Genomic DNA, 144,179 nt, shown 5'->3' with positions numbered 1-144,179 from the left:
AGTAGTCTTTGCAACATCCTCAATCCTAACTCTCACCTGATGATACCCAGACCGTAGATCGATCTTCAAAAAGACCTACGTTCCCTGTAATTGGTCAAACAGATCATCTATACGAGGCAATAGGTATCGGTTCTTCACTGTCAACTTGTTAATCTCATGGTAATCAATGCACATTCGCATCGATTCGTCCTTCTTCCTTATGAACAATACTGGAGCTCCCTAGGGCCGAACACTAGGTCTGATAAAGCCCTTGTCCAGTAGTTCCTGCAACTGCTCCTTCAACTCTTAAAGTTCAGCTGGAGCAATCTGATATGGAGCTTTAGAAATCGGTGCCTTACCTGGTAGCAAATCCACAGCGAACTCCACCTCCTAATCAGGAGGTAAACCAAGTAAGTCTTCTAGAAACACATCCGGGAACTCCTTAACCACTCGTATATCCTCGAGCTTCAACTTATCCCATGGTGGTTCCTTCATGCAAGCTAGGTATCCCTGACATCCATCCAGTATCCCTGACATCCATCCAAAAGTAACCTTCTCGCATGTAATGTCGATAGAATCTATGGTGTCGAATGCATACACGATCCTACAAACTTATACTCTTATTCCCCAGGAGGTCTGAACACTACTACCTTTTTATGACAATCAATCACTGCATAGCTAAAGAATAACCAATCCATCGCCACTATGACGTCAAATCCAAACATGTCGTATACTACTAAGTTCCCTAGTAGCAACCTTCCCTGAATAACCACTAAGCAAATTCCCAACATCCTACTACAGATCATTATACTCCTAGTCGGTGTAGCAGGAGACAACCATTCATCCATTACTTGGGTTTCAACCCCATATAGTTTCAAATCAAATAAAACAACAACTCTATTTGAAAGCAATAACATGGTACCTGTCACCACGTTCCCAGTGTGTTCCGCATCTATTGGAGTAAGGGAGTACACCCTCGTTGGAGGCGTGTTTTCCTGGTAGTTCCCCCGTGGCATCTGATTACTTCTACGGTACTGGCTTTGTGTAGGCATATATCTCCTCTGTGCCTGATAGCTCCGCGACATGTGGCCCGGCACTTGGCGCATGGTGTGGAGAATGGATCCCCCTAAGAATTATGTCGCTTGGTATCCTGCCGATAACCCGAACTATAGTTCTTCTTCTTCTTCCAATGTCCCTGTCGAGGACCAGTCTGAGAATTAGAAGATACTGGTCTCTTCCTCTGTTCTTGTACCACCTCATCTCTTTCAAGGTCAATCTCAACTATGGTGGCTTTGTCCACCATAATAGAAAATTCTCGGATCTGCAGCTTCCCCACAAGCCGACAAATGTCCTTCCTCAGACCCTTCTCGAACCTCCGAGCCTTCTTATACTCACTCGAGGCCAAGTATGACGCGAAACAAGATAACTCGATATATCTGGCGGTATATCTCTGCACCATTAGGGTTCCCTGCATCAGGCTCGAGAACTCATCGACCTTCGCATCATGAGTGGAAGCCGGGAAGTATCTCTCGAAAAATACTTCTTTGAAGCGGCTCCACATCATACCAGATGGACCAGCTCTCTGCTTCTCAAGTAGACTCATCGCCATCCACTATCTTTCTGCTTCCCCTGCCAAATAGTGAACCTTCTGCTGGTCAATACATTGCAGAACTTCTAATATCTTCTCGATCATCTGCACCTAATTCTATGCTACTATCAGATCGGGTCCTCCCATAAACGTCGGAGGGTGCATATGGGTGAACCTCTCTATAGTACAACCCGTTGCTGTAGGAGAATGTTCACGTCCCCTAACACTCCGCCCCATCTCTCGCATAACCTGCTTCGTCAACCCTCGAGGCACAGAAGGAGGCTTATCACTCGCAGTCCCCTTATGGCCATTATCCAAGTTGTTATCCTTGGGCTCCATCCTGAAAATATAATAGAAATCGGTTAGAATTCCTATATTGTATACAGTTAACACAATCATTAGAACTAATTATGTCAACTATTACTCTCACGGGTCCAGGTCTGTCCTATCACACCGACACAAAACCATCAATAGTTTGTCGTGGTTTTATTGAAATCTTCATTCCAGAAAAAGCACATAATACCATCAATGAATGCTTGTCTAGCTACAAGACAACCCTCGATCTAACTCTACCCATTTCTACCTCCTATACTCTGGTATGTACACATAGCTACGCCTAACCAAGTCTACAAGACCTAACAACCTGATTAGCTCTGATACCAAGCTCTCACGCCCCGAACCCGCAGGTGGGTCCTAGGTATGAATATGGTAACTTAACCTGTCTCTGTATCAATTTAACATACATGATATAATACTGAATGAGCGTCCGACCCTGTGGGGTACACATGAACCCTATACACATTCACATACATATCTACACTCATCAAATATGCAGTGGAAAATGTTCTTTCCATACATACATTATACCATACCAGAGTCCATACAGAACTAGAATAAACCTTCCCAAAATTTCAGTTCATACCTTGGGTGCTTACAAAACCCAATGCTGACAACCCTGTTACAAAACTCGTACCTACAAAGGTACTAAATGTAGTTAAACGACACCCCCTCTTTTGGACGCTAGGAGGCTAGTTTCGACTACCTGAAGGACCTGAAAAACATTTGTATATTCGGGGTGAGACACCTCTCAGTAAGGAAGAAAGCATGTTATATCAGTGTGTAGCATACGAGTGTTATTTCAATGTAAAACATAACACAATACATTACAGTATTTTTCACAATCTAGTTCCAATACATACGATACCCAAACATACGGTCAGTGTCGTCACACTAAGCATACAATTACCCTTTGATAACTGAAGCCTCACAGCAATAACGTTGCCAATATGAACACCCGATAACATGTGATAACCGAAGCCTCACAGTGATACCGTTGCTACTATGGTGTAGCGTACACCCATCGGTGACTAGCTAGAAAGAACAGACGATATTTCACTCCCTCGGATATAGAGCCGGACACTTTTACCCACAGTAATTAGCCGAGACATGGCGTCAGCGTATGGTAATTAGTCGCCACAAGCTGATTCAATGTACCGTAATTAGCTGCCACTAGCTGATTTCACAGAACTTGGAAACATTTTGGAACTCATGTCCCTATATTCATCAGCGTACCGCAATTAGCCGCCACTAGTTGTTTTTTCAAAAACTTGGAACATTTTACATTCAACCATTCATTCTACACTTATTTGGTATACAAAAAATCATATTGTTTTCAGTTCAATAATACAGTTTAATATAAATATGAGTATGGTCATCTCATTACTACTATTTAAGTACAACATATGATTTCCCAAACAAAATAGAGATGATACCCAAAACCCCCAAATTTTCCCAAAAGCTGTAACCCAAAAATCCCGCATTTTCACCCGATAGATTTTCCTAAATAAGTAGCCAAAACATACTTACGATCGTAACCTACAGGTTTATCAATCCCGATTTCAAAAATAACTAATATAAACAGAATCCCTTTACCCTTTCCTGAATACCAAACTATGAACTCTCTATGGCTCCAAAACTACAAGCTAAGACACCAAAACCTAAAAAATCAAGAACAACACTTCCTTACAATTCTTACTAGTACACATATTCCGAAACGAAATTGAAATTGGACCCTTACCTCAATTTTGGGTCAAAACCCGAAAATCCTCAACATGACTTTCCTATCCAATATTCTTGAAGAGATTCCTCCTCTAATCCACGCAGTAACATCGGATTGTTGAATCAGGTGACGAACAACGAAGAATCGAAGAGAGAGAGAGAGAGAGAGAGAGAGTTTGAGGTTTCTTAGCAACTAAGCAAAGTAATATGATATTTATAGCCTCTCTGAGTTCGTCGATGAGATGGCGCCTTTGTCGACGAATCATCCATACACTTCGTTGATGAACTGGCCCCTTCGGCGATGAACCCTATTCTGATATTTTACAACGCGTTTGATATCTCTTGGTCGACGAGGCTCTTGGTTGATGAGGCTCTAAATTTCGACAACGAAGAGTATGAGGGCCTTCATTGACGAGAACAATGGCTTCATCGACGAAGCTTGTAAAATTTACCTTTTTGCCCATTTTCCATTTATTCTATCCACATACCTCGGGTAGGGTTCTAGCACTATCCTAGGGATAGGTAACTGGGAAATCAATTCTACCTTGGCTCTGTCGACCTCTATACCACGTTCAGAAACTAGATGACCAAGTACCAAACCACTGTTAACCATAAACTGAAATTTTTCCCAATTCAACAACAAATTCTTCTCTTCACATCTTTTCAAAACAATAGTTAAAATTTCGGATAGACATCAAAAGATTTACCAAACAAAGAAAAATCATCCATAAAAACTTCACACATATCATCTAACATGTTAGGAAAAATGCTCATCATACAATGCTGGAAAGTAGCAGATGCATTGCATAAATTAAATGTCATTCTACAAAAAGCATAAGTTACCAAATGGACAAGTGAAGGTGGTATTCTCTTGATCCTTTGGTGTTACAACAGTTCGATAATATCCAGAAAAACCATCCAGAAAACAATAAAAAGCATTACCAGCTACTTTCTCGAGTATCTAATCCAGGAAAGGTAATAGGAAATGATCTTTTCAGCTAACCGAATTCAGCTTACTGTAATCGATACACATTCTCCAACACGTTACCTTCCTAGATGGGATCAACTCTCCACTAGAATTTTCAATAACAGTTTAACCAGATTTTTTTGGAACAATCTATGTTAGGCTTACCCACTTGCTACTGGAGATAAGATAAAAGATGTTTGCAGCTAACAATTTCAGCACCTCTTTCTTCACCACTTCCTTTATGATGGGATTTAATCTTCGCTGTGCATTGTGAACTAGTCTCGCGTATCCTTCCAGAAAAATGTTGTGGGTACATATTGAAGGGTCAATACCCTTAATGTGACAACCTGGAAAATTTCGTCCAATTTCTCTAATACCACTTGTAATAACCTAAATATTTCATATTATAATCATCATCCATGCAGACAGCAGAAAACCTTAAATGCAAATTACCAAAGTACTAAACTATCCCAATATAACAATATCAATCCCATTATCACAATTAACACCCCTAAAATTCTAACTACATCAAAAACATAATTTAATAAAGATCTATTCTAAATAAAACCTTCTATTCCACCCATGTTTCCACTGCACTACTCTGATTACTGTTATGCTCCTCATGACATCTGAAAAATATTAGATAATGATGGGGTGAGACTCCTGTTAGTAAGACGAAATATATTATTATCAGTATTTGACAGATGAGTTTTTACATAAGAAAAACATAGCCGTTAATTTAACTTTAACTGAAAAGGCATATGTATATATCATAACTCACACCTATAACACTTAAAATATACATTTTATACTCAAACATACTTTTAGATAAATAAATAATTCTGTTTTCATAAATCTACATATAATTTACATAGCAAAAATAGTAACATGATCTTGTTTTTGTAATTCAGTATAAAACCATCATATTAATAATTCTGTATAGAATTTGTCACATTTATAAATCGGTATAAAACTACTGTATCATAACATAATCAAGATCGCGGCTCCATAGAGCACCATATATATAACCAAGATCGCCGCTCAATAGAGCACCATGTACGTAATCCAGACCGCGACTCAATAAAGCACCATGTACGTAATCAAGATCAGGACTCAATAGGGCACCATATACATTTTTATGCATTCTCTTTAACAATTCTAGAAAAAGTATAATACCATAGCATTTCCAGTACAACATCATAAAAATTCCAACAAGTTTAATAACAGAAATTATTCTTATGCCACACAATTTGACTAATAAATCATAATATAATAACTGCCTGATTTGACTGATAAATCATAATATATTAATTGCCTGATTTGACTAATAAATCATAATATAATAACTGCTTGGGAAAAAATATATTTTTCTGAAAGCAAGGGTATGATTAATTTCACCTATTTAATTTAATTCCATTATTTTCCAAGAAAACCTGATATACTATAATCCCTGCCGTTTAATTTAATTCTAAATTATTCTCAATAATCTGATATAATCCAATCCCTACAATTTATTTTTATTTCAAAATATTCCAAAAAAGATCTGATATAACCAAACCAAAAATCTGATATAATCACCAAAAACCATCGTTTCCATATGCTTGAATAATTCAGAAAATCATATATAGTGTTTCTGTAATCACATACTAAAATTTAATCGGTTAAATTTTTGAAAATAATTGACAATCTATTCCCCTTACCTTAGCCCTAGAGTGGTGCCTACGACGTCCAAACGAAGAATCCACTCCGATTAAAATGTTCAGGAGTGGAGCTGGGACCTGAAAATGGTGTTTGTTTTTCAATTCGGTGGAGAAATAGAGAGAAATTGAAGAGAGAGAGAGAGAGAGAGAGAGAGAGAGAGAGAGAGAATGAGATAGAAAAAGAGAGATGGCATGCAGTACGACCTTGGGCAATTGAAATGGAATATGCTCAATTTCAATTCAATCTAAACTTCTTTTATAAGCACCTAAATGCTTCTTTCCTATATATATATATATTATATGATTATATATATAACTTTTGTCTTATCATCTATATGTTTATATATATACGCAAATAAGTTTTATATCATTATTTATTTTCTTTATTTAATTAATTAATTTAATATAATAATAATAATAATAATAATAAGAAATTTTTTTTTAACACTTCCATGCATATTATTTTTGGGGTCGTTACACTTGATGTTTGAGATAGTCTAGCCTATTGCTCCTCGATGCTGTCTCCGAAGCTGCAATAACTCAGTTTCTTGCTTCAAAGTAAGATGAGTGGAAATGACCACTGAAAATATGCCCTCAACTGGGCCTAGAAAAACATATTTCAAGTCCTTATGTAGTGGCTTCAACTGAAGTGTAGGGACTTCTTAATCCGATGACTTCATGAATTATGGTAAGTCAAAAGCTTCAAAAGTTGGCTTATGCAAACTACTCACGTAACTCGCATCTAAAAATTGAGGGGAACCATCTATCTTTGTGCACTACCCCTATGATTCTATCAACTCTCTAGACAAAGGAACTGTCTCATAAAAAAAAATTAGGTTGCTCGGAAGAGCCATTCTCAAATGCACAATCAGAATCAAGTACCAATAACAGCTCTGAAATATCAAAGTCATCTATTATATCAACTGCATGTACCTCTGAGTCATCACAACCACTTGGCATCTTGCATGCATTGAACACGTTCATCTCCAATGTCATATTCCTGAATGTGAACTTCAGTACTCCACTCCAACAATTGATTAATGCATTGGAGGTAGCAAGGCGCAGACGTCTAAGAATGATAGGTGCCTAGTAAATGGTGGAGACCGACTGTTGCATATCTAAAACTACAAAGTCCACTGGATAATAAAATTTGTCCACCAGAACCAACACATCTTCAATAATATCCCGTGGAACTTTTACTGATTTATTAGCCAACTGTAGCATCATGGAGGTTTTCTTTAGCTCACCCAACCCCAACTGCTTATATATCGAGAATGGTAGCAAGTTCACACTATTCCCCAAATCAAGTAGAGCTCTCCCAATGCAAAATTCACCAATCATAATGGAAATAGTGGGAAAACCAGGGTCCCTGAGCTTTTAAGGAGTTTAACTCAATATCAATGCATTGACTTGCTATGTTAAGAAAGCCTTCTTCTTTACATTCAGTTTCCTTTTCATTGTGCAAAAATCCTTTAAAAATTTTGCACATGAAAGAACTTGTTGTATGGTATCTATAGACACCCTAATATTTACCAGACCTTCCTAAAATACCTGGTGTTGTATAGTTGACTCTAAGTCAAATTAGAGTCCTAGTTGTTTCAGTTTTGAGTCCTTTTCAAAATTAGAGTCCCATTTTGAAAAAAACAGTTTTCTCAAAATATTCTTGCAATTTCAAGTTGAGTCCAAGTGTTCTAGGAAAAAAAATTTTCAAATCCTTTTTACTATAGTTTTAAGCAGGATTTTCATAAGATTTATTAGCAAAATTAATCTCCTTGGTTGAAGACCCTAGATTTCAAAATTCATCCTTACCACCCTTTTGAAAAAAAAAAAATAATAGTCCTAAACATTATGTCTTGGTATTTTAGGAAAATTTTTGTTATTTTAATTTTAAAAACTAATTTCTTCCAAATTTTCATTTAGAGTCCTTTTTAATCTAAAATTAAAATTTTTAGAAGCTTGAGTCAACTTTCAAAATTAAACATTGTGTTATTGAAAGCCGAACTTTAATGTTTAATTTGTGAAATCGGTTCTTTCAAAATTTTAATTGAGTGAGTCCTTTAAATTTAAAACCGGGATTTTTGTTTGATGTTAAGGTCTGGTTGTAATAACCAGTTTCTTTTAAGTTAAAATTGGTAAAATCTAGATTGGAAAGCATACATCGCACATTTTTATTAGGAAAGTGGGGCACATGCCTCCAGTGGGGTGCAAGGGCACATGCAGCAAAAGCCCACACAGAGAGATGCATGTGTAGGAATTTTACAATAATAAAAATAACAAAAATAATAAACATCAAAATAAGACACATGCATATAGTACCAAATATAGGGAAATAAAGTGCTAAGTGCAAGGAAATGCAAAGGGAATGTACAAACTATAGTTGTAGGAAAGAAAACCCATGGGTACATACAGGTTGAAGTTACAAAAGTAAAAATAAAATACAAGAAAATTCAAAAAGAAAATAAAAAGGAAGATCCCATGCCCTCCAATGCCCTACTACCAGCTAAGATTTCTCCTCAAATTCACCTGCGCACATGAGAGGAATGGCTTGGTTTGTTAAAAGAAATTCAGAAATAAAGTAAATCAAAAATAAAATCACACATAAGAGTGGTTAAAGGGAATTACTCCCTTCCAAGTTTGTTGGTGAGGAAACTGGTTAGCAGAAGAAGAAATTGGCACCAAATACCTCCCAAGCCTCCCTATAAATAGGGAGGCTCGCACATTGCAAAGACACCTATGAGAAACTGAGCAATTCCTTGCAGAAATTGAGAAGGCTAAGAAGAGAATTAGAGAAGAAGGGTTCTGCAAAATTGAGAGAAAAATTAGAGAGAACTTTAGGAGGATTCTGCCGAAATTAAGAGAGGGAAGCGTATAAAAATTATGTAGGAGTTGAGGGAGGAAAGTGAACACGGAGAGAGCTAATAGACCCCTACAGAAATTAGGAGATGAGAATTGCAGAGAAAAGCTCTGTAGTACCTAGTGCGGGGGGTAGAGCTAAAGCTGAGCAACATTCAGAGTGTATCGCTCACTTGATCTGACACCAGACTCCGAAGCAACCAGACATACACAGGGGGCTAGAAAAGAAAAAAAGGAGGAGTAGGAGGAAGAAGGTGAGATTTCTAACCCCCTCCCTATTTTTTTGAATTCATACAATGCTAGTTAGTGCGTGATTGCAGGTGTTCATTCCCCAAGCTTCAGGTTCGAATTGGAACCTAGATTTCATGCTAAATTTAATTCGGATCCTTTGATTTGAATCCAGGCTTGAACCTCATACCCATAACCCGAAGACCCAACCATCTAAATCGAACCCTTATTCGAGCTCACACAAATCTAGAAGCCCTTTAGTTTTTTTAAAAAGCCAAACCCTGTTGTTTTCTAAGAAGGCCCACTTGCTTTTCTTAAAAACCCAAGCCCACTGACCTTTCCACCCGGACCTTTGTTTTAAAAAGAGAACGGGCCGACCCATTTTAAAAATACACTCAGGCCTTTGTTTTAAATAGAGAATGGGTCAGCCCCATTTTAAAAATTCACCTGGGCCTGTTTTCAAAAAACCAGAGGTCCACAAATCACCTTTGTTGCTTTTTTTTTAAACTCATCCAGGCCCAACCCAACCTTTTCAAAACTTACTTGGGATCAACTCACTTCTTAAAATAGCCAGGCCCATGAACCCCCAAAGCCCACATGTGATAGAGCCCACATAACCTACTCAGGGTTCCTCGACTTCACTCAACTCACCGAGTTGACTCACACGAATCAACCGTGGTTTAACTCACACACTCACTGAGTCGAAGATGAGCTGACTCGTTTTTGACTTCACCAACCCAACTGAAATCCTAATCCAAAAAAGCCCTCACACAAACACCCAAATTCGAGCAACAAATTTAGATAATAAAATATCACACGCACCCCCATCAGAATCACACACACACACACACACACACTCCAAATTTCAAAAGGTAAAAAAAAATTGATGAGGAAATAAAAAAGGGAGAATAGAGGGACTTAGCTCTTCCTGGATATACTTGTGTTCCGCTAATCGTTCGCCATCTTCCAGGCAAACTCTATCAGCTTCGAATACACTTGTGTGTTCAGTGGCTCATTGATAGCCAAGAAATGTTAAGGATGGGGATTTCACCAGTTTGAGGGAGGAAATAGAGAGGGTGAGAAAAGAGAAAAGAAAGAGAAGAAAGAGGAGACAAGCAAGAAGAGGGTTGCCGAGAAGGAGGAAACCTCAAGACTAGGCTTTAGTTATAGAGAGAAGAATGAGAGAGAAAGGAGGTGAAGAATAGAAAAGTTTCGAAAGGGTGAAAGAGAGAGAGGTGCGAAAGAGAGGGAGAGAGTTTTTGAAATAGGGATTGAAAAATGAATGAAACAAAAAGTTTGAGTTTAAGTATGATCGTCCTCAGAGCCCCAAGATCACGCCATGTGGCAAACCCATACCCATTCGATCAAGAGAGCTACATGTCATCTTTAAAACCGCATGATCAGTATTTCCCTCGAAAGCTTCGAATGAAGCCATGTCGATCACTAACTCATCCCCGTTGGATCAGGTTTACCTTGGATGACTACGATCTCGCTGATGTCAGCCTTTCTGACACGTTTGATCACCACCGCCCGATCTCCACAATATATCAACGGCCCGGATTGTCCGTGGCAGGTGTCATTAAGGAGGTCTGCACACTCCTCTGCTCATGGGGCAATGTGTGGCGCTCATGTTCCCAGATCATTATATGCTACCCATGACTCGCCATGAACCATCAAATCATCTCTCTTCTAGATGTCTCTGATTTTGCCATGTTGACATATCTTGAGCTCCTTTGTTACCCACCGTTTGATTTGAGTGGCGCTAGATGGTCCAGATGGCTTGCGGCAAGAGCTATTATGAAGCCCTACTCCCCTGTTCGCGTGTCGACATGTGGCCGCTCTATCCCTCAGCAATCAATGCTTGGAGCAATTTACTTCCAACCGTTGGATTTCCCTTACCCCTTGAACGCCTAGGAATGAGCCACATGGTTTGATCCTCACCTACATTCTTCCTTCATTCACAAGCTGACGCTTGGCAAGTGGTCCTGACTTGAACCTTAAACCGACCTTCCTCAGACTGGTCAAAGTCTGACTGGTTCGCCCCTTCCTTTAAACCAATTTAGCTTGGTTTTCTTTTATTTTAAATTTTAAATAAACTCCTCTAAACATCAAACAACTCATAAAAATTTCATAAAAATCCAAGAAAAATGCCAAAACAATTTGGAAAAATAAGAGAAAATTCCCAAAAATATTTTAAGTCATTTTGAAAATAATTCCATCATACATGTTCATTCACAAGCACTCTCACACCCTCATGCTTACACATCTACATACATACACCTATATGTACACACTCACACAAGTACACTTTCGTTCATACATACATTCTAACACTTACACACACACACATGCATACATGCACATACACGTACACACTCACACAAGTACTCTTCCATTCATGCATGCATTCTAACACTTACACACACACATATGCGTGCATATGCACGTACACCCTCACACACGTACACTTTCATTCATGCGTGTCTGCACTCATATGTTCTAATGCTCATACACATGCGTGCACACCCACATATGTACACATTCACGTACGTACACACCCATGCATGCAACATAACCTCCAACACCCATGCACATGCATATATAACCATGCACACACAACCTCACATCTATGCATGTACAAAACTCAAAGCATGCATGAAACAAACCCAAGCACACACATTTACACACATCCCATGCACACACTAAAAACACACACTAACTCGCGTGCCCCCTGGGCACTGCATGTTAACATGGTCTTGACCAAACCATAAACATGTTGACCTTTCTAGTTTTCTACCCGAACCGGTCGGGTCTTCTGAACTGCGACTGAGCCGATTTAGTTTGTGTCATTACTACTTGAATAAATCCCAAAATGCACAAAAATCCACAAAAACATAAAAGTCAGAAAAGTCACAAAAATGTTTTCAAGCTTTGGTTTTCATGGTTTTTGTCTTAATTTTATTTGTACTATTTTGAAGTTCAGGAAAAAATCACAAAAATGTCGTCACAATTAGAAAAATCACGAAAATGTTTTTTGGCCTTGGAAACCATTTTCATCCTAAACAAAATCTAAAAACCTCCTGGAATATTATTTTTCATACTTAGGAAATCCTATAAAAATTTCAAAATCCTGGGAGTGTATTTTGGTAAACTATTTCCTCGATTTTCCATTGCAATGATTGCAATGGGAGGCGTTGAGCTCTTCGGAGTATGGTATGCCCCGGTTCTAAGGAAATACTTATATAATATTTTATTTTGTGCATTTTTTTTGAAGGGGAGTAATTTTCGAAGGCTTATTAAATTTAATTTGGGATAATTTTCAATTAATCTACTACAAGTCATAAGAATGGCCGTGTAGGGGGTGCTAATACCTTCCCCTCACGTAACCGTACTTCCGGACCCTACTTTGGTAACGTAGGCTGATTCTACCCCTGACGGGGTAGTAATCAAGTGTTCTAACCACACTTCAAAAGGTTAGTGGCAACTCCATCACACCATGTATAATACTCCAAAAAAAAATTAATTATGGAAATTAAATAATTAAAATTATTAATCAATTAATTAGTTAAACATTATTAAATTAATGTATTAAATAAATAAATAAATAAAAAGAAATAGTATGAAAAAAAATTAAGACTAATTAATAATTAATTAATTAATTATTATTAAATTAAATAATTAAATAAATGAATAAAAATGAATAATAAAAAAAATTTGGAATAAAGATATATATATATAATGTAATATAATACTATTAGATAAAGTAAGTAAAAAAAATAAAAATAAAGATAAAGGAAATTAACCTGAAGCTTCATGAATCACTCTCTAAATTACAGAGAGGGAATTCCAGCGTCTGTTCTCTCATGCTCACTTCTCCGTTTTCCACTTTGTCTCTTCTCTCTGTCCCCTCATTTTTTAACGGATATTCGACTGATTAGGAAAAGGAAGGTGCCATTGGATTCCTAACTCCGCCACCGACAAATCTACTGGAGCGAATTTGTCATGGGAGGTAGGCACAATTCCTGGGGCAAGGCAACTTTTCCTTAATTTCTCAATTTCTCGTTAAATATATTGTTGAATCGACGATCAGACACCACCATGGGGTCCTAGTCGTGATTGTCGTCATTTTGACATAAGTAAAGTTCTAATTGGGGTTTTGTAAGTCCTACTCCAAAGCGAGAGTGAGATGTGAGAAATTTGGTAATTTGGCTAAATTTAAGGATATATTTATTTATATAGAATTTATGGCCCTGGAAAATATTAAAATAATATTTTATTTAGGGTTAATTTAATTGAATTAGGATTTTTGATTCAGGGTCCGAGTGAGCGCTGCAGCTATTTTTCGGGATCCCTATTGGCGTAGTTCAAGAAATCAGGTAAGGGAGAAATTTATATATTAAATCAGGTTTTCGTGAATTAAAAATGATTATGTGTTATTTATGTATATATGTTTTTATATAGGTTTAAATGCCAGCCATAAAATTTATGTTTTCTGAGCCTAGGATTGTCGATATAGTTATGTATATGTGAAAGTGAACGAATGAAAGTGAAAAGAATTTTCTAAGGAATTAAATAAGAAATGAAATGTATTTTGAACATAGAAATGTTAAATATGGGTTGACTTATTTTATGAGAAATATGTATAAATTTTACTACTAAATTGTGTGGCATGAGAATCTGTGCAAATTATATGTTAAATGTATGAGATGCAGGCTAAGTAAGTAAAGCAATGAGAATAAAATATGATATAAACAATGTTGAAGTATCTATGTATGTCAAATTATATGTTATATGTTAGCAGATTCTAGCGCATTTCTATGTGGACTAACTATAGCAGATTCTAGCGCATTTCTATGTGGACTAACTGATGACGGCTAAAGAGAGCGGCTGTAGTACAAAGGAATGAAATAAAAATGTTATGAAATGAAATGACAAGGAATGACAATGCAATGAAATGAAATATGAAATGTGAATGATACAAATGGGAAAGAGTCACTTAAAGTGAAACACAAGGAAATGTTAAGTTATGAACATGAAAGAATGTGAATGATTGAATAACGATGGAAAGAATGATGTATTATGATATTAGAAGTATCTATGTATGTAAAACATGTTACGATTGGGCGAGACATACTCTTCGCCTGAGGGCTTGCTGAGTAAGGCGAGTGCACTAGTAGTTTTAGATGTGGCAGTAGCTGCATAACGCACTGGGGTAGAGGGAACCTACTTGTATGAGTGGGTAGAATTCCCTATCCTTAGGGCCTTTGCCGGTAAACTGTTGTTGAATGCGTAAGTATGCGATCAAGTTAACACTTGAGGGCTTACTGAGTAAGGTGAGTGCTCTAGTATGCTTTAGTAGTGACCTTCGGGTTACCTAAGTATTAGAGCAGAGGGGTGCTACTTATATGAGTGGGTAATCACCCTTATCCTTGGGTAATCTCATGGGTAAACCTTTGCATGTGATTGTTAGGTTCAGAAAATGACTTTCAGTGTTATGTTAATGATTTGAAAATATTATAAAATGAAATGTATAATCTCATGATGGCCACACGTTGAGTTTAATATATTGTTTCTTCCCTTACTGAGATGTGTCGCACCCGAATATGAATTTATCTTTTTCAAGATTTCCTCGAGATCGAGCTTTGAGAGCTCGAGATTTTTATAGCATTATTGGGAAATAGGAAAATAAAATGGTATATTTCTATATTAATTTTGGGGAATGTAAATATTTATATTTTATTTCTTTATGTTTTAAGGCTGTTGAGTAAGGAATGATTGTGAAAATACTGAAATGTTTTGGGAGTTATGTAGATTTATGGAAATGCAGGTGATGGATGATTTATTATGAATTATAGTTAGAATTAGTAAACTATGGTATTATGTTATATGAAGATTATGTTTATGTTTTCCGCTGCGTATATATTGGTTTATGGATTATCAGAGATTTTATCAGGTATAACGCATTGGACCCGGGATTAAGGGTTTGGGGCATTACACCATGATTTCTAGGAAAATTTTCTTTCTCAAAATTCACAACCATATTTTTTCCCCATTCGCAACCACGCCCGTGCCAGTGATTGGCGGGTCTAGGACGTCGCGACAGCTTGGCGACTCTGCTGGGGATGCCGAGACCAATACCTTTAAAATTCATCATTTTTCCCAGTTCGCAGCAGCACCCGTGCCAGTGTTTTGACAGGTCTTGGATGTCGCGACAACTTGGCGACTCCGCTGGGGATGCCAAGAACATTACCTTTGAAATTCATCATTTTTCCCAGTTCGTAGCTGCTCTCGTGCTAGTGTTTTAGTAGTTCCAGGACGTCGCGACAACATCTAAAAGCGGAATATTAATCTTCAGTTGCTTTAAGATCTCTTGAATTTTAGTGTGATATTTGTTCTTTTGGCCAGCTATCAACCTCTAAGGATAGGGTACCACAGATCAGTACTCCTTACTAGTCTCGGCCTCCACATTGACTGACATCTTCAATTCTGGGCTTGCTTCCTCTTATTTTCTTTGGCTTCATTTGTCTTAGTTGCAACTTTAGGTGTTGGGACAACTGTTTGTCTCTCAGATCGGGAAACTTCCTTTCCACTTCTCAAAGTATTAACGACCTTCGTTGTCTTAATAGAATCCCTTGGAACATTATGTACATGTTGCTGGTATACATGAGGATTACGCTGAGGCTGTGCCAAAAATTTTCTTTTCTTTAGGGTATTCAATGTCATGCCCATCTTATTAATGGTGCCCCATAATTCATTTATGGCCTAAGTGTTCTGACTGTTAGTTGTGACCTGAATTAGCATAAATTACTGAAGTTCTTTAGCCATTTGTGCCATGATATCATTAAGAGACTTCTTCGGTGGAGTAGGTGCTATATTGGATTGAAATCCTGGAGGTAAATAGTTATGAGAAATTTGATATGGCTGATAGTGATGCTAAGGAGCAACCGATTGATATGTTGGTTGAGAAGGTGGCGCAAAATAATGAGGAGGTTGCTGAAACTGTGAAAAAGATTGACCAAATTGATCATTCCTCCATGAAAAATTCGGATGACTCCTCTATCCCAGATTATAAGTGTCAGAGAAAGGTGGATTTGGTGGTGCTCTATTAACCCAATTCACTGATTGTATCTTATCAGACCTACTCTCTTGTAAATTGGGCATAATCAATCAATCTTGAGTCTTATGGCTATTATTAGTGCATAGAGAACACACCTCAACTGGTTTCGCAGCTTTCACCTTATCTAATTCCATAACCTCTATCCTCCTAGCCAAAGCAGCAATACGAGCCTAGACATCAATTTCCTCTTTGATTTCATATTTACCTCCACCACCAATTGCTATAAGAGGTTGTACTACCATTGGTGCCCGATCAGATCGTGTATTCCATTGTTGGGCACTTTCAGTTAGCTAATCAAAAAATGATAGTGCTTGATTCAATTCCTTGCTAAAGAATTCCTCATTGCACATGGTTTGAACAAAATGCTTGCATTTAGGAGTAAGAGCGGTATAAAAATAGTTGACCAGCCTCCAAGAATCAAACCCATGATGTGGATAAATGTTTATTAGCTTCTTGAACCTTTCCCAACAAGCTTGGAAAGTCTCATCATCTTTCTGCATAAATTGACTGATTTGCTTTTGTAGTAGCTCGGTTCTTTAAAAAAGAAAAAGTTTATGTAAGAACTCACGTTGCATATCAGTCCAACTAGAAATAGAGTTTGGTCTCAAAGAATTAAACCAAATCTTCTCTTTATCCTTTAAAGAGAAAGGAAATAAATGAAGTTTAATATACTCATTAGTTCCAGCTTTAGTAATGAAAGTGGTGCAAGCCAACTCAAAGTCTATCAAGTGCTGATAAAGACTCTTAGAATCCATCTCGTGGAACTGAGGTATCACTGACAACATCCCATGCTTAATTGTGAAATTATGTGCATCATTAGGCAAAGCAATGCATGATGATATAGTGGTTCGTGTGAACTGCAAAAAATCTTTAAGAGTTCGTGGTGTAGGTGCAGCCATAACTTCTTCGAAACTCTCTTCCACAAAAGTATTGTATAAATTAATTTCAGTTTTAGACAGAAGAACTATTTGACTTTGTGCTGTGTGTGTCATTACTAGTACTGAGTGAAATTTTGTATAATCTAGTTGAAATGTCTCTGACCTAAGGCATCAAACATCAATTTAAACAGCAGACACTCACCAATATAGTAGAAAACACACAAAAATGCAACAGAGATAAAGCTACTCATGAAAAAAAATTTCTATTTTTTACATTATGAGGAAAAATGAAATAAATGGAAAAACACTAGTTTGAAACTCAATCTGACAACTCCTCGGCAATGGCGCCAAAAATTTGACTTACTTTGAAATGAGTAGCACAAAGGCTATCCTAAGTATAGGAGTTCAATCGCGTAATAATTAGAACAAAATTAAACAAGCAAAACAATGCAAAATTAAACAAGAAAAATAACCAACTCTTTAAAAATTCAAACAATGAACTAAGAAAGAAGACTTCATTAATTTCATAAAGGCATTCAACATTTAGGTAAACCTACTCCACAATATCTTAAACAAAAGTAAACTAAATTTAAATAAAATCTTAAAAAAAATAAACTAACTTAACAAAGCCTTAAACTTAACCAACTACTTAAAAAAATTAAATCCACATTAAAATGAGCTTTAATGAAAATTAATCCAACTATAATAAGTTCCATAAAATATTAAAATGACATTGAAGTTTAAACAAACTAATTAATTAAAGGAACAAGAGAACAAGAGAGAGTGAAAGAGAACTAAAACAAAAATTAGTCTAATAAAAAGGGTTCTTCAACAATAAAATAAACTCAACTTAACAATAAAAATAAGATTAAAAAAAAACTGAACTTAACAATAAAAATAACTCAAACAAGATTTAATTCCAACAATGACTTCAAATAAAAAACAAACTAAATTAAAAAATATAACTCAATCAAATATTAAATTAAAACAAAGTGTGTGTGTGTGTGTGTGTGTGTGTGTGTGTGAGAGAGAGAGAGAGAGAGAGAGAGAGAGAGAGAGAGAGAGAGAGAGAGCTGTATGGTGTGGATGCCCCTAACTACGGTGCTGCCTCTAAGAAAACAACCCTCTACTCCCCTTTTTTGGCTACCCTAAAAGAACTCTCAAAACCCTAGCTTCCCTAGCCTTCTTAAAAGCCCCCATTCCTCTTTTCTTGATCTTTGCACGGCCCCAGTGCACAACTTGCATGGCCCATGCAAGCACATGCCTCATTTTCATTAAAAACCCCCTATAACCAGCTTTAGTCTCCAGCGCATGGGCCTTACATGTATGGCCCATGCAATTCCTCAACCCCACAAGGCCTGACTTCATTTAATGCTCACGGGCCACACACCCTTGATGCATGGCAGCCTCCTAATGGAAACTTAATCAGATTCAAAGCATACAATAAAAACCAAGACTTTAACACAAATCAAGAACCCGAACCAAAATGTAAATACATAAAAAATCTAAGCTTGAACGATACCAAAAAGTAAAAGTATGAACTTTAACAAAAAGGAACCTAACTAAATCAATCTTCATTTAAAAATTAAATTTTAAGAGGAAAAGATGACTAATTTAATAGAAACATATTTTTTTATTCTCCTTTTTTATTTTTTATTTATTTTAGAACTACTCCGGATCTTAAATCAATATGAATAAAATTTACTGTAAAAATACTTGAGAATTCAAACAATTAATTGAAATCTAATAACAGTAAATAAATTAAAATAACATTCAAAATCCAATCTTTTTCAATAAATAAAACAAGAATTAACTTAATGAAGAAAGAAGAATAACGAAAGAAAATAAAAAGGAGAGATAGATGGTGAGAGTGTATCTCGGCTGCTGTAGACAGTAGAGGTCGCTGGTAGTGGTAGTAGGCTGCTGTGGAGTGCTTCAGGTCAACTATGGAGGAGCTGGAGGTCGGGGCTGGCTGTGTAGAGGGCGGAGTTGCAGAAGATGCTGCTGTGCTCTGCTGTGGTGGCTGCTGTTTGGGTTGCTGGAGCACGAGAATTGCAGAGGATGCTGCTGTGGTGGCTGTTGATGTCGGGGCTGGCTGTGCAGAGGGTGGTAGCTAAACAGAGAACGAGAGGGAGAGGAAGAGCAGGGGAAGAGAGGAGAGTTTGAGGGAGAGAAAGTAAAGGGAAGAGAAGAGAGCAAGATGAAAAAAAAAAAAAAAACAAAGCAAACCAAAGAAGAAGAAGAGGAAGAAGAGAGGAGAGTGGGGAGCCACAGGGGTTGCCTATGTAGGAAAAGGAAGAAAAGGGTTAAATAGGATAGGGGGGAAAGCCCTTGAGCCGGATAGGAGACACGACCTGTCAACTTTAACCAAATAGAGTTGACCAAATTGATATATTTTTTTTCATTTTTTTTCATTCTCTGTTCATCGCAAATATGACTATTTTGGAGCCCGTGTCTAACAAAACTCAAAACACGAAAGTTGTAGATAATCCTTTCTCTTTCTCCAAAAATTTGAATGGTCTCGATCAGAGCTCGGAAGGAAAAGTTATGCATGAAATACAAATAGGTGTCGTTTTGGTTCTAGGGAATTTTCCTGCGACAAAAAATTACCAAAACCTCATAAATAGTGCAATAAAGTTCAAGAATGATGATTTTGGCACTTTATTAAAATATTGGACAATTTTGGACATTTAATTAAAATATAAACCGTAAAGCCCAGGTTAAGATGCCCAATTACGCAGTTTCGGTGCGTAATCACACCCCCCCAACTAACGCTTTGCTAGTCTCTAGCAAATGACGTGAATGAATTTCAGGGCGGTGCCTACAACTACAAACTCCGGTGATCATGAAATCAATGCACATGCGACATAAGTCTACCACTTCGCATACAAGTACATAACTGAATTTTACACAAGCTTGTTCATATTCAATGCACACGACTCCAAAGCACGTCACTCATGCAAGTTTCATCATTTATATATCATTTAAGAGCAGTATACTCACATAAAGTTAATCAGAGGTACATTCAGAGTTAATGCAATCATATAAGTTTGAGTATAAACAGGTAAACTCTCGAGGTGTGTGTGATGTGTGTGACTCAGTACACCCAGGACGCCAGTGGACACCTACAGAACGGTCGCTTTGACTCGGCCTAACTGGTATACCCTCAAGAACACTCAAAGAAAATGGGTTCACTCCTTATATGTGAGGAGGAGTGTCGCGATCAAACATCCCACATATTAAAAGGAACAACGCTAAGTATATGGTATGGACTAGTCTGGAAAGGATCTAGCCTATCTATGAGGTGTCGGATCCTTCACCCTAGCATCTTCTCACCTACTCGCCATATCCAACTGAGACCACCCTAGATCAACTTACTCACAAACTTGTCATGAATAGATCTGAGGCATTAATCAGTTGAAGAATCTTCATACACGAAAAATATATGTCGTGTCCTTGATTCTTTGTGATATGTATTTGGGCCGGCATTGACATTTCATTTCATGCGCATGTGTGTTGTTTATTCTTTTTTTCTGCTCATTCTTTATTTTCTGTCTTTTCTTGAGCAATAAGGACAATCATAACACTTCTTTGTAATCTTCATACCATCAATGAGAATTTAGCTCGAATAGGAGTTCATGAATTAAGTCTATCTCTAGGGGTGGCTCAGCCTTCACATTTTGAGTAGGCTACAAGACCTAGGTTTTTATCTCCCCACTAGGTGTCACCTCTAGGCTAACAAATCAAAACATAGACTAGTGTACAAAGGAATCATCCAGAAAAAGAGAATTGACTTCCATGAACTCTGATTTGATATTAACGCTCAAAAGGGCGATAAATAGCTCAAGGATATCTCACAAGGTGTCATAGTCGCCACGGGTGCTCTCTCAGTGCTCACATGAAACCCTAAGTGCAATGAATCACGTGAATGTGTTTATTCAGCCTCGTGAGATGCTGTATAAATATAGGAAATTATATAGTCAAATTAACACGAATGTACTACCAATCAATTCTTCATGGAGTCATAAGATCATATAAAGAGAAACTACGCACGATTGACTCAAGTGTGTCATTCATAAGTTATATGCAAGTATGCGAAAGGTATGAGTCAGTGTTAAGCATGGCATAATGAAATATAATTCCTCAGTGCTCCTCCTTTCTTCCTCTCTTTCTTTGATTTTTTTTTTTTTGATTTTTTGTTTTTAAAACCCAGTACGTGTACGTGCACAGTGTCATATGCGAATGCTCATCCCCCTCAACTAAAGTGGAATATTGTCCTCAATATGAAAGCATAGGGGAAATAGAAAATACTGTGCACGAGAAAAGTAAGGCGTACCTGAGTGGCGAAATAATGGAAAACAAAGATCAAACTACGAGAAAATAGACCTGAAAACTAACTAAAAATAAAATAAGATAAAATAAAGGAAAATTAGGGAAAGAAAAACATCACAATTGTCTTGGCGGAGGCTCTGGAGGAATTTCATCTGGTGGCTGTAGGTCTATAAATTGCACCAGCGGTTCTCCAAATTTAACCCGCCACAGTGGATCAGTCTTCATACCTACACGAAAATCAACCTCAAATGAATTAATGCGTGTCAAAGTACCAAACAATTTATGTGCAGGTCGACCCTCGTGTGTGGATAAGAAAGGGTCTTTACTCAACATTGTGTCCAGGAAATGTGCTTCTTTACGAACTAACGTGTGATGGGAAGTTATTGGAGCAATTACCTGTAGTTCTTCAAAAGCATTAACATTAAAAGTTTTACCTGGTTCTTTGAAAATTATATGCTCACCAGACTGGTCACCCTCTTTATCGGGTGTACATATCATCATACCACTACAAGAGTCTGCCTCCACACTAGGCTCCTTCACATCTGATTCAGGCGGGAGTGACGGTTCCATGGTTTCTGAGCTCGGAGTATGAGGTACCATAGGTTGGTACTCTGTATGAGTATCAGTCTCCTCATCAACTAACTGCTCCTCTTGTGACCCCGTTTCCTCTGATTTTTCTCTGACCTCTTCTGGTTCAGCCGTGACTTCTAGTGCTGGGACAACTGGTTGTCCGACGATGAGCATCTCAAGTTGGGGAAATTCTTTCTCGCTTCTTAAAGTGATGGCGGCCTCTGCTGCCTCAAAGAGATCATCGTGCATTTGTTGTTGTGGTTGCTGGTACTCTTGAGGACTAGGCTGAGGTTCCATGGGCAATTCTTCATTTTCTAAGATGTCCAACTGCGTGCTTATCGCATTAATGGTATCCCGCAATTCATTATTATGATCGACTTGAGTTTGCATGAATTGTTGGAGCATGTTCGCCATCTATGTTATGCTATCCTCGAAAAGGTCTGATGACGTATAGCTCGAAGAGATCTGTTGTGTCTGATATTGAGGTGGAGGGTTGTTTGGGCAGTTTGGTGGTTCATATGCATCACCACCACTAATTGTGCTGATAGGGTGTGCAGCCATGGGTACCTGAGTGTATCGTGTGTTGCACTGTGGGACATTGTCAGCTAAGTAATCAAAAAATGATAATACCTGATCTGGATCCTTGCTGACGGTCTCTCCATTAGACATAGTTTGGACAAAACACTTGCAATCAGAGGTAAGAGCAGTATAAAAATAATCAGCTAACCTCCATGAGTCAAACCCGTGATGTGGGCAAGTACTTTGCAGATCCTTGAATCGTTTCCAGTAAGCCCGAAATGTCTCGTCATCCTGCTACAAAAAATTAAGAATCTGTTCCTGCAAAAATTGAGTTTTCTGTGAGGGACAAAATGCATGCAGGAATTCACGCTTCATATCAACCCAATTAATGATAGAGTGAGGTCTCAAGGAATGAAACCAGATCAGTGCCCTATCCTGCAAAGTAGCAAGAAATAAATTCAGTCGAATAGATTCATTAGTTTTAGCATGAGAGAAAAACATGTTGCAGGTTAATTCAAACTCTGCTAAGTGCTGATATGGGCACTCAGATTTCGTCCCATAAAACTCGGGTAGCAATGACGTCCTCCCGCGCTGCATCATAAAATTAAGCTCGTCATAAGGCAAAACAGTGGAAGAGGATGCAGTGGCATATTCAAGCTGCAAAAAATCCATTATCGTGCGCAGTGCAGGTGCAGCCATTTTTCAAAACTCAAAAATTTTTTCTATTTTTTTTCTATTTTTTTTTCATAAAACTAACAAAAATGACAGGAAAAACGCAAATTTGAGACTAAGACCGACATTCCCCAGCAACGGTACCAAAAACTTAACTCACTCAAAAAAATGAGCAGCTCGGAAGCTATCCCAAGTATAGGACTTACGTCGTGTAATATTAAGCCCAAGGGCTAGATCGTCTCCTCAAGGAATGCGTTTAATTTCAAATTTAACGTTCTTCCAATCGAAAATAAAAATGCACTGAACTCAGTTTAGATTCGGGGTTTTTCAAGGTTGTTCAATTTCACTTTTGATGAATTAAATGACACGTAATTTAAAACTCTAAACTAACATGCACTAAATAAAAGAAAACAAGAATAGAAATCTTACGTCTACTTAAAGAAACATTGGGACATGCGTTAATAAAAACTGGAAACCTAAAACATGCAAGAATGGAAACTCCAATCTACCTAAGGAAACATCGAAACACGCTCTAATTAAAAATGGTAACATTAATCATGGAATTAAAGCATGTAATGGAAACTCAATCAGATTCAAAGCATACAATAAAAACCAAGACTTTAACACAAATCAAGAACCCGAACCAAAATGTAAATACATAAAAAATCTAAGCTTGAACGATACCAAAAAGTAAAAGTATGAACTTTAACAAAAAGGAACCTAACTAAATCAATCTTCATTTAGAAATTAAATTTTAAGAGGAAAAGATGACTAATTTAATAGAAACATATTTTTTTATTCTCCTTTTTTATTTTTATTTATTTTAGAACTACTCCGAATCTTAAATCAATTGAATACCATGAATAAAATTTACTGTAAAAATACTTGAGAATTCAAACAATTAATTGAAATCTAATAACAGTAAATAAATTAAAATAACATTCAAAATCCAATCTTTTTCAATAAATAAAACAAGAATTAACTTAATGAAGAAAGAAGAATAACGAAAGAAAATAAAAAGGAGAGATAGATGGTGAGAGTGTATCTCGGCTGCCGTAGACAGTAGAGGTCGCTGGTAGTGGTAGCAGGCTGCTGTGGAGTGCTTCAGGTCAACTATGGAGGAGCTGGAGGTCGGGGCTGGCTGTGTAGAGGGCGGAGTTGCAGAAGATGCTGCTGTGCTCTGCTGTGGTGGCTGCTGTTTGGGTTGCTGGAGCACGAGAATTGCAGAGGATGCTGCTGTGGTGGCTGTTGATGTCGGGGCTGGCTGTGCAGAGGGCGGTAGCTAAACAGAGAACGAGAGGGAGAGGAAGAGCAGGGGAAGAGAGGAGAGTTTGAGGGAGAGAAAGTAAAGGGAAGAGAAGAGAGCAAGATGAAAAAAAAAAAAAACAAAGCAAACCAAAGAAGAAGAAGAGGAAGAAGAGAGGAGAGTGGGGAGCCACAGGGGCTGCCTATGTAGGAAAAGGAAGAAAAGGGTTAAATAGGATAGGGGGGAAAGCCCTTGAGCCGGATAGGAGACCCGACCTGGCAACTTGACCCAATTAGAGTTGACCCAAATTGCTATATTTTTTTTCATTTTTTTCATTCTCTGTTCATCGCAAATATGACTATTTTGGAGCCCGTGTCTCACAAAACTCAAAACACGAAAGTTGTAGATAATCCTTTTCTCTTTCTCCAAAAATTTGAATGGTCTCGATCAGAGCTCGGAAGGAAAAGTTATGCATGAAATACAAACAGGTGTCGGTTTTGGTTCTAGGGAATTTTCCTGCGACAAAAAATTACCAAAACTTCATAAATAGTGCAATAAAATTCAAGAATGATGATTTTCGCACTTTATTAAAATATTGGACAATTTTAGACATTTAATTAAAAATATAAACCGTAAAGCCCAGGTTAAGATACCCAATTACGCAGTTTCGGTGCGTAATCACACCCCCCAACTAACGTTTTGCTAGTCTCTAGCAAATGATGTGAATGAATCTCAGGGTGGTGTCTACAACTACATACTCCGGTGATCATGAAATCAATGCACATGCGACATAATTATACCACTTCACATACAAGAACATAACTGAATTTTACACAAGCTTGTTCATATTCAATGCACACGACTCCAAAGCACGTCACTCATGCAAGTTTCATCATTTATATATCATTTAAGAGCAGTATACTCACATAAAGTTAATCAGAGGTACATTCAGAGTTAATGCAATCATATAAGTTTGAGTATAAACAGGTAAACTCTCGAGGTGTGTGTGATGTGTGTGACTCAGTACACCCAGGACGCCAGTGGACACCTACAGAACGGTCGCTTTGACTCGGCCTAACTGGTATACCCTCAAGAACACTCAAAGAAAATGGGTTCACTCCTTATATGTGAGGAGGAGTGTCGCGATCAAACATCCCACATATTAAAAGGAACAACGCTAAGTATATGGTATGGACTAGTCTGGAAAGGATCTAGCCTATCTATGAGGTGTCGGATCCTTCACCCTAGCATCTTCTCACCTACTCGCCATATCCAACTGAGACCACCCTAGATCAACTTACTCATAAACTTGTCATGAATAGATCTGAGGCATTAATCAATTGAAGAATCTTCATACACGAAAAATATATGTCGTGTCCTTGATTCTTTGTGATATGTATTTGGGCCGGCATTGACATTTCATTTCATGCGCATGTGTGTTGTTTATTCTTTTTTTCTGCTCATTCTTTATTTTCTGTCTTTTCTTGAGCAATAAGGACAATCATAACACTTCTTTTGTAATCTTCATACCATCAATGAGAATTTAGCTCGAATAGGAGTTCATGAATTAAGTCTATCTCTAGGGGTGGCTCAGCCTTCACATTTTGAGTAGGCTACAAGACCTAGGTTTTTATCTCCCCACTAGGTGTCACCTCTAGGCTAACAAATCAAAACATAGACTAGTGTACAAAGGAATCATCCAGAAAAAGAGAATTGACTTCCATGAACTCTGATTTGATATTAACGCTCAAAAGGGCGATAAATAGCTCAAGGATATCTCACAAGGTGTCATAGTCGCCACGGGTGCTCTCTCAGTGCTCACATGAAACCCTAAGTGCAATGAATCACGTGAATGTGTTTATTCAGCCTCGTGAGATGCTGTATAAATACAGGAAATTATATAGTCAAATTAACACGAATGTACTACCAATCAATTCTTCATGGAGTCATAAGATCATATAAAGAGAAACTACGCACGATTGACTCAAGTGTGTCATTCATAAGTTATATGCAAGTATGCAAAGGGTATACAAAGTGTTAAGCATGACATAGTGCAATGTAATTCCTCAGTGCTCCTCCTTTCTTTCTCTCTTGCTTTGATTTTTTTTTTTTGATTTTTTGTTTTTAAAACCCAGTACGTGTACGTGCACAGTGTCACATGCGAATGCTCATCCTCCCCAACTAAAGTGGAACATTGTCCTCAATGTGAAAGCATAGGGGAAATAGAAAATACTGTGCACGGGAAAAGTAAGGCGTACCTGAGTGGCGAAATAATGGAAAACAAAGATCGAACTACGAGAAAATAGACCTGAAAACTAACTAAAAATAAAATAAGATAAAATAAAAGGAAAATAAGGGAAAGAAAAACATCACAATTTTCTTGGCGGAGGCTCTGGAGGAATTTCATCTGGTGGCTGTAGGTCTATAAATTGCACCAGCGGTTCTCCAAATTTAACCCGCCACAGTGGATCAGTCTTCATACCTACACGAAAATCAACCTCAAATGAATTAATGCGTGTCAAAGTACCAAACAATTTGTGTGCAGGTCGACCCTCGTGTGTGGATAAGAAAGGGTCTTTATTCAACATTGTGTCCAGGAAATGTGCTTCTTTACGAACTAACGTGTGATGGGAAGTTATTGGAGCAATTACCTGTAGTTCTTCAAAAGCATTAACATTAAAAGTTTTACCTGGTTCTTTGAAAATTATATGCTCACCAGACTGGTCACCCTCTTTATCGGGTGTACATATCATCATACCACTACAAGAGTCTGCCTCCACACTAGGCTCCTTAACATCTGATTCAGGCGGGAGTGACGGTTCCATGGTTTCTAAGCTCGGAGTATGAGGTACCACAGGTTGGTACTCCGTATGAGTATCAGTCTCATCATCAACTAAATGCTCCGCTTCTGACCCCGTTTCCTCTTATTTTTCTCTGACCTCTTCTGGTTCAGCCGTGACTTATAGTGTTGGGACAACTGGTTGTCCGACAATGAGCATCTCAGGTTGGGGAAATTCTTTCTCGCTTCTTAAAGTGATGGTGGCCCCTGCAGCCTCAAAGAGATCATCGTGCATTTGTTGTTGTGGTTACTGGTACTCTTGAGGACTAGGCTGAGGTTCCACAGGCAATTCTTCATTTTCTAAGATGTCCAACTGCGTGCTTATCGCATTAATGGTATCCCGCAATTCATTATTATGATCGACTTGAGTTTGCATGAATTGTTGGAGCATGTTCGCCATCTGTGTTATGCTATCCTCGAAAAGGTCTGATGACGTATAGCTCGGAGAGATCTGTTGTGTCTGATATTGAGGTGGAGGGTTGTTTGGGCAGTTTGGTGGTTCATATGCATCACCACCACTAATTGTGCTGATAGGGTGTGCAGCCATGGGTACCTGAGTGTATCGTGTGTTGCACTGTGGGACATTGTCAGCTAAGTAATCAAAAAATGATAATACCTGATCTGGATCCTTGCTGACGGTCTCTCCATTAGACATAGTCTGGACAAAACACTTGCAATCAGAGGTAAGAGCAGTATAAAAATAATCAGCTAACCTCGATGAGTCAAACCCGTGATGTGGGCAAGTACTTAGCAGATCCTTGAATCGTTTCCAGCGAGGCCCAAATGTCTCGTCATCCTGCTGCAAAAAATTAAGAATCTGTTCCTGCAAAAATTGAGTTTTCTGTGAGGGACAAAAAGCATGCAGGAATTCACGCTCCATATCAACCCAATTAATGATAGAGTGAGGTCTCAAGGAATGAAACCAGATCAGTGCCCTATCCTGCAAAGTAGCAAGAAATAAATTCAGTCGAATAGATTCATCAGTTTTAGCATGAGAGAAAAACATGTTGCAGGTTAATTCAAACTCTGCTAAGTGCTAATATGGGCACTCAGATTCCGTCCCGTAGAACTCGAGTAGCAATGACATCCTTCCGCACTACATCATGAAATTAAGCTCGTCATAAGGCAAAACAGTGGAAGAGGATGCAGTGGCATATTCAAGCTGCAAAAAATCCATTATCGTGAGCGGTGCAGGTGCAGCCATATTTTCAAAACTCAAAAATTTTTTCTATTTTTTTTCTATTTTTTTTTCATAAAACTAACAAAAATGACAGGAAAAACGCAAATTTGAGACTAAGACCGACATTCCCCGGCAACGGCACCAAAAACTTAACTCACTCAAAAAAATGAGCAGCTCGGAAGCTATCCCAAGTATAGGACTTACGTCGTGTAATATTAAGCCCAAGGGCTAGATCGTCTCCTCAAGGAATGCGTTTAATTTCAAATTTAACGTTCTTCCAATCGAAAATAAAAATGCACTGAACTCAGTTTAGATTCGGGGTTTTTCAAGGTTGTTCAATTTCACTTTTGATGAATTAAATGACACGTAATTTAAAACTCTAAACTAACATGCACTAAATAAAAGAAAACAAGAATAGAAATCTTACGTCTACTTAAAGAAACATTGGGACATGCGTTAATAAAAACTGGAAACCTAAAACATGCAAGAATGGAAACTCCAATCTACCTAAGGAAACATCGAAACACGCTCTAATTAAAAATGGTAACATTAATCATGGAATTAAAGCATGTAATGGAAACTCAATCAGATTCAAAGCATACAATAAAAACCAAGACTTTAACACAAATCAAGAACCCGAACCAAAATGTAAATACATAAAAAATCTAAGCTTGAACGATACCAAAAAGTAAAAGTATGAACTTTAACAAAAAGGAACCTAACTAAATCAATCTTCATTTAGAAATTAAATTTTAAGAGGAAAAGACGACTAATTTAATAGAAACATATTTTTTTATTCTCCTTTTTTATTTTTATTTATTTTAGAACTACTCCGAATCTTAAATCAATTGAATACCATGAATAAAATTTACTGTAAAAATACTTGAGAATTCAAACAATTAATTGAAATCTAATAACAGTAAATAAATTAAAATAACATTCAAAATCCAATCTTTTTCAATAAATAAAACAAGAATTAACTTAATGAAGAAAGAAGAATAACGAAAGAAAATAAAAAGGAGAGATAGATGGTGAGAGTGTATCTCGGCTGCCGTAGACAGTAGAGGTCGCTGGTAGTGGCAGCAGGCTGCTGTGGAGTGCTTCAGGTCTGCTATGGAGGAGCTGGAGGTCGGGGCTGGCTATGGAGAGGGCGGAGTTGCAGAAGATGCTGCTGTGCTCTGCTTTGGTGGCTGCTGTTTGGGTTGCCGGAGCACAAGAATTGCAAAGGATGCTGCTGTGGTGGCTGTTGATGTCGGGGCTGGCTGTGCAGAGGGCGGTAGCTAAATAGAGAACGAGAGGGAGAGGAAGAGCAGGGGAAGAGAGGAGAGTTTGAGGGAGAGAAAGTAAAGGGAAGAGAAGAGAGCAAGATGAAAAAAAAAAAACAAAGCAAACCAAAGAAGAAGAAGAGGAAGAAGAAGAGGAAGAAGAGAGGAGAGTGGGGAGCCACGGGGGCTGCCTATGTAGGAAAAGGAAGAGAAGGGTTAAATAGGATAGGGGAGAAAGCCCTAGACCCGGATAGGAGACCCGACCTGGCAACTTGACCCAATTGGAGTTAACCCGAATTGTTATATTTTTTTCATTTTTTTCATTCTCTGTTCATCGCAAATCTGACTCTTTTGGAGCCTGTATATCACAAAACTCAAAACACAAAGTTGTAGATAATCCTTTCCTCTTTCTCTAGAAATTTGAATTGTCTCGATCGGAGCTTAGACGAAAAAGTTATGAATGAAATACGAACAGGTGTCGATTTTGGTTCCCGGGAATTTTCCTGCGACAAAAAATTACCAAAACTTCATAAATAGTGTAATAAAATTCAAGAATGATGATTTTAGCACTTTATTAAAATATTAGAAAATTTTGGACATTTAATTAAAAATATAAACCGTAAAGCCCGGGTTAAGATGCCCAATTACGCAGTTTCGGCGCGTAATCAAACCTTGCAATAATTAAGTACAAAAATATTTATAAATTTAAGACAAAAATAGGATAATTATCTCAATATTCTCAATTGAGCTCAATGAATAAATACTAGACATAATTAGACATTTAAGTAAAATTGTAAAACTTAATTAATTCACTTGAAATAGTAGTGTGTGCAGAGGTGTGTGCCATTTGTTTCAATTTTTCCCATTTTAGCTATAATTGTCCCCACGTGCCATCCCAACATGAGTTTGTGCGGGAAGAAGTGAAGGCTACCCACAATTGGTATGATAGGCTGTCAAACGACTCCTATTCCAACACATACAATCCTAGGTGGAAACAACATTCTAACTTCTCCTGGAGGCCACAAGCTCCAGGTTTCCAATCCCAAAGACCTCAACAAGATCCTAATGCTCCACCTCCTCGCCTATATCATAATTCTCAAAATCATCATATTTCTGCCCCTAGACCTTCATCGTTTCAACAACCATCTCCTCCTTAGCCCAAATATTATACATTTTAGGAGATGGTACTGGAAGCCCTTAAAGGCATCGAGGCTGATCGTCAAGTAGATCGGCAAATCCTTCATTCTCACTCCCAATCAATAGCAAATCTAGAAGCCACCATGGGATAACTAGCATCCTCATTGAGTTGGAGAGATAAGAGAAAGTTGCCGAGTCAGCCTTTAGAAAACCCCAAGGGCCAATACGAGGTAGAATGTGAACCAGATGTTGGTCCCTTTTCATATAATGAGCAGGCCCAGACGGTTATCACTATTCAAAGTTGTAGGATGGTAGACGAAAGGGTAGAGGAGCAATTAAGTAAGGGTGAGAATAAGGAGGAGAAGGGAGCAGAACCTAATGTTGAAACTTGTGCCACCTCCTCCTTCTCTAGTTTACTAAAGAATTTTGGGATTCCCTCATCCATTGTTGGAGGAACCAAGCCACATTACGCCCCTCATAGGGCATTTCATGTCTCCCCAACATCATACCTTGTAGCTTTTCATGGACCTTAATCATCTAAGGAAGAGACTACCACTGAGTCCATCTTGGACACATTTAGACTAATTAAGGTCAACAAGCCTCTCTTAGTTGATATTAAGCAAACACCTACATATGACAAAGTCCCCAAGGACTTGTACATGCTAAAACAAAAATAAAAGGGGCATATGCATAACCAAGAGAAGCTGGATGAGCACATGAGCTCAATGATACTAGGCAATCTTCCCCATAAACTGAAAGACCCTGGCACACCAACCATTTAGTGTGTAATTGGCAGTTACACCATAGATGGGGCTCTTTTAGATTTAGGGTCAAGTGTGAACATTCTTCTGTAGTTGGTTTACTAATAATTCGACCGTTACAAAACTTTTCTTCACTATTTAAATTTGACGGTTTCGAAGTTCTGTTGAATGGACTATCGGGGTAAGTCGCCTGATCTTTTAAAATCCAGTGAAATTTCAGAGTCAGAGTTGGGTCAGTTGCCTGAACTCATAGGGTCAGTCGATTGGGTCTATTCTATTTTCTCAATTTATTTCAACATAAAAATGTCTATCACCTGACCAGAACAGGTCAATCGCCTGATGGTGCAACAATATATGCTTTTACAATTTTGTTTCCAAAAACTTTTGTTAACTTTTATACTTGTCATATTGCTTTGAGACTTTTTTTCAAGGTTTTCAAAATTTGGTCTCTAAATCAATAATGAAACTTAAAAGCTTCAATGCATCCATATCGACATTAAATGAAGTACTTACATAGGACTTCTTAAGACTTAAAACATTCTAAGAACTAAGACTTCATGCTTGTCTTTCTTTGAGTTCATCTTGTCTTCAAACTACAATATACTTTAAGTTTCATCAGATTTTTCTATCTTTGAATCCAAGTTTTAAATATACTTTAAGGTTTCATTTTACCATTTGATCTTGAATTCATATACTTGATTCCTAAAACATCATCACCTAACCAAAACATGTTAAGTTCCTTTGATTTATTATCATCAAAATAAGATTCGTAAGCCTTGTTAGGCCAACAGGAGCCTTTTCAGGTTTAACCCCATTTTGCTCTATGTGTTTGTCATGATCAAAAAGGGGGAGGTTGTTGACTTTTTGAGTCCAATACCTGTTTTGATGCTGACAAAGCATAAGGATCTTATGTGTGCTTTTAAGTATTTGAACATGTTTATATCTTGGCATACACATAAGTCATAGGAGAAATGGAAGCCCAAAGGATTTAGAGAACAAATTAACTGGCGCATTCCATGGAGAACTAGAGAGCAAAAGAAGAAGACAAATGTTTCTTCTTTGTAATGCATTCAGTTTTTATATTTGCTATGTAATAATGCATGCATCAGCATGATATGATTGAATGCTCAAACAAGGAGAACCATAGATCGACCATAGGGAATCAAAGGCCATAGACAGACCTTAGGGAAGACTTCGGTCGACCTTCGGTTGACCAACGTTGGGTTTTTAGGCTTAATTAAAAGTCTCGATCAATCGAACCATTCCAGTTCAAATCACCTAAGTCGACTGACCTGTGAAAGTTGACCAAAGTCAAAGCCTCGGTTGACTGACCCAATTTTAACATAACTTCCATGGTCAACTAGTCTTTAACAATTTTACTTTTTCACTGCCCTCGATCGATGGATCCTTCAATTCAAAATCCCCTCGGCCGATCGACCCTTATGGATCGTCAGACCAACCTTAGGTCCGTGCAATCGAACCTATGAAGGTTTGGCAAATTGCCTTCGCTCAGCAAACTGGTCATTGCCCATAGCCAACCGGACCCATTTCTAAAAACAAATTGCCTGTGAGTGTTCGGTGGACTGATGTTGAAGGTCAGCCGATGGAACCTCTCGAGTTCTAAATTTTTTAGGGGTTTAGATTAGTAACTTTGATTAGTCTTAAAATTCGCTCAAATTATGTATATCAAAGTTCCCCCAAATATTTTTATTTATTGCAAAACTGTTTTCTTCGGGGCAAAAATCTTTATACTCTCCCAACTCTCTTTCTTTCATTCTTTAAATATTTTCTATAAGAGAGCATTTTCGTTTGGAAATTTATTTTTTATTGTATTTACTACAAAAACGTTTTGAGCATAAATCCTAACTTCTCCAAACATCTTTTATTGCAAATCTTTATTGGAGAAAACTTTTATTACTATTGACCTTATAAGTCATACCCGATTTTGATAATGACAAATACTAAAGTATTTAATGGCTATCTAATTTATGTGCAGGTGTATATTAGTAGATCAATTAATGGCACATGAAGTTTAAAGACCCTGAAGATATTCTTTTGGTGTAATTTACATTATTATTCTATTTGGGTCTATAATAGTAATTATAGGAAAAAGGTCTGTAATAATATATGCACGTCATGAATATAGGATATTGTAAAGCTCATAGACCTTAGAAGGCCCGTAGGTCCCTACACAAATGCACAAAATAGTCCCCATAATTACTTACATTATTAGGGGAATCAATTAAAGTGAATAAGACTTAATAGGAAAAACAGTGAGAGGTCGGGCGACTGAACCCTTGGTGTTCAAAACACCTCAAGTGCCCAAACCATGGACCAATCAACATGTTGACCTGAGTTTAGAAAACCAAATTAAAATACACGTATCATCTATGGTCGACCGAACAAATAATCTGACCTTTCCCACCAACTTGGCAGCTCGAACCTCATGTTCAAAATGGCCTTGGGCGACTGAACACATGAGTTTGGTTATCCGAACTCTAGACCAGGCGATTGAATCATTAACCTTTTGGAAATTGCCTTGGCTCAGCCAACTAAACCTTGACTTGGGGACCCAAACCTTCAAAAATAACTTTTTTGACCGAGTCTGTTCGGGCAACCGAACTGTGGTTCAGCCAATCGAAAACTCTCAGGTTGTTTTATTTTTATAGTGATTAAAGATGGTTAAACAAGGTTAATTTCATTAAATGGTTTTAAAATTTTTTTAATAAAGACCTATTTGTCTCTAACGGTCATAATTTAGCCTACTTCTATATATAGGGCTTCATTTGCAAGGATTAGTAAGAAATTAGAAAATTGAATTGTGAGAAATCCTCTAAAAATTTCCTGATCGTATTCTCTCCTACTAAGTTAATAACACTAAAATACCTTCATTCCATTGAGAAATCTTACATTGTGAGTGTTTTATTCATCATTCTAAATTACTAAAACCCTCACTTGCTTTGTGCTTGTGATTTTTATTGGAGGGTTGAGCAAAGAATTTTTTCCTTTGATTTTTTCAATAAATCTTGGGTTGGGAAAAATTCATACAGCTTAATGGGTCGTTGCATTTGGATTGCAAGATTCATTAGGCTTATATTTTTTATGTGCAAAATATTTTACAAGCTATATTTTTCAAACAACTATTGTGCTTATTTCATTAAGGAAAATATTTTGAGTTAGTTTGAATATTTGATCAGCATCTTTGAAACCCTAATATATTGTTGAGATTTGTTTTATCTCGTTTCAAAGAAATAGCTTGGTAGAACACTTTTGAGCATATTTGTGATTATACATTGTTGAGTGTTTGCTTGCACAAAATCACATCATTGAGCTTACAATTTCCTATACTGTTGATGTGTGGTTGATTGATTACATTTGGTACATATCTTCTCGATTAAGAAGCATAATCATTGCACCCAGTTTATTATTGAGAAATACTGTTGTATTCTAGGCGTGGCGTGAGGGGGCGGTAATTCAGTTTAGGAAGGATTGTGTGTAAAGGTTGAGGTCGGCCCTGTGCTAATTGACTTGGTTGTATTAGGTGCTACTCCACCCGCTAAGTGAGCTTATAGTGTAATCTTTGTGCTTGTTAGCCAAGGCGGGGACGTAGGTAATTTGCCGAACCTCAATAACATTTTTGGTGTTGTCTTCTTTACTTCTTTATTATGCATGTTTGGTTAAAGTTCTAGTGCAGTTTAATTTATGCTAAAAATATATACTGATTTATTTTACACGCATTAGATTTACCTTAGGCTTGTGTAATACTGCTGTTAGTGGATTGACCTAGGGGATAAATTTTAAGTACAAATTCACCCCCCTCTTGGGATTATAGTAAATCTAACAATTGGTATCAAACCCTTGTAGGTTAGACTTAATAGCTATTTTGCAAAAGATCTAGATAGCTCATAGCACTGTAACCCATTCCCTCGAGGGACCCTCTTCCACACGCCCTCCAATTTTCAGTGGTGTCAATTACACCTCTGGAAACAGAGGATGCGCATATATTTTCAGAACATTGATTGGAAGGTGCGGAGAGTTGTCTGTAGGGGTAATTATGTTCCTATGAAAACTGAGGGTACAACTAGAGTTCCTAAAATTGAGGAAGAATATAATGATGATGGTATGAAAGCTGTTAGTTTGAATGCCACTGCTATGAATAATTTGTATTGTGGTATTGATGTAAATGAATTTAATAGAGTTAAGACATGTTCATCTGCTAAGGAGATAAGGGATAAGTTAGAGGTCACATATGAGGGTACTAGAGATGTAAAAGATAGTAGGATTGATATGTTGACCAGTGAGTATGAAGCTTTTATGATGAACACTGGTGAGTCCATTCAGAGCATGTACACTAGATTCACACACATAATTAATTTACTGCATGCATTAGGAAAGACCTATCCTACATATGAGATGATTAGGAAAGCTCTTAGAGGTTTGCCTCCTATTTGGGAAACAAAGGCTATAGCCATTTCTAAGGGTAGAGACCTTAAGGCCATGACATTAGATGAGTTGATTGGTTCACTGATAACCTATGAATTAGTTATAAATGAGAGACTTAATGAACATAATAGGTTTAGAAAAGTGACTGCATTGAACACTTCCACTAATACCTCTAGTGAGTGCAACGAACCTGATTTTGGAGATGATATGGCCATGCTAACTAGAAAATTTAGTAGATTCTTCAGGAAGAATAGTAAACCATACAAAAGGTATAGGGATTCTACATCTAAGAAGGGAGAGTTGAGTAAAATAAAGGAGAAATCAAACACTCCTAAGTGCTATAACTACAACAAGGTTGGGCATATCAAGCTGGATTGCCCCTTACTGAAAAAGGAAGCTAGGAAAAAGAATAAAGCCATGAAAGTGGACACTTCTTGGGATAAACTAAGTAGTAGTGACTTAGACTCAGATCGCAGTGATTTAGAGGTTGCTAACCTGTGCTTGATGGCACATGATGATGAGGTATTGTCTTCTTGTTCTTTATCTTCATATTATTCTTCTGATGATGATTGTGACTTTGATAGCATGCCTACTTTTAGAGAATTGCAATTTAAATATATTCGTGTGTCTAAACTGTTGAATAAAATGACCAAGGAGAATGATGTTTTGAAAAATAAATGCAAAAATTGGTCAAAATTATTTGAAATGGCAAAAAATTCTCATGCTTCAATTCTTAAAAAAAGGATTTTAAAATTGATGAGTTTGAAAGAAAACTGGAAGATAGCTCCAAAATCTTTTTTAAATTTACCGAGGGGAAACAAAATTTTGAAAAACTCCTTAGGACCCAAAGAAACTCTCTTAGTAAAGAGGGTCTTGGTTTTAATGGTGTTGAAAATGTTAGACGACCTAATTTTCATCTAGGACATTTTACACGTGAATCAAAATCTCAACTTCCACCTAAAGATCTAAGGTGTGCAATGAAATGTTTTAAATGCAAGAAAATCAGCCACATTCAATTTGATTGTCCACTTAGGAATAAACATGTGAAAATTATAAAAGTGTGGAGAGTCAAAGGAGATCCATACACTAACCCTTGTGGACCCAACATAATTTGGGGACCATTGTCAGTCACTTAGTCTTTCTTGCAGGTGTGTTTGAGATTGTCCTCCACCAAGGACAAGTGGTACCTGGATAGCAGGTGCTCACTGTACATGATTGGTGACAAGGCAAAATTCTTTTCCATCACTCCCAAGGATGGAGGATATGTGACATTGGGCGACAATGCTAAAGGGCACATTATCAACGTAGGTAAGTTTGGTAAGGAACATTCTCTTGTCATTGATGATGTTTTGCTGGTTGATGGACTAAAATATAATTTATTGAGCATTAGTCAACTATGTGATAAAGGCTATAGGATATCATTTGAAAATGATAAATGCATAGTTGAAAGTAAATCAAATAATGAAATTCTTTTCACTGTAGATCGCCATGAAAATGTGTATACTACTACTTTTGATAATCTAGCTCCGCAACAAGTAACTTGTTTTTCTACAATAAATGAAGTTAGTTGGTTATGACATAGGCCCTTAGGACATGCTAGCATGAACTTGTTGTCAAAACTAGTAAGAAAAGATTTAGTGAAAAGCTTGCCTAAAACATCATTTGTGAAAGATAAAATCTATGATGCACATCAAATAGGTAAGCAAACAAAATGAAGCTTTAAGAAAAAGAAATTTATATCTACCACTAGACCACTCGAAATGCTTCACTTGGACTTATTTGGTCAAAATTCTATGCAAAGTCTTGGGGGAAAATCATATGCTTTTATTATTGTTTATGATTATTCTAGGTTCACATGTGTGCTATTTCTCTCACATAAAAATGAATCTTGTGAACAGTTTACTAAGTTATACAGGATAATTCAAAATGAAAAAGACTATAAGATAACTCACATAAGAAGTGATAGAGGCACTGAATTAAAAAACGATGGCATATAAAATTATTGTGACCTAGAGGGCATATCACACAACTTATATGCACCTAGAACTCCACAGAAAAATGGTTTGGTAGAAAGAAAGAACAAGTTATTACAAGAAATGGGTAGGACTATGCTGAATGAACATAAATTACCTAAATATATGTTGGCTGAAGCCATTAGTAATGCATGTTATGTCATGAACAGGGTGTTAATTAGGCCTTCACTTAATAAAACCCCATATGAACTGTGGAACAACCATAAACCAAATATTTCCTATTTTCATGGTTTTGGTTGTAAATGCTTTGTGCTTAGGGATAATGAGCATTTAGGGAAATTTGATTCTAAATCCGATGAAGGCATTTTCCTAGGTTATTCTCTTAATAGTAAAACATATAAAGTTTTCAATAAAAGAACTTTAACTGTCATTGAATCTATTCATGTTGTATTTGATGAATCTAATCCATTTTCTAAGAAAGATGAAGAAGATGATATTGAAATTAGAAAATTCTTAGACCAGCTATCTATTGAAAACAATGTGAATGAAAATTCAAAAATAAACGATAAATCATTTGAAGATAATCAAAATGAGAATGAAGTTCAAGAGCTTCCCAGGGATTGGAAATTTATCAGGAACCATCCTATAGATCAATCATAGGTGAACCTTCCTGTGGTGTAGCAAAAAAGATCTTCCTTGAGAAACCTATTGAGTCACTCTGCTTTCTTGTCCCAATAAGAACCTAAAACTATTAAAGAAGCCATAGAGGATGAGTCTTGGGTGATGTCTATGCAAGAAGAACTTAATCAATTTGAAAGAAGTAAAGTATGGATCCCAATTCCTAGGCCTAATGATCATACAATTATTGGAACCAAATGGGTGTATAGAAATAAGAAGGATGAGAATGGGATAGTAACTAGGAATAAGGTTGCCTAGGGTTATAATCAGAAAGAGGGGATAGATTTTGATGAAACCTATGCTCTTATTGCTAGAATGGAAGTCATTTGTATGTTACTTGCTTATGCTGCTTTTAAGAACTTTAAATTGTATTAAATGGATGTTAAAAACACATTCCTTAATGGCTACATTAATGAAGAAGTGTATATGGAACAACCACCCAGTTTTGACAATCATAAATATCCTGATCATGTATACCGGTTGTCCAAAGCCTTGCACAGATTGAAACAAACTCCTAGAGTTTGGTATGAGAGGTTAAGTGGTTTTTTACTACAAAAAAGGTTTACCTATGGCTAAATTGACACTATACTTTTCATCAAATCCAAAAATGATGATATGCTTCTAGTTCAAATTTATGTTGATGATGTCATTTTTGGAGCAACTAATGATGAATTATGTAATGAGTTTTCCAAATGTATGCAAAGTGATTTTGAAATGAGCATGATGGGTGAACTTAGTTTCTTCTTAGGGTCGCATATTAAACAAGCTAAATATGAGACTTTTATATGCCAATCTAAATATGTCAGGGACTTGCTAAAGAAATTTAATATGAAAGACGGTAAAATTCTTGGTACTCCTATGAGTTCTTCAACCAAACTTGATAAGATGAGCAAGAAATCCCTATTGATCTAAAATTGTATCGTAGCATGATAAGTAGTCTCCTATATCTCACAACTAGTAGGCCTGATATTATGTTTAGTGTGTGCATATGTGCTAGGTTTCAAGCCACTCCTGAGGAATCTCATCTATTAGTAGTCAAACGAGTCCTCAGGTATCTAGTCGGAACAAGAGAGTTAGGATTATGGTATCCTAAGCATATAACCTTTGAGATTGTTAGCCATACGAATGTGGATTTTGCCGGTAGTAAGGTTGATAGGAAGAGTACTAGCAGCACTTGTCACTATTTAGGATAATCTCTCGTTTCTTGGTTCTCCAAGAAATAGAACTCAGTTGCCTTATCCACAGCTGAAGCAGAATATATTGTGGCTGGTAGTTGTTGTGCTCAAACTTTATATATGAAACAACAACTTGTGGATTTTGGATTGCACTACGATACAGTACCGATCAAATGTGATAATACTAGTGCAATCAATATCTCAAAAAATCCTATCTCACATTCATGAACTAAACATATTGAGATTAGACATCATTTCCTTCGTGATCATGTGCAGAAAGGGGATGTGACACTTGAGTTTGTGTGCACAAATAAGCAATGAGCAATGAGCAATGAGCAGATATTTTCACTAAACCCCTTTCAGAAGACAGATTTATACAGATTAGACGTGAACTAGGTCTAATGTATAGTAGAGATGTCTCCTAGATGTTTAATAGTTGCATAAACTTAGGGGGAGCTTTCTACCAATCTTAAGTGTGACAATTGATATAACAATTGGTATCAGTTTTTAAATCTATCATTGGTTTAGACTTTATGAATTTGGTTGTGTTTTGAAATGCATAATCTTCACATCTATTGCATGATGATGATTGTATTTATGTTTCATATCTTGATCATACTAGAATGTTTGGATTAAGTAGTTGTGGATAAACTTTTAATTTAAAAACTCAAAACAGGTCATTTCTATACAAGTATTTTTGGGGAAATGTTCTATTTTCAAACTACATGCTATCAAAATTTCTAAAAATTTCCCAAATCTATCTTGTATATTAATGCATCATACCCAATGCCTATTACTATTTGTTTCATAGCCCTTTTTGTTGTTGCCAAGAGGGGGAGAAGAGAAGAGGCAAAAATTGGGTCTCACTTAAACAAAATGTTTGTATTGATAAATCTTTAACATTAAGCATATTGTCAGGGGGAGCCTTTCAAGGCTATACCCACTTTTTGCATGGTGTATTTGTCATCATAAAAAAGGGAGAGAATGTTGACCTCATAGGTAATACCCGGTTTTAATAATGACAAATACTCAAATATTTGATGGCTATCTAGTTTACGTGCAAGTATATATTAGCAGATCAATTGATGGCACATGAAATAAAGTATAAAGACCTTGAAGACATTCTTTTATTGTAATTTATATTATTATTCTATTCGGCTCTGTAATAGTAATTATAGGAAAAAAGTTTGTAATAATCTTTGCACATCATGCATATAGGATATTGTAAAACTCAAAGACCTTAGAAGGCCCTTAGGTCTCTACACAAATGCACAAAATAGTCCCCATATTCACTTACATTGTCAGGGGAATCAATTAACGTGAATAAGACTTAATAGAAAAAACTGTGAGAGGTCGGGCAACCGAACCCTTTGTGTTCAAAACACCTCGGGTGCCCAAACCATGGACCAGTCAACATGTTGACTTGAGTTCGACAAAGTGAACTAAAATACATGTATCATCCACAGTCGATCGAACCACTAATCTGACCTTTCCCACAAACTCGATAGCCTGAACTTCACGTTCAAAATGGCATTGGGCAACCGAACACATCAGTTCAGTTAACCAAACTCTAGACTAGCGACCAAATCGCAGACCTTTTGGAAATCGCCTCGGTTCAGCCAAGCAAACCTTGACTCAGGGACTCGAACCTTCAAAAATAACTTTTTTGACAGTCTTTTCGGGCGACCGAACCGTGGTTCAGCCACTTGAAAACTCTTAGGTTGTTTTATTTTTACTGAGGTTAAATATGGTTAAATGAGATTAATTTCATTAAATGGTTTTAAAACAATTTTAATAAAGACCTCTATATCCCTAAGGGTCATAATTTAGCCTACTTCTATATATAGGGCTTCATTGCAAGGATTAGTAAGAAATTAGAAAATTGAATTGTGAGAAATCCTCTAAAAATTTCCTAATCTTATTCTCTCCTACTAAGTTCATAACACTAAAATACCTTCATTCCATTAAGAAATCTTACATTGTGAGTGTTTTATTCATCATTCTAAATTGCTAGAAACCCTCACTTGCTTTGTGCTTGGGATTTTTATTAGAGGGTTGAGCAAAGAGTTTTTCCCTTTGATTTTATCAATAAATCTTAGGTTAGGAAAAATTCCTACAACTTAGTGGATCTTTGCATTTGTTTTGCAAGATTCATTAGGCTTATATTTTTTGTGTGCAAAATATTTTACAAGCTATATTTTTCAAACAACTCTTGTGCTTATTTCATTGAGGAAAATATTTTGAGTTAGCTTGAATATTTGATCAGTATCTTGGAAACCCTAATCTATTATTGAGATTTGTTATATCTTGTTTCAAAGAAATAACTTGTTAGAATACTCTTGAGCATATTTGTGATTATATATTATTGAGTGTTTTCTTGTACAAAATCACATCACCGAGCTTACAATTTCCTATACCATTGATGTGTGGTTGATTGATTACATCTGATACATATCTGCTTGATTGAGAAACATAACCATTGTACCTAGTTTATTATTGAGAAATACTATTGTATTCCAAGCGTGGCTTGAGGGGGCGGTAATCTAGCCCGAGAAGGATTGTATGTAAATGTTGAGGTCAATCCTGTGCTAATTAACCTGGTTGTATTAGGAGCCACTCCACCCGCTAAGTGAGCTTACAATGTAATCATTGTGCTTGTTAGATAAGGTAGGGACATAGGCAGTTTTCCGAACCTTGATAACATTTTTGGTGTTGTCTTCTTTACTACTTTATTGTGCATGCTTGGTTAAATTTCTAATGCAGTTTAATTTCCGCTAAAAATATATATTGATTTATTTTACATGCATCACATTGACCTTAGGCTTGTGTAATACTGCTGTTAGTGGATTGACCTAGGGGATAAATTTTAAAATACCAATTCACTGCCACTCTTGGGATTACAGTAAAGCTAACAATTACATTTTCTTCTTTGAGGTTTTAATTGCATATCTTACTTTACATAAAAGATCATATGTTTTATTTTTACAAAAATATTTTTAGAGCAAAAACTTTAGGTTGTCCTGTTATTCTTTGAAAAATAATTTTTTGGAGAAAATTATTTTAGGGTCATATCTTTGAGTATTTTTTTCATGCACATCATTTTTCAAAGATTGAAAATATTGTTTTGAGAAAACACCCGTTCTCTATTGAGCATAATTCATATCTTATTGGAGTGCATGTTTTAGAGCTCGAATGTTATACATCTTTGCTTGTACTTATAAAAAGTTTTATATGTACAAAATGATTTTAATGTACCGGTTAGGTTCGGCTCGTTAATTAAACTAGGTAGTCTCCACCCTGTAAGGGATACTTGTTGGGTTCAACCCGTAACTGAACTTGTTGGGGTCAGCCTTGCTAATCTGACCTGGGGTTTGCTCTACCCTATAAGGAAAGGTTATAAACGACTTCTACTCCCCTCGTTTAAGTGAGCAGGGAGAGTGGAATCCTTGGGGGGTATGCCCAAGGCGAGGACATAGGCTGGTTTGGCCGAACCTTGATAACAAATATTGTGTGTCGCTCTCTCTTTATCTCATATAATTACTCCACTTTAGTTTCCATATGTGTATGCTTGCTTATTTACTGTTATAATTATTCGCATGCACACATTTAATTTAAATGAGATATGTTGCACACGTGTATGTCTGCACTGATAGGTTAATCATTTTACATACACGCTTTTAATATTGAATGAGATATGAACTGTGGTGAATTGTAAATGTTTAATTTAGCCAAAATATTTTTTAAAACCCAATTCACCCCCACTCTTGGGATCACACCAATTTCAACAGAGTGGACACACTAGTCAATGAGTGTCCTTCACTTGATCAGTGATGAGACTAGGGGATTCATCGACAAGTGGTTTGTCTGAGAAAGTTAGGGTCTCAGTATTTTCATATCGATGTGAACATGCATTCATCGACGAGTGGCCTTCATGCATTCGTCGACGAGGCCAGGCGACTAGTTGACGAGTTCGGTATTATTTAGCCTTATTAAACTTCTAAGATGCGGATCCAACCTAGAACAAGTGCATATGAATGTTTCATGAAAAACTTGCATCCTAGGGTCCATCTATTGGTCATTTTGAGCTTCCAACTATATCTTATGAGACATGTAAATAAAAATACGACTAAATGCACATTACAATTAAAAATCAAAGCCCAATAACATTTTTAAAAACAAAGCCCAATAACGTATTTAAAACCAGAGCCCAATAAATTTCTAAACCAGAGCCCACATGTTTTAAAACCTCAAGTCCACACTCATTTAAAATCCCATGCCCTTTTAAACCCAGAGCCCATGAAAAAACCCTGAGCCGTCATTTCAAGCCTAAACCCAACACGTGTCAGAGTTTACTTGGCCCATTCGAGGCATAACTGAGTCCACACGAGTCCAAGGGTCAACCTCGTAGCCCCTCAATGAGTTAGGGTTTAAACGAGTCAACTCATCCTTGAACCCTAACTTTCCAAATCTACAACCCTAAAATCAACCAAACACGACACAAACAACTAGCATTCGACCCACATGCAATAAGGAAGACAAAATACACAGACATTAACACATAGCAACAATAGGTTTCAGAAAAGAGTAGAGAAACGAAAGAGATACTTAGCTTTTGCACCTTCGATAGCTTAACTAGCCAGCTTCTAGGTCTCAGATCGAACCTCACCATGGCAAGAACATCTTTAGGTATTTTATAGTCGCAATTGTAAAGGCAAACGAAGTAGGGGCTTCAATCATTCGGAAAGCCGAGAGAGGATTCAAAGGTATGAGATTATTCGAGAAAAGTGGATTATAGGGTTTTAGGGAACCAAAGAGAGCTGAACCAGGGTTTCAGAACACTCGAGTAGTGAAAAGAGAGAGAGAAAAGAGAGCTTTAAAGAGAGAAGAGAGAGCTTAAGGGAACATAAGAGATCTGAACTAGGGTTTCAGATCACTCGAGAAGGGGGGGGGGGGGAGAGAGAGAGAGAAAGAGAGAGAGAGGAGAGAGTTTTAGGGAACCAAAGAGATCTGAACTAAGGTTTCAAATCACTCAAATAGAAAAGAGAGAGAGAGAGAGAAGAGAGAACTTCAGAAAAAGAGAAGAGAGAGCTTCAGATAGAGGGAGAGAGGAGAGAGCTTCTAAGAGAAGAGAAAGAGAGAGATTAATTGAAAAAATGGAAAAAAAGGAAAATTTTCGTCTTTTATATGTTCTGCTCTAAAGCCTCTGATGGGCGACACACGGCACCATGACCTCCACATCTTCAGCGTGTTATGTGGCCTTCTCATAGTCGTTCGATTTGTGTCTCTTTATGATGAACACGATCGTGCCACGTCAATGATCCAGGACATATCAATCCACCCTGCCCAATGGTCAACATGTGGCGAGTGACATCATTCTGACGCCATACCTTGCAAGATATTTATTGCATATATATATTAGTATGGACACGTGGTCTTACCTAGAAGAAAAAACGTGGCCTATTGTTGACCCCGATCGGTTCCTTTTGAACTAGTTGACCCCCACTAAATCGGTTTTGAACCGGTCTCTTTTAATTTTTTATTTATTTGAGTCAAAAATTCAAGAAAATTTTGGAAAAATCACAAAAAAAAAAAATCAAGAAAAAATCTAAAAAGTACTTTTGAGATAGAGAAATTTTTTTTGTGCAATTTTCACTTGGAAAAATAGAAAATGGGTTCCAAAAATCTTGCCAATTTTTTTTGGAAATATTGTAAAATATTTAGGGATTCTATAAAATTTTGAAATAAGTTTGGGAGCTATTTTAATAAAATATTTTCTTGATTTTTATCCCTATGATTTCAAAATAGGGGCATGGGCTTTTCAAACTTCACGTGTCCTAGTTTTGAGGGACACTCTATTATAAATATACTATGTAAAAATGTGAATATTTATGTGGTCTATTTGCAAGTACTTTAGTATTTTGTAAATTTACGAAGGGAGTAAAATAAAAGGCTATCAAATTTAATTTGGGATAATTTTTAATTAATTAGGTACCGTTCATAGAATGGGTGTGTAGGGGGTACTAGTACCTTCCTCTCACATAACCGAACTTCTGATCCCAATCATGGTAATGCAGACCGATTCCACTCTTATTTGAATAGCAATCATGTGTTCTAACCAAACCCCAAAAGGTTAGTGACGACTCCAACCTCAATTTTTCTCGAAAATTATAAATCATTTTTATTCACCCTCCTCGGGGCACACTTGCTTCCGGGACGTCGCAACAATGGGGAAGGGAGAGGCATGCTTACCTAACTACTCACAGGTAACAACTGTGAAAGGCTACTAGGTTGGGCTCATTTATTGCCCTCAACCCAAAATTGGGCTTCAATTGAAAAGAAAAACCCACAATGACCTTTAATCACTCAAAACAAACCCATGACGACTACCACTTCAAAAAATAGGCCCAAGGTGGGCCCATAATGCTTTGATTGTGACACTAAAATTGGAACTCTTTTGTGCTTGCAAGTGATCTATGAAGAAGGCCCAATGCAAGTAGGCGGGATAGGCGGCATTTCCATCAATCCAAATATCTCCTCCTAATGCCAAAGGGGGCAAACATGCTTTTTTTGGAGAGAGAGAGAGAGAGAGAGAGAGAGAGAGAGAGAGAGAGAGAGAGAGAGAGAGAGAGAGAGAGAGAGAGAGAGAGAGAGAGACTATTTCACTAATCGAGTCGCAGGTATCTAACATATTCATACCCAACGATTTTCCACAAAGTGGTGACACTAAGAACAATTCCTCTCTCTCTCTCTCTCTCTCTCTCTCTCTCTCTCTCTCTCTCTCTCTCTCTCTCTTAAAATTAGTTGTAAATGCATAAGAATGTAAAACAATTTGTACAAAGAACCCCTTGAATCCAAATTCAAATTAGTGCAGTGAGGTCAAGAGAAAAGAGAGACTTGATTAGGTAAAGACCTTAAATGACAACTAATAGCTAAAAAGAACTAAAATTAAAGAACATAAATTTTAGAGTCCCAAAGTTTTGCCATACAATGGCCGGAAAAAATGGGGTGTCTACAATGATTAAGGCTTCTTTTCTCACAATCCCCCTAGATTAATTATCCTATTCATTTTAATCTAATTAATACTATATGATCAAAATTTCAATCTATAAAATTTTAGTCTCTAAAACAAGTGTACCCTCAAAATATTCTTATAGCTTTGCCCCTTATCCATCCATGTACCTCTATTTTTTTAAACTCTTAATTGGCCAAAGTTAAAATTTTAGCATGTTCTTAAATGTAGGTGCATTCATTTTAAGGCTATCAAAGAGGATTATGTAGTCTTAACCTCTGATAGTAGACCACAGTGATAACTAATTTTCTTATACTAATTGAGCACATTCTATATCAAAGAGAGCTAGCTAGCCCTATATTACAACCTATGGTTACTCTAACATAGCCCATTAATCGAGTGGGCAAACTTGTTATCATATTAGGCTTGGCATGAATATGAGTATAACATACATACATACATATATATAGGGCTTTGGTGAAAGTGACTGACTATAAATTGACAAACAAGCCAAGTTAGGGGTTCACTCACTTGACTATATGCATTTGTTTTTCTTTTTACTACTACTTTTTAAACTTTAAATTGATGCTTATGTTGGACTTGAACTATATAGTGGGAGGTAATTCATTTTTCATACCATCCTAGAACTTGAGACATCTAATATGCACAAGTTTCAAGTTTTCAACTCTAGAATGCTCCTACAGATTATGTGTATTTGTGCAAAAAGAGAATATTAAAGTTTCAATTCTAAAATGAGTTATACTTGCAAAGATATAAAACAATTTAAAATGTCATCAAGATATCCAACGTTGAAATATCACAATTAAAAATAAATAAAAAATAAACCAATATGACAGTTTGTATTAGAATTAGAGTCGCCCAAAAATCATATTTTTTTTCAGATCAAAACATCTAATCAACGAAAAGAAAATTGTTCAAATTGTTCGAACATAATTAATTTTTATAAACGAATTATTACATCTAATCGAATTTGTTTTATGTACAAGACTGTTTTCTACTCCATTCCTTGCAAAAGACTCAATATCTTCAAAACATAATCGAACAGAAATGCAAAAATTTATCAATATTTGAATTGATCAATCCAAGCAATTCTAAAAGATACTTATTCATTTATCCATCCAGGAAGCCTTTTTGACCCTTAAATATATATTTTTAAACATGGATCAAGCAAGAGAGAGTAGGTAGGTTAGGAGGCATCCAATACATCCTGGCAATACCAAGATGAAATTTATTTTATATAGATGCATGCATTGGGACAAGGAAAATATTTTTAGTAATAATCAATCATCTTTCTCTTATAGTACTTATAATTAAAGCACATTATTATTATTATTATTATTATTATTATTATTATTATTATTATTATTATTATTGGCCATGCATAACAACATGTAAATCTTCTTTTTCTTCTCCTCTTAGAGATGAATTCGAAACATTCAATATAAAGATTCCAAACACTACTAACATTATACTTCGATAAAAGATTTTGTTCCAGTAAAAAAAAAAAAAAAGGAAAGAAAAATAGAATGAAAATTAATATTTTTATTGTATTGACTTTCTATGTCAAATACTATAAAAAAAAGAAGAAATTTGTTCAAATATGATAATTTTTTTTAAAAAAAATAAGAAATTGTCCTGAGAGTTATTTCAAGTGGACTTGAGTGAGCCATGTGTAAGACTTCCTAGTAATAGGAGTTGTTCGGTTCATTTATGCAAAAGGTCAATATTTGACTTATTAGGAGAAGTTGTGAAATGAGTTATATCTTTTCCGAATTCGCGCTATCTAAAGGGGTCCAAAGGGCTTGTCCAAGTTTTGAGTTATTAATACAAATATGACATAAAGTAAAATCAAACTTTTGTTCCTTGATTTTTAATATATATATATATATATATATATATATATATATATTTTCCTCATTCTATGATGATAAAACATTAAATATGCAGGTGGATCACATAAAATAATTCATTATATATTTTGTTTTCTTTCTCAGTTTCTTTCATAATCAAACATTAAATATGTAGGTGGATGACATAAAAAAATTCATTATATATTTTGTTTTCTTTCTTTCTCTTCATGATGACCAAGCATTAAATATGTAGGCAAACCTAAGGTTTTTGATTTGCATAATACATTTGGTTTGCGGAATACGTATTCCTAAGAATAGATTAGTTTAATAAGTAAGTTAGTTACAATTATTTATATAAGAAATTATGATGTTACTATGAAACAAATAAAAATATGAAACATTTTACCGGTCTATAATGAGGACAACATAAGGAATAACTATTCCTAAATTTCATCATAAATATGTCTATTCATTTCTATGTTTAATGAAATAATAAAAAATATAAAAAGAATGGCCCTCTCGAACTTGCTCAAGTGGTATGGGCGGACTTGTGACTTTGGTGATTTCAAGGTCACGGATTCGATTCCCCACTTGTGATTTGCACAATGAATTATCAAGAGTTTGTCAATGGGCGGGCGGCAACACTTCCACCTCCATGGATTTGGTGCCGCACCGGAAGGGGTCCAAAGGGCTCATTGGTCATGTCATCAATATGTATATATATATATATAAATAATAATTATATCCTTAATTTTCAAAATTTAAACTATATTCCATCCGGATAACTATTCCGCCAAACCAAATAAGTCATATAAATGTTGGGATGTCCTTAAGAGTGTTATTATTATATAGGTGGAAAGAACTTCCACATAGTAATTATAATAAATGGACTTTGTCATATCTGGATCATTATTGAAATAAAAGCAAGCAAGTTGTTAAATTTTTCATCACCTACTGAGAATGATTTTGATGCTGCTGTGACTTCTTAACACGCAGAAGGGTACATATTGTTCTCATTGTTGTTTGTGGCAACAAGATTAGCCCTATACCCATGGGGAGCCCCCACCAGTGCCAAATAACATCCAAACCCCATTGTGGCCATGCACACCTATATCACATGGCCTTTGGCCTCCCTTTTATCTTCAGATTACCTACTGTTTGGATGAATAGAAAAAAATAAATAAAAAGGAAATTCGAGGATATTTCATAGGAAACAACAGAAAGATCAGGGACAAAACAAGTTGCCTTGCAGCTTAAAGATTTTGAGGGGACCCTGCACACATGGGGAGTGGGGCGCTGCCCTTTAATTAGCCATGAGCATGGAGTAGCTAAGCAAGCTTTAACAGTTAATGGAGGAGACTTAAACTTATCTAAGTTGAACAAGCAAACATAGTTCATACACAATTAACGTAAGCAACCTCCTTCCCCTTTACTAGGAGTTTGAAGGCTGCAAGCGAATTCAAATGAACTCTTGATGTCTAAAACCATCAAAAGTCCCAAAAATCACACAAGGAACAATAATAACTCAGGATTCGGACTACATAGTAGAGAAAATGTGCAATTGAAACTTTTCCAATATTCAACATCTATAAATGTCTCGGGAAACAAGTCTGTAAAAAATGAAAAAGACTGCAGCACCTTCTCCTCCCTGGCCTCGATTCAATTATTCATATTAATCATATGTGTGTGTGTGTATCCACGTACCTAAATTTATGCATATATAGGGCTGGGTCATTGAAAAGTATTGGAAATTATTTGAAGAGGTGGGGGCTTGAGAGATTTGGGAGATCCCATCAAGACGGAATTGGGAGGGAAACTTGTTACTGCAGATTGCCCCAACCACAAAATTTGGACCAATTGGACAGCAGTATGCATCTTCATGGAATCGATAACTTTAAAATTATTAGATTAGATGAGTGAGCATGTGGGAAGGAAGTGACAGTGTGGGGGACATAGGGCCAGGAGCTACTATGCTAGTCCAATCCATAATAGCATGCATATATGCTAGCAGCTAGCTAGCTGCCTACATGCTAATCCCTCTACTATACCCAACCACTCAATATATATACATGCTAATCCCTCTACTATACCCAACCACTCAATATATATATATATATAGATACACATACGAGAAAGTAATTGTTTGTTATCTCATTCTTATACTTACTTGGGACATAGGCTTGTGAGGGATTCACTTTTGTATTTACCTAAAATAAGAACTGACACTCAGATCCTTTAGGTGCTTAAACTAATTTGTATGAGTATACTTCATCAAGGATATCTATAGGGAACTCATGGTATCCCTTCGCTCCTCTTTCATTTTGGGGTTCATTAATTCCTATATTTATTGGGGAGATGTATTCGTGTGGGATTCACTCTCTTGTGTATTTAAAACAAGAACGACCAAGGTACCAAAACTAATTTAAATGAATAAGGGGTCTGCTTCAATCAAGGATATACATAGGGAGCTGTTGGGTATTTTGGGCTTTGTGTTTAGCTCCTGCTCCAATGTGGGGGTTCATTCCAGTTTTTTCTGCTCGGGACATGGGCTCTCATGTGGGGTTTACTTTAGTGTTTGCCTGAAATAAGAATTGCCTAGGATTCTTTTAGGTAGCCAACCAATTTACGAGAGTAAATGGAATCCATCTGTCCTTCCACTTAAATATCAAACCCTTATTTTAATTATGAAGTCCTTAGAGGAGGAAGAGAAATGTTATTAGTTCAATAGTAGGACCAGCCCTTTCATGCTTGGATGGGAAAAATGTAGCATTGCAGCCATTAGTACTATTGCATGTTTGTATATGAAAATGGAATGGATATGAAAGGAATGGAATCAAATCTATCATTTCATTTCTTCACTCTTCTAGTTTAAAAAAGTTTATTTCATTCAAAGACACAATCAAACATATATATATATATATATATATATATATAAATCACTTCTATCGAACAAAACGGTTGCAGAAAATTCCCATGTGAAGAAAGGAAAAGAAAGAAAAAAGAAAATGACCCACCCACTGTTCCCTGTCTTGGCTGGTTTAAAGCCAAGTCAAACTCAGCATCAATCATCCACATCATTTAATTTTGGAAAAACGCTGCAGCAATTGTGTTTCTCTGATCAGAAGTACGTTTCAGAAATGAAGGAATGCTTCTTGGGCATTGGATGCTCTTCACAATTTATGTCGTGAAATTTTAAGTGCTTTCATTTTTGGTCATTTCATAAAGAAGTATGCAGAGAGTAACATTGATTAACTTAGAAATAGAAATATTTAGTTTGTCTGGAAGTATAAACACAGTATGATTTTGTATTTTATTTTATTCAACCCACAAAATCAAAATTTAAAATCTGAATTTGAAGCTCCTAAGCATGGGGTTAAGATTTTCCCATTTTCCATACAATATTAGGAGTACAAAATGCAATTATAATAGCCCATATTGATGGGTACAGTCAAGCTCTTTCTATAAGCTTGAGGTGAAGGTCATTATAGAAATCATGAAGACTTAAATAAACTTTTGAAATAGTTACTGTCCGCCAACCTTTATACACACTGGCCCAAGCAATTGCAAACATTTCTTTTAAAAGAAAAATAGTAAATTTATTAAGCTAAAAGAAAAATACTATAGAAATTAAGAACCTAGGAGTCTCGAACAAAATTTAATCTAGCCTTCCAATCAATCAAAAGCTAGTAATACAACTGTACCACCATTATGATTGATTAAGAGTAGACCTAAAAAACTATCTCACACAAAAATAGAATCCTAGTAATCACATAAGTAATATCAAACATAATGATCTTTCTCAAGGTTGAGGTTCTCCAACTTCAAATTGAGTACTCAAAAAAAAAAAGAAGGAAAAAATTCCTCTCTCTCGATTTGAAGTTGATTTTATCTTTGATTTGTGTGGTTATAATAGAAGAAAACATTAGGAATTTGAGATTTGATTTCTTTCCTCGGTTTCATTGTTAATGACGTATTTTATGATTAGAGTGTATTTGTGTTACTGTGTTTTTTGAAATTAGGGTTTATGCATGTGATATAGGTGTCGTTCGTTATTATTGTGATTTAATCATAACATTTTTATTGTGTTGTTATTGAGGTATTATTGTGATTTATGTATGTGAAATAAGCATTGTTTGCATTATTTGATTAGACGTGAGATTATTTGTTTCAAACTTATAATATATCATTCGAAAAATAATAGTTTTAAATGATTAAAATGATTTTTTATTGAAATTTTGTTGGAAAGAAAGTTGATTTGAGCAAACAAAAATTAATTATTGAAAATATTTTATGGAGGTATTTGTTTTGAACAGAAGTTAACATCTATTGAAATTTTTTATTGAGGTATTTGTTTTGAATAGAATTTAATATTTGTTGAAAATTTTTTGTTAAGGTATTTGTTTTGAATAAAACTTAGTATTTGTTGAGATTTGGAATAACATTAATTTCATTTGAAATTAGATATTTAGAAAAATATTTACATTAGTTTAGTTAAACATTTGAATATTTTAATTTGTTTTAAATTGCACAGTTAAAATTGTTGAATTTTGTTACATAAAATATAGTTAAATTTATTAGTAGTTTATTAAACAATGATTTTGTGACTTAGTAATAATTTATTATAATTTAGTTTTAATGATAGCTATTTAATGCTTATTATTTAAGAAGAGTATTAGTGAGCAATATTTATGTTTGGTTAGATTAAGTATTAGGTGATTTAGATAAATTAAAAGTAAAACTAGTGAATTTGTCACTTAGTGATTACTAGTTATAATTTAGTTTTAGCAATAATTATTTAATGTTTATAATTTCAAAATAATATTAGAGAACAATATTTATGTTTGGTTAGATTAAGTAGTAGGTGATTTGGACAAATTTGAAGTAAAACTAGCAATTTTGCCACTTAGTAATTATTGACTATAATTTGGTTTTAGTGATAGTTAGTTAGTGCTTATAATTTGAAATTGTATTTGTGAGAAATATTTATGTATGGTTCAATTAAGTATTAGGAAATTTCAAGAAATAAGAATTAAAATTTGTCTCGTTATTTTAAGGTTAAGTTTATTTATATAAAATATAGTCAATAATCATTAGTAGTCACTTAGAATACTATATATATATTAAATAGTTATATTTGAATTAATTATTAGTGAGTATAATAAAGTTGTAGTGACCATGAGTATTATTTTGTTTGGTTAGGGGTTTTGAAAATATTATTAGTGAGTATTATAGTTGGGAAGTTATAACTCATTAAAATTTGAAAATTATAGTAGAAATATATTTATCATTAGGATAGTAGTCAATAAATAAGGATTTGAAATGGAAGCATTTATTATGTATAATTGAAGAGTAATTGAGATTTGATATTGAAATTTTAGGATGTCACCAAGTTTTTGACGGAGAAATTATACATCGGTTAACCTGTAATAAGTGCAATACTAGGTCAAAGAAGGCAATTCAAGTTAAAAGGTGGATGAAGTTAGCAAGTCTAAAAGGAAAAAAATATATGGAGGATTATGCATCGATAAGAATTATTAGAATCTAGAATTCATTTCGAGATATCCACAACAAGGGATTACTGGAAGACTAGTATATGTTAATGTGCTAGTAAATGATAATTCATATGTTTTAATTGCATTGGACCCATAAAGTTCTTGTTTTGATGTGTATATAGCTGGAAGTTTTGTAAAACGCATCCCTCAAAGTAGGAGCATGGAAGGAGGTTCAACTATGCAATGCTAGAAATTTTTTCAGCATTAAGTTTATAGTGATTTTGATACTACTTAGATGGATATGTTAAGCGATCACCTTTCATAAGTGATAGACAACATCTTTGGATTTGAATGATATGCCCTATAAGTCATTTTAATCAAAAATTTTGTCAATGGAGTATTCACTTGTCAAGAAATTTTGCACGGGTTCAACGTCCGCTATAATTTTCATGACAAACCACGAGCATCAGCTAAGTATAGATGATGCCAAAGTTTAGGTGCAACTAATCCCATACCAGACTTTCAAACGATTCCATCAATTTGAATGAATGAGTGGAGGGGATAGATGGTGAAACCAATGCGACCTAACATTGAAGGTGAATTTGAATTAGTGGAAGAAAATAATTTGGAGGGGAATTTTTAAGAAGCAAAAGAGGAGGTAAACAAGGTGGGTAAACTAGACGATTTTATGGTTGACCAGGAAGAAGTTGTCATGCCTCCAAATAACATAACTAAGGGAGAGAGAGAGACGGGTACACGATGTGCCACCTTTAGCGTACATGATCAACATCAAAGCTGGTGATGTCAAAACCTAATTTGAGAGTTCTTTTGAGGGCACTCAGTAGGATGGTATTTCAAAATTTTGCAAGAGTATGATTTTTGACATAAAGGATGAGTTGGTACACTTTGTGTGCATGCATCATGCCCAAACACGCCGCAACTTCAAGGTCATCCAATCCAGCCCAACATCATGGATTGTTAGGTGTAATGCAAAAGAGAGCTGCGCTTAGAGGTTGCATCCTTGAAAAAAATAATAGTCTTTTGCAGGACCACTCAAAATTTAGGTCGTCCTTAGTTGCAAAAGAAATAATAGAAATTATCAAGAGTGATGATGGGGCTTTAATTGCAACTTACAAACACACATGAGGTCAAAGTATCAATATTATGTATTGTATAGAAAGGTATGATAGGGGAAGCAACTAGAAATTGCAAGGATTTTTTGAAGATTGAGACCTTTCATATCAAATTGTGCCAAAGTGAATGCATGCTATGTTTGAGTCAAATCCTAGGACAAAGGTGAAATGCGTATGGAGAGATATTTTTTATGTTAATAATTCAACAATGTTGACATGTTTTTTGGTCATTTTCACCCTCAATTGAGCAATTTTGTCATTTTCCACTAGTTCATTGTGTAGATGGAATGCATTTATATATGAAGTATAAAAGGAAAATTACTAATCACAATGGCCCCTATAGCGTTTGCAATTGCTCAGAAGGAGAGTCTTCCAACATGGTCTTTGTTTCTTTAGTACATTTGAAATAAAGTGATTGACCATGATAATTTATGTCTCATATTAAACAAGCACCCTAGTATTAGTGGTGTTAGTCATCACAATATTAACTAGAAACTGCCTCATGCACACCATATATTTTGGTTACGACATGTGCCAATAGCTTCAACAAAAGGATACAAAATACCATGTTGAAGCGGTTGGTTGAAATAGCTAGAAGGGAACACAAAGTAAGTAAATTCAATAATTTGATGGAAAGGATACTAAGGGAAGGTGGGCCACCAACGGAATCTTTTTTTTTTTTAGGAGATCCCATTCACATGTGGACACAATCTTATGATGGTGGTCGAAGGTATGGAAACATGACAAGTATTCTCATTGAATGTTTTAATATCGTCCTTAAAGGAACTCATAGTTTATCGATAATTGCCATTGTATAGATGACGTTTTATTGCATTATGCAGCATTTTAGTTTCCGATAGGAAGCATCTCAATAGGCAACGGAGTCAGGGAATGGTTACACCCCACATTTTTTGTTGCAAATGCAAAGAAGGGAAATTGCACATGCTAGGCATAAGGTTATAAATTTTAATATTGAAAGGGGATTGTATAAAGGAGTGACATTGTACATGTGATAAGTGAGAAAATCAACATTAACCTTGTTCAAATTTTTTAGTTGAGTGTAGTATAAGAGAGTGGGGTACAATTGATATGTTGACCTTTTTTTTCATGATGACATAGCATTACGCTACACACGTAATGGTTTTCATCCCCGTTCTCCATGAAAATTACTTCTTAGATCTAGTAACACCAACGTTGTACGAGAATCAACATTTTATTAGGAAAAAAGGTTGTCCAAAGAGCTCAAGATTGCATACAAAATGGACATACGAGAGGGTATGAGGAAGATGAAGTGCAGTTTCTGCCACGAAAAAGATCACAACCACAGTCAGTATCTGAAGAGGACTACAGATCACAATGGAGCCGGACCATCACATTGATGTCAAGTTAATGTGTTTATTATTTATATTTTTTTGTTTATCTCTATTCATATTATTATCATAGTGTTTGAATTCCATTTGTATTACTTGTAAATATGATGTAGTAATCTCCCCAATGTAGTAGTTTTTCGATAGTGGAACAATAATCTCAGGATGTAGGATTTATAGCTGAACCATATAAAATTGTGTCTTGTCTAAATTACTTTCCCTATTTTGTTTATTGTTTGAATCATATGATGACAGAGGATGTAAAATAGTGAAACATTTTGATTTTAATATTAATTTTTTTAATAATGAATATTAAACCTTAAACAAAAGAGGATGAAATTCTCTAATCGAAATGCCACACAAAATTTACTATCTACGAGGACTTGTTTATCACAAAAGCTAATAAAACCATATATAATATCTAATTTCCTTTTCTATTTCCTATAATAAAAGTAACGTTTGCTTGGAAATTACTAACCGCCATAATGTTAGAATTGGTGATATCCCAAGAAGTGGGCTTGATTTGGATATTTAAAAAATTAAGTTAAATATTTAACCTATTATCAATCTATATAAACTTGAGTTTTGAGTTTATAGAACAATCGCAAATACTAAAAATGTAACGACCCGAAGAATAATAGTATTTTAATAATAAAAAGAAAGGGAAATGGAAACAGGAACAGAAGGAGGCAGTCGACAACGTTGCATTTTGGATGGGATAATCCCAAGAAATTTTCCAAGCCTTGTTGACGAACACAGGGGTTTTGTTGACGAGGGTTCTTCAGGACCTCGTCGACGAAGTCCCGTTTCATTGATGAGAAGAAACCGAGAGAGGATTTTTAGAAGCCTAAAATTCGTCGATGAGGGACTCGTCGACGAGGTGACGTGGCTCGTCGATGAATCCCACAGTATAAGTAGGGTTAAATGTGATTTTTCAGTCAATTTCCTACGCAAAACTTCTCTCTTTCTTACCCTTTGGTTCCTACCCTTCTCTCTAAGATCTCAGACTGATTTTCTGCCGGTTTGACAATCTGAAGCCACCACTACACTCCTGGGAAAGTTCTCTACAAGTCTACCGAAGCGGATCGTCGATGGGGCTGACTTGGAAACCATCCTAAATCTAGGGTAAGGCTTTCTACTTAATATTTGGCTTTTTTATAGTTGTAGAAAGCGTAGTACGCATAGAAATACTGAACTTTAGTTCTGAGGAATGTTGTTTTCAGGGTGTTAAACAGGGAACCCTACGGGCGCATGACAAATTTTCTTAGGGTTTTTCAAGAATCGGGTAAGGGGATAAACTAAGTTAGTTCTTTCATGAAAATGTATGTACATTATTACAGCATTTGATTTCAAGAAAATAAATTTATTTATATATGATTTATATTTGGGAAATACTATTAAAAATGATGGTATGTTAAATATAAGAAAAACTTGTTTCATGTGCCTGAGTTGAAATTGATATGAAATATTGTTTTCTGGAACTGTGTTAATGATATGGATTTTTATAACGGAAAAATGGTTTACGGGCTGAGATTTTGATATGATTTGTCAGTGTACGGGCCGAGCTATGTGTATGATTTGCCGGCGTACGGGCCAAACTATGGATATGATTTGCCAGCGTACGGGCTAAGCTATGTATATGATTTGGCAGCGTACGGACCGAGCGATGGATATGATTTGCCAATGTACGGGGTGAGCTATGGATATGATTTGCTAGCATACAGGCTGAACTATGGTAAAATGTGAAATACCGGCGTACGGGCTGATGATTTTCATGATATACGTATATATGCAAAATGGAATGATTGATTTGATAATTAATGATATGAAATATCCATGTATCACAGTTTTTAGCATATGTTATATGATCAGAATCTGGTTGGCTTGGTTTAGGCTAGCACTTGCACAGTACCCTTGCTATGTGTTCATGGTCATCATAATCATGATATTTGTGTTAATGCCGCTATACGGAGTGGTGTGAAATTGTATGGTCGATATGGTTTTTAAGAAGTGTGTGAGCACCCCTGGTGTACAAACCAGGTCTGGCAGACCCATCAGACTTACAGACTGTACTTTTGACTTGGCAGTGGTCGACCAACCATTTTCAGGTCCCGCTTTCGAGCCACACAACCCAGTTATGTGGGGGTAATACATAACAACAACCAACTAACGTACCAGGATTATTTTCGTATTTTTATTATATAAGATGATATATGTTTATGAAAATGCAGTATGTTCTTCCATGTTTTGATGATATATATATGTTTTCCTAGATTTGACATAACAGTTTACTGAATATGTTCTGTATGGTATACGTATATCACGGAATACTCATGTTGCCACACACTAGTATTAGTTTATTTCCCTTACTGAGAGGTGTCTCACCTCAAATTTTATAAACATTTCAAGAGCCCATGATAGGAGAGCGGGTAAAGGCCCGCTAATCTAGTATGGTTGGTCCGCCCTTCCAGAAGGGTAAGTGTTTGATAGGGTCGGATATTTTTTATGGGATGACCCTTGATATATTTTGGGTTGTGTATTGTGTACATATATACATAGTTATTGCAGTAACTCTGGTATTGTGATGTATGGTATAATGAGGTGTTTTTGATTTATGTTTCCTGCTGTATAGGCTTCTGTGATGTGTTTCTAATGTATCTCTGGTACCCACGAGTCCAGGTGGATTATGATCTACAAAGTTTTGTGATATTGATTTAATTATTTAAAAAAAAAGAAAATGATGAGAAAATTAAGTATGTCGTCACAGTTTGGTATTAGAGCCTAGGTTGATAGGTTTTGTAGACTTTAGAATGCAGCGGAAACAGTACCCGAGTATAGGAAATGATTTGAGGTTTTGTTCTATAGTGTGGAGACAGGACTTCCGTGGTAGTTTCTGTGTTTTTCCTGGGGTTACAATTTCAGGAAAACCATAGTAAGCTATTGTTGGGTTGTGTTCCTAGAATGTAGGACTGTGGATTAGAAATAAGTTGAGAGTATTAAGATAAGAGGCTAGGTTAAGCAGGTAAATTATAAGGATAGGATTTCTAAGTTGAGTTTGTTGTTTTCAGGATGGATCTAGGAGGAAGTAGTTCCCATGCGAGTGGCGGTGATGGAGCACGGCCATCAGGTGCAGCTGGTACCGACTTTGACGCGGTACTACGTAGCGTGGCTTAGCACGTTATAGCTGAGATCGCTAGGAGTTCGAGGGAGCAGGGTGGTCCATCTGCAGGCCATGGGTGCACTATAGAAAAGTTTACAAAGATGAATCCTCCAGCATTCTCAGGGGGAGTCGACCCTTCAACCGCTGGGAAGTGGATGCAGGAGACCGGGAAAGTTTTGGATGTATTACAGTGTACTGTGGAACAGAGGGTCCTCTTTGTCACCTATAGATTGACATAAGAGGCTGAGAGGTGGTGGACTGTGGTGAGACTGCTGGAGCAGCATAGGGTGACTTTGATAGCTATGACATGGGACCAGTTTAAATAATTGTTCTTCGATAGATATTTTCCAACTACTATTAGGGAGGCTAAAGTAGAAGAGTTACTGAGTCTGAAGCAGGGACAGCTATCCGTCCAGCAGTAAGCAGCGCATTTCATCGAGCTCTCTCATTTTGCCTCGTATATTGTTCCTAATGAAGTGAAGAAGGTGAGGCAATTTAGAAGAGGCTTGAGGCGGAGTATATTCAAGCAGGTCATGGTGTCGCGGATCTAGGATTTTGCTGAGCTAGTCGACAGGGCAGCCTTGGCAGAGATTGGTGAGCGTCTTGATGCAAAGGAGCAGGGGCAGAGGAACAGATCTGTATCTATGGGCAACCAGCAGTGTCCTAGATAGAATTAGTGGAGGAGAGGTAATCATGGCATAGGGCAGAGGCAAGAGACGGGAGGATGAGAGGTGCAGGCAGGGCAGGGTCCTCCAATCTATCAGACTTGTGGTAGGAAGCACTGGGGAGAGTGTCGAGCTGGTGGTGTGGTCCGCTATGGCTGTGGTGGATCGAGGCACACGGTACGAGATTGCCCTACCCCACCAGATGTAGTTCTAGCTCCTAGACCATACCAGGGAGGTTATCAGGTAGAGGAATACGGCTCCAGGCAAGGCATTTACTCTAACACCGGGTGAGGCTGAGACGGCAGGTGACGTGGTGACAAGTATGGTTATTATGTTTTCTTTTAAAGTTATTGCATTGTTTGATTCAAGAGCTATGCACTTGTTTGTGTCTTCATAGTGTGTTAAATTATGTGGGGTTGAAACACAACCATTAGATGTTGAATTATTAGTAGCTACATTGACCGGGTTAGTGGTGAGACGTAGTAGGGTACTCTGTGGTTGTCTAGTTGATGTTTAGGGGAGGATTTTATCTGCTAATTTGGTAGTGCTGGACATGCATGGGTTTGATATTATTTTTGGCATGGATTGACTAGTAGCTAATTTTGCCAATATAGACTATCATATGATAGAAGTAATTTTTAGACAGCTAGGAAGATCAAAATTCAAATTTACAGGGTCACGAGTGCAATCTCTATCTCGGATGGTTTCAGCTGTTCAGGCGAGGAGACTGCTCTTGAGTGGTTGCCAGGGATTCGTGGCCTTCGTGAAGGAAACAACAGGGAATGAAGTGAAGCTCACCAGTACGCTAGTAGTAAAGGAGTTTACTCATGTGTTCCCAGATGAACTACCGTGTTTGCCACCTGATCGTGGGATAGATTTTCCCATTGATCTACTTCCAGGTACAGCGCCGATTTCTAAAGCACCGTACCGAATGGCACTAGTAGAGTTGGCAGAACTAAAAGATCAATTGCAGGATTTGCTTGACAAGGGCTTCATACAACCTAGTGTATCACCGTGGGAAGCTCCAATACTGTTCATGGAGAAGAATGATGGGTCTATGAGGATGTGCATAGATTATAGGGAGATTAATAAAGTGACCATCAAGAACAAGTATCCTCTACCCCGTATCGATGATTTGTTTGACCAACTCCAAGGTACACCGGTGTATTCCAAGATTGATCTCAGGTCAGGCTATCATCAGGTAAAGGTGAAAGCAGAAGATGTATCGAAGACGGCTTTTAGGTCCAGATATGGGTATTACGAGTTCCTTATTATGCCATTTGGTTTGACGAATGCTCCTACGATATTTATGGATTTGATGAATAGGATTTTCCATCCATATTTAGATCAGTTTGTTGTTGTTTTTATTGATGATGTACTGGTCTATTCGAGGAGCTATGAGGAGCAAGATACATTTGAGACAGGTTCTATAGACACTATAGGAAAAGAAGTTGTATGCCAAGTTTAATAAATGCAACTTCTGGCTCAAGAAAGTTGTGTTTTTGGGGCATGTTCTCTCAGGAGACGGAATTTCTATGGATCCTAGTAAGATTGAGGCGGTAGTGAATTGGGCAAGATCGAGGAACGTCTAGGAGATCAGGAGTTTCTTAGGGTTAGCTGGATATTACCGTCGTTTTGTTGAGGGATTCTCAGTTTTATCAAGGTCTCTAACAAGAATGACTAGGAAGAATGCCAGATTTGAATGAGGCAACAACTATAAGCAGAGTTTTCAGGAATTGAAGCACAGGCTAGTCACAGCGCCAGTACTAATCATCCCATCAGGGGGTGAGGGTTATACTATCTATAATGATGCGTCCTTGAAGGGACTTGACTGTGTATTGATGCAGCATGGCAAGGTGGTGGCGTATGCATTTAGGAAGTTGAAAGAATATGAAAAGAACTCTCCTACACATGATCTTGAATTAGCTATAGTAGTACATGCCTTGAAGATTTGGAGGCATTATCTATACAGCGAGCGGTGTGATATTTTCCCCGACCATAAAAGTTTGAAGTACTTTTTCACTCAAAAGGAACTGAATATGAGGTAGAGAAGGTGGTTGGAGCTAATTAAAGATTTTGATTGTACCATTAGTTATCACCCAGGGAAAGCAAACGGGGTAGCTGCTGTGTTGAGTAGGAAGTCCAGGGAATCAACGTTGGTGATTATGGAGATCCAGTGTCCAATCATGATGGATCTGGAGAGACTCAGCATCAAAGTAGTTGAAAGTGGTTCTTAGGCTCACATTGCCACTTTAGTGGTGCGGCCTATTCTTCAGGAGAGGATTAAAGCTGCCTAGAAGGAAGACCCAGAGTTAGCAGAGGTGATAGACAGAGTACAAAATGGTAAGGGGTAGGAATTCAGTATTGCAGGTGATGGGGCTTTGCGGTTCCGTTCCAAATTATGCATTCCTACTGATACTAAGATAAAAAATACTATTTTAGAGGAGGCTCACAGATCTTTGTATACAGTTCATCCCGGTAGTACGAAGATGCACAGGGATCTGTGAGAGTCATACTGGTGGAGTGGTATAAAAAAAGAGATCGCCGAGTATGTAACCTAGTGTCTGACGTGCTAGCAGATAAAAGCTGAGCACAAGAGGCCGACAAGGCAGTTGTAGCCGCTATTTATCCTAGAGTGAAAGTGGGATCATATATCTATAGACTTCGTGTTAGGATTGCCGATGGCGTTACATGGCCAGAATGCCATTTGGATGATTATTAATCGTTTAACTAAGATCGCCCACTTTTTACCTATCAAGATCAGCTACTCCCTTAACCGTTTAGTGAAGATCTACATTCAGGAGATAGTTCGTTCTCATGGGGTGCCAGTATTGATTGTGTCAGATCGAGACCCGCGTTTTACGTCACATTTCTAGAAAAGCTTGCAGGAAGCTCTAGGGTCTAGTTATCGTTTAGCACGACATTCCATCCTCAATTATATGGGCAGACTGAGAGGATGATATAGCATTAGAGGATATGCTCTGAGCGTGCATATTGGATTTTGGGGGTAGTTGGACTCAGTTCATGTCATTAGTAGAATTTGCTTATAATAATAGTTATCAAACCAGCATTGGAATGACACCAGTTGAGGCTCTATATGGTAGGAGATGTCGTTCTCCTTTGTTTTGGGATGAGATAGGTGAGCGGCGAGTTGTGGGGCTAGAGCTAGTACAAAAAGCGTGTGATAAAGTTTGGCTCATTAGGGATAGCATCAGTGCAGCTTAGAGCCGATATAAAAGTTATGCGGATAATCGCCGCAGGGATCTAGAATTTGATGTGGGTAATCATGTGTTTTTGAAGATAGCTCCGTTGGAAGGGGTTATGACGTTCAGCAAGTATGGTAAACTTAATCCTAGGTTTATTGGTTCATTTGAGATTCTAGATAAAGTGGAACCGGTAGCCTACATGCTAGCTTTGCCAACTATGTTTTTTAGGATCCACGACGTATTCCATGTTGCTATGTTGAGAAAATACGTCTTAGATCCTTCCCATATCATCAGTTATGGTGAATTAGAGTTCAGTGATTCACTAGTGTATGAGGAGGTACCGGTACAGATTTTGGATAGGAAAGTATAGGAGTTACGTAACAAGGAGATTCCTCAGGTAAAATTTTTATGGAGGAATCATGCGATAGAATAGGCTTCTTAGGAGTCTGAGGAGCAGATGAAACAGAAGTACCCACAACTATTTTAAGAAACTTAAGTAGTTAGGTAATATTTCTTTTGTGGGTACATGTAATGGTTTAATTAATGTAGCATTTTAGTTTTGGGAGAATTTTTCTTTTGTATATGTAATATTCTAGTACTCAGAATGTAACCACGATATTCCTCCACCATAAGTGAAGGTAAGTAATAAAATAAGTAGACCCTTTTCCTGTTAAACGAAAACGAGTTACGTGAATAGTAAATTTCGAGGACAAAATTTTATAAGGAGGGGAGAATGTAACGACTCGAAGAATAATGGTATTTTAATAATAAAAAGAAAGGGAAATGGAAACAGGAATAGAAGGAGGCAGTCGACAACGTTGCATTTTGAATGGGATAATCACGAGAAATTTTCCAAGCCTCGTCGATGAACACAGGGGTTTAGCCAACGAGGGTTCTTCAGGACCTCGTTGACGAAGTCCCATCTCGTCGACGAAAAGATACCGAGAGAGGATTTTTAGAAGCCTGAAATTCGTCGACGAGGGTTGAAGTTCGTCGACAAATTTTCTACAGGACTCGTCGAGGAGGTGACGTGAATCGTCGACGAATCCTGCAGTATAAGTACGGTTAAATGTGATTTTTCAGTCAATTTCCTACGCAGAACTTCTCTCTCTTTTACCCTTCATTTCCCTACCCTTGTTTCTAAGATCTCGGCCCAATTTTCTGTCGGTTTGACGATCTAAAGTCACCACGACGCTCTTGGGAAAGTTCTCTGCAAGTCTGCTAGAGCGGATCATCGGTGGGGTTGAGTTGGAAACCATCCTGTTAGAATTTGTGTATTCCCAAGAGGGGAGGTGAATTGGAATTTTCAAATTCTAACACCTAGGTTAAATAAAATACTCGTATAAAACAACCTAGGGTCGGTATATATAATTCCAAATGCGCGGCTATAAAAGATATGTGGAAATTTAAATTAAGCGCATCATTCACATAATAACATATGCGTGCGGTAATGTAAAGTGCAGAAATGTAAATAAACACACGATATGTTATCGAGGTTCAGCCAACTGTGCCTACGTCCCCGCCTCAAGCTCGCAAGTTAGAGGATTCCACTAATAGCTCACTTAAGGGTGGAGTGACACCGTTTACAACCAGGTCAAATTAACACAGGGCTGACCTCAACCTTAACCAGGTCAATTAGCGGGGCTGACCTTAACCTACACGCCTTAACAGGACGACGCACCTAACTTTCCTAACCGGGTCTAAGCCAATCCGGGACTATTCCAGGGCTAGTCTCCCTCTTCAGGCCCGTGCCTGGAAATACAACAGTATTTGAAATACAATCAAATGGTACAATGAATAAGCTTTCTTGTAAAGCAGATATGTACCCAAATGCGTGCGATAACATACACCACAATATGAAATAATATGTAAGCTCAATGTGGTCTAGATGGTTCAACTCTCAAAGTATATTCAATCAGTGTAATGCGTACGTGAGAGTGTCAAACAAACAATCTTTGTATCACAAGATATTCAAAAATAGGTTCACACAAAGATGTCATGTCTCCAGTATTTCAATCAAGCATGTAAGTATTAAACGATGTATATGCTTGGTTTGCAAAAGATATGTAATCTTTGTATTCAACAAATAATATATGAGTGAAAGAATATTACAACAAAGATCAATATCACATAAACAAATATCTTTTCAAAGTTATATCAAAATAAATCCTACAAGATATTTGGAAATGTTTTGAAGAGATTTTTGCAATCCAAAAACAAATACAAACTACACAAGATATTGCAATGAATGTGCAATACTTCGAAGTTTAATATAAGTCTTCTTAGGAGAGACTTAATAACAAAGTCCCCTAAGAATACTTGGGTTGGCTCTCAATTAAAATCGTCACAAACAACTACCACACTTGGGAGAGCAACCCTAGAAAGTAACAACACTTAAATCACACTTACAAAATATATTTGAGTGGAAAATCTAGTAAGAATAAGTGTTGGAGACTCAATAAATGAGTATTATAAACTTTGGGATTTTCAGAGAATTTTTCTTAATCAGATATCCTAATCTCTTATTAATTTTCTCAAATGATCTCATATATATAGGCATAGGAGAAAATATGACCGTTGGGGACCTATTGGGTATTATTAGAAAAGTTTAATGATGTTTAAAAAATATTAACTGTGGTAAAAAATCAAGGCAACCCGAGAGGTCCGATCAACCAGAAATGGTTCGTTCGACCAGGGGACTTTTGAACTGAATGGTCGGTCGACCGGGGCAAGGCGATTTTCCAAATTTCAGAGGTTCGGTCGGCCGGGCCTTTTTGAACTACATGGTTCGGTCAACCAGACAGCTGGGAATTCTCCCGAGGACTCTCCGGTCGACCTGGTAATTGGAGTAAAAAAGTGGTCAGTCGACTGGGAGGTCAAAATGTTGACTCCCAGGTGGTTCGGTCGACCGACAAGAAATGAACTGTGAAGTTCGGTCGACCGAGCCTTGGTCAAACTGTTAACCCAGGGTCGGTTCGGTCGACCAGGCCAAAGTGAACTGTGTTGACCGGTCAACCGAAAGTGCACCAAGTGTGCATTTTGGTCCCGTACTGAACCAAAAAAGTCCTATTTCAAGTGCCTAACAAACATATGTGTACATGTATGTGTCTTAGGGTCACTTAGGTCCAAAATAGAGACAACGAAAAAGTCCAGTGTCGGTCGACCGCCCTAAGGTCTTTCTAAGGTCCTTTCTTATTCATGGTTTGTTTGAGCTTACGTAGTAAATCATACATATGATGTGTGTGAGCTTATTACAAACCAAGTACCTACTTACTATTACGGACCAATTAAATATATTACATTATGAAATAAAACTTTGGTTTTCAGGCTTTTCTTGACTTTGTGCACATCTTTATTTTAACACCTTTAGTTCCTGCACAAAACCTCAAACACTCATTAGATACAATGAGTATTTGTCATAATCAAAACCGGGCGTGACCAATAAGGTCAACACATCCCAAATCTAGGGTAAGGCTTTCTATTTAATATTTAACTTTTTTATAGTTGTAGAAAGCATAGTGCGTATAGAAATACTTAACTTTAGTTCTGAGGAATGTTGTTTTCAGGGTGTTGAACAAGGACGCCTACGGGTGCAGGACAAATTTTCTTAGGGGCTTTTCAAGAATCAGATAAGGGGATAAACTAAACTAGTTCTTTTATGAAAATGTATGTATAATTTTACAACATTTGATTTCAATAAAATAAAAATATTTATATATGATTTATATTTGGGAAATACTGCTGAAAATGATGGTATGTTAAATATAAGAAAAACCTGTTTCATGTGGCATGAGTTGAAATTGATATGAAATACTCTTTTCTGGGAATGTGTTAATGATACGTATTTTTATAATGGAAAAATGGCATACGGACCGAGATTCTAATATGATTTTTCGGAGTACGAGTCGAGCTATGTGTATGATTTGCCGACGTATGAGCCGAGCTATGGATATGATTTGCCAACATACGGGCTGAGCTATGTATATGATTTTTCAGAGTATGAAGCAAGCTATGGATGTGATTTGCCAGCGTACGGGCAGAGCTATGGATATGATTTGCAAGCGTATGGGCTGAGTTATGGTCAAATGTGAAATACCGACGTACGGACCGATGATTTTCATGATATACACATATATGAAAAATGGTATAATTGATTTGATAATTAATGATATGAAATATCCATGTATCACAGTTTCAGTATATGTTATATGATATCAGAACCTGCTTGACTTGATTTAGGCTAGCATTTGCACGATACCGTTGCTATTTGTCCATGGTCATCATGGTCATGATATTTGTGTTAACGCCACTGTACGGAGTGGTGTGATATTGGATGGTCGATGTGGTTTTTAAGAAGTGTGTGAGCACCCCTAGTGTACGGACTAGGTCAGGCAGATCCATCAGACTTACAGACTGTACTTTTGACTTTGCAGTGGTCGGCAAACCATTGTTAGGTCCCGCCTTTGGGCCACACATCCTAGTCATGTGAGGGTAATACATAACAACAGCCAGCTAACCTACCAGGATTTTTTTCATATTATTATTATATGAGATGATATATATTTATGAAAATGCAGTATGTTCTGCCATGTTTTGATGATATATATGTTTTCCTAGATTTGACATAACAATTTACTGAATATGTTCTGTATGGTATATGTATAACACATAATACTCATGTTGCCACACACTAGTATTATTTATTTCCCTTACTGAGAGATGTCTCACCTCGAATTTTATAAACATTTCAAGAGCCCCTGATAGGAGAGTTGGTAAAGCCCCGCTGATCTAGTATGGTTGGTCTGCCCTTGTAGGAGGGTAAGTGTTTTGATAGGGTCGGATGTTTTTTGTGGGATGGCCATAGATATCTTTTGGGTTGTGTATTGTGTACATATATATATACAATGATTGTAGTAACTCTGGTATTGTGATGTATGGTATAATGAAGTGTCTATGATTTATGTTTCCTACTGCATAAGCTTCCGTGATGTGTTTCTGATGTATCCCTGGTACCCACGGGTCCAGGTGGATTTTTTTGATATTGATTTAATTATTAAAAAAATAAAATGATAAGGAAATTAAGTAGGTTGCCACAACAAATATATAAACATACCAGAACTGAAATTAAAGGAGTGTAGGGATAGAGAAAACAACACCGCAATTTTATAAGGTTCGGCTAAACCCACCTACTTTCTTGCCTCAAGACAACCACTGATGGATTTCCACTATCGTCTCCTTTAATCAAGGCAGAGCTACCTCTTACAACCCTCCTTGTAGGTGGAGATACCTCTCCAAGAAAAAACCTTTGCTTGCCACAATTCCAACCCGAACCATGCATGTTGAAAGGAAAACAAATGGTTTGTGTACAAGACTGATCCTTCAAGAGCTTATTAGTACAATAAAAATAGAAATACTAAAACACTCTCAATGAATAAGACTTGAAGCTCAATAAAGTTAGGATGGTGTTCTCAAATGATTTTTGGAAATAACAAGAATAGGAGAACTTGAAATGAGAGAAGTGTGTAAAATGTTTGCTCAAGGATTTAAAAGTAATCAAAGATGTTCAAAAGTGTTCTCAAACTCTCTAGGCTTAGTATTTATAGGCAAACTTGAAATATAGTCTTTTTATGGATGTTGGGGGTTCTAATATATAATTTATTTCACAAAAAGTGACCGTTTAAGAGCCAATTTTGGCATTACCCGAGAGTTTCGATTGACCGGTTGAGGTTCGGTTGACTGATTCAAAGGCGATTTCCAAATTAGCAATGTTTGGTCAACTGCCCCCATGATTTGGTTGGCCATATCATACTCTGATGAACTTTGGTCAACCGGGCTTTACATCGGGTCAGCCGAACCCTTTATAAATTTGAGTTTTTCAAACTTTTTCAATTTCAAACTCATTTAAAACCTTTCGAAATAGTTTATCATTTTTAATAAAAAGGTTTTCCATGAAAAATTAAGTTCCTAAGGTCCATCTAAGGTTTACTATGAGCTTCACTTCAAATTCATTAAAACATGCATTTACATTTAAATCTAAATGCAATAGAAAGGAAAATTCTCGAAGTCTTCAAGATTTGCTCTCCAAACCATGGTATGTTCCAAGTGATGTGCAAACTAGAATGCTTTGTGGCTTCAATTGTGCATCAATCATTGTGCTTTCTCATGGTCATTCCTGTTCATACACTTAAAACACAAATAAGATGATGTGGTTTGTCGTTATCAAAATGGGATAGGACTCAAAAAGTCAGCACATAAAATATTTTATAATTTATCCAAGGAAAGTTTTTATAGGTGGCAAAAAATAACATGTTATTACAACATTATTTATACTATTTAGCTATTGATTCAAATAAATATGAACTCAATGAAAACACATCAATTTAATTAACATTTAATGTATTATTATATTAAAAAATCTTATATAAATATTTTGAGCATCTACATTTGAAATTGTTATTTGCCTTTCTATGCATACAATAAACTTCATGAATGTCATATTGCTGAACGGTACTTCTTTAGAAATCTAAATGTGAACAAATCATCTATATATTTGTTAAACTTGAATAAATACTTAATAAACGTCTTAACTAATTATATATTAATTTTCCCATATCTTTCGGTAACATGGATTCCGGTCTTATTGATCATTCGATATTAACATGAGGGGTAGTCCAACCCTCTTACAAGACATGGGAGGATGATCATTACGACACCTTTAAAAAGCGTCGTGTGCGAAGACATTAGAGAGGAACTGGCATTATGATCCTAGGATCACTTTTTTTATCTATAGAGTGGGTTTTTATCCATTTTATTATATCTAGTACATGTTCCTGGATAATGACGCCATAAGAGGTCGCGATGATTTTGGGACTACTAGTTGACACAGATGTTGTTACCACCACCACACACTAGGAGTGGCCTTGACTTTGCTAGACGCTCCTTGGATGTGATACCTCCTTGAGGTTGAGAGGATGATCTAGCTCTTTGCTATCGGTGACAGGGCTAGGCAATAACGTAATAAGTTTCTTTAACGACACATAAGAAGAGTGAGTGATGTAGTGCACTTGAGCATACATGTTGTGCCTCATTTGCGACTTGTTGTTCATCAACAGGTCACAATACTATGCCTCGTTGATATTCCTGCCTCTCCTTAGTGACTTGAAGAGGATTTTTAGCTTTACCATGATCCCAAGAGAGGGGGTGAATTGGTATTTTAAAATTTATCTCCTAGGTATTCCTCCTAACAGCAGTATGTTCACAAGCCAATGGTCATTCTAGTACAAGTAATACAAATATATCAGAAATTAAGTAAAGCAGTTTAATTACTCACACAAGCACCAGAAAGTAGTAAAGAGAGTGTGACACGCAGATATGTTATCGAGGTTCGGCCAACTGCCTACGTCCCCACCTTGGCTAACCAGCACAAGGGTTATCACAATAACTTGCTCACTTAAACGAGTGGAGTGGCACCTATACAAACCTGGTCAATTAGCACAGGGCTGACCTCCACCTTTACACCAATCCTTACCGGGCTGGATTACCGCCCCCTCAGGGCACGCCTGAAATCTCTCAGATATACAATCAAAAGGTACAATATAAGGGTGCTTTCACGTAAAGTAGATTTGTACCCTAAATGCGCACAATCACAAACACCACAGATGATTTAAAATATAAGCTCAGTGTGGTCTAGATAGTTCAAATCTCAAAAGGTATTTTCTATCAGTGTAATGCGTACATGAAAGTGTCAACAAGCAATCTTTGAATTTCAATGTGTTCTCAATCAAGATGCTCAAACAAAGATATTATGCAAGTTTCAAATATTTCAACTAGTGTATATGCTTGGTTTGCAAAGCTAAGCAATCTTTGTATTTAGCAAATAATATAAACTTGAATAGATATTGCCACAAAGATTTGTATATCAAACACAAATATCTTTTCACAACAATGTCAATATGAGTACCACAAGATATTGAGTAAGTTTGAAGATATTTTTGCAAGCCAAAATAAATACAATCTTTCAAAGATATTGCAACGAGAATGCAACACTCAGAATTTCACCACAAGCCTTCTTAGGGTAGGCTTATTAGAAAAGCCACCTAAGGATGCTTAGGTTATGCTCTCGTAAAAATTGATTCAAGCACTCACGAAAATAAGAGAGCAAACCTCTAAATGAATACACTCAATACACTTACAAATCTTACAAAGAAGTAAAGAAGGTAAGTTTGAGTGGATTTCGAAATAGTATGGGCAGTAGGAAGTATTTTGCTTGAGAGAGAAATTTGGATTTTGCTTTTGTTAATCAATCACTAATTTCCCAAATGAAAGGGTATATGCAGACATACCAAGATTTTTAACTGTTGGGGACCTATTAGGGATTCTTAGAAAAGTTTAATGACATTTTAAACATTTTAACCCTATTTAAAAATATTAACTGTGGTAAAAAATGAGGGCAACCCGAGAGGTCCGGTCAACCAAAAAGGTTTCGGTCGACCAGATCTCATATGGTTCAGTCGACTAGGAGGATTTTGAACTAAATGGTCGGTCGACCGAAAGTGCCTTTCCAAAGGCGATTTTCCTATTTTACCAAGGTTCGATCGATCAGGCCAATTTGAACTGGCTGGTTTAATTGACTAGACTGCTGAGATTTTTCCCGATGACCCTCGGTCGACCTGGTAGTTGGTGTACAAAAATGGCTCAGTTGACCAGATGGTTAAACTGTTGACCCAGGGGGTTTCGGTCAACCGGAGCTTTTTGAACTACTCTGGTTCGGTCGACCAAGGCCTTGGTCAACTATTGACCAAGGTTTGGTTCGGTTGACCAGGCCAAAATGAACTGTCTTGGGCGGTCGACCGAAAGTGCACCAAGTGTGCATTTCGGTCCCGTATCAAAACAGACAAACCCTATTCAAGTGCCTATTAAACATAGGTGTAAATGTGTATTTCCTAGGGTCATTATGTCCAATTAAAGACACCGAAAAAGTCTGGCGTCGGTCGACCAAAACCCTAAGGTCTTTCTACGGTCACTTTTAGTTCGTATTTGGTTTGAGCTTACATAATAAACCACGCATGTGTTGTGTGTGCTTATTACAAACCAAATATCCTAATTACTATTACAAACCAATTTCCCTACTAAAAATATATATTACAACTGAAAAACTTGAATTGGTCTTCAAGCATTAAGTTTTCACATGCCATCAATTTATCTGCTAATATAGACCTGCATATGAACTAGATATTCATTAAACACATGAGTATTTGTCATTATCAAAACCGAGCGTGACCAATAAGGTCAACATTCTCAACCTTTTTGATGATGACAAATACAATTAGCAAAAATATAGGGTTAAGCCTAAGAAGGCTTCCCCTCACAATATGTATCCAATGTATGTTAAATAAACCCATTATTTTTGCCCCTTTCCATCTCTCCCTTTTGGCAACAGCAAAAAGGGCCATTTGAAATAAAATCCTAGGCAATGGGTGATTATTACATTTATGCATGATGAGTTTTGGAAAGATTTTTGAAAAATTTTGGCAGAGTGCCGTTTGTAAATCGGACATTCCAAAAGACATCCTGTATAAACGTAACCTGTTTGAGTTTAAATTTACTAACAATTTATCCACAACTACTCAAACAGTTCAATATTGTCCAATTAAGCAAATAAAACATCAATATGAACATGAGTTGGATAAATTTTGCAGCACAGATGATAACCAATATAAGCATGTGATAGAAATATGAACTGTGCACACAATCAATAATCAACTTTCACAAAGTCTCAAGCAAGAAGATAAGTCAACAAAATAATTATTTGCTAAGACTTGGAAAGTTCCCATGAGAGAGCTCCCCCTAAAATTATGCAAGTTATGAGACTTTTAAGTTTAGGAAGCTTCTCTACTATGCATTAAGCCTAACTCGCGTGTAATTTGTATGAATCTATCCTCGGGTAGTGGTTTAGTGAATATATCGGCCCACTGTTCATTAGTGCATACAAACTCAAAAGCCATATCTCCTTTTTGCACAGATCACGAAGAAAGTGATGTCTAATCTCAATATGTTTAGTTCGTGAATGTGAGATAGGATTTTTAGAGATATTGATTGCACTAGTTTTATCACATTTGATCGGTATTGTTTCATAGTGCAGTCCAAAATCTACAAGTTGTTGTTTCATATAAATAATTTGGGCACAACAACTTCCAGCCGCAATATATTCAGCTTCGGCTGTGGATAAGGCAACTGAGTTTTATTTCTTGGAGAACCAAGAAACAAGAGATTGTCCTAAGTAATGACAAGTGCTGCTAGTGCTTTTTCTATCAACCTTACTACCGGCAAAGTCAGCATCAGTGTAACCAATAATCTCAAAGGTAGTATGCTTAGGGTACCACAAGCCTAACTCTATAGTCCTAACTAGATACCTAAGGATTCGTTTGACAGCTTTTAAGTGAGATTCCTTAGGGGCAACCTAATACCTAGCACACATACACACACTAAACATAATGTCAGGCCTACTAACAGTGAGATATAGGAGACTTCCAATCATGCCATGATATAATTTTACGTCAACAGGGATTCCTTGCTCATTTTTATCAAGCTTAATGGAAGAGTTCATAGGTGTGCCAAGAATTTTACAATCTTCCATATTAAATTTCTTTAGCAAGTCCATATTGTATTTAGATTGGCATATGAAAGTTTCATGATTAGCTTGCTTAATTTGTAGACCTAAGAAGAAACTAAGTTCAGCCATCATGCTCATTTCAAACTCACTTTGCATGCATTTGGCAAACTCATTACACAACTCATCATTAGTTGCTCCAAAAATGATATTGTCCACATAAATTTGAACAAACAACACATCATCATTTTTGGACTTGATGAAAATTGTAGTGTTGATCTTGCCATGGGTAAACCCATTTTCTAGTAAAAAACCACTAAGCCTCTCATATCGAGCTCTAGGAGCTTGTTTCAATCCATACAAGGCTTTAGACAATCGGTAAATATGATCGGGATATTTATGATTCTCAAAATCGGGTGGTTGTTCTACATATACTTCTTCATTAATATAGCCATTTAGAAAAGCACTTTTAACATCCATTTGAAACAATTTAAAGTTTTTAAAAGCGGAAAAGGCAAGTAGCATACGAATGGCTTCTAATCTAGCAACAGGAGCATATGTTTCATCAAAGTCAATCCCTTCCTATTGGTTGTACCCTTGGGCAACTAGTCTACCTTTATTCCTAGTTACTACCCCATTCTCAACTTTCTTGTTTCTATATACCCATTTAGTTCCAATGATGGTGTGCTCATTTGGCCTAGGAACTAAGGTCCACACTTTGCTTCTTTCAAATTGGTTAAGTTCTTCTTGCATGGACATCACCTAAGATTCATCTTCTATAACTTCTTTAATATTTTTAGGTTCTTCTTGGGATAAGAAAGCGGAATGATTCACTATATTTCTCAAGGAGGATCTTGTGGCTACACCATGGGATGATTCGCCTATGATTTGATCTATAGGATGACTTCTAATGTATTTCCAATCTCTAGGCAACTTTTGATTTCCATTTTCATTTTCTTCAAGTGATTTTTCATTTGCTTCTTGATTTTCACTTGCATTGTTCTCAATAGACATTTTCTCTAAGCATTTTCTAATATCAATATCATCTTCATCATCTTTATTAGAAAATGGATTAGACTCATCAAACACAACATGAATAGATTCAATCACAGTTAAAGTTCTTTTATTGAAAACCTTATATGCTTTACTATTAAGTGTATAGCCTAGGAAGATGTCTTCATCATATTTAGAGTCAAATTTTCCTAGATGCTCATTATCTCTAAGTACAAAGTATTTACAACCAAACACATGAAAATAGGAAATATTAGGCTTATGGTTGTTCCACAATTCATAACGGGTTTTATTAATTAATGGTCGAATTAACACCCTATTCATAACATAGCATGCAGTATTAATAGCCTCAGCCCAAAAACATTTAGGTAAGTTATGCTCATTCAACATGGTTCTACCCATTTCTTGCAGTGACCTATTCTTTCTTTCCACTACACCATTTTGTTGAGGTGTCCTAGGTGCAGAGAAGTTATGTGATATGTCCTCTAAGTCACAATATTTTTCTATGCTTTCATTTTTGAATTGTGTGCCTCTATCACTTCTTATGTAAGTAATTTTGTATCCCTTTTCATTTTGAATTCTTCTACAAAGTTTGGTGAATTGTTCACATGATTCATTTTTATGTGCAAGAAACAACACCCATGTGAATCTAGAAAAGTCATCCACAATTACAAAAGCATACGATTTATCACCAAGACTTTGCCAGAATTAGGTCCAAATAGATCTAGGTGAAGCATCTCCAATGGTCTAGTAGTAGATATGAATTTCTTTTTCTTAAAACTAGATTTTGTTCGCTTACCCATTTGACATGCATCACAGATTTTATCCTTTACAAAAGACATTTTAGGCAAACCTTTAACCAATTTTTTTTGCTAACAAGTTTAGACAATAAATCCATGCTAACATGTCCTAAACGCCTATGCCACAACCAATTAGCTTCATTTATAGCAGAAAAACATGTTACTTGTTGTGAAGCTAAATTATCAAGTGAGGTAGTATAGACATTTTCATGTCTATCAGCAGTAAAAAGCACCTTGTGGTCCGTTTTATTTTCCACTATGCATTTTTCATTTTCAAATGATACTGTATATCCTGTGTCACACAATTGACTTATGCTAAGTAGATTATGCTTTAGTCCATCAACCAGTAAAACATTATCAATAGTAAGGGAGGAATTCTTACCAACCTTACCTACCCCGATGATATGCCCTTTGGCATTGTCCCCAAATGTTACATAACCTCCATCCTTGGGAACGATTGATGTGAATTTGCCCTTGTCCCCGGTCATGGGCCATGAGCACCCACTATCCAAGTACCATTTGTCCTTGGAAGAGGACGATCTTAGGCATACCTGTAAGATAAACTAAGTAACTGATGCTGGTCCCCAAATTTTGTTGGGTCCACGGGGGTTAGTAGCATGATCTCCCTTAACTATCCATACCTTCCTAATTCTAGCATGCTTATTCCTAAGTGGACAATCAAATTGAATGTGACCAATCTGTTTACATTTAAAACATTTCAATCTACACTTAGGTTCTTTATGAGGAATATGAGATTTTGACTCACGTGTAAAATGTCCTAAGTAAAGATTAGGTCGTCTAACATTTTCAATACCATTGAAACCAAGACCCTCTTTACTTAAGGAGTTTCTTTGGGCACCAAGTAATTTTTCAAAATTTTCTTTGCCCTTGGTGAATTTAAAAATGATTTTGGAGCTATCCTCCAATTTCCTCTCAAGCTCAAAAATAGTAGTATCCTTTTCTTTTAAAATAGAGGCATGAGATGTTTTTGCCATATTAAATAATTTTGACCAATTTTCACATTTCTTTTTCAAATCATTATTCTCTTTGGTCATTTTGCCTAACAATTTTGAAACATGAATATATTCAAACTGTAATTCTCTAAATGTAGGCATGCTGTCAAAATCACAATCATCAGATGAATAATAAAAAGATGATGAACTAGAAGACAATACCTCATCCTCGTGTGTCATCAAGCACAGATTAGCGACCTTCATGTCACTATGATCTGAATCCAAGTCGCTGCTGCTGAATTGGTCCCATGAAGTCCCAGCCTTCATGACTTTCTTCTTTTTCTTGGCCTCCTTTTTCAGCAGTGGGCAGTCCGGTTTGATGTGTCCCACCTTGTTGCAGTTATAGCATATAGGAGCATTTGATTTTTCTTTTCTTTTGCCGGACTCGCCCTTCTCATTAGTGAAGTCTCTATATTTTTTAAACGGCTTCCTGTTCTTCCTAAAAAATCTGCTAAACTTTCTGGTTAGTAAAGCCATTTCATCATCAGTGTCAGACTCACTGCACTCACTAAATGTGTTATTAGATGCTTTCAGTGCAGTCACTTCCTTAGCCCTATTATGCTCATTAAGTCTCTCATTTATGGACAATTCATAAGTCATAAAGGAACCTATCAATTCATCTAAGGACATGGCCTTAAGGTCTCTACCCTCAGCAATGGTCGTAGCCTTGGCTTCCCAAATAAGAGGTAAGCCTCTAAGGATCTTCCTAATCATCTCATATGTGGGATAGGTTTTTCCTAATGCATGCAGTGAGTTTATGATGTGTGTGAATCTAGTGTACATGCTCTGAATGGACTCACCTACATTCATACTAAAGGTCTCATACTCACTGGTCAACATATCTATCCTACTGTCTTTCACATCTCTAGTACCCTCATATGTGGCCTCTAACTTATCCCATATTTCTTTTGCAGTAGAACATGCCATAATCCTGTTAAATTCATTTACATCAAGACTACAGTATAAGATATTCATGGCAGTGGCATTAAGACTAACAGCTTTCATATCATCATCATCATATTCATCCTCTGTCTTAGGAACTCTAGCTGCACCCTCAGTTTTCATAGGGACATAGTTTCCCTTAGAGACTATCTTCCACACCTTCCAATCAGTATTCTGAAGGTAGATGCGCATCCTCTATTTCCAGAAGGTGTAATTAAACTCATTTAAAACCTTTTGAAATAGTTTATCATTTTTAATAAAAAGGTTTTCCATGAAAAATTAAGTTCCTAAGGTCTATTTAAGGTCTACTTTGAGCTTCACTTCAAATTCATTAAAACATGCATTTACATTTAAATCTAAATGCAATAGAAAGGAAAATTCTCGAAGTCTTCAAGATTTGCTCTCCAAACCATGGTATGTGCCAAGTGATGTGCAAACTAGAATGCTTCAAGGCTTCAATTGTGCATCAATCATTGTCCTTTCTCATGGTCATTCCTGTTCATACACTTAAAACAAAAATAAGATGATGTGGTTTGTCATTATCAAAACGGGATAGGACTCAAAAAGTCAACAAATAAAATATTTTATAATTAATCCAAGGAAAGTTTTTATAGGTGGCAAAAAATAACATGTTATTACAACATTATTTATACTATTTAGCTATTGATTCAAATAAACATGAACTCAATGAAAACACATCAATTTAATTAACATTTAATGTATTATTATATTAAAAAATCTTATATAAATATTTTGAGCATCTACATTTGAAATTGTTATTTGCCTTTCTATGCATACAACAAACTTCATGAATGTCATATTGCTGAACGGTACTTCTTTAGAAATCTAAATGTGAACAAATCATTTACATATTTGTTAAACTTGAAGAAATACTTAATAAACGTCTTAACTAATTATATATTAATTTCCCATATCTTTCGGTAACATAAATTCCGGTCTTATTGATCATTCGATATTAACATGAGGGGTAGTCCAACCCTCTTACAAGACATGGGAGGATGATCATTACGACTCCTTTAAAGAGCGTCATGTGCGAAGACATTAGAGAGGAACTGGCATTATGATCCTAGGATCACCTTTTTTATCTATAGAGTGGGCTTTTATCCATTTTATTATATCTAGTACATGTTCCTGGATAATGACACTATAAGAGGCCGCGATGATTTTGGGACTACTAGTTGACATAGATGTTGTTACCACCACCACACACTAGGAGTGGCCTTGACTTTGCTAGACACTCCTTGGATGTGATACCTCCTTGAGGTTGAGAGGATGATCTAGCTCTTTACTATCGATGACAGGGCTAGGCAATAATGTAATAAGTTTCTTTAATGACGCATAAGAAGAGTGAGTGATGTAGTGCACTTGAGCATACATGTTGTGCCTCATTTGCGACTTGTTGTTCATCAATAGGTCACAATACTATGCCTCGTTCATATTCCTGCCTCTCCTTAGTGACTTAAAGAGGACTGTTAGCTTTACCATGATCCCAAGAGAAGGGGAGAATTGGTATTTTAAAATTTATCTCCTAGGTATTCCTCCTAACAGCAATATGTTCACAAGCCTATGGTCAATCTAATGCAAGTAATATAAATATATCAGAAATTAAGTAAAGTAGTTTAATTACTCACACAAGCACCAGAAAGCAGTAAAGAGAGTGTGACATGTAGATATGTTATCAAGGTTCAGCCAACTGCCTACGTCCCCACCTTGGCTAACCAGCACCAGGTTATCACAATAACTTGCTCACTTAAACGGGTGGAGCGGCACCTGTACAAACCAGGTCAATTAGCACAGGGCTGACCTCAACCTTTACACCAATCCTTACCGGACTGGATTATCGCCCCCTCAGGCCACGCCTGAAATCTCTCAGATATACAATCAAAAGGTACAATATAAGGGTGCTTTCACGTAAATCAAATTTGTACCCTAAATGCGCACAATCACAAACACCACAGATGATTTAAAATATAAGCTCAGTGTGGTCTGGATAGTTCAACTCTCAAAAGGTATTTTCTATCAGTGTAATACGTAGGTGAGAGTGTCAACAAACAATCTTTGTATTTCAATGTGTTCTTGATCAAGATACTCAAACAAATATATTATGCAAGTTTCAAATATTTCAACTAGTGTATATGCTTGGTTTGCAAAGCTAAGCAATCTTTGTATTCAGAAAATAATATAAACTTGAATAGATATTGCCACAAAGATTTGTATATCAAACAAAAATATCTTTTTACAACAATGTCAATATGAGTACCACAAGATATTTGAGTAAGTTTGAAAATAATTTTGCAAGCCAAAATAAATATAATCTTCCAAAGATATTGCAATGAGAATGCAACACTCGGAAGTTCACCACAAGCCTTCTTAGGGTAGCCTTATTAGAAAAGCCACCTAAGGATGCTTAGGTTATGCTCTCGTAAAAATTGATTCAAGCACTCACGAAAATAAGAGAGCATACCTCTAAATGAATACACTTAATACACTTACAAATGATACAAAGAAGTAAAGAAGGTAAGTTTGAGTGGATTTCGAAATAGTATGGGCAGTAGGAAGTATTTTGCTTGAGAGAGAAATTTGGATTTTGCTTGTGAGAGAAATTTGGATTTTTCTTTTGTTAATCAATCACTAATTTTCCCAAATTAAAGGGTATATATAGACATACCAAGATTTTTAACCATTGGGGACTTATTAGGGATTGTTAGAAAAGTTTAGTGACATTTTAAACATTTTAACCCTATTTAAAAATATGAACTGCGGTAAAAAAATGAGGGCAACCTGAGAGGTCCGGTCGACCAAAAAGGTTTCGGTCGACCAGATCTCATATGGTTCGGTCGACTAGGAGGACTTTGAACTAAATGGTCGGTCGAACGAAAGTGCCTTTCCAAAGGCGATTTTCCTTTTTTACCGAGCTTCGGTCGACCAAGCCAATTTAAACTATCTGGTTCGGTCGACCAGACCACTAGGATTTTTCCCGATGACCCTCGGTCGACGAGGTAGTTGGTGTACGAAAATGGCTTGGTCGACCAGATGGTTTTCAGGGCTGCAAATAAACAAGAGATTGGTTTAGTTGATTGATTGGTTACTTGGTTGTTTAAATAGTTGTGTTGTTGATTGTATAAAAGAAACTAAGTTCTTATGTGAATGACAAACAAGTCAAGAATTGGTTAAGAGAAATAAAATAGATTAAGAAGTCTTAAAAGGAATTAAGAAAAATTTTTTAAAATCCAATTCACCCACCCCCCCCCCTATTTGTACTACATCTTTGTTTTCAATTGATATTGTTGAGAATTATTGGGTTGTGTTGATATTTAAGTTGTGGTTAATCTAACTATGCATAATAAGTTAAAACAAACTTGTGTGTTCACTAAATTAACAAAAGATTCCAAATTTGTAATAATAGTTAAGAGAGAATTTAATAACCCAATTCACCCCCCCTCTTGGGACTACACCTTAACTTTCATGTTTTGTGGGGAAACTTTTATTAGCTTGTGTTGAGCTTGTCTTATGTTTTCTTTGAAGAAAATAATTTTTGACATTCTTATGTTAAATATCTCTTTTGTTTGATTTTCTGCAAATCCTTTTGAGATATTTGCTTATACTATTGAAATCTTTGAAACCCTATTTGTGGTTGATATACTTATACATATTGTTTCAAAGATATTACCATATCACATTCTCACACTTTGATTGCCACACTAACATTACCTTGAGAGTTGTAATATTGACTTCACTGAGCTTATAGATCTCATCGTTGTGAAGTGCATTAATTATATTTATACAAATATGCTTATTGGAGAAGCACGTATTTTTGTACACAAAAATTTGTATTGAATATCTGCTATATTCTAGGCGTAGCCTGAAGGGGTGATAATCTAGGCCGGAAGGATTGTATGTAAAGGTTAAGATCAACCTTGATAATTTGACCTAGTTATAACCGGTGCCGCTCCACTCGTTAAGTGAGCCATAGTGGAATCCTCGGGCTTGTGAACCAAGGCGGGGAAGTAGGCACATTTGCTTAACCTCAACAATATATTTGGTGTTTTCTCTACTTTACTGGCTTTACTATTCTATGCATGCTTGGTTAATTTACTTGTGCAAATCTAATTTAGTTGTATTTATCAATTTCTTTTATATATACTCTAGATTGACCCTAGGTTTGTGAAATACTGTTGCTGACTATATGACCTAGGAGAGAAAAACTTTAAAAATCCAATTCACACCCCCCTCCCCCTCTTGGGATTACAGTAAAGTCAACATGTATGCAATGCATTATTATAGTTTATTATTACATACCCAAAATATAAAACCCAAATGCATTTACAGTCTGTCTTCATGGAATGCGCTAGATACATATGATCTTGGAGTTTCATCTCGCTTCCAAGTCCCTTGATCATATGCGTGCTGTTGTTGACTTTGGTGTATTGCCAAGAGGGGGAGGGGGGTAAATTGAAATTTTTAAAAAAATTTCCTAGGTTCAATGTCTAGCAGCAGTATAACACAACCAAGGGTCTGTCTATGCAATCCTAAATGTCCAGATAAATATAATATATACAAATCAAATCGTGGGTAGCATTCACAGTCTAATGAAAATAACATACATGTGCAGTAAATAAATTGTAGAATTATAAAGTGAACACATGATATGATATCGAGGTTCAACCAATACTGTCTACATCCCCGCCTCAGCTCGCAAGCTAGAGGATTAACACTATTTCTCACTTAATAGGTGGAGCAGCACCGGTTACAACTAGGTCAAATTACTGAAGCTAACCTCAACCTTTACAAGTTCTCTTTGCAAAGCGGAGAAGGCGCTACCGATCCTTATAGGCTAGATCAATGCCCCCTCAGGCCACGCCTGGAATACAACAATGAAAATAAATTTCATGTACAATGTATGTGTTTCTCCAACAAGAAGATTTGTACTAGTGCACAAAAGTAATAACTAATATACTTCAATATGATAAGAACTATAAGCTCAGTGCAATATGTGTGTAGCAACACTCAATCTAATTTCAATAATCAATCAATAGCAATAGTGTATTTCCAAGCAATCTTTGAAACAACATGTCAATATCTAACAACCACAATAAGGGTTTCTATTGACCTAATTGGTCCTATCCTGTTTTGATAATGACAAATACATTGGTACTGATGTTTTCCTTCAGCTTGCATGCAAGTTCTCTATATGCACGAAGTTGAAAATATTTCTATATCATAATGGCGTATGGTGACTCCAAGGGAAAATGAAGAATATTGAGCTTAATTTGTATTTGTATTTTTAATATTCTTTATTTCGGATTGTAACGTAATATGGTCTGTAATAACTACATCATGGATGATAGACCTTTATGCTTAGGTTGCCCAAGATTAACCTTAGGTTCCTACACATTTAGTGCACAGGACCCTACTAAACTCACATGCAATCAAAGGTAAAATTTAAATTAAAGAATGGAACTTAGGCTTAAAATCATAAGGGCTTCAGGCGACCAAACCAAGCTGCCTCGGTCGACCGAACTGTTGACTGGTCAAAAAGTTAACTGGATTTCGGGGGACCGAACTTAAATGAATTGAGTGTCCATGGTCGACCGAACGCAAACCCTAACTTTTTTCAACAACTCGAGCACCCTAACTTCACGTTCAAAATACCCCCAGGTGACCGAATGTGCAAGTTCGATAGACCGAACTTGAGACCAAGCGACTGAACCTTGGACAGATTGGAAAATCGCCTTTGTCAGCAAACCAAACCCTTATTCATACTCTCGAAGTTCAAAATTTACTTTTTCTATTGTGTCTGTTCGGGCGACCGAACCTATGGCTTGGTCAACCGAAACTCTCAGGTTGGCCTAAATTTTACATCGGTTAATTGGTGTTAAACAGGGTTAATTTTTTTATACTCTTTTAAAACAAATTTAATTATTTCCTATATATCCCCAACGGTTATAATTTTGGCACTGCCTATATATATATGGGTTCATTTGCTCAAATTAGCATGTAATTAGCACCTTGATTAGCAAAAATACTCTCTGTATTTTTTAGAGAGCTTTTTTCAAATACAAAGTCTATACCCTTATATACTACTATTCCTTTGATAAATCAATCCTTATAAGAGTTCTTTGAGTGGCTATACATTATTATCTTTGCTAGGAAACTCTCATTATTTTTCCCCTGATTTTTACCAATAAATCTTTGTGTGGGAAAACTTTTGTAGCTAGTGAGTCTTTGCATCATTGTTGCATGACTCATCAATATTGTGTGTTTTTTTATTGTGTCAAATCTTTTTCGCAAGCTTACTAATTTTTCAAATATCTCTTGAGCAAATATTTTGAGAAAATCATTTCTGATATATTTTGTATACTCTTGTTGGAACTCTTTGAAACTTGTTGTAATTGATTAATATTGATACTTTGTTTCAAAGATTGTTTGAAAATACACTCATGGACTCGATTGTATATTTACATCAGATTGAGTGTTAGCACACTTCACTTGCACTAAGCATAATTACTACCATCTATGAGTGCATATTTATTTGGACTATATTGTGGTACATATCTCTGCTTGTGTAGAAACACATTTGTTTGTACGTAAAAAATTATTTGATTATCTATTGTATTCCCGACGTGTGTTCGAAAAAGGGAGACTTGCCCTGTGAAAAGTCCCAAGTTGGCTTTGACCAGGTTAGGAAAGTTAGGTGCACCATCCTGGTAAGGTGTTGTACACGTTGCCGCTCTACCCGTTAAGTGAGCCGTAGTGGAATCCTTGTGCTTGTGAGCCAAGACGAGGATGTAAGTAGTATTGGCTGAACCCCGATATCATATTCGGTGTCACTTTTACATTTCCTACATTATATCATGCTTTGTGCTTGATTTAGGTTTCCCTTCTGAATATACTACTTATCTGGTTGACACGCTATTGAATGTGATTGAGAGATACTGTAATTGTGTCACATATACTGAAATTGATTAATATATATCATATTTACAATCTCATACATACTTAGATTGCGCCTAGGTTGTGTAATACTGCTGCTGGATTAGTTAAACCTAGGAGGAAATTTTTTAATCTCCAATTCACCCCCCCCCCCCCCTCTTGGGATTACACGAAAGTCAACAATTGGTATCAAAGTCAGGTTACCAAGACTAAAACGTTATTTTGTAAAAAGATCATGATGGCTTATGTTGGTGCATCCCCATCTTGTGAGGGAAGGTTAGTTACGAACCCTCCAGTGTTTTGTGATCAAAATTTCGCTGAATGGAGATTTAGAATGACTATATTTGTTTAAGCCTTGAATTGGAGATTCTGGAAATTTATTGCCTAGGGAGATAGTGTACTAGTGAAAGTCATTGATTGTGTTGATGTTCCCAAGTCTGAATTTGAGCTAAATGATAATGATAGGAACTTAATGCAAATAAATTTTGATGTCATGAACAACTTGCTACATGTTTTAGATTCTAACATTCTTTGTAATGTTATAGCATGCAATAGTGCTAAAGAGATATGGGAGAAACTTGAAAATAAATATGGAGCAACTAAGTAAGAAAAGGCGATCACTCCTTGTGACTCAAGCTGAAAGGATCTTGAAGGAGAAAAACTGTGCTTTATAGCTTTAACCGACAATGAGGTGAATTCGTCACCTTCTACTTCATCAAATAATCTTGGTATTGATTCATGTGATAACTTTATTGATGCATCTGATATTGAATCATATGATAGTTCTAGTAGTGAAAGCATACCTACTTATGAAGAATTCAAGTTGAATATGTTAGAATTCATAAGTCACTTGTTAGAACTAACAAAAGATATACTACATTGAAAAACAAATTTGAAAGAATGTGAATCAATAGTTCTTGTTGAAATGAAAAATGATTTAAAAATCAAAAAGTTAGTAAACAAGAATTAAAAGTTGGAAAAGGAGTTGAATGCATTAAGATTTCAAACTTTAAGTGATAATAATAAAGATCTTCTCATTGCAGAACTTGGATGTAAAGAAAACAACATGACTAAATAATTTATGAAATTACAGGATGTTTGCAAAGGTTTAAAGAACTTAAAAATTCGAGATCTAGAAAATAAAATATAAGACCAAGCTAAGATCATCTATACATTCACTAGAGGCAAGGACAGCTTCATTAAGTTGTTAGGTTCACAAAATATGACATTAGATAAGGAAGGTATAGGATATAATGGAGTTAGAAATAGAAAGAAGAAGAATCTGTACATGGGGTACTTCGTGAGAGAGTCCAAATATTATACTAGTTCCTCTTTAAGTCCTTACACTCATACCTATTGCGCATCATGTAAAAAAAGGGGGCACACAAAGTTTGACTACCCATTCAAATGGAAAGGAGTGAAAATGAAGCAAGTGTGGAGAATCAAAGAAAAACCCGAATCCATCTCTCATTGACCTTAAAAATGACCTAAGTGTGAAGAGGTTAGATTAGGCGGACTCCATAATCCATAGCTTGAATTTATTAGGTTGTGTAATATTGAAATATGTGTATCTCCAAACTTGAGCTTGTATGGTTGGGTTTTCAAATTAAGGATTAAAAGAATTAAATATTTTTAAATACCCAATCCACCCCCCCCCCCCTTCTCTTAGGATTACACCTAAAATAAAAATTGGTATTAGAGCCTCGTTGCATTTAACTTAATCTTTTTTGTAATAGATCACGATGGTTCATATTGGTGTAACCCCATTTAGTAAGGGACACTCGTCCCGATGTCCACCCATTTTTTGTGGTGTTAATTAGACCTATTGGAAACAAAGCATGTGTAATTTTCTTCAAAATTTTGATTGGAAGGTGTGTATAATTGTCTCCAAAGGAGACTATGGTCCTATGAAAATTGTTGAAAAAGAAAATGTACCTAAGACTAAAGAAGAATATACATATGATGACTGAAAAGCAATTCAAGTAAATGCTACTGCCACAAATCTTTTATACTATGCATTAGATGTAAATGAATTTAATAGAGACATGGCTTGTAAAAATGCTAAGGAAATATGGGAAAATTTAGAAGTCACATATAAGGGCACTAAGGATGTAAAAGAGAGTAGGATAGATGTGCTTACTAGTGAATAGGAAGCATTTAAAATGACTCCAAATGAATCAATTCAATCTATGTACACTAAGCTCACCTCCATCACAAACTCTTTGCATGCTCTTGGTAAGATTTATCCTTGCATATGAAATGATCAGGAAAATTCTTAGGGGTCTACCACTAGTCTAGGAGGCAAAGGCTACTGCTATAGCCGAAGGAAGGAACTTAAAGGCAATGACGGTGGATGAGCTGATCAGGTCACTCATCACATACGAAGTGGTGATAAATGAAAGGATAAGTGAGCAAAATAAAGCAAAGAAAGTAATAGTGCTTAAAGCATCTTCCAACAGTTGCAGTGAATAGAGTGATTTAGAATCGGAAGATGATATGGCTCTTCTAACTAAAAAGTTCAGCAAGTTCTTGAAAAAAGAACAAGAAGTATAGAAAATTTCAGGACTTAAAAACTGGAAAAGGAGAGTCAAGCAAAAGGGAACAAAAGGATGATCCTACGTGCCACAATTGCACATAAGTTGGGCACATCAAGACGGATTGTCCTAAACTAAAGAAAGTGTCCAAAAAGAAAAAGAAAGCACTAAAAGTCAAATGGCACACACAGTACCAGTAGCTCAGACACTAAATCAAGTGACGATTAGGTTGCTAATTTGTGCCTAATGGCACACGAAGATCATGAGGTACAATTATCTTGTTTCGCAACAAGAATATTTGTATACTCTTAAAATTCTTGAAAAAATGGCTAAGAGAAATTTTGATAATGATCACAACATGCTTTTATATGATGAATTACAACAAGAATATTTGTATACTCTTAAAATTCTTGAAAAAATGGCTAAGAGAAATTTTGATTTAAAAACTAAATTAAAGGAATTTTCAAAACTTTTGGAAAAACAAAATGAGTCTCATGCTTCTAAAATTATTTATAAATTCACAGAGGGCCAAAATAATTTTGAAAAACTCCTTCGGCACAAAGAAATTCTCTAGACAAGCAAGGTCTTGGTTTTAATGGGAAGGAAAATCTAAAACAAAAACATCTTTACATGGGCTACTTTGTGAGGGTGTCAAAATATTATATCCCATCCAAAGACTCCTATAGGTATACTACATGTTTTCAATGTAAAAATTTAGGTCACATAAAATTTGATTGTCCTTTTAAGAATGAGAATGTGACAATAAATAAGGTCTAGAAAGTCAAGGAAAAGTCAAGCACTAACTCCTATCAACCCTAGAAAAGTTGGGTACCAAAATTAGTTACTTGAATGTTTGTTGTGGATGTGCTTGAGATCATCCTCTTCAAAGAACAAATGGTACATGAATAGTAGCTGCTCATGACACATGATAGGAGATAAAGCAAAGTTTGCATCCATCACACCAAAGGATGGAGGATTCGCCACCTTCAGTGATAACTCAAAAGGAAAAATCATAGGAATAGGTAAGGTTGGTGAGGATCCTTAACTTATTAAAGATAATGTTTTACTGGTTGATGGATTGAAGCATAATCTATTAAGTATAACAGCTATGTGATAAAGGATATAGGGTATCTTTTAAGCATGATAAATGAAAACATATTTGAGAATAAAATCTTGTTTACTGCTAAACGTAATGAAAATGTTTACACTACTAGTTTTAATAACTTAGCCTCTCAACATGTGAAATGTCTTTCTACTATAAATGAGGCTAGCTGGCTTTGGCATAGGAGATTAGAACATGCTAACATGGATTTATTTTCTAAACTAGTTAAGGGAGAATCCATTAAGGACTTGCTTAAGACACAATTCATGAAAGATAAAATACGTGATGCATGTTAACTAGGAAAACGAACTAGATCTAACTTTACGAAGAATAAAATTATATCCACCACTAGACCACTTAAAATGCTACTCTTAGATCTATTTGGTCCTAATCAAACTTAAAGTCTAGGACGTATGTCATATGCTTTTGTCATTGTTGATGATTATTCTAGATTCACATAGGTATTATTTCTAACTCACAAAGATGAACCATGTGAAAAATTTGTCAAACTTTGTAAGAAAATTCAAAATGAAAAAGGTTATACAATCACAAAGATCCAAAGTGATAGAGGTGGTGAATTTAAAAATCAAGATATGGAAAATTATTGTGACACTCATGGCATATCCCATACTTTTTTTGCACCTAGGACACCATAACAAAATGGGGTAGTTAAAAGAAAGAAAAGATCTCTATAGGAAATTAGTAGAACAATGTTGAATGATCATAAGCTTCCAAAATACTTCTGGGCTGAAGCAATTAGCATTGCTAGCTATGTATTGAATAGAGTCTTGATCAGGCCTACTCTAAATAAAACTCGTTATGAATTGTGGAATGGTCATAAACCTAATATTTCCTATTTTCATGTATTTGGCTGTAATGTTTTGTTCTTAGAGATAATGAACACCTAGGAGAATTTGATGCAAAATCTGATGGGGGTATCTTTCTAGGCTATGCCTTAGATAGTAAAGCCTACAGGGTATATAACAAAAGAACATTGACCGTTGTATAAACCATCCATGTAGTGTTTGATGAGTCCAATGCCTTCTCTAAAAGGACTGATGAGGATGATCTTGAGATAAGAAAGGAATTAGAAAATTTATCCATTGAAAACAATGTAGATAAGAGCACTAAAATTAAAGAAACACCTACTGAGGATAAACAATTTGAGAGTGAGGTATATGAACTACCTAAGGAATGGAAATTTGCAAGAAATCACCTCATTGATCAAATAATAGGTGAACCATGACGCTGAGTAGCTTCCCGATCATCACTGAGAAATATGGTTAGCCACTTTGCATTCTTATCACAATAGGAGCCTAAAAATGTAAATGAGGCCATTAAGGATGAATCTTGGATGCTATCAAGTTAAATCAATTTGAGAAGAACAAAGTCTAGACTGTGGTTCCTAGATCTGATGAACAAACTGTCATTGGAGCTAAATGGGTCTATAGGAACAAAAAAAGATAAAAAAATGGGATAGTAATAAGAAACAAAGTCAAACTAGTAGCTCAAGGGTACAACCAAGAGGAAGGTATAGTTTTTTAGGAAATCTATGCACCTGTAGCTAGAATGGAAGTCATTTGAATGTTATTAGCATATGCTGCTTTTAAGAACTTCAAATTATATCAAATGGATGTTAAAAGCACATTTCTAAATTGCTATATAAATGTGGAAGTATATGTTGAACAACCTCTAGGATTCGAAAACCACAAATTCCCAAATCATGTTTACAGACTGACTAAGGCCTTGTATGGATTGAAGAGAGCTCCAAGAGCTTGGTATGAAATGCTTAGTGATTTTCTACTAGATAATGGGTTTACTAGAGGGAAGATAGACACAACACTATTTATAAAATCTAAAAATGATAACATGCTCCTAGTACAAATATACATAGATGACATCATTTTTGGAGCAACAAATGAAGAGTTGTGTAATGAGTTTGCCAGTTGCATGCAAAATGAATTTGAAATGAGCATGATAGGTGAAATTAATTTCTTCCTAAGACTTCAAATAAAACAAGCCAAGCATGGAATTTTTATAAACCAATCAATATATATTAGAGACTTGCTCAATAAGTTTAATATGGAAGATAGTAAAATATTAGAAACACCTATGAGTTCTTCCTCAAAATTAGATAAAGATGAGTAAGGTATACCAGTAGATGTTAAGCTCTACCATGGTATGATTGGTAACCTATTATACCTGACTGCTAGTAGGTCTGATATTATGTTTAGTGTATGTCTTTGTGCAAGATTTTAGGTTGCACTGTCACATCTATTAGCAAATAAAACAATACTTAGATACCTTATCGAGACTATTGAACTAGGATTATGGCATCCTAAGTACACTTATTTTGAGAATATCAGTTACTCTAATGCTGACTTTGCCGGTAGTAAAGTAGATAGAAGAAACACGAGCAACACTTGTCACTTTTTAGGTCAATCTCTAATTTCTTGGTTTTCTAAGAAACACAACTCAGTTGCGATGTCCACAACCGAGGCTAAATATATAGCGGTTGGGAGTTGTTGTGCTCAAACGCTTTACATAAAGCAATAACTCATGGACCATGGATTGCACTATGATACTCTACCCATAAAATATGACAATACTAGTGCAAAAAAAATCTCAAAGAAACCTCATATCACACTCACGAACTAAGCACATCGAAATTAGACGTCACTTTATTCGTAACCATGTGCAAAAGGGGGATGTGGCACTTGAGTTTGTGTGCACAGATGAATAATGGGCCGACATATTCACGAAACCACTTCAGTAGGATAGGTTCATCCAAATCAGACGTGAATTGGGCTTGATGCACAGTAGAGGAGTTGCCTAAAGATAAAATGGAGTGCATAACTTAGGGGGAGCATCTTGAACTAAATTGTTTGCATTGATGATTAACTGCACTATGATTTCTTACTCAAAATGATATTTTTCTTCAGAATAGCTTGTTAAGGAGATTTCTCTAAGCTAATGATGTATTTCAATGTTTATATCCTTTTGCCTTAGCCCTTTCTATTGATGTCAAAAAGGATCTTGAGTAAGCATACTTGGGGAAGACTTAACTATGTAACCTATTTCAAATTACATTATTGAATATTATTATTTTCTTCATTCTACAATATGTTTGGATTACATTACTTGCAATATTTTTTAATCGTGCATATTCTTAGGGGGGGCCTTTTTAGGCTAAACCTAAATTTTTTGCTCGTGTATTTGTCATCATCAAAAGGGGGGAGAATGTTGACTCTTTGAGTTCAATCCTGTTTTGATAATGAAAAATCAAATAGTGTGTTACCTTTGGATTAAGCTTTTGAGTAGGATCATTACTTAGCATGCACGAATGGTAAGGATACCATGGAAGCCATAAGAAACTTGAAGTGCATACAGTTTGGCCTAGTCCATGGAATTAGAAGAGCAAAATGATGAAGAAAACTCAGCCTTTTAGTTGTAATTTGTATTTAGTCTTGTTTGTACTTACATGTCTCATAAGATATGATATGAAGCTCAAAATGACCAATAAACTGACCTTCGGATGCATGTTTTTCATGAAATATTCATATACTCTTTGCCTAGGTTGAATCTGCATTTTAGAAGGTTAATAGGGCTGAAAAACAGGGCACTCATCGACTAATCCCTGGCCTTGTCAGCAAGCAAATACCTAGATCCTAATTTTCTTAGACAGACCACTCATTGACTAATCCCCTGGCCTCTTCAATGAGCGAGTGAAGGACACTCATCCACGAGTCTGTCCGGAAGAACCGACGCTCTAGTGTTCAATGGTCAAATTTTTATTAAATAAAATATCTTTTAATGATCCAATATGTAGAAAACGACTTTATGCCTAAAGTGCCTATAAATACTAGCCCTAAAACTTGTTTTGAAACCTTTTTCCTGCATTCCCTTATGTTAAAATCATGGTTGGGCATTCACTTAGTCTTTCTTCAAGATCCAAGAGCATTTACTCACATCATCTTGCAAAGCTATATTAATCTTTAGGTTTGGTAAACATGTTTTTGTTTTAGGCATTCAAAAACTTATTTTTCTACTCTCCTACTTATTTTATTTGAAATATTTCTTGGGAGCAAAAGCCCTAGTTTTCCATATATCAATTGTTTGAAAAATATTTTGGGAAAAAGTTTATACTAGGGATTGAATCTTTGAAGTATTCACTTTCATATTTTTATTCAAAGAGTTTATATTCTCTCATCATTGCAAAACCTATTTGAAATCTAACCCTAGAATCTCCAACACACATATTTTTAAGAAATCATTTTTTTGGAGAAATATTGAATAGGGTTTAAATCTTTGAAGCAATTTATATATATATATATATATATATTCATACAAAGATCATATATTTTTATTGCAAATACTTCATTGCAAAACACACATATTATATCTTGAACTTCAAGTTAGATCTTGTGAGAGTGTTTAGGATTTAATTGTACTCATTAGATTATTGGGAAGAATCTGAGTGCATTCAAAATTATCTTTCTTCACTTGTATTGACGATTCGAATTGTGAACTGAGAGAAAGAAGCTACGCCTCTTGTAAGCAGTAGATTGAAAGGAGGTAGCTACGCTTCTTGTAAGCAGCAGATTGTAATGGGAAGTTTTGTCCCAGGTTAAGGAGCGGTATAGTGGAATCCTTGAGTAGCTAGCCCAAGGTGATGGCGTAGGTCGGATTGGCCAAACCTCGCAAAATCTGGAGTTTGCATTTCTCTTTCCCTTATCTCATTTTATTTTTGCTTGTGTTTGATTATTTATTTAATATTTACCTATTATGTATGTTTTAAGTATCTCCTACACTTCAAATTGATTGGGTAATGCTGAATTGTTTGAGATATCCATAGCTTGAATTTATTAGGTTGTATAATATTGAAATATGTATATCTCCAAAGTTGTGCTTGTATGGTTGGATTTTCAAATTAAGGATTGAAAGAATTAAATATTTTTAAATGCCCAATTCACCCCCTCTTGGGATTACACCTAAAATAATAATGTGTGAAGTGGATGATTCGTTACATTCAAGTTACCCTTGGACACCTATAGCAAGGTCATCTTGACTCGCCCTCACTAGCATACTCTCAAAAATGCTCAAGAAGATAGGTTTACTCTCATATAAAAGGAAGAATTTCATGATCAAACATCTCACATACCTTGAAAAACTAAAGCTAAAAATGGAGTGGACTAGTCTCATAAGAATGCGATCCAGCCTATTAATTATGTGTCAGGCCCTTCACCCTAGCGCCTTCTCACCTACTTGCCACATCAAACCAATACCACCCTAGATTGACTCATTCATAGACCAGGCGTGAATACATCTTATGCATCAGATAGCTGAAGAAGCTTCATACTTGTAGAATCATGTGTGTTGTGACCCTTTTATATTTGTAGCAGGTATTCTATGTTTTTTTCCTTTTTTTTTTTTCTTCTACTCATTCTTTTATGCATTGTTCTTTCATGGTCATCTAGGACAATCATTACAAATTTTATGTCTTCATACCACTAATGGAAAATTAAGCTAAAAAAGAAGTCCATGAAATAGGTCTATCTCTAGGGGTGGCTTAATTTTCATGTCTTGAGTAAGCTACGAGACCTAGATTTATATCTCCCCACTAAACATCACCTCTAAGCTAGCAAATGCAAGAACTGAGACTAGCAAGCAAAGAAAATTTAGAAAAAGGAAAGTTGAGTTCCATAAAATCATAGTTCGACATCAACAACTCAAGAAATAAATGAAAGGCTCAACAGTACCTCACAAGGTGTCAGTCGCCACAGTTGTTCTCTCAATGCTCTCAAGGAACCCTAAGTGCTACAAATCATGTGAAAGTGCATCCTAGCCTTGTGAAGTACCATGGGAGTACAAGACTTTACACAACCATATTAAAACGAACGAACCATTAGTCAACCCTCATAGAGTGGCAACAATAATATATTGGCAATAGTATATGAAACCACGCATAAGTGATCCACTACTTCGTTAGTGAGCATAACAATGTCATATAAATGATAAGCCTATGCATGTAGCATGTAGGTAATATAGAAGTATGTAAAGGGTATAAATAGTGTTAACAAGGCATAACTCGGGTAATGTCACTGAGAAATGTCGAAAAGTTTTAAAATGTGTCATTTTTGTGCTTGAAATGTGATATGTAGTGTTTTCCATACCCTCTACCCCCAACTTAAAAATTCAGTGTCCCTACTAAAGTGTGGAAAGAAAGAACCTGTAATGCATGGGATAGGAAACACTACATGGTGCATTTAAATCAACCAGTGTACATACGTCAGTAACAACCACATATAATCAAAAATTAGAAAGAGCAAGTCCAAAAAAGCACCATGTATTTTCCATTAATATTGAAGGTGGTACAGAGTATTGAAAATATCACAGCATAAGTACAGCCCTTCCAAAAGCATGGTGAAATACAAAGAAAAGAAAATAACAAAAAGAAAAACAACAAAAGTGTGTCAAGGCATAGTAGATCAACAAAGCACAAAATGAATCCTAAGCAAATAGCCTCTATTCCGAGTCTGCCTTAGACTCAAAATCTGAAATAGGGTATGGATTGTCCGGAGAGCTGCTTAGGCCATAAGAGGTTGCCACCTTAGCAACACTACCTGTACCAATGCCACCATCAAGCCTTGGATTTCAGGAGTCAAAAATGGCATGGTTGGCCAAGTGGAATTGAATGGTTGCAGAGGGTGCATGATGGTCGGACGCCTAGGAGTAACATCTGGGCACAAAACTATAGGTGCTAGCACATCAGAACGTGCTGGGGGCAACGGGATTTCCTAATGTGTCACCCTTGATGCGCTTGCGTCCAGCCCCAGCTACACCTACTCGCCCAAGGCTACTTGTCCATATGACGATGACTCACTCCTCGATGGATTGTGGACCCTCGACAACCCAGATCGTGGGGATTGGTCTTTCTTCTTGTCAATCTGTAATCCTAAGCGTGGGCACATAGTCGCTAGGAGTGGAAAGATAGGGAAAATGGAGAAGACAAAGAGGTACAAGTGCCAGGAAGGCAAATGGTAAAAATCCTAGATTTTAAAACAGGATTCTGCACAAAAGGAAGATCGTCAAAGCCGAATCTGATGGCCAGACAGCTGCGGGAGGCTCTGTGGTGGTGGGGGAAGCTCGAGTGACTAAGTCAAGGGGGGCGACAAAGATCAACCAAGAAGTGAAGAGGGTGGGAGATGATTAGTCGTGGGCAAAAAAGGGTCTTAAAATAATTTCATCATTCTCGACCAGGTCACACCAACTTTTGTGCTCATCGCACCTGGTCGTATCTCGTGCTTGAATAGGAACACTGACTCCCAACGAGGTTGCGCTCAACTTAGTGCTGCTCGCGAACATGGTCGAACCTCTTGGCAATTTTCAAATCTAGAAAAGTTTAGAGACTCAACCTGGTCATGCAAAATAAGGAGTGGTATCACCCCTAGCCGAACTTCTTAATACTTAGGATGTTCAGAGGACTTTCGAGGTGTCGACCAAGTTGCACCTATGTGTGCTGGTCGCGCCTTAGTCACACCCCCAACTACCTAAAACCTATCCTAATGACTCTAAACCCTGTTTACACAATGGTATACATCCTAAGGATGCAAAATAAAAATAAAAATACTTGGGCTACCTCCTGGAAGTGCTAAGTTTACCGTCTTCAGCTAGACATGATGAAAGCTCATGTCGAACTCACCCTGGTTCAGAAAGAGGGATTTCTTCCTCCATTTCTTCATTAAACAAGGTCTCATTTACCCATAGTTATCCCTTTAAACTAGAGGCTGAATAATGAATGGCCATAATATGCTTATATGGGTTCTCTAGGCCAGATATAGAGGGACTCCTAGGCTAAAGTGTATCCTCAAAAGGGTCCCTCCACAGAATCGAGGGAGCTGCTTCCTCAACACATTCATCTATCATGTCAATGTGCACAGCTTAGACATTATCGATTAGATGTTGGGAAGCACAGAATACATTCAGCCAGAGCTGTATGTTGCCGAATGACACGTCCATAATCCCTATCCTACATTGAATGTAGGTGTTAGCCGTGGCTAAGAAAGGTCATCCTAATAGGACATGGATCGAGTCCTTGATTGGGTTTAAAGGTTCTATATCCAAGAAAATGAAGTCAACAGGATAGTAGAACTTCTCGACCTTGACCAAGATGTCCTCTATGACATCCCAGGGCCTTTTTATTGATCGGTTGGTGAAACTCAAGGTGACCGAGGTGGGCTTCAGCTCTCCTGAGTTGAATTGCTTATAGACTGAGAATGGAAGGAGGTTCACACTCACCCCTAAATCTAAGGGAGACCTATTAATCGAGTTATCACCAATTACACACAAGATAGTTGGAGTGATGAGGTCTTTTAGTTTAGGAGGCAAGTGACCTAATAGAATTGAGCTCACATGCTCAGTAAGCCTAACTTGTTTGTTCATATGCACCCTCAACTTTCAAATCTGCATGCACAAGTCTTTGAGAAACTTGGCATATGCAGGCACTTGCTTGATAGCATCTAACAAAGGAATATTGATCTTAACTTGTTGAAATGTGTCCATGATGGACTTAATGATGGCCTCCTTCTTAGAACTAAAGGGTGCATGAAGAGCTGCATGGTAAGGAGCTGTAGGGACATATTGGGGAAGTGCTCCATTCATGGAAAGAGTAGGTGTCTCGGTATTAGCTACTAGACTAGGAGAAGGAGGATTACATGGTTCATCTTTGGGTTCTTCCCTCGTCTTCTCCATGCCACTCTGAAAAATGGTTACAGCCTAGGCTTGCTCATTATATGAAGAAGGACCAGCAGCCAACTCACAATCTACCCCATATTGACCCTTAGGGTTCACTAAGGACTGACTTAGCAATTTACCCTCATATCTCCTACTCAAAGAAGTAAATAGTTGCCCCATGGTGGCCTCTAACTTGACAATCGATTGGGAGTGAGAGTGAAGTAGTTACCAATCAACTTGGCAATCAGCCTCAATGCCCTTCAAGGCTTTCAACACCATCTCCTAAAAGGTATCATATTTGGGCTAAGGAGGAGATGGTTGTTGAAAAGATGAAGGTTTGGGGGTAGACATAAGAGGATTTTGGGAATTTTGATATAGGCTAGCAGGTGGAGTACTGGGTGATATCTGAGGCCTTTGAGCTTGGACACCCAGAGTTTGTGGCCTCCAGGAGAAGTTAGGATGCTACTCCTACCTAGAATTGTATGTGTTTGAATATAGGTCATTGGGTGGCCTATTGTACCAATTATGGGTAGCCTTAACTTATTCTTACAAAAAATCAGTTGGGAAGGTGCATGAGGGTAATTATAAATGACACACATCTTTGCATATGCCACAAGCTGTGGTTGTTGTCCTAAAGACAAGAACTGCTCTAGCTTTTTCACAATGGTGTGTAATGTGAGCACTAGGTCATGGCCCGCAGCTAACTCGTAGATTCTCTTAGGTTTGGAAAAGGATAGTTCAGATGGTCTACGAGCAGCAACTACATGGTGCTGAGAATTTTCAGCTAAGTTCTCAAAAAGAGCCCAAGCCTCATTCTTATGCTTGGTGAGGAAAGTACCTCCACAAGATGCATCTACCATTGACTTATCTTACTTAGCTAATCCTTCATAAAAGGTCGGAACCAATTTCCACCTAGAGACCTAGTGATGTGGACATTTACATAAAAGGTCCCTAAAACGCTCCCATGTCTTGAAAAATAGCTCCCCGTCCACTTATGAGAAACTAGTGATTATTCTCCTCAAATTGTTAGTCTTTCCAATTGGCAAGTACTTTTTCAAGAACTTATACTACATAGTGGCCCAATTGGTCACTGAGTTCAGCTATAAGGATGTTAGCCAACATTTAGATTTATCCTTTAGAGAGAACAGGACAAGCCTTAAGTGGAGGGCATTGTCACCAAAATTATGGATGTGGATGATGGAATAGATTTTGAGGAATTCATCTAGATGCTTGTAAGGATTTTAATTAAAATTCCTATGAAAATTGGGAAGCATCGAGATAATGGAAGTCTTGATCTCAAATTTGGCTGCCTCGGCATCCAAAAACCGGATACAAGATGGTGAGGTGTATGTGTTGGGCATGAAGTAGTTTTTAAGGGACCGAAGGGCTTGCTTGTTTGCCACAAGTTAGCGAGGAGCTTGGGGTTCCGGGATTTGAATAGCGGGAACTAGTGGATGTTCGGCCATGATTTTAAGTTTGAACAACTCAACAAACTTGGGAATAGAAATCGATTTCCTAATAGACCTACAAGACCTCTCAATCTCGAGGTCTATAGGCACCAACTCAGGATCCAAACAACGCAAACCCAGCATACACACATATAGCACACAATCAAGACCTCAGAATATAAAACAAAAACAAAAAATAAACGAAAACAAAGCAATAATACTCTAAACTGGAAATTGGGTTATAACCGTGACCTAGTCCCCGATAATGGCGCCAAAATTTGGTAAGCTTGCCAAGGCTTGGGTCCTTGACTACCAAAAATAAAATTTATATACCTAACTGCTCCTAAGTTCAGTAGAACAGTGAGTAAGTTGGGTATCAATCCATAGGGACTCAAGTACAGTTATTAACCACTTCTGATCTAGTTTACTACGACTTTGTGTAAAAAGGTAAAAAAATGAGATTTTGGGGGGTTTTCTAATAACCTACTGAAAGCATATAAATTTGAAAATATCACTACTCCTACAAATCAGATCTAAGATTATGAATCACACCTAGACTGTCGTTTGGTGCAAGTTATGTTCAGTCAACTATCCTTCTTAGGCTAACAGCTAAGTGGACCATTCAAGGGCATAGAATAATGAAGGTGCACCAATCGTCTAGAGCGTGATTGGGAACCAAGGTATACTCTATCTCAATGATCACGAATCCACCCCATACATAAATCATAGCCTACCCATATAGATGACTAAATCCTTAACTAGACAATCCTATCCCCTAGGGTATCATCACTCTCAAAAGATGGAAACTTGCATGGTATTTAAATGAAAGCATGTAAAGGAAAGCATGAAAATGAAAGCATGTAAAAGAAATCAAGTAAATGAAAGCGAGTAAATGAAAGCATATAAAAGATCATTCCATTGCATTCAAATTTTCTATCACTAACAATTGGAGCTAACCAAACGATCATCTATTTACGCAGCAGTACAAGGGTTTTGCAAGTTGTCACAGGCCTTCGAAGACTCCTTGCATGAACCAATATAGGAATTGAAATCTATAATAAATCCTACTTTATATAGCTCTCAATGACATTTTAAGTCTATCACTAACCTAAGAGAGACCAAAAAGGAACCCTAAGCACATATTCGTAACTATAATTTATACCTAAAAAGGTTTACAAGGTTTGAAATTCAAAATAGGAAAATTCTGCCAAAATCTCGCACAGAAGATCGTCTCTATCGACCAAGTCGCACCCATGCTTTCCCCTGGTCGCGCTCTGGTCGAGACTCGCAGGAAATCGGGGATTCAAACTTTAGCATCCTTGACCTAGTCATGCCAGTGGGTCTTGTTGGTCAAGCTGCTGGTCTAGACTTGCAAGATCTCGATCTTCATGAAAGTTTAAGAACTCGACTTGGTCGCCCCTCAAGAATTTCTAGGTCGAGTACTTGGTCAAGACTCCCTGTATCTCTTCCTTAGTTAGCTTCAGTATCTCGACCGAGTTACTCATGAGGGTCACTTGGTCAATCACTTGTTCGAGCCTTGCAACAATTTTTCTTGAATCTAAACCTTGGAGTCTACAGCTTAAGACCTAGTCGCTCTTGTGTCTTGCTGGTCGCACCACATGGTCGAGTAAATTCTTTTCTCCTTTGATGTGATGAGGCTCTAGGGGTTTGCTTGAGCATCTGATTTGAGCTTTGAGCTTCCCAATTACTCCCTCGGCTCCTCGTAATGTTTAACTCCTTGGTTTTGACTGATTTTTCCTAAAAAAATGAACAAACCATGCCTAACTCTAAACTATGATAACAAAGAGCATTTACAAGACAAAAGAAGAAAAAACAAAGGTAAATGGGGGCCTAAAATAGTGCATTTTAGGGACTCATCAAGGGGTGAATTGGATATTTAAAAATTATTAAGCAGAATTTTAGTTTATTTTAAACCTTTTAAATTAAACCAACCACAACCACACTCTAATATCAACCACAATAAGCTAATCAGTGAACGTACTATACTAATCAACAATCGTAGGTATACATGAAACTGAAAATACAATCCAAAATTAAACTTCAGTTATTTCAATATTCAATTATGAATTTCAACAACGATCAATGATTTTATTAAAGCACAAATTCAATAATACAAGTTAGGTTATCTTGATAGTTATGCTTCAATTAAAAAATCAATCACAATAAATTAACCTCAGCCAATCACACCAGAATTTAGATATCAATGCTTGTTTGATTTTTCATTCAACAACATAAACCAATTAGCCAAGTTAATTACTAGATACAAACAAAATCAAATCTCAGTATTTAGCAAATTTCCAAATGAATTTGAAACATAGACGCAGATTATAAGGTGCCAAAATTAAAGAGATATGGAAGAAGAGCGAACACCATATTTTTTACAAGGTTCAACTTATCATCTACATCCTTGCCTCAAGCAACTCACTGTGAGGATTTACTTTATCACTTCATTCAATAGGTGAAGTAACCCTCTCTCCATTGGTAGGTGGAGACCCCTCTCTAACGAGAACACCCTCTCACTAGGCAACGATTCAACAACCCTGAATCGTCAAAGTTTGCAAAATAGTAATACAAGATTCATACAAGATTATCACTCTCAGTAAAGCATAATTTGTACAAGTTGAAAGCACAATATACTTCAAATAATCATTATCAGATTGAAGCTCATAAGAAATCTAAAGTATTCTGATTGTAGAATGAAGATTTAAGAACAAATTAGAATATTAGCTAGGGATTTCAACAAAATCTCACATTGGATCTTTGGAGAGTATAACAAGGTTATGACATGAATTCGAATTGTATGTGTGAATTTGGTTACCCTAATTTTCGAAAATATACTTTTTATATATAGTAGGAAACTTTCTTACCATTTTCCCCAAGTTTGGAAACTCAAGGGTTCAAATTTGGAAGGAAAATCGGCATTTTTAAAAGTTTAAAACATAAACTTCAGTCACTTGATCCACGAGGTTAGTCACCTGAACTTATTCAAAATAGTGAACAAGAATAGGCAATAGCAGGTCAGTCGCCTGATCCCGAGGGTTCAATCGCATGATCCTATTTTGTTCTTTTATTAATGCTGGCAATAGCATATTAGTTACCTGACACATAAACATCAGTCGCCTGACAACTAAACTACTTAGTGTTTTTCTCATTTTGATTCCAAAACTTGTTTTTGTTGACTTTAAAAAGTATTTTAGACCTTATAAAAATATTTTCCATGTTCTAAATCTGGTCTCTAAGTCCAACATAAATCCTAAGAGCTTCAAATGCAATATTGAAAATAGAAGTACTTACATGAGAATCTAAAAATATAAAACAAATAAATTTCTAAGTCTTCATGTCATAGATTCAATGATTTGTCCAAGCTTTGATCAATTCTTCAATATGCTTCATGTTCCTTATGGCTTGTTGCTTTAAGTCTAAGCCTCATTCAATCTCTTTAAGCAGGATCAATTTACTTTGTAAGATACTTAATTCTTGAAACTTATCTTGAAAGCATACTTAGTAACCTTAATTTTTTATCATCAAAATGAGATTAAGCCTTATTAGGCCAACAATCTCCCCCTTTTTGATGATGACAAATATGGAGCTAAACTGAAAAAACCTTAATAAGGCTCCCCCCCCCCCCCCCTCACAATAAGATCGTCCTTAACAAGTCATTACATGAATTTTCACAATTTCAAAGCTCATATCAGAATTTCAGTACAACATATAACAAGCTAACATATATTACTCCCTCTAAATGTAATATTTCCTTTGACAATATTTAATATCCAATACATTCATAAGAGAACTACATTCAACATGTATAACACATTCAGCATGAACTTAATATTATGCATATATAACATATTGAACTCAATATTTAGAACTTAACACGAATATTACATGAAATATAACTTGAAAACTCATATCAAAACTCATGCTCAATTTGTTTGCTTTACTAACACTTCTCGCAAAGACTTCTCTCATTTTATCACTTATTTCTCATTTTGCTTGGTATCACTTGTCCCCTTTTCGACATTAAAAAAAAAAAAGGAATAATCAATGTTAAGTTCACAAATACAAGGTCCAAAATTCACCGTGCAATTCTCAATTCCAGACATTCAGCAGGATGTCTATCAAGATATCCAATAACTAGCATGCAAAGTATACTTAATTAGATCCATATTCAGCATGCATTGCACAATATCCAAAATAAAAATAGTAGGAGAAAGCATCAAGAAAGATAGGAAAATGATAAGAAGTCTAAACAACAAAGAGAAAGCGTGAGTACTAAAATATTACAACCCATTTGTTTTAGAAGAAAGATATTAAAAGTAAGAGCTAGTCTTCAGCATCTTCATTATCACCATCAGAATCAGTACCCTCCTCCTCTTCATCATCATCATCATCACCATCTCCCAAGCTCATCTCCATGGGTGCCTTCCCTCTCAAAGTAGAAGAACCACCTATATAGCTTTCAATGCACCGGAGCATCTTATCAAAGGAAGTCATACTTGACTGAAGTGTGTCATACTTAGTATTCATGTCTCCACAAAATGCATTCAACTGAGAGTCCATATGATGACGATAGTCTATAAACCAGGAAGGAACACCAAGAGCTAGTGGTGCATCTTGCTGTGGTTCTTGAGCTACTTGCTGATCAGCCTGAAGTCTTGCATCTCCTCTATGAGTTATACCATGCTTAGGGATCCATCTTAGGTCCTGATACTTTTCATATCCCATAAGTTTAATTGTGGTGGATGAAAAGTAGTCATAATATGTACATTTAATGAACAATGTGGACAGGGTAGTAACTCCTAGATGTTCAAAGACTAAGGTTAAAATTCCTCCATAAGGAAGAATTACCCTTCGTGCTTCTTGTTTAGAAATCATCCATTTCAGAATCAAAGACACTTTCCTTTATATAGACACCACATTACAAGAACAATCTAAATAGGATAGATGGTCATGTGACCCTACCCTAGGTAGAATATTGCAAGTAATGAGCCTATGTATAATTCTAGCTTCAAGGTTAAGTTGTCGGTATAATGGAGGGTAACCAAAATAAACAGGTGCTTCAGTCATTATCAACAGTAAGAACTCTTTTGGATTGAAGTCCTGAATCCATGATCCAAGACTGTCCTAGTTGCAGACATTCAAACTCACCTTCTTGGATCCTAAATCTAATGGCTAGTGTTTGCGGAGTAAAAGCAAAAGCCTTATCCATTACGGTTCTCAAATACAAATTTTCACCCTTTACCATATTTGCATAAAATAACCTGAGTTAGGATATACACCCCTAGAATGATACGTAATGAATCTTCCCAACCTAAAGCATGAAACATTTGCAAGATATTGGGAAAATTCTCTCTTATAAAAGAAACATCCAAGACCCTACCGAGAATGGGTTCAATGGATTTGATGTGCTTGTGGTATATTCTCCCTGCTTAGGGAGTGACCAACCACTTTTCAATGTCTTTAGTGTCATCTTTTCCTGAAGTGGAGCTTCGATTTGCCTTTTTTTTTTTTTTTTTTTGGCATGTTTGGAGAAAAATGTTCAGTTGAATCGGCTAAAATGAGAGTAGGAAGAAAGCGACCTTGAAGTTTTATGAAGATTAATCAGTGAAATCTTTGTGGGAGAACACATAGAAGTGAAAGAAGAGATTTTAGGAGAGAAAAGAACAAGGGTACCTAGCCATAGGGTTCGAAAAATTAGGGATTTTACAAACATAACATATTTCTATAGCCATAGTTCAGGCGCTTGACCTAATGTAGTCAGTCGCTTGACCTGTCTATAAGTTACAATCTCACAAGTCAATAGCGATTCAGTCAACTAATCTCAAAGGATTTGTCACCTAATGTGCTTGAACTTGAAAAATTCGTAATTCAGTATCAATTCAGTCGACTAATGGTAAAGGATCAGTCACCCATCCTTCATAAATTTTGACTTACTTGTTCTTTAGACTCAATTAGTCATCCTAATGAATTTATCCTTTTCAAATCACTTCTCTACAGTGTAATAAACCTAATTCTCATCTTATTGAGATGAACCCAGTCCTCTAAAGGAGGTTTTGTGAAAATATCTGCCCATTGTTCATCCGTGTTTACGAATTCAAGAATAATATCTTCCTTTTGAATATGATCTCTAATAAAATAATGTCTTATATCAATATTCTTGGTTCTGGAGTGAGATATAGGATTTTTGGAAACATTTTTGGCACTCATATTATCACATTTAATAGGCACTGTTGAATATTCCAAATTAAAATCTTTGAGTTGTTGTTTAATATACAGCGTTTGTGCACAACAACTACCTACTGAAACATATTTAGCTCTAGTAGTGGATAACGCCACAGAGTTTTGTTTCATGGAAAACCAAGATACTAAAGAACGTCATAAAAAGTGGAAAGTACCACTTGTACTTTTCCAATCTATTTTACATCTGGCATAATCCGCATTCAAAAAAGTAATCATCTCAAATGTTGTATCTTTAGAATACAATAAACCTAGGTCTATAGTACCTATCAACTACCTCAAAATTCTTTTAACAGCTATTTGATGAGATTCTTTAGGTGCCTCTTGAAATCTAGCACACATGCAGACACTAAACATAATGTCAGGTCTATTAGCCGTCAAATAAAGCAGGCTTGCTATCATGCCTTGGTAGTATTTAACATCTATCGATTTTCCTTGTTCATATTTGTCGAGACTAATTGAGGTGCTCATTAAAGTTCCCAATGGCTTGCCACATTCTATATCAAATTTCTTGAGCAAGTCCTTTATGTACTTTGATTGATTGATAAATGTTCCATTTTTGGCTTGTTTGATTTGAAAACCAAAGAAATATGTCAACTCACCCATCATGCTCATTTCAAACTCATCTTGCATGCATGTAGTGAATTCTTTGCTTAATTCGTCATTCATAGCGCCAAAGATAATATCATCAATATAGATTTGTATAATGAGCATATCATTGATCTTAGACTCTATGAATCGGGTATTATCCATTTTTCCTCTAGTGAATTTTTTTTCTAACAAGAAGCCACTTAATCTTTCGTACCAAGCTCTAAGAGCTTGTTTGAATCCATATAAGGCTTTTTTTAGTTTAAATACATGATTAGGAAAATGAAAGTTCTCAAAACCAGGGGATTGTGCTACATATACTTCTTCATTGATATACCCAGTCAAAAATGCACTTTTTTACATCCATTTGGTAGAGTTTGAAGTTCTTGTGAGATGCATAGGCTAGTAGCATTCTATTGCTTCCATTATAGCTACAAGAGCAAACGTCTCATCATAATCTATACCTTTTTCTTGATTGTAACCTTGAGCTACTAATCTAGCATTGTTACGGACTATAGTGTCTTTTTCATTTTTCTTATTCCTATAGACCCATTTAGTACCAATTACCGAATGATCAACGGGTCTAGGACCTAACTTCCAAACTTTGTTCCATTAAATATGATTAGTTTCTCTTGCATGGCTACTATTCTTAAATAATCATTGATTACTTCATTTATGTTCTTGGGTTCCTCTTGAGATAGGAATGCACAATGATTACATAGATTCTTTAATAAGGATCTAGTAAGCACTCATCGTGATGATTCACCTATGATTTGGTCCTTAGGGTGATTCTTCACAAATTTCCATTCTTTAGGCAATTCAAATTGTTCTACAGAGTCGTCATTAGATTGTACATTAATTTCGCTGCTCTCATCCTTGATTTCATGAATTGTTATGTCTTCTAAACTCTAAATAATTTCAAGATCATCAACATTAATTGGTTTAGAAGAAAATGGATTTGCCTCATAAAATGCTACATGAATAGAATCTACAACAGAAAGGGTTCTTTTATTATAGATTCTAAAGGCTTTGTTGTTTACTGCATATCCTATGAAGATTCCTTCATCTGATTTAGCATCAAATTTTCCTAAGTCCCCTTTATCGTGTAAGACGAAGCACTTATATCCAAATACATGGAAGTAAGAGATATTGTTTTTTTGCCCTTCCAAAGTTTATATGGGGTTTTATCTAGATTGTTCCTAATGGATACTCTGTTTATCATATAACGGGCGGTGTTCACCGCTTCAGCCCTTGTTTCTTTCATGCTTGATTTACCTTTGTCCGTTTTAGTTCCTCTAAATTTTCTAGAAAAAAATTATTCTTTTTGAGGAATTTGCCTAGTCATATAGTGAACAGTGCTAAGTAATCATCGTCCAACTCACTATCTTCTTCCTCATTTGAACTTTCCTATGAAGCTTTAAGAGCTATTGATTTATTTTGTTTGCTAACTTCAGTAGTTTTCTCATTTATTGGCATCTCATACGTGATAAGTGACCGTATGAGTTCATCTAGGGAAGTGTTCTTCAAGTTTCTTCCTTTAGTTATGGCACTAGCCTTAGTTTCCCAAATATGAGGAAGTCCTCTAAGGATTTTCCTAATCATCTCACATGTAGTGTAGTTCTTTCCTAATGCATTAAGAGAGTTAATTATATGAGTGAACCTAGTATACATACTACTAATGGACTCCTCTGGGTTCATCCTAAAAGCCTCATACTCGCTGGTGAGCATGTCAATTCTGCTATCGTTAACTCTACAGTTCCTTTATAGGTTACTTCTAATTTGTCCCATATATCCTTTGCAGATTTACATCCCATGATTCTATTAAACTCATTAGCATGTAGTGCACAGTACAAAGCATTCATTGCACTCGAGTTTATTTGAAGTTGTTTCATATCAATTTCATTTAATTCAATTTAATCCTTGGGAACTACCTTGTTATCTACAGGCTTGGAAGGCACATAATCACATTAGGTAACTTCTTTCCAGACTTTCCAATCCATTATTTACAAAAAATATTCTCATTTGTTGTTTCCAGAAGGTGTATTTCACACCACAGAAAATAGGAGGTCTAGATGAAGATTGCCCTTCACCGAAAGAAGATGCACTTATGTTTGCCATAAAGATCTTAGTGTAGCTACTTGTTGGGATTTACTACGACCTAGGCTCTAATACCAATTGAAATTAAAGATGTAAATCCAAGAGGGGGTGAATTTGGGTATTTAAAAGTTATTAAGCAGAATTCTAGTTTATTTTAAACCTTTTAAGTTAAACGAAGCACAACCACACTCTAATATCAACCACAATAAGCTAATCAGCAAACGTACTATACCAATCAACAATCCTAGGTATATATGAAACTGAAAATACAATCCAAAATTAAACTTCACTTATTTCAATATTCAGTTTTGAATTTCAGCAACAATCAATGATTTTCTCAAAGCACAAATTTATTAATACAAGTTAGGTTATCTTGATACCTATGCTTCAATTAAATAATCAATCACAATAAATTAACCTCAACCTATCACACCTAAATTTAGATATTAATGCTTGTCATATTTTTCATTCAACAACATAAACCAATCAGCCAAGCAAATTAATTGATTCAAGCAAAATCAAATCTCAGTATTCAACAAATTTCCCAATGAATTTAAAACATAAACGCAGATTATAAGGTCCAAAAATTAAAGAGATAGGGAAGAAGAGTGCACACTAGATTTTTTTACAAGGTTAGGCTTATCGCCTACATCCTTGCCTTAAGCAACTCACTGTGAGGATTTCCTTTACTACTTTGTTCAACAGGTGAAATACACCTCTCTCCATTAGTAGGTGGAGACCTGTTGACCTTATTGGTCACGCCCGGTTTGATTATGACAAATACTCATTGTATCTAATGAGTGTTTGAAGTTTTGTACAAGAACTAAAATCATTAAGATCGAGATGTGCACAAAGAGGAACTCAAGCTGAAGACCTTTTTGTCAATTATATTGTATTTAATTCATATGCAAAAGGTCTGTAATAGTAAATAGGTTTTGGTTTGTAATATGCTCACACACATCACATGTATGATAATACGTAAGCTCAAACCAAATAATAATGCAAAATGACCTTGGATTGACCTTAGGGTTTTCCCTTCAGTCGACCAACACCAGACTTTTTCGGTGTCTTAAAATTGGACCCCAAGTGACCCTAGGACACACACATTTACACATATGTTTGTTAGGCCCTTGAATAGGGTTCATATGTTACGAAATGGGACCGAAATGCACACATGGTGCACTTTCAGTCGACCAGCACAGTCAGTTCATTTTGGCCTAGTCGACTGAAACCTCCTTGGGTCAAAAGTTTGACCATCTAGTCGACCAAACCAGGCAGTTCAAAAAGCCCTAGTTGATAGAAACCTCTCCTGGTTGACCGAGCCCTTAGTTCAAAATTCCCCTGGTCGATCGAACCATATGAGACTTGATCAACCAAAACATTTCTGGTCAATCGGACCTCTCGGGTTACCCTAATTTTTACCGTAGTTAAATATTTGTAAATGGATTGAAGTGTTTTGAAAGTTTTGCTCTCCTTGTTCTATTTGCTTGGCACGATTTTATTTGAGAGCAAAACTTAAGGATTCTTAGGGGACTTTGTTGATAAGTCTATCCTAAGAAGACTTTGTTAGATCTTCTAAGCTTGCACCTTCATTGCAAGATCTTGAGAAGATTGTATTTGTTTTGGTTGCAAAAACTTTTCAAACACTTCCAAATATCTACTGCGCTTTTATCTTGTAAAATATTTGAAGAGATATTTGTTTGTGTGATAGTGATCCTTATTGCAATATCTTTCACTCATATATTATTTGCTGAATACAAAGATTACACATCTTTTGCAAACCAAGCAAATACATCATTTTATACTTACATGCTTGAGATAACTTGCTGATTGAAATACTGGAGACTTGACATCTTTGTGTGAACTTATTTGCTAAATATCTTGTGATATAAAGATTGCTTGTTTATCACTCTCACGTACGCATTACACAGATAGAAAATATCTTTAAGAGTTGAACTATCTAGACCACACTGAGCTTACATATTGAATCATATTGTGGTGTATGTTATTGAGCTACATTTGGGTACATATCTGCTTTACAAGAAAGCACAATCACTGTACCATTTGATTGTAATACACATCTATTGTATTTCTAGGCACGGGCCTGAAGAGGGAGACTAACCCTGGAATAGTCCCGGATTGGCTTAAACCCGATTAGGAAAGCTAGGTGCGTCGTCCTGTTAAGGCATGTAGGTTGAAGTCAGCCCCGCTAATTGACCTGGTTAAGGTTGAGGTCAGCCCTGTGTTAATTTGATCTAGTTGTAAACGATGCCGCTCCACCCTTAAGTGAGCTATTAGTGGAATCCTTCGGCTTGCAAGCTAGAGACGGGGACGTAGGCATAGTTGGCCAAACCCCAATAACATATCGTGTGTTTGTTTATATTTCTGCACTTTATACTTATAGCACATGTACGTTATGGGTGAATAATGTATATGACTTAATTTCCACATTATACTTATCTACGCAATTGGAAATTGTATAGACCGATTTAGGTTGTGTATATACTATTGTTGAATAAATTAACCTAGGTGAAAAAGTTTTAAATTCCAATTCACCACCCCCCTCCCTCTTGGGAATACACCAATTCTAACAAGACCCCTCTCTAACGAGAACACCCCCTCGCTGGGCAACAATTCAACAATCCTGAATCGTCAAAGTTTACACAATAGCAATACAAGATTCGTACAAGATAATCACTTTCAGTAGAGCAGAATTTGTACAAGTTTAAAGCACAATATGTTTTAGATAATCAATATCATATTGAAGCTCACAAGAAATCGAAAGTATTCTGATTGTAGAATGAAGATTTAAGAAGAAAAAATCAGAATATTAGTTAGGGATTTTAATAAAAGCTCACAGAAGATTTTCAAAGAGTATAGCAAGGTTATAACACAAATTTGAACTGTATATGTGAGTTTGGTTACCCTAATTTTTGAAAAAATAATCTTTATATAGAGTAGGAAACTTTCTTACCGCTTTCCCCAAGTTTGGAAACTAAAATGTTTGAATTTGGAAAGAAAAACCGCATTGTTAGAAGATTAAAAATAGACTACAGTGGCCTGATCCATGAGGTCAGTCACCTGAACTTATTCAAAATGACGCATCAGAATAGGCACTAGTAGGTCAGTCGCCTAATCCCGAGGGTCCAATCACCTGATCCTATTCTATTCTTTTATTAACAATGATAGTAGCATATAAGTTGCCTGATACATAAATGTCAGACGCCTGACTACTAAACTACTTAGTATTTTTCACATTTTGATTCCAAAACTTATTTTTGTTGACTTTGAAAAGTATTTTAGACCTTATAAAAATATTTTCCATGTTCTAAATTAGGTCTCTAAGTCTAACATAAATCGTAAGAGCTTCAAATGCAATACTAAAAATAGAAGTACTTATATGAGACTCTAAAAATATAATACAAATAAACTCCTAAGTCTTTGTTGTCTCGAGCACCCCACTTGTGCCAAACACCAATACTGCAACTAATTCTATCGAATATATAAGAAACTAAAGTAATGCAAAAACTAATAATAAAAAAAGTAAAAATAACAAGACAATAAATTAACGAGGTTCAGTATAGAATTACCTACGTCCTCGGGCACCAACGATCAATCCGCTACTTCTTGACAAAGTGCAACTTTGAGGTGTTTTTTACAAATGGAGAGTTGAGCTCTTTATATAGCTTCAACCACAAGTTCAAAAAACACTTTTCACTAATGTGGGACAAATAGTACAAAAAATTCAAAACAACTTTTTATACAAATGTGGAACTGTTCTACCAATATGGGACAAAAAACAACAAATCTCCACCTTGACGATAAATTCAACAAACTTTTAAGTCACCAATATTTTCTGGAGTTCCACATCATTGGCACCTTCCAAAAATATTCAAACTTGTAGGATATTGATCAAGTCCAAATAATGTTTGAACTTGATTGTTGTCACAATCTTGGTCAACATATCTACGCGTTTTCAACTGTAGAAATCTTTTGAAGAAGAATCTTGCCTCCATCAATAATATCCTGTATAAAATGAACCGAACGTCAATGTGCTTCGTTTGTGCATGGTAAATTTGGTTCTTTGCCTAATGAATAACACTCTGGCTATCACATAACACAAAAATGTGCTTCTGAACAACTCCTAAATTTTCAAGTAAACCTTGCAACCAAATAGCTTCCTTAACAACCTCTAAAGCTACCATGTACTCAGCTTCTATTGTAGACAAGGCAATGGCAGACTCTAAGATAGACCTCCAACTCACTGGACCATTAGCAAATGTAAAAACATATCCAATAGTTGATCGACGTTTTCGTTTATCCAGATCACCTGCAAAATCAAAATCCACATATCCAACAACTCGTTGTTCAATAGTATTATTTTTCTCAAATGCTATACCAACATCAATCGTATTCGTAATATACACTATAAAAAAACTAGTTTTTAGTGACGAATTTATTAGTGATGAATTCAATTTCGTTACTAAAAGCAGACATTAGTGACGGTTTTAGTAACCGTTACTAATACAACAATATTAGTGATGAAATTGAATTCGTCACTAATAGTTTCGTCACTAAAAATCAAAAAATATCACACGAAAACATTTTTCGCGTAGAAATTATGCCGAAAAATTATTAGTGACGAATTTTGCGGTATTAGTGACAGATTTAATTCGTCACTAAAAGATAAACATTAGTGACGATTAAATAACCATCACTACTATTATTTAAAATATATATATGAAAAATTTTAGTTCAAAGTATTAGTGATGAATTTGTAAATTCATTACTATTGGCCCATTATTAGTGACGAATTTTAGAACCATCACTAATACTTCACTTATTTAAAAAAAAAACAAAATTGTTTTAGAGTATTAGTGACGAATTTGTATATTCGTCACTATTGACCACTTATTAGTGACGGATGTGAGAACCATCACTAATACTTCCCTTTTTAAAAATAAAAATAAAAAAATTTTAGTTCAAAGTATTAGTGACGAATTTGTAATTTCGTCACTATTGGCCCATTATTAGTGATGGGTTTGAGAACCGTCACTAATACTTCACTTATTGTTTAAAAAATCAAAAAATTTTATTTTAGAGTATTAATGACAAATTTGTAAATTCATCACTATTTGTCTCTTATTAGTGACGAAGTTGAGAACCGTCACTAATACTTTACTTATTTAAAAAAAATAAAAAAAAAATTTGTTTCAGAGTATTAGTGATAAATTTGTATATTCGTCACTATTGGCCCCTTATTAGTAACGGATTTGAGAACCGTCACTAATACTTCCTTTTTTAAAAAATAAAAATTAAAAAAAATTTAGAATAGTAGTGACGAATTTGTATATTCATCACTATTGGCCAATTATTAGTGACGGATTAAGAACCATCACTAATACTTCCCTTTATTTTTAAAAAAAAAAATTAGTTCAGAGTATTAGTGACGCATTTGTAAATTTGTCACTACTGACCCATTATTAGTGATGGATTTGAGAACCGTCACTAATGCTTCCATTTATAAATAAAAAATAAAAAAATTTGTTTCAAAGTATTAATGACGAATTTTAATATTCATCACTATTGGCCTCTTATTAGTGACGGAATTGGGAACTGTCACTAATACTTCCCTTATTTTAAAAAAAATAAAATTTTTTTGTTTAACACTATTACTGACGAATTTTAATATTCGTCACTATTGGCCCCTTCCCCCCAATATATTATTTCCCCGATTTTTTCCCCAAAATTTCCCTTAATTCTCGCAACCCCTCCCGATCCTCCTCTCTATATCGCCCTTCGTCGTTGCCTCGCCCATCACCGTCGCCCATCGCCGTTGGCTCACCATCGCTGTCGTAGCCTAGCCCTCGCCTATCCCCGTTCGCTACTCCAACCGTCACTGCCACTGCTCCTCACCAGGTTTGCTTCTTTTTCTTCTTCTTCTTCTTCTTCTTCTTCTTCCTCTTCTTCTTTTTCTTCTTCTTCTTTTGGGTGTTCATAGTTAAGATCTTGTCTAGCCCTAAAAAACCTACCGATTCTTCTCCCTGGATCTCTAATATCTTTCACAAAGGCGAACCCATGGTCTCTCTCTCTCTCTCTCTCTCTCTCTCTCTCTCTCTCTCTCTCTTGATCCCTGTGTGCGTTTATTTATTTATTTATTGTTTTCATTCTTGTATCGGTTAATTTGGTGATTGAGCTGCTTGTTTAATTATCAACTGGGATCAACTGGCTGCAGTTTGTGTTGATATTTTTTTATGCTTGCTCACAATTGAGTAAAATTGATGGTTTATGGCAGTTAATTATGGGCATTATTTTTGAAGTTGTTGGCTGTTGTTTAGTAATATAAATTGACTAATTTACCCATTAGTTGAGATTTTTTTTAAAATTTAATTTTTTGGAGGAAAAGACTTTGAATTAGTAGATGAAAGAGATATTTTAGGAATAATAAGGAAGAAAAAATATGTTTGAAAACTATTTCCTCTACACTTAATTTATAGTAGATATAATACAATAAAGCATACCTTAAGTTGTCTTATTATACAAAAACTACAACATCAAACCAAGCCTTAAGTGTAACGACCTACTTAACTTATCAAATAATAATCATAAATAATAACAACATCAACCCGAACCCATGGGTAGCGGGGATAACCCTGTCATAAACAGCAGAAACCTAAGCAGCAGTAAGTATAAAATTACAACCATCCAACCAATATAACATAATACTAGAGTCTACTTACACCAAAATAACATACATATATTTTCAATCTCCCTTAACATTCCAAGTACAACTAGGATCTCACAACAAAATAATTCTAATCCTAGTACAAAATCTTACCCTCCTAGTGGAGTAACTCAACAAACTCAATGGCGGCCACGACCCGCCGGTCTCTCAGGGTCTCCTGAAAAATTAATTAAATTTGGGGGTGAGACATATCTCAGTAAAGGAAAATAAACTAAATACAGCTGTGTGGAACAGTTAATGCAATTATATATATATATATATATATATATATAGTACATTTCATATTTTTATAAACGTTCATCATATCGTATTGAATAATCATATACTTTCATATTTGCTAATAAATCATATCGTTCATAAAACATCTGTTACAACTAATAATACTGAAAGCATATCTAGGATGAATAGCTAGCTGATGTCATGTATTACCGCTCATGACGAGTTGTGTTGCCCAAAGGCGGAACCCTACAATGGCTGGCCGACCACTGTCGAGTCAAAAATGTCTATAAGTACGATGGGCCCGCCACACCCTGGTCCGGACCGCCAGGTGGACGTCTAGAACTCTACACTGAAAGCCACATCGACTATCCATCTCCCACCCCCTCATGGGATGGTTAGCACAAGTCTGAACATGGATATCTGATCTATATGGCTACGGTACCGAGCTCCTGAAACAAAACTAAACGAACATCCGAGTTCTGATAACATATAATACATGATATTATAGAATTTTTCATAATTTCATAAATACAGCCTCGTGTCAAAATCATTTCATAAATACAGCCTCACGCCGAAATCATTTCTGAAATTAGGAATAGCTTCCCAAGAGGGGGGTGAATTGGCTTTTAAAAATTTATTTTAACTTCTTTTAAGAATCCTTAACTTCTTTAAACACTTAACCAATTCTTTAACTTGTTTGTTTAATTTCACCAATCACACAAGAACTTAGTTCTTTTGTCCAATCAATAACACAATTAAACAACCAATCAATTAAACACAATCTTCAAACCAAACAATCAATTTAATTGCCAAATACAAGTTAAACATCAAACAACCAAACCAAGATATAAAGTTTTTAACACTTTGGTAATATAAAATCTTGAGATTGTTTGTTTGTTTAAATAAGCCCCGTGATTATGAATTTGAAAACCTTGTGAAGAATGTAATTTAATATTCAACAATCCTTTCACAAACACAATAAAGCTTTTGTAGTAAGCCCTAGATATACATTTTAATCAAGCCCTGTATATATGGATTTGCTTAATATGATGTTCAATACAACATTCAATCACTCTTTCCAAATATTCAAAATTCAAATAAATTTTCAGTTAATTTATCGTTGAGTGTTTAACCAAGAAACGTACTCCCGTATGGTTTCCGCAAGATATGGTTTCACCAGCGTACTCCCTTTCCGTTTCCACAACCCAAATCAAAATTAATCTTTAAGTTTACTTGATTTTCAAATATGCGTAGTATATTTGATTTTCAATTTAAATCATCCACGCAATTTTAAATATGTACTGAAAAATAAAATATAGGGAAAGAGAGAGTGAGACGGAGATTTTTACGAGGTTCGACTTATACCCAACCTACATCCTCGCCTTTGGCAAACCACCAAAGGATTTACTAAACCTGTTCCGTTGACAGGTGGAACAAAACCGATTACAACATTCCTTGGTTAAGGCTAGAGCCTACCTTCTCCAAACGATATTCCCTCGTTCGGTCACTCCTTACATAGGCTAGAGTCCGCCTCTCTAAGCAATATCCCCTTACTTAGCCAACGATCCAAACACCTTGGAACTTCAATGAACTACAAGAAACATAAGATAAAATCTACGTGCAAGTATACTCTCTCAAAGAGCAAGTTAGTACAATTTCAGCACTATATACTTAAATGTAAAATATCAATAGGAAATAGAATGAAGCTCAAGTGTAGAATTCACCAATATCCTTCTTAGAAGAGGATTAGAAGTAGGAATTCAAAGGAAGAAGGATCAGCACTTTAGAGTTCTCAGCAAAAGAATTTTTCAATGAGTGAGCAAGAGAACTTAGGAAGAACAAGAGTACTTTTAGCTCCTCAAAACAGATTTTTCAATTCTTGGGTTTTTATTTTGTTTTGCAAAACAATGTATTTATAGGCTTTCAAACTTGCAAAATTTTCCTTAAAGAATTTCCCTATTTATTAGAATATTTACGGTTCAAACAGTTATAATTTAAAACATTAGAATTTTAAAAATTTGCCCGTTGAACAATATTTAAATGTTTGATAGCAGTGAGCCCATTTTAGTGCGTTAGCCATAACTTTTTCTGTATAACTCAAAATTAAGTGTTCTTGCTGTCAAAAGAAAGCTAAGAGAAAATCCTACAACTTTTATGTTTACCACTCTTTAAAATAATGAGTTTTTGATAGAGACAAATTCACCTCAATGCGACTATATAAAAACTGACAGCATTTGGGAAAAACTTTTTTTGGTGCTCTTTATTCCAAAAATGATTCTAACCTTTTTTAAAATAATTTTTAACCTTATAAAAATATTATTCAGGTATTTTCAAAAGTATCTAGGTCTAAGAAGTTAACCTAAGAGTTTCAAAATATTTGAAACAATATTTTAAACATTAAAGCACTTACATGAGACTTCTAAAATATTAACATTCTAAGTTCTTGAGTCTTCATGCTTTGTCCTTGGATTGAATCCATCTTTTCTTCAAGCTTCCATATTCTTTAAGCTTTCTTACTTTGCCTTTCTTTAGATCTTTTGACTTTAATATGCCTTGACTTTCAATAACTTATTCATGTCCTCATGTTCTTCAACAAGTAATTCATGTCTTGGCTCATTTAAGCTTTATTTGATCCTTGTGAGCACTTTGACCTTGCTTCCATCATATTTGATCCTTGTGAGCACTTTGACCTTACTTTCACATATATGAACCCTAAAATATCATTACTCACACAAATACATTAAATTTCACTTGTTTGTTAGGATTAAAATAAGATAACAAGATTTTAAGCCTTGTAAGGCCAACAATTTCATATATACGGCCTCGTGCCCAACATTTCATAAATACGGCCTCGCACCGAAATCATTTTATATATACGGTCTCGTACCGAACATTTCATACATATCATGCTGAAAATAATCAATTATCATGTGCTTGTCAAAATCATCATAATATACTGTATCTTTTCATAATTCCTGAAAACATGCTTAATTCGTAAAATTTGTCATATCATTACTTTTCATAAAAATAACATTCATGCCACACAAAATTGAATAATTTCGTACATTTCATTCTAAAATCTCATTTTCCGTATAATAGCAGTATTTTCTTAATAACATACATTTTCTCAATAATATTCAAATATCATGCATATTGCCTGAAAATTTCTTTGTTGATAATAATAATAATATGTGTGGAAAAATAACTGCTTTATTTTATTCCCTTACCTGGCAACTAAAAAGACCCTATGTATTCCTGTACTCACACCCATAGGATTTCCTGATCAATACCCTGAAAATGAAAACTCTCGGTACTAAATTTCAGTATTTTCTCGTATATATCATTTCCTATAACTGCAGTAAGACCAAATTCAGCATACAAAGTCTTACCTCAACTTAGGAATGAATTTCAACTGAGTTCCACCGACGATCCGCTTCGACAGATATGCAAAGAACTTCTCCAGGAGCGTCGTGGTGGCTTCAGATCCTCGAACTAGCGGAAATCCGACCCAAAATCGAAGAGAGAGGGGAGAGAAACCGAAGGGAGAGAGAAAGTGTGAGATTTTCTTAATTTTCTGCATTTAAATGTGAGTTTTTGCTATTTATAGGGTTAGATTCATCGACGAGACACGTCATCTCGTCAACGAGTCCTGTAGAAAGTTCGTCGATGAACCTGCACCTTCGTCGATGAATTTCAGACTTCCAAAAATCTTCTCTCGGTATCTTCTCGTCGACAAAACTTGGCTTCGTCAACAAGGCCCTCTTATATCCTCATTGACGAATCCTTTGTGTTCGTCGACAAGGACCTGATTAATTTTCTTGGTTAATTCTCCCAAAATACAATGTCGTCAATGAAAGTGAAGCATTCGTCGATTAAGTCTGCTGCCTTTTTCTATTTTTGTTTTTATTTCCATTTCCCTTCCTCTCTATTTAAATACCATTTTTATTATTCGGGTCATTACATTAAGTCCCTCTAGTGTGGTAGGCAAGTTTTAGGAAATTTGAAAAACCTCTGGCCACTGTGCTGATTGCAATTGTATGTTGTGTTATGTAGACATATGCATTCATACAAGGAATATTTTAAGTATACACAAACAGACATACATCCATTAGTGCACGAACTTCATAAAATAGGATTTGTTTTATTGGAACATTAGGTGTCAACTTGTGTGTTGGTTTCTATATTTTTCATTTTGTGTTACAGTTAATTCCTATGCCATTTTCACCATACTAGGTGAGTCTAAATTGAGTTGGGCCAAGTTATAATGAGTTTTCCCACCCAATCAAACTCACTAAGATTTTAAGGGTGCATTTGTTTATGAGTTAGTCTTTATTAATATTCTTGGGAGAGGCTTCTTAAACCCCTACCACGAGGTAGAATTAAGCTATCTCCCCTTTACTCCCCATTGACCAACTTAAGTTAAGGATACCAATGCCTAACTTATTCTTTATAGATTGTAGACCAAGTATGAGATGAGATACTGCTTATCCTATCTTATTAGTTTCAATACTATTCTACTTAATTCAATCTTATAGAACCTTAACATGCGAAACATGCACTCACATCATATTGTAACTAAAACTTTGAGGGGCAAATGCTTTGTTAAACCGGCCCAAATCTAATTATTGACAAGTTTTTCCCTTAAACAATTAGTTTTATGATTTGTTTAGGGAATGAAATATGACAGCATAAAGAAAGACATCTTATAGAGATATAATAAGTTAGCTTAATTGCTTACAAAAAATAAATGTATTGTCATTATAAAACAAATAACTACGCATATGAGTTTCGAGTTCTTATTTGAGTGTCTTTTTTTTTTTTTTTTGACAAATTATTATACTTTATAAACTTTGCAATTATATTCTCATCCTATCATTATAAAATTTGCTATTATATTCTCTTCCGGTCATATTTCGCGAACCAAAAAAGAATCTTAGATTGTGTTTGGCAGTAGGGCTTACTAAATTTCACTCTGTTTTCACCAATCCAAATTTAAGGATTCAAAACTATACTCCCAAATATGAAGGGTGTCCCCTGATCATAAGACTTCCTACTTTGCAAAAGTAGGAGAAGAGCTATCATAGTATATGCAACTTTACTTACATTTTTATGTAGAGAGATTGTTTCTTTGCGAAAACTAAGGTGTAATCCCAAGGGGGGGTGAATTGGGTTTTAAAATTTCCTTTATATTTTTTTTGTTCTTAATGAAGTCTTAACCTTTTATTGATTTTTTCAATACACAACAAAATTTTAAGTCTTTTATTCAATTCACAACCACAACACAAATAAACAATCAATCAACCACAATATAGTAACCAATCAATATATGCTTTGCAATTCTTTTGCCAATTCTCAGCTTTTCAAGAATTCAAGCACTTTTAAAAAATCTTCCCATTGCCAAACTTCAGTTGCATGAAGGGCAACTTCAGTCTCCTGAAGTCACTTCAGTAGCTTGAAGATACAGGATCAGCAGCCTGAAGACATATTGTCTGTTTTAAATTTATTTAGCAAAACTTCGATTGCCTGAGGTCTACACCTCGATCGCTTGAAGTTACCTTTTTCTGTTTTTTCTTTTCTTTTTCAAAGTATTTGGCTTCCTTGCTTTCTTGCTTTTGAAAACATTTTTTGGGGTTTTAAAATAAAGTCTTAAAGTCTATTTAAATCCCCCAATGAGCTTCTTTTCATTCACTATGACATTTTTACCTTTGAAGTACTTACATGAAGATTTCCTAAAAATATAAACACTTCTTGTTCTTTGAAAACTTCATGGTTATCTTTTTTTGAGTTCGTTCCATCTTTAGTTATCTTTGAACTTCCCTTTTTGATCACTTCATGACACATTATACACCTTTAAGCTGTTGGTGATCTTTTGATAGTTCCTTCGAAACTTTGTTAGCTTTGGCTTTTTGAGTTTCCTGAAACATCATTACTTGAACACACAACACATTAAACCTTTCCTTCATTTGTTACCATCAAGACAAGAGGTGAAAGCCTTGTTAGGCTGCTGCCTCCTTCTGTTTCTGTTTCCATTTCCCTTCCTCTCTATTTAAATATGATTTTTATTATTTGGGTCATTACATTCTCCCCTCCTTATAAAATTTCGTCCTCGAAATTTACTGTCCATATAATTCATTATTCCTTAATAGGAAAAATGGTCTACTTATTTTATTACTTACCCTCACTTATGGCGGAGGAATACCGTGTTACATTTCAAGTCCTCGGAGATTACATATATCAAAATAAAATTTCCCCCAAAACTAAAATACTACTTACTAACTAAAGCATTACATGTACCTTCAAAAGAAATACTACATATTTATTTACATCTCTTAATCACATATGGACTTCTTGGAATAATTGCAGGTACTTCTGTCTGATCTATTCCTCGAGCTCCTACGAAGCCTCTTCTATTGCATGATTCCTCCATAAAACCTTTACCAAAGGAATTTTCTTATTACGTAATTCCTGTTCCTTTCTGTCCAAAATCTGCACTAGTACCTCCTCATAGACTAGCAAATCATTGAGCTCTAACTCACCATAACTGATAATATGAGAAGGATCTGGGACGTATTTCCTCAACATAGATATGTGGAATACAACATGCATCCTAGATAGTGTAGGTGGCAACGCTAGTCTGTAGGCCACTGGCCCCACTTTCTCTAAAATCTCAAATGAACCGATCAACTTAGGGCTAAGTTTACCCTTTCTACCAAACCTCATAACCCCTTTCAGTGGAACTATCTTCAAAAATACATGATCATTAACATCGAACTCCAAATTCCTACGGCGATTTTCGGCATAACTCTTCTATCAACTCTAAGTTACACTGATTCTATCCCTGATAAGCTGAACTTTATCATACGCCTGCTATACCAGCTCTGGCCCCACAACTCACCACTCACCTATCTCATCCCAATACAAAGGAGATCGACATCTCCTACCGTACAGTGCCTCAAACGGTGTCATGCCAATACTGGACCGATAACTGTTATTATATTCGAACTCTACTAGCGGCATGAACTGAGTCTAACTATCCCCAAAACCTAAAACACATGCTCGAAGCATATCTTCTAGTATTTGTATCGTCCTCTCAGTCTGCTCATCTAACTGAGGATGGAATGTCGTGCTAAACGATAGCTGAGACCCGAAAGCTTCTTACAAGTTTCTCCAGAATCATGACATGAAACGCGGGTCTCGATCTAACACTATGGATACTGGCACCCCATGAGAATGAACTATCTCCTAGGCGTAAATCTCTGCCAATCAGCTGAGAGGATAGCTAATCTTGATAGGGAGGAAATGGGCGACCTTAGTCAACTGGTCTACTATCACCTAAATCGCATTCTAGCCATGCGATGTCGACGGCAGCCCTGAAACGAAGTCCACAAATATATGATCTCACTTCCACTCTAGGATAAATAACGGCTGCAACTGACCTGCTAGCCTCTAGTGCTCAGCTTTTACCTGTTGGCACGTCAAGCACTAGGCTACATACTCAGCAATCTCTCTCTTCATACCACTTCACCAATAAAACTCTCGCAGATCCTTGTACATTTTTGTACTACCGGGATGAACCGTATACAAAGATCTATGAGCCTCCTCCAAAATAGTCTTCCTAATGTCAGTATCGGTAGGAACACATAGTCTGGAACGGAACCATAAAGCTCCATCATCTGAAATGTAGAATTCCTCTCCCTGACCACTCTGCACGCTATGCCCCTCTGAAAATTTTTTTGTTTTGAACTTAAATCATAGGGTTTCTTCTTTACTAGCCAGTGCCTCCATGAAGGAATCCTTGGGTAGCCTCAAAGTGGCAGAGGGTTTAGGACCCACCAAGGGGAGAGTTTTCTTCTAGGGGTCGAGCAGTACTGAGTGAGCACGAAAGGATTTTGGATGAGATGAGAGCACCAAGGGTGACTCTTGAGGTTGTGCAGTTGTCCCCAGCACGTTCTAACGTGCCACCCATTAGAGAGTAGTCCTCGAAATGTTACCCTAGGGCTTACAGAGGATATGCCTGTTCATCTGGTGCTGTTTCATACGATTAGATCGACCATGTCATATGATTATGATAATCCACCTCCGGTGGACATTCTTGACCATTTGTTGCCTCGGCCCTCAAGCCGCACCCATACAGGGAACCACCACCCTCCCCTGTTACCCCTAAATTGCGTCGTCTTCCTGAGGAAATGGAACGAGACCAAGAGACCGCTAAAGCAATAGCCTCATCTTATTGCTCATGCAGTTCCGATTCTGATTCTAACTCTGATTAGGATAGACTAGATGCTTGGGATCTTTTATGCACTTTTTATTTTTCTTATGTATTGTGCTCATGCACCCTTTGCTTTCATTTTATTTATTTTATTTTTTATTTTTCTATTGTATTCAGTTTTATCATGCTTTTGAATGGCTATACGCGTGCTTCGATGTGTCTATCTATATTGTATTGCCTCTAAAATTAATGAAAATACATGGAGCTTTTGGTTTCTACCTGTATTTTGTGTTTCACAATATCATTATGTTTTTCTAGCTTTTTTTTGGAATTTATGTGGATGTTACTTAAACAGATAAGGTAGGAAGTGTTCATTTTTTATTATCCTTCTTGTGCATTCATTTGAGATTGTGCATGGTTAGAAAATATTTGGAACAATAATGTATAAAATACAGTGAAAAACCAAGAACTAAATACCATATGAAGTAAACTACCAAATTAATTACTATTATTTCTTGTGTTCATTGAAGCTTAGACCCGTTCAAGAATGATTACTATACATTCATGCCTCATCATACATGTGAGACAAAACAATTTTTGAAATTCAATTGATTATAAGACATACAATGTTGACTAATAATCAATTGAACATGTTAATTATTTGTTTCACTTATGATTAGTAATGTTTGTATTTCAACCATTCTTGGATTGTCCATCGTGGACAGTTCAAAATGTTGTATTTACGTTGTTGTCATCGTTCACGCTTTGTCAATTGTCATTATATATTTCAAGCACGTATATACTTGTGTTCTCTAGGTGCATAGTGGGGTGTCATGACAACTTGTTAGTGATGGAAAACTAACAACATGTTCACTTCCCCTATCTTATGTACTTGGAGAGCCATGGGGAGATGATGTTGAAATTTATAATGACTACGAAGAAGGAATTTGAGCAATTGATCACAACATAAATGCAACATTCCTAAATGGGATAGGATTCATACCCTTTAAACAGAAGGTCATCGATTATAGGATTCACGATGCATGTGTCATAAACATTTTGAAAATGTAAGCAACACCATTTACTTGAACACGCTATAAGGTAATTAACGAAGATAGATAAGAGTTGGATGAACGCTCAGGGTAGGTTTTTGCCAGAATACGTGAAAGGGGTATATGATTTTATAGAGTTTGCACGCCGTCGTGCAGACAAAGCCAGTAGAATAAGGTGTCCTTGCAAGAAATGCCAAAACATAACCTTCAAACACATTGATTTGGTCCATTCACATTTATTAGAATTTGGAATGGAGAAAAGGTACACTAGATGGGTGTTCCACGGTGAAGATTACAAAGTTCTGAGCAATGATGATGACGATACAGATGAGGGGGCAAATATAGTATAGTGATGCATGTTCAGAAGGGTTAATCGAAATGTTAGGTGACTTGCAAAGAAGGATTGCAATGGACACGGGTGATGTCAGTGTGTCACATACTGTTGATGAATCTACTTCTACAGGTACCATACCTTGCAATCCAAGTACGTTGAAATGACTCGATAAACCATTTGCTAATCTTGTGAGGGATGCACTGGTACCCCTATATCCAAACTGTGAAAAGTTCTTAAAATTAGAGCTTCTGATAAAATTGTTTCATGCAAGGACAATGCATGGGTTATCTCAGAGTGCATTTAACAAGCATTTAAGCCTAATTAAGGTGACACTGCCTGATGGTGAAGCACTTTCGAAGTCTTTTTATGAGGCAAAGACATACATGCGTGAATTGGGTCTCGATTACACTCTAATACATGGGTGTAGGTATGATTGTGCACTCTTTTATGGTGAACATGAAAATGCGAATGAGTGCCTAGAATGTGGTGAATTGAGGTATACAACTAATCAGAAGAAAGGCAAAAAAATACCCCAAAAATTTTTGCAATATTATCCATTAATCTCGAAATTGCAACGATTGTACATGTGCAGAAAGGCTTCTGCCAATATGAGATGGCATCAAGAGAAACGTCTTCAAGATGGAAACACCCTTAGCTATCAAGCAAACTCCAAAGCTTGGGCCGATTTTGATAAAATGCATCCGTGGTTTGCTAGTGATCCTCGCAACATCAAACTTTGCCTTGCTTCATATGGGTTCAATCCTTTCAATAAATGAACAACCCATATAGCATGTGGCCAGTTATGATGATTCCATACAATATGTCGCCATGATGATGTATGAAAGAACCCTTCACTTATATGTCGCTGCTTATTCCCAGACCAAGGGCACCTGGTAATAATATTAATGTATACTTGCATCCGTTAATTGACGAGTTGATAGAACTATGGGAAAAATGAGTGGAGACATTCGATGTGGAAACCAGGACAACCTTTAAAATGCATGCTGCAGTGTTATGGACAATTAATGATTTCCCTGCTTATGGCAACCCCGTCGGGTTGGAGCACAAAAGGTTACTTAACATGCCCAGACTGTAATAAGGATGTTGGGTCATTATCCTTGAAGCATGGACGTAAGTTATGCTTTATGTGTCATCGTCATTTTCCACGACCTGGACATCCTTGGAGGACTCATGGCGTCAAAAGCTTTATTTGAAAACTTGAACGAAGGTTGTAATCAAAACAACTAACTGGAGAAGAGATATTAAACCAGCTCAGGTTGATTGGAGATGTGAAATTTGGGAAAGCACCAACCAGTAGAATTGAATTGGACAAGGAGAAGCATCTTCTTTGAGTTGCCATACTAGAAAGATCTTCTACTACACCACAACTTGGATGTCATTGACATCAAAAAGAACATTTGTGAGAATGTCATTTGTACATTGCTGGATATAGATAGGAAGACAAAGGATACTGCAAATGCTCGCCGGGATATGGAAGATATGAGAATACGACCTGAGTTGCACCTGTTTCGTGATGGGGATAAACTTCTTATGCCATCAACTTGTTACACATTTTCGAAGGATGAGAAGAATAAATTCTTCGAATGGTTGAAATCAGGGAAGTTCCCTGATGGATATGCATCGAACATAGCTCTATGCATAAACCCGAAGGAAGGGAAGATGTTAGGAATGAAAAGTCATGACTGTCACGTCCATCTACAACAGGTTCTTCTCTTTTTCCTTTATGGACACTTGACCGAAGATGTTCGCTCGGTACTGATTGAGTTGGGGATCTTTTTTTGACAGTTGTGCTCCAAAAAATTAAGCGCAAATGTACTTGAACGATTAAAGAATGACATCGTGATCATACTATGCAAGCTGGAGAAAATATTTTTGCCAGTATTCTTCCATGTAATGGTCCACCTAACCACCCATTTACGAAGGGAGGTCATAATTGGAGGACCGGTCCAATATCGTTGGATGTATCCTATTGAGAGGCAAATTTTAAAGTCCTTCTATAATGGTCACTTGATTAAAACAAATTTTTTTTCCATTTTGTGTCTACAGGTCAATAATGGTATGTAAAATGCACAGGTTCTTGTTCACATTAAAGGGGTATGTGTGCAATAAGTCATGACCAGAAGGTTCAATCATTGAGGCATACATTGACAGTGAATGTCTTGTATTTTGCTCAATATATCTACATGACATTGACACAAGGTTCACTTTCGAGGAGCGAAATCCAGACGTTCATGCTATTAATGTCGAAGATGAAGGACCGAGGAGCTTTATATTTTAAGAAAATATTTGGTCGTTTGGTACATGGGTTTATGATTTCATGGATATGCTCGACCTATAAAAGGTCCATTTTTACCTCCACAATAATTGTGATGAAACTGTTCCATATATTGAGTACGTGGTTCGAAACTCCTTACTTTGCAATGTATTTATATATGCATATTTATATACTTACTTGACATTAACGTGTACTATTGTTGCATATAGCAAACATAAAGCTGAACTTCTGGCCCAAAATAAATAGAATGTCGATGACATACATAAGAAGGAATTTTTCAATTGGTTTGGGAGCCGTGTAAGTAACAAATGCTACTTGAGTACGAAGCAATGTACATTGTCAATGTTGACGGTTTACTCATCTAAACTCCTATTTATTTAATAGATGAAAGTCACGTATTACAATAAAGAACCAACGACAAGTAAAGATTTGTACGCATTAGCATGTGGCCCCGATCAACGAGTTAACCAATACAGCGGTTGCATTATCAACGAGTCACGATTTCATACAAAGTCCCTCGAATTGAATAGAAGAACCCAAAATTCTAGGGTTGTGGTGCTAGGCACAGAAGGAGATGAAGAAATTGACTACTTTGATGTCTTAGATGACATTATAAAGCTTAACTATGGAGCCAACAGACTCGTCCACCTTTTAAAGTGTGCCTAGTGGGACATTGGCAATAAAAAGACTGGGATAAACATGGATGCCTTCTTGCTAGAATCAATTTTAGCAAGACCTAGTATCAAAATGATCCTTTTGTGCTAGCAACGCATGCATAACAAGTGTTTTACCTTAAAGACACCAAATTGAAGGGTGAATGGCATGTGACCCAAACGATTCCTCCCCAAAGTTTGTATGCTATTAATGATGTTGCAGATGGGGAAAATAGTGTTAGTGAGGTTGCATTCCAAGAAGATGAGTCATCTGTCAGTGTAGCAGCGCAATTCAATGCTGTCAAAGAATGAGTTGATCCTATACCATTGAATAGGGATGGTGCCATGATAGAGCACGTAGAGGCTGCTAACATTACAATTGAACCTTCTGTAGATGTTGACTTCATCAACGATGAGGAAACTAATGGAAAAGATGAAACAAGGGTCAAGTACTGTAGCGAAGAGGAAGACACTTTAGAAAGTAAGGATGATACCGATATTGAGGATGCATAGGGGGTAAGCATGTTATGTTTGTCACTATGTATTTGGCATGTGTAAATAACTAAAAATATATGTATTATGCATCCATCTAATATTCGTACTTCTTATATTTACTTGTCTAATATTTTGCATACATGGCATCAGGAGGTCAACGTGGCTGACTTCCTTCCAAGCACTTGACTACACCGCATTAGGATGATCCAACACTTGATACCGGCAGAGCCCATCGGTCCTGATGCGGTGATACCATTATCTGAGCCATCAGCACCACAACCAGATGTGGATACCTCAGCTCAGGATGACACGCAAGGTGAGTTGCCCACCCTGATCAGTAGCATTGGTAAGGTTTTCTTTTATTTTTTTCGATGTAAACTATTGATTTTTATTCACGTGTATGATTAAAATATTGTTCTTAATTTAACTCTTATTTCAACATCAACATCCATGGCAAGGTCAGGTTATGGTGTCGTGAAAAACACAGTGCTGAAGAAGCACCTGCAGAGGACGGGGCAGCGCATTGGGATCGACATTTCTCTAGGCTTCACTGCCCTGCATGACAATTGGTGTTCAGCGTGGACGCGAGAGCTCAGCATTATATGCCGACAGAATGCTCCAATCACCACCTTTAGCTAGCCGCAGATGACTGAGGAGCAGCACATGGTTCTTTACATGCGCATATTGATAAGTAATCCCAAACCTTCCTTTTTTTTTTATAACTTTTAATACACTAGCCAAACCACTTTCTAACATTCTAAATGTATAACCTATGTAGGAGGAGTTTGATATGGACATTCTCCACACGGACCATGTGAAGAGAACAGTGGACATCCAACTTTGCAATAAATTTAAGTCCTATCGTGCAAAAATGCGCAAACATTTTCGTGCAATGGGAGATGAAGCAAAAACCCACCATACGACAAGATATCCCAAGAGGATTGGGAGGTGGTGTGTCGCAATTTCTATGACCCACACTATCAGATGATGTGTCTGTATTATAATATCTACTTTAAGCTTTGTTGTGGCTAATAAGAAGTCTAGACATCTTTTTTGTAGGATGTATGTGTAAAAAATGCTACAAACCATAGCAAACTCCCTATGACACATTGCGGTGAGCCAAGGTTATTCATAAATCATCTATGGGTAATTGTTATATATAAAACTATCTGACAATTACCTGAATTAATATTAATAATATTTTATATGATAATGTAGCGTGATCCTGCAACTGGCATCGAGGAGCTGCAGCCAGATCTTTATTAGAGAACGCACCAATGGCAATCGAGGGAGTGGTGCAATGGTGCGCAAAGCAAACATGTAAGTCAAATTAAATATGTAGCTTATAATTTGATTCAAAACATCAAAATTGTATTCTTATTTATTCTTTTTTATCATTATCATGACTAAAAATAGGCGCGGATGGTCAAGCTGAGAGATGCACCTATTGAAGAGGGGAGCCAGTAAATGACGGATTACCAGATAGCCGCTCAGGTGCTTGGGGAATAAGCGGGGGGCTGGGTGAAAGGGCTTGGAAGTGGATACATCGCCCCTACAACATCGTCTTCAATGGGTGCGGCAGCTCGTGTTGAGGTAGAACGAGCACGTCGAGAGGCCGATGCTCAGGCAAATGAGATGGATAAGCGGGTGCAAATGGTGGAGCTGGAGAACCAAGAGTTGAGGCACTTGGTGTCTAACGTCACATTGGAGAACCAGAGTTTGAAAAAAAAGGTGTCTACCTTTGAAGCCATGCTTGCAACTATGATGAATGGCCAAGCGCGGTTCGAAGAAATGATGCGCCAATCTTGATCAGATGATGCATGTGGCTCCTCTCATTAGTAGGTATGTCATTGTTCTATTCTAGTGCATTGAAAATTCAGCATCTATACCTCATAGAGTAGGAATTTTTAGATAATACTCTAATATATGGATGTTTGAACTGATATGTAAATTCGTCCAGCGCATGTTTGAACTGATAGGTAAAAAAAAGTTTACTTCATGATATATAACATATTCTTGCTGCATATTAATTTCAAAGATTAACTTAATTTTGTATGCATGTTGCTGCATAATCTCCTACGCACAAAGTGTACTAGCACAAAGAGTTGGAACTATACCTTTCTCAATAGTCAAGATAGACCTATTTAAAAATTGTGCTACAGTCCTACCAATAGTGTGTCTAATTTCATTTAAGACTGTGAATAATAAACTTACATTCTATAAGAATTGATGATCTAATCTTCTGGGTGTAAGTCGTACTCTATACACTAGATCACCTACTATATAGAATAAAAGACACACATGCATAATCATAAAATAAATAATGTCAGGCAAACATTACTCACAAAGATTTTCCTTAAAATGGAATAACTAAAATTATTAATAAATATTAAAACCAATTACATAAAGTATGTCTTTCAGTATAAATCCCTAACAACTTCAAGAAAATATAATTTGAAGTATTAATATTATTAGCATTACATTGTTTAGTTGATTTATTTATTTATTTTTCTAAGATATTTAATTCAATGTTGAGATGACATGTTTTGTATGCACTTGGATGAGGAAAGAAAGAGAATAGGAAAAATGAAAATATCTTGTCTTTTCTTTTTAATCTTGTGGCATCTTTAGCAAATAGTAAAATTTATTAATATGCTAATATTTTTAAGCTCATAAATTAGAGTAATTTTGCCTAAAAATTTATTAATCAATGTTTATATACCATATACATTATAATAATCCATTAGATATAAGTAATTATAAGTGTTACTTTTAGAAGTTCATGAACATATATGGTGGTCGGTATTATTTAAGAGGTGTATATGCGTTATCCTAGTATTATTAATAGTATACTTTTCAAGGATATATACTTTAAGATCAGTAAATGAGGTTAGCAACTGTAAATAAATGAGAAAATAAATCATCATTTCTCAAGCAAGTTTTAAAGGTAACTTAATTATTTTTTAGATAGATAGAAAAGCAAACGCACACTTGCAAGGTTTGAGCCAGCAAGGCTGCAGGGATGACTACAGACCCATAAATGACTTTAATAACAATTAATAAATGAAAAATAAGTAATTAGGACCGATTTGGTTGAGAAAAATAGATTATATTTTTATTTTAATTTTCTAAAAAATTACAAAAAATTAGTTAGTTTTTAATTTTTAAAACATTTGGATGAAATATACGAACAAAAATAAACATTTTTTGTACTATTTGCTCATGGAAATAGTTTTACTTTTTATTTAAATGATTACAAAAATGCCACCTTATTTTTCAAAATTTTAAATTTATATCGATAATTAGAAAATATTTTTTAATTATTTTTCTTGATTTCAAACTCTTACTTTGCATATGGAAGTATGGAATTCAGATCTTGAATTTTAATTTGTGCGAATTATATATAATTTTTTTCTAAATATACTTTGAATATTATCTTGTATAAAGAAAATAAGTTGTCTTTCTTTTGTGCATTAATCATATTTAGTTATACACTTTATTTATTATCTTTCTAATACGATCTTGAAAAATTTTTAAAAAAAAATTGAAAGCAAAATTCATTGAATATACTATTTATTGATTATTATGTCATATTGAATTATACTATAATAAAAAATAACTTTTTAGATTTTTTTTTTTTTAAATTTTCTACCTTCCATAAATTTAATAGAAACTAGTGGAGACTTGTGAAAACTAAATTGTTAAATTTAGACAATTGTGCTAATTGAATAGTCACCTTTAGTTTATACCTTTTTCACCATTTAGAACAAGGAAAAAAATAATTTATTTTTTCAAGGGAAAATACACTTATACCCTTTAAGTTATATCATTCTTTACAAATGTCTGCTTAAACTTCTAAAAATGATACTTACATGGCCTAAACTAACAAAGAGAATAGGGTTAACATTCGTTAACTAAAATAATAAAAAAGTATTTTTATACCATTGTATTTTAATTTTGATTACTACATTTAACCTAGCAGCAACTTCTCAACAATAAGAATCAAACAACTGCATGATTGTCATAAATATTGTGAGGTTTCAAATATCATTTACATTCACTATGTACAAAATGATTAAATTTTATGAATAAATAGAAATTATTTTGTTTTATTTATTATGTTAACTTTTTGAATCTGATCCATGTTTTGATTATGACAAATGACAGATAAGCAATGGAAGCCGAAATGCACTTAAATGCACACACCATTCGGAGCAATCCATGAATTTGCAGAGTAGAGTATGAAGTTTTTATTTGTTTCAAGTTGTATTGTATTGCATTATATTTTCATTTTGATTCTGTAATAATTAATGCACTGCATGCATGATAGGACTATAAACTCAAATGACCATAAGGAAATCAATAACCATAAAAAAGACTTCGACGCCAGGTTTTTTAGGCTAAATTAAAAAGTCTAGACCTTAGAACACCCTAGGTCCTTATGCATCACTTGCACACATTCCCTCTATCTTACAAATCATAACTATACAAACAAGGGTAAACTATACCCAAAAACATGATAAAGGTTTAAGTTTGAAAGGGTTTCGGACGACCAAACATAGCATGTTGAAAACGCCTCAGTCAACCAAACTAGTAAAAGTCAACATGTTGACTAAGGCCCGAGCGACCGAACCTAAATTGAACATACTATTCTTGGTCAACCGAACGTAAATGGTGACACTTTCTACTGTCCCCAGGCGCTCGAATACTAAGTTCAATTTTACCCGAGCGACCGAATCATAAAGTTTGGCAAACCGAACTATAAACTGAGTGACTAAGCCTCGAGCGTTTGGAAAATCGCCTCGGTTTAGCCACCCAAACTTTCACTCGGACACCTAAAGTCAGAAAGTAAACTTTTCTAATTATGTCTATTCGAGCAACCGACCCTAAGGGTCATACGACCGAAACTCTCAAGTTGCCACATTTTTACTGCGGGTAATTTAGGGTAATTGAGATTAAAAATTGATTAAAAATTTTCAAAAATTTTCTTTGTGTCCCAACGGTTATAATTTTGAGTATGTCTATATATACTCCTTCATTTGGAAAGATTAAGCATGAATTAGGAAAGTCATTAGCCAAAAATATCTCTAAAATTTTTTGTGCCTTTCATTTCCATACAAAGCCTATATACTCCACTCATTCTCATTCCTTTGATAAAACATCTTTGGTGAGAGTATTGTTAAATACCCCATATTGTGTATACATGCTTATACTCTCAAATACGTGAATTGATTGTTGATTTTTGTGAGAGTAAGCCAAGAGGTCCTTCCCGGTGATTTAATTCATAAATTCATTTTTGGGAAAACCTTTTTAAGCTTGTGAGTCTTTGCATCTTTATTGCAAGACTCTTGACCTTGTCTTGTGTTTTGTAAAAATTATTTTTGACAATTAAGCTTGTTTGCTAAATATCTCTTGTGCTTAGACTTTTGGAAATCCTTTTTGAGATATTTGATTATACTCTTGAAAATCTTTGAAACCTTATTTGTGGTTGATATATTTATATATATTGTTTCAAAGAAACTTTTCTAAACTCATTCTCACACTTTGATTGCATATTGACATTATATTGAGAATAGTTTCATATATCTTCACTGAACTTATAGATGTTATCATATTGAAATGCATTGGTTATACTGGTACATATTTGCTTATTAAAGAAGCACATATATTATACACAACCTTTGTGTTTCATTATTTGTTATATTCCAAGCATGGCCTGAGAAGGTGTTAATCCAGCCCGTAAGGATTAGTTGTAAAGGTTGTGATCAGCCTGGTAATTTGACCTAGTGTTGTAAATGGTGTCGCCCCACCCATTAAGTGAACAATAGCGATAATCCTTAAGCTTGCGAGCTGAAGCGGGGACGTATGCAGTAATGGTCAAACCTCGATAACATATCGTGTGTCTACCGTTAATTTCCAGTACTTTATATTTCCGCACATGTATATTATATTTAATATATTTCCTCATATTACTTTTATCTGCGCAATTGGTACATGCTTAGAAAGACCTTAGGTTGTGGATTACTGATATCTGGATTTATATTTGTTATTTCTTTTTCAATAAAATTTTTAGAGAAAGAATAATATAAGTATAAAAAGTTAAAATTTTCACTTTCCAATCTACTTTCACTTATCTCAGAAAAATGTATTTAATGCATTCTTTAATTGCATCCAATAAATATCCTTATTAGCAGTTTTTTAAAGAGGAAAATAAAGATTTGTCTTTAATATTTTTTTTCTTTTTAACATTTAAAGAAATTAGAAAGGAAATAGGTATAAAACATGAAACTATTGTCATGTAAAAAGTTAAATGTATTTTTTTTTTTTTTTTGAAAAAATGTTTTTTTAAGAAAATGGTTTAGTTATTAACTTTATTTTTTTATTTTTAATGATTAATATAAAGTATGCATAATTAGCATTAATTTTAAAACTTGAAATTATATAATTATACAAATAAAAATATAATTATACATATGACATTATGTTTCAATCACCGAGTTGATTCACTAGTTTAATCCATCCAACCGACCAAGTGAATTTTTTAAATTGGTTAACGGTATGAGTTTTAAAACTATAGTGCAATAACAACAGTAAAGAAGCCCCCACGGGTATCGCGCGGTGGAAAGGCATCAGCACATAGGAAAGAGCATTGGGGGTTCAATTCCAGATAGATACACTCACGGAGCCAACGATACCTGTGGATGTTGAGAATTTACTCTATGAGCCAGCGGGGACCGTGGATGGTGAGAATTTGCTCTATGAGCCAACGAGGACCGTGGATGGTGAGAGTACTCTGTGAGCTAGCGGGGACCATGGATGGTAATGGAGATGTATCCTAGGGGTCGAGTTGGCCGAACGTCCAACTGATGCACGAAAGTCGTGTCCACATTCCGGACTTTACCTAATCAGCAAAACCTAGGGGGAGGACGCTGATCCGTAGGTTTGGTCCCGTACCAGGGGGTCTGGAAGACTTGTTGATAGTTGGAGTTCCTATGTAATAAAAAAAATAACAGTAAAGAAAATAAAATGGAAGGAAAACACATGAGCAACAAGTGTCTAATTGGAATTATTTTGGATGGTAGATGAATTGGGAGCAAATTTTACAAAATTTGTGAGTGATTACGGGTAAGTGAGAGAAAAAGATAGGAAAAGTAGAGATTGGGGAGACACAGAGAGGAAGAGGGTTGAGTGAGGGAGAGATTTATGGCAATAAAAGAGAGAGGAAGAGTGAGGGAGAGATTTATGTCCAAGTTAACACAAAAAATTAAAAGTCTAAATATAAAGGTATTTTTTATGGATTAAATTGCACAAATAAATAATATGTTCAAATAACAATCTAGAAAAAAAGAAGAAGAAGAATCCAACCAATCCAAAATTAGTTTAAAAATTCAAAATTTTTGAGAAATTAGGATTTCGAGTTTGGAGGCTTCTTGAACAAGGATGATCTCTTTTAATATTATTAGTATAAATTTTTTTGTTCACAGTAGATATTTTCTACAACTATGAAGATAGTTTTGGTGGGTGTAATTGTCGCTTTTAGGTATTTAGAACGGCATTTCTAGTAGATGATATAATTTAGGGAATGTAAGTTTATTTTTTTATTTAAAAGAATCCGCCACTAAACAATTAGTTGAGAAATTAATAAAATCATTGCATTTATTTCCGTATATATTGCCCACTTTGTAAAATCTTTTTAATTCCCATTTGCTTAGTTATTTTTTTTCTATGGGTTATAATTTTTAGGAATATATCAAGTGATTAAAAAAAAAGTAGGAAATTTAACATTGACCATTGTTAGAATTCAAAAGGGATTTTGGGAGTTACATGTTCGTTATAGTGGTAACGCGCACATGATTTAGCATTTTCTATTAATGATTTTTGAACAATTATAATAATTTTTACTTTAATTCATTAATTGTATAAAAATTTTGATTGGCGATTATAATTTTTACAAACTTTAACTCAAAAAGACCTAAAATTAACATTATGCTTTTAGAGGCCAAAGCAATATTTCTAATTTTATATGTAACTAGTAAAGAGTACTGCAAAACATGTGACAATTTGGGTATTTAATTTTTAAATACTTTGCAATTGCAAGTTTTATGATTTTATTAATAAAATGTTATTATAAAATAATTATAATTCAAGCATAAAAAAATAATTTTGCACATAATTTGACTAAATAGTCTTTAAAAAAATTAAAATATATGTATTTGATAAATGTGTATATTTTTTATTTTTTTTTAAAACCCAATAATATATATTGTTCATGTAATGGTAACAAATAAATATATATTACTTATTTATTAAATATTACAAAAAAGTTGATTAGTTCATATAAATTTTTTATTTTTAAATTCAAAATTAGTACCGGTTAGCATTGGGCTTTTGAAAGTGAAAGAAATCGAGCCTTATATATATATATATATATATATTGACATTGGATTTTGAGGATCCATTATGATTGTCAATATTTGGTGATCATTTTGAAATCAAAATTATATATAGGTCACCAAACCATTGGTTAATCTAAGTTACCTTTTTACTTATCATTTTTTTTATTTTTGAAAAAAAAATGTCTTTTAAAGAAATTAAGTTTGGGAGGATAATTATGTACATGTAAAGGAATACTTTAAATTTCCTTTCTTGATAATTCAAAAGGTCAGCAATCAAAAACACTCATCCTCATGAATAGTTACCATGTGTGTGTGTGTAATCCTTAAAAATGATTCATATAAAAAAAAAAATTTAATCTTTACCCTTTTGTAGGACTTGTGAAAGTCTTATTACTTTAGTGTCTAATCATACATAACACATATAATATAGAACAATAAAGAAAAATGCAACCCCCACAGGCATGACGCGATGGAAAGGCATCAGTAACTAAGAAGGAGAATCGGGAGTTTAATTCTAGGTTGATACACTCACGGAACCAGCGGTACCTGTAGATGGTGAGAGTTTACTCTATGATCCAGCGGGGACCGGAGATGGTAAGAGTTCTTTTTGAGTCAGCGAGAACCGTTGATGGTAATGGAGATGTGTCCTAGGGGTCGGGTTGGCCGAATGTCCAATTGATGCATAGAAGTCATGTCTGTATTTCAGACTTTGCCCCGATCAGCGAGACCTAGGGACGTAGGACGCTGATCCGTAGGTTTGGTGCCACACCAAGGGGTCCGAAGGGCTCGTTGGTGGCTGGAGTTCCTACGTAATCAAAATAAATAAATAAAAATAAAAAATAAAGAAAAATGAAGAATAGACGAAGGATGGATATAGGTTTTTTACTTGATATAACTCGATCTACAAAGTAGACATATCTTCAAAAGATAAATCAAACCATATAAAGCTCCTAAAAAACATTTTTAGTTCAAGTTTAAAAATATTTTTTGAGTTATTTATGATAACACTTGAAATTTGCATGATTTTGATTTTTTCGAAGGGAAACCATTAAACCAACTTGAAATCCCTTGAGTTATCTTCTAGAATGAGGCTTTTTAATCCATTCAAATGGTTGTATTACAAATGGTTTATTAAAAAGTTAAATATTTTAAAAGATATTTTGGTTTATTTAAATAGAAATCTATGAAAATTACTTTGAAAAAGTGTGGATTTTTGGAAGGAGAACTATAACCCTGGCTTGATCATCATTAAAAAGGTTAGAAAAGACCCAAATGCCGCTATATAGATATGTGACTTCAAACAATTTGAAAACTTTGTAAAAATATTGATGCTTGTAAGAAAACTCATGCAAATCCCTTTGTTTTTTTTAAATAAAAAATAAAAAATAAAAAGTGATTTTTTTTTGGGTAGGAAAACCATGAAAACTCTGATAAAGTAGATAAACTAATATTAATCAAAGGCGATTTACCATGCGTAGAGGCATTTAGACACTTGGTGTTAGCTTTGGTGTATTCCCAAGAGGGGTGTGAATTGGAATTTAAAACTTTTTCCTAGGTTTGACCTAAATAGCCGCAGTATATTAACCTAGAATTTGTCTATGCAGTTCCAAATGCATAGATATAAATATAACATGCAGAAATTAAAATCATACGTAGCATTCACCAACTATAACATACATGTGCAAAATGTAAATTGCAGAAAGACAAATAGTGCACACAAGATATGTTATCGGGGTTCGACCAACTGTGCCTACGTCCCCGCCTCTATCTCGCAAGCTCAAGGATTCTACTAATGGCTCACTTAACGGGTGAAGTGGCACCTAATACAACCTGGTCAATTAGCACAGGGCTGACCTCAACCTTTACCAACTCTCCTTGTGGGGCGGAGAAGGCCTTAGGTCAAATTCACTTGGCTGACCCCAACCTGTACACCAATTCTTACCGAACTAGATTACCACCCCCTCAGGCCACGCGTGGAAACACTCAGATTTTTACAATCAAATGGTACAATGAAATATTGCTTTCTTGTAAAGCATATATGTACCCAAATATGTGCAATATGCTTAATCAACCACACATCAACAATATAGGTAAATGTAAGCTCAGTGATGTGTATTTTTGTGCAAGTTATACTCAACAAGATATAATCGTTAATATGCTCAAGAGTTTTCTAATCAAGATATTTCTTTGAAACAGTATATATATCAAATCTCAATAATAAACTAGGGTTTCAGAGATGCTAATCAAATATTCAAACGAACTCAAAAATATTTTCTCAAATTGTATCAAGCACAAGAGTTGTTTGAAAGAATAATATAGCTTGTTAAAAATATTTTTGCACAACAAAATCAAGCTATAGGAATCTTTGCAATGACAATGCAAAGATCCTTAAGCTAATGAGTTTTTTTCAACACAAGATTTACCAAATAAAAATCTGCAAGAAAACTCTTGCTTGACTCCCCAAAAACAATAAAAATCAATCAATAAAAACAATGGGAGTATAAGCAATAACAGTAAGCAATAACCCAAGCAAGAACTCTCACAAGGCAAAGATGAATCAATGGAATGAAGGTATGAGAGTGTTTGGAAGAATTATAACCAAAATGGGATTTTGGGTTTGAGAGAATTTTGGCTAATGATATTTCTTAATCTCTTGCTAATCCTCACAAATGAACCCATATTTATTGACTAGGGTAAAATTATAACCTTTTAGGACTTGTTGGGTATTCTTTAGAAAAGTCTAAAATGCTTAAGAAATATTAACCCAAATTAACTCGTGTGTACCTCAGTTAAAATAGTTTTAACCCAACAAGGTTCAGGTGGCTGAACCGAGGTTTGGTCGCCCGAACTGACACAATAAATAAAGGTCCTTAGATGGGTTCGGCAGCCCGAGTTTAAGTTCGGTAGCCCAAACAAAATTCTGAAACATTTGTTCGTAGATTCGAGTGCCCGGTCCTAGATTCGGTCACCCAAACTCATGTGTTCGGTCGCCCGGGGCTCTTTTTTAACTAAAAGGTTCCGGTGCCCGAGTTGGTGAAAACCACTCCGAGATGGGTTTGGTCGCCCGAGGGTGAAAAGGTCATTTTAGGTTCGGTCTCTCGAAGCCTGGTCAAACTATTGACATATCAATAGTTCGGGCGCCCGAAGCCTAGTCAAACTGTTGACTTCTCAAAAGTTTGGGAGCCCGAAGAGTTTTGAACTCCTGAGGTTTGGTCGCCCGACCTCTTACATACTTACCCTATTTTGTCCAATTTTATTTCAATTATTTCCCTTGATAATGTAAGTGATTATGGGGACTTTGTGCACAATGTGTAGGAACCTAGGGTCTTTTCAAGTACGCTCAAAAACATGGCGTCAATCGACCAAATGGTGCCCTAAGGTCATTCAGTCTCTATGGTCAGTCTATGGCATTTTTTAGCTTACACACCTACATGCATGACATGCAGAGATTATTACAGACCGATATACCTAGTTACTATTACAGACCCAGTGAAATGAAATATAGATTACAACAATTAAATGAGTCTTTAGGGTCTTTAGACTTTGAGTCTTCATGTGTCATTAGTTGATCTGCTAATTATATACCTGCACACAAACTCGAAAGTCATCAAATACCAAGAGTATTTGTCATTATCAAAACTGGGTGTGACTTATAAGGTCAACACTTGGAATCACTAAAAAAATTAAGACATAATGCAAATGCAAAATAAGCACTTTCAGGAATCGGTAGTCGACCGCATGTATGGGCCAATCGATGGCCTGTAGCCAATGACTTCAATTTCAAAATTGAGACAGGTTTATCAATCAGTTGAATAGGTCGATCAACCGACTGAAAGGGATCTTGAACATATACAATGAAATTTGATATTCATGCTTACTTTTTCTTATGCAATCATAATATAAATATGTTTTACTACTCCTAATATATAATTTTGACATAGGAAAGTTGAGAAATGATGAAGCAAAAATCATAATATTTGAAGAAACACATATATGCTTTAATATGTCAAAATTAATCATATGCATGGAATTGAATAAAATAAAGGGTTTGACATTGACCTTTTTGAAGAAAATCCTTTGTATATCAAGTTGAAGGTCCCTTACAAAAGAAGAGGATTATGGAATCTTTTCTTTCTCTCCTTCATTAATAGAAAACCTTCTTAAAGCACAATAATTGATCTTGAAATCCTCACCTTGCCCCCACTTGGACGTATGTTAAAATCTCCAACATACAGATCCTGAAGTAGACCTTCTGCCATCCATATCTCCAGCATAATCTGCATCAACAAACCTCATAACTGAAGGACGACCTTGTTGCTTGCTGAACATGATGTCATATCCCGATGTACCCCATGGCTTCCCAATGTTGTCTTCCTAGGTTAGAGAGGAACTTGCTCACCATGCTCAATGCATTAGCCAAACCTAGTCTCATACATAGCATGGCATACATTAAAATGATTCTCTAGAGGTGTACTTACCGGCCTTGCATCAGTCATGCTATACCTCTCCAACACTTTCTGCACATAACCGTCTTGAGATAGCCATAATCTCCCTGCAGTCCTGTCTCAGCGAATCTCCATCCCAAGTATTTTCTTGGCTAAACCAAGATCCTTCATGTAAAATTCCTTATACAACAAGTCCTTTAACTGATTAACCTCAATTAAATCTTTTGCAGTTATCAACATATCATTAACATACAATAACAAGAAAATAAGTAAGTCATCATCAAGTTTGTTCACATATATGCAGTACTCATACTCACACCTTTTTAACCAATTTTGATCATGTAAGAATCAAACCATTTATACCATTACCTTGGAGACTATTTTAGCCTATAAAGAGATCTCTTCAACCTGCAAACAAAATTTTCTTTTCCCGGTTCAATGAATCCCTCCAGCTATACCATGTAGATTTGCTCCTCCAAGTCATCGTGAAGAAATGTCGCCTTCACATCCATTTGTTGTAAATGAAGATCATAATGAGCTACTAATCCCAACACAATTATGATAGAAGTATGTTGGACCACTAGATAAAAAATCTCATCGTAATCTATCCCCTTCTTCTATGAGTATCATTTTGCCACAAATCGTGCTTTGAACTTCTCACCTTCCTTTTCTAAAATTGCCTCCTTCTTCCTGTACACCCATTTGCATCTAATCGGTTTTTTTCCCATCTCGAAGCTCCACCAACTCACAAGTTTGATTTTAACATAGTGACTCCATTTCCTCAATCATTGCTGTCCTCCATGTATCTTTCTCTTGGTCATGCACTGCCTCTTGAAAATGTAATTGGATCGTTGCAACTAGTAAGAAAACTATAAGACACTAATTCTTCAAACCCATACCTTGATGGAGGCCGAATAGTGCGCTTGGATCTTCTTAACAGAATATCGTCGACTTGTTGGCTTTCCAAGTTAAAGCTCCCTGCTACCACGGGACTATGATCATTTCCGTTGCCCTCAGCTTCCAACTCCACCTACATGATATGTTCATCGCTACCCTAGCTTTTTGGCTCCTATTTTTGTTCATCACATTTTTGAATACGCTTCACCATAGCCTTCTCATCAAATACTACATCCCTACTAATCCCCACCTTATTTGCCACTAGGTCCCACAGCTTACACCCCTTTACACCTTCTGGATATCCCAAAAAGATGCAACGACAAGACTTCGTGTCAAGCTTAGACCTCTCCTCACTAAACACGTGGACATAGGCTGGACACCCAAATACCTTCAATCCAGAGTAGTCTACTGCATTTCCCGTCCAAACCTTTTTCGCCACTTTACCCGCTCTTGATGCCATTGGTGATCGGTTTACTAGAAAACAAGTCATACTAACTACCTCAAGCCAGAAGTTTTTCGGTAGCCTTGCATTTAATCTGAGACACCGAGCCCTTTTAGAAAGAGTCTGGTTCATCCGTTCTACAACACCATTTTGTTAAGGTATTCAAAAAATTGTAAAATGTCTCTTGATGACTTGCTCCACACAAAACTCCATAAACCAAGAATCAGCGTACTCGGTCTAATTATCCGACCTTAAGCATTTGATTCTCCTCCCTGTCAAGTTTTCCACTTCAGCCTTCAAAATCTTAAACTTGGCAAACGTAGTAGATTTGTGATGCATGAAGTAAACTCAAACCTTTCGTGAGTAATCATCAATGAAACTCACATAATACATATGTCCACCCTTTGATGCAACTCTTACCGGGTACCAAATATCTGAATGCACATAGTCAAGAATTCCTTTTGTCTTGTGAATAGCTGGACTAAACTTTGCCCTGTTCTGTTTTCCAAGAACACATATCCTACAAAATTGCAACTGACATGATTTCAAACCCTTTAAGAGTTTCCTCTTGTGTAGTTCCTTCATGTCATGTTCCCTCATATGCCCAAGGAGCATATGCCACAAAACGGTCTCATTTGATTCAACATCCATGGCTACAACTTCACCTATAATAGTAGTTCTCAGCAACTTGTAAATATTCCCATCCAGTTTCTACCCTTTCATTATAGTCAGATTACCTTTCTATACCATCAAGACTCCACCTTTAGACTTGTAATTGAAGCCATTACAATCCAAAGTGCCAAGAGATATTAAACTTTTTCTTAACTTAGGTATATGTCTTACATTAAACAATGTTCTTACAACACCATCAAACATCTATATCTTTACATTTCCTATGCCAACGATCTTTCAAGAAGCATCATTACCCATAAGAATTGATCCAGAATTTACTAACTTGTAAGTGCTGAACCACTCCTTGTTCAAAGTCATGTGATAAGAACATGCCAAGTCAAGTATCTAAGAGTTTGTTAGATTATCCAACTCCGCTGAAACTGATAGAACATCACCATCTACTGAATCTTCTTCTTGAACGACATTCAAAGATTTTGAAATCCCCTCACACTTTTCAACATTTCCCTTCTTCCAATCCGGACACTCTGGTTTCACATGCCCCTTTTTACGGCATTTATAACACCGAATTTCCTTCTTCTTCTTGGATTGATTTCGGGATGATTTCTGACTAGACCCATTCTTAAACTTTCCTTTGCCTCAATCATTACTACCCTTTAACACAAGTCCTTCTCTCTCATCAAGTATCTTAAACCTTTGATGAAAATTTAACAAGGCACTTGTTACCTCTTCTAGGTCGAGAGTTTCTTTTCCCCTCGTAAAAGTGGTCACAAGATTCTCATAGGTATGAGTCGAGGACAAAGAATTTAACTGCATCAAAGCATTATCATTGTCATCAAATTTCACATCAACCCTCATTAAATAACTTATAATTTGATTAAAGGCATTGACGTGTTGATCTTAAGCCAATATAAATGCTGCTTAAGAAAAAGTTTGTTATCGAGGGATTTAGATGAAAACTAAGGTGTAGTCCCGAGAGGGGGGGTGAATTGGGTTATTAAAATTTATTCTCAATCTTTTTATGAATTCTTAACCTCTTTTAATTCTTTTAATGAATTCTTGACTTCTTGTTGATTTAGCAATCACACGAAATTCAATGTTCTTTTATTCAATCCACAACCACGCAATCATTCATTCAATCAATCAACCAAACCAATTAATCACAATAGATTTAAACAAGATATAAGATTTAGCTTTCATCTTTTGTAGCCCT

This window comes from Malania oleifera, chromosome 4, assembly GCF_029873635.1.
Source record: "Malania oleifera isolate guangnan ecotype guangnan chromosome 4, ASM2987363v1, whole genome shotgun sequence".
Lineage (NCBI taxonomy): Eukaryota > Viridiplantae > Streptophyta > Magnoliopsida > Santalales > Ximeniaceae > Malania > Malania oleifera.
The sequence above is the reverse complement of the archived record's forward strand: the minus strand, read 5'-3'. Positions refer to the sequence as shown.